Raw genomic sequence first — 144,179 nt, forward strand, 5'->3', positions numbered from 1 at the left:
GATTTTATATGATAGGCATTGATGTACGGAACTACAATTCATATCAAAGCGTATTATCCAAACTTATCTCAACCTATCATACACATTCATATCATTTAATCTGTCCATGCTGATACATCACTAAGATATGGTTCCACATAGAAAAATCCTAATTTACTTAACATCCCTTTGCACATTGTCTGATTTACATTACTTTACAAGAGACTTGTTCTAAATGCGGATTTGTCTGTAATAATTTCGTCATTTCCTGTCTCTCTCTTTGAGGTAAATTAAGCTCTGATTTACTCTTAATGGTGACTGTTTTTCCAGATACCGGTCTACTAAGCTGGCCATTCATTACTGCTATTAGTTCATGCAATATTAGTAATCAAATACTTGAATCAAATCCCCACCTTGATCTTTATTAAAATTTTGTTTGCCTATTTTGTCATTGGTGCCATGATTCAACATGATCGCTCTGAGCATTTCACAAATAAGTTATTTTCTCCTTACTAAGGTATTCAAACCTAATGATGATAAAACACATCAGTTAACTTATTTCATGATGATACTACACATCAGAATACTTATTTCATGACTTATTCCATGATGATACTACACATCAGAATACTTATTTCATGACTTATTCCATGACAATACTACACATCAGAATACTTATTTCATGACTTATTCCATGATGATACTACACATTACATTTACATTTACGTAATTTACATTTACGTAATTTAGGATGAACACAATGCCCTCGTTTGGGTGTAGGGACTGATCAGAGCCTGAAGGTACGGAGGTGCCGTTCCCCTTACAGCTCCGTAGGCAAGCACCATGGTCTTGTAGCAGATGCGAGCTTCAACTGGAAGCCAGTGGAGTGTGCAGAGGAGTGGGGTGACGTGAGAGAACTTGGGAAGGTTGAACACCAGAAGGGCTGCGGCATTCTGGATGAGTTGTAGGGGTTTAATGGTACAGGCAGGGAGCCCAGCCAACAGCGAGTTGCAGTAATCCAGACTGGAGATCACAAGTGCCTGGATTAGGACCTGTGCCGCTTCCTGTGTAAGGCAGGGTCGTACTCTCTGAATGTTGTAGAGCATGAACCTACAGGATCGGGTCACCGCCTTGATGTTAGCGGAGAACGACAGGGTGTTGTCCAGGGTCACGCCAAGGCACTTCACACTCTGGGAGGAGGACACAACGGAGTTGTCAACCGTGATGGCGAGATCATGGAACGGGCAGTCAGATAATTTATTTAATGATGATACAACACATCTCTTTAAGTCCTACACCCACTGTATTCTCTTTTGTCTTTGTACTCATTACTCTTAACACACCCTGTTTCGAATCATAGCACCATGTCATTGTCTAATTTGATATTTCTCGTTACATCCCTTCTACACAACTCAACACCACTCATCATCCCCCTTTAAAATATTGAATTTTAAAAGTTCGTTACATCTCAGCTTTACCACAGATAAGCAGATTTTGACATAATCAAACAAAATGAAAGTCTGCTTACCTGTTAGTTTGGCTGTAAACTGCATCCTGTTCGTTCAGACGGCAATCTGTTATGATGAGTTTCTCTGGTGTCAAGTAATTTAGGATGCAAGAATATACTTTCAATTATATGGAGAGTTCATACAAATATTTAATAGACACGGTACCGGGTTCGTCTAACAAAAGGCACATGCTTTGCCTCTTGCCATCCCAACTACTAGACAAAGAAAATATCTCTCATCTTATAGTCCATGTTGCATATTGCTTCCACAACATCTGTTAACCATCAGTGGGCTCTCCCTTCTTTGATGGTATTACCCTGTACCCAACTCAGTATATTCTATCTATCAATCATTCTAAGATAAACCACCAGTAAGCTCCCTTGACATACTGGAATCCTTGCTATTCAGACCCTGTGGCACCAAGAATGACCTATCTACTAAATGTCCTTGTTCCCACAACACCATGAAAAGACATCATAACAACGTCAGAGTGATTAGAGGGACAATAGAGTGCTGAGTACCAGGCAGTTAGCACGTTTGGTAGGCTACTAATGACCAGCAGCAGCATCAGAGCTTGGAGAAGCCTAATTACCGTGACTAAACGGTCATCTGGAATTTGACTGCCTTCATGCATGAATCGTGACCGCCAGTGTGGCGGTAATACGGTCACCGCAACAGCCCTAGCTCCGACTGGGAAAACAACTCGGAATTCCAACTCAGGAAATCGGGCCTCTTTCTAGAGCTCAGACTTTCTGACCTGAAGATCACTGATGTCATGATTTGACCTCGTATTTTTCAGAGTTCCCAGTTGTCTTGAAAGCACCATAAGTCAGTTGAGTGAACGATCCCTTCGCTTCATTTTTTATAACATCTTTGGTCTGACAGACGCTTACGTGACAACCAGAACGCATTGTATGATGTCAACAAACATGGCGCCACACATAGCTGGCAAATAGCTTAGCATTTGCTCATCATAATCAGTACAACCTTCAAAAAAGTATTTTACACACATCATATGCAATCTATGAAAGAATCAGAATGCATGATTTGTCACCAGTACTTGAAAAACATGTGAATAAAACAGTAAATACATATGCTCCATACATACATACGGTATGCTACAGTGGAAGCGATAACACGATATACAGAAAATAAGGCACTTAGTTTGATAGGAATGCACACATGTCCAAAGTAATTATTTGTAAGGAAAACATCAATGAACGCAATGCGGGTGCCAGCCAGAAAATGTACCAGGGGGAAAACGTTTGTCAGCCTGTTCTGACTAGAGATGCGCAATGTCTTCATACTTGATCTGGGGAAACACTGGTGAAGTGCTTGGGCTCTCTTTGATGAGAGAAGTTTGTCCTGCTCATTAAAGCCTCAAACATAAATTGTCCGCAACAGTGAAATGGGCTTCTTCTTATGTGAATTAATGAGGAGGTGGAACACACCTCAATTCAGCTGTTTTTAGAAAATCAAAGTTAATAATTTGAAATTGACAAGTTGAAACATAGCCTGTAGATAGTTAGCAGGCAGCGTGCCTTGGTTTGAGGTCAGTGCGGGTTAACTGTCCTGTTGCGTAACAATCACATTTTGGAACAGTGAGTGCATTCTGACATTACGCGCATAAAATAACTCACGCTGGGGCGACAGTTAGAGATATTTTGTTTAGTGAGTCTGACAGATTAGATAAAGTAGGGATGACAATGCATTATATTGAAAGTTGCGTGAATTGGACCATATTAAAAAATGTTGATGTTGACAAAAATTGATTTTTTCTTCTTCATTTAAGTGGTATACACAGTAGCAATTTTATTTTTCCTCAGTTGCTTTATGACTCGATTATGCAAACATTTTTTGTTTGTCCAGACAAACCAGTCTGTCAAAAGTTGCTAGCTCACCTCTAAATTGTCAAAGTAAATACAATTCAACCACAAAACATCTTAGTTTTCATTTTAAGTTTCAAAATACAACAACTTGCGTAGCAAACAGCAAAATGTTTGTTTTTGAATTTGTTCTAAATTCGAATTCTATTTTCGAGTTTCCACATGTTGTCTTGGAAAATATTAATGTTATTTCTAAAAACCAATGAGCTACCCCGCGGTAAATCCAACACATATTGAACGTTGCGGTGGCTGTGGGGTGTGTGTTATACTAGTGGGGCATATACTGGTTTAATCAACGTTGTTTCCATGTCATTTCAATGAAATTACATTGAACCAATGTGGAATAGACATTGAATTGAAGTCTGTGCCCAGTGGGTTCTTTCTTGCTTCTTGCTTTCTTGCTGGCCGTGTCCGAAATCTGGCTTGCCTACTACTTACTTAAACTCCATACTGTCTAATAATCATGCTACATACTATTTAGAATGTACTGTTTAGTACAATAATAGGCAGTAAGCAACAAATATCAACATACTACTCATCCATGCTGAGAAGACATCATCGAATGAGCAATCGTTCTTGTTCCATGACATTCTAAATGTTTGTAGAACGTGTCCACTATTCTGATTATCAGCTGTTGTCGAACACACGTGGGTGTGAAAATACTATTCTCTTCCTCAATAGTTTGCAGTGAATTCATCCGAGCATTTAAAGTATACTCGATTTTCTAAATTTCACATACTATAAAACTTTTATTTATTTAATGGGTATTCGGACACAGTCGCTGTCTTTCTTTCTTTCTTTTGACCATTTCTTGTTTTTCAGTATGTTTTTTGCTATGCCCCATGTTCTATTATGTTTGTTTTTTTGGCTTAAAATTATTTTGACCTTTGACTCATTCATACTGTCTCCAAAACTTCCTAGTGGCCCATCTCTCATCCTCACCACCTTTTCAAATACCAGCAGCAATATATCCTCCCCTAACTAAAGCAATGTGCTGATTGAGCAGCTATCCAGTCTCTCCACTGCTGTTGGCCTGCAGATGAGTTGGGTTTCTATTGAATGATGAAGGGGAATGTGTAGCCAGCATTCTAATTAAAAGCCATGTATTTTATCTATCTAATTGCTACAATCCCTTGCAGGATAATTTCCTCTCCAATGTACTATTCTCTTCCAGACTCTCTATCTCCTCTCTCTCCCTCCCTATCTGCTCTACAAGCCTTTACTGAGGGCTCTGACTCGATGCCAAGCACACAAGAGATAACAAGACAGACAGCTAGCCATCTATCCACCACAAATGGAGCAGACAAACACACGCACGCACGCACGCACACACGCACGCGCAAACGCACACACGCACGCACACACACACACACACACACACACACACACACACACACACACACGCGCGCACACGCGTACGCACGCACGCATGCACGTACACACACGCACGCACACAATAAGGGCAGAAACTGAAGGTCCCAGGACATCATAATTAGGGGACTTTTACCTCGTTAGGTTACAGCCTTACAGTACCAACTGATCAATTCTACTCACCTTAGATGGCCCTCCCACATCATTTGCAGACACACACACACACAAACACACGCAACCTTAGACGGACCTCCAATATCATTTGGCATGTGGAAGAAAAAAACTGGTAACAGTTGGTGTGAAACAGAAACTCCTGGGACCTATGCTCAATTAATTATTAATTATGAATGTAATACAGCATGTATTTTTCATCAGACATAATTTTCAGATTAGGCCAGGATACTGTTGGGTATAGCCGGCTGATAGGAGGGAGGACAGAAATAATATAAGAACCCTAAGTGACTTTCTATGTCTAAGGGGCGATGGGCTTTGAACGGGTTTGCAAGGCGCTGCCATGGTGCTTTTATAGATTCAAAGCACGTTGTCCATGTTTAGCCCTTTTTAATCTAAATGACACGAACCTCGCTCTCTAAATGGATGGAAATATCTATTTGGAATATCTTATACTGTTCTTATAGTCTTGCACATGAAATACTGACGGAAAAGGGATTTTTAATAAGTATTAAAACATATACAGTACCAGTCAAAAGTTTGGACACACCGACTCATTCAAGGGTTTTTCTTTATTTTTACTATTTTCTACATTGTAGAATAATAGTGAAGACATCAAAACTATGAAATAACACACATGGAATCATGTAGTAACCCAAAAAGTGTTAAACAAATCAAAATATATTTTATATTTGAGATTCTTCAAAGTAGCCACCCTTTGCCTTGATGACAGCTTTGCACAATCTTGAAATTCTCTCAACCAGCTTCATGAGGAATACTTTTACAACAGTCTTGAAGGAGTTCCCACATATGCTGAGCGCTTGTTGGCTGCTTTTCCTTCACTCTGCAGTCTATCTCATCCCAAACCATCTCAATTGGATTGAGGTCGGGTGATTGTGGAGGCCAGATAATCTGATGCAACACTCCATCACTCTCCTTGGTCAAATAGCCCTTACAAAGCCTGGAGGTGTGTTTTGGGTCATTGTCCTGTTGAAAAACAAATGATTGTCCCACTAAGCACAAACCAGATGGGATGGCGTATCGCTGCAGAATGCTGTGGTGGCCATGCTGGTTAAGTGTGCCTTGAATTCTAAATAAATCTCAGACAGTGTCACCAGCAAAGCACCCCCACACCATCACAGCTCCTCCTCCATGCTTCACGGTGGGAACCACACATGCGGATATAATCCATTCACCTACTCTGCGTCTCACAAAGAAACGGCGGTTGGAACCAAAAATCTCAAATGTGGACTCATCAGACCAAAGGACAGATTTCCACCGGTCTACTGTTCATTGCTCGTGTTTCTTGGCCTTATTATTATTGGTGTCCTTTAGTAGCAATTTGACCATGATTCACGCAATCTCCTCTGAACAGTTGATGTTGAGTTGTGTTTGTTACTTGAACTCTGTGAAGCATTTATTTGGGCTGCAATCTGAGGTGCAGTTAACGCTAATGAACCTATCCTCTGCAGCAGCGGTAACGCTGGGTCTTCCTTTCCTGTGGCGGTCCTCATGAGAGCCAGTTTCATCATAGCGCTTGATGGTTTTTGCAACTGCACTTGAAGAAACTTTCAGAGTTCTTGAAATGTTCCGTGTTGACTGACCTTCATGTCTTAAAGTAATGATGGACTGTTGTTTCTCTTTGATTATTTGAGCTGTTCTTGCCATAATATGGACTTGGTCTTTTACCAAATAGGGCTATCTTCTGTATACCACACCTACCTTGTCACAACACAACTGATTGGCTCAAACGCATTAAGAAGGAAATAAATTCCACAAATTAACTTTTAACAAGGCACACCTGTCAATTTAAATGCATTCCAGGTGACTACCTCATGAAGCTGGTTGAGAGAATGCCAAGAGTGTGCAAAGCTGTCATCAAGGGAAAGGGTGGCTGCTTTGGAGAATCTCAAATATAACATATATTTTTATTTGTTTAACAATTTTTTGGTTACTACATTATTCCATATGTGTTATTTCATAGTTGTGATGTCTTCACTATTATTCTACAATGTAGAAAAAAGTAAAAATAAAGAAAACCATTGAATGAGTAGGTGTGTCCAAACTTTTAATTGGTACTGTAGGTAGCCAAACTCTGATGGGCGAGGGGAAACAAAGGGAGATTTGGACTCTTCCATCATTTTTGTATTGAAGTCAAAGGGTGAGAAAGAAGATAAATAGTGTCCCTGAGCACAACAGGGGTAACACTTTGTGAAATGTGTTATTGAAACTACCTTACTGAGTTAAAGACAAAGAACATAAACTCTCCATTATTTTTAGAATACAGCTATGGAATGTTTAGTTTTGAATGCAACAAACTAGGTTGCGAAAGCCCTGAACCTTTCCATTTGGTTCTTAGTGGGACAAGCCCTGAACCTATACATGTGGTTCTTAGTGGGACAAGCCCTGAACCTATCCATGTGGTTCTTAGTGGGACAAGTCCTGAACCTATCCATGTGACGGGAGGTAAGCTTGGCTAATATGGTGTCGAGTAAAGATTAAACCATGTATTTAGATTGTAGGTAGGTAGGTATTGTAGTTAGGTATTGTAGGTAGTTTATCTAGGTAGTTATTGTAGGTTATTGTAGGTAATTATTGTAGGTAAGTATTGTATTCGGCTGAGCCCGGTGAAGCACGAGGCTAGCTAACTCACTACCTGGACCAATATAGCTAGCTAGCTAGCGGGTAGCTACAGGTAACTATTAGCAACTGTGAATAGTTGTTTCCAATGTTATTCCACGCTTAAGAGTACCTGTAATTATGCCAGCTAGCTACCTACCATGCAGCTGTTTTTTCTAACCCCATTATCTGAAGCGTTAACGTTAGGTAGTTAGTAGCTACTGTACTCGAAATGTAGCTACCTGGATAGCTAACTAAACAATAGCTGGAACGACCTAGCGTTGATATTTGGAGACGCTTTCTCTCCGTTGGGACAGACGCGAACTGGCTGAATCGATTCAGTGGCTAGCTTTGCACTGGCTAACAGTAGCTACTAAGGGTAAGCTATAACCTACATTTTTTTTTTTTTTTTTTTTTTACATACTGGTAACCAGAGTCGTTCAAGGGAATTCGGGACATGGGTGACTAGCTAACGTTAGCTTGGCTCTCTGTGTGTTCGTGCTGTGGGAGGAGGGGTTAGTTCGTTGGTAGAGAGCAATGGCTAGCTAGTATGCTAACTATTCTAGCTAACTAACTGGCTGAATAAGTTGACGACGTACTCACTTAAACTGTCAAAACTACCCCAAAACTTTACACAACGTTAGACACGGACACGAATGATCTGCTTTTTGGCTTGTTGTAACCGAGTATTGGTGCTAAACCGTGTTATTGGAGGCTGGCATGCTAGTTGGCTTTGGCGTCATATGATTCGGTGTACCAAGATAGCTAGCTGAATAAACTAAGTTAGAGTCTATTCCTAGAAACATTCAACCGCTGTAGTTTACAACAATTATAATTTCTAAAGTGGAAGTTGGGAGAGTTATATTTGAGTGTTTGAGTGAAACGTAAGTGAGGGAGGCCCCGCTCTCTCGCTTTCCCAGATGTTTAGTTCATTTCATTCCGATCTCCTTTGCATTATTGTAGCCTTTCTCTGTAGCCTGTCAACTATGTGTCTGTCTATCCTTGTTCTCTCCTCTCTGCACAGGCCATACAAACGCTTCACACCACGTGGCTGTTGCCACTCTAATCTGGTGGTCCCTGCGCGCACGACCCACGTGGAGTTCCAGGTCTCTGGCAGCCTCTGGAACTGCCGTTCTGCGGCCAACAAGGCAGAGTTCATCTCAGCCTATGCTACCCTCCAGTCCCTCGACTTCTTGGCGCTGACGGAAACATGGATTACCACTGAAAACACTGATACTCCTACTGCTCTTTCCTCGTCTAACCATGTGTTCTCGCATACCCCGAGAGCATCTGGTCAGCGCGGCGGTGGCACAGGAATCCTAATCTCTCCAAATTGGACATTCTCTCTTTTTCCCCTGACCCATCTGTCTATCTCCTCATTTGAATTCCATGCTGTCCCAGTCACTAGCCCATTCAAGCTTAACATCCTTGTCATTTATCGCCCTCCAGGTTCCCTTGGAGAGTTCATCAATGAGCTTGACACCTTGATAAGTTCCTTTCCTGAGGATGGCTCACCCCTCACAGTTCTGGTTGACTTTAACCTCCATACGTCTGCCTTTGACTCATTTCTCTCTGCCTCCTTCTTTCCACTCCTTTCCTCTTTTGACCTCACCCTCTCACCGTCACCCCCTACTCACATGGCAGGCAATACGCTTGACCTCATCTTTACTAGATGCTGTTCTTCTACTAATCTCACTGCAACTCCCCTCCAAGTCTCCGACCACTACTTTGTATCCTTTTCTCTCTCGCTCTCCTCCAACATTACTCACTCTGCCCCTACTCAGATGGTAATGTGCCGTCGCAACCTTCGCTGTCTCTCTCCTGCTACTCTCTCCTCTTCCATCCTATCATCTCTTCCCTCTGCTCAATCCTTCTCCCTCCGATCTCCTAATTCTGCCTCCTCAAACCTCCTCTCCTCCCTTTCTGCATCTTTTGACTCTCTATGTCCCCTATCCTCCCGGCCGGCTCGGTCCTCCCCTCCTGCTCCATGGCTTGACGACTCATTGCGAGCTCACAGAAGAGGGCTCCGGGCAGCCGAGCGGAAATGGAGGAAAACTAGTCTCCCAAAACTAGACCTGTCATCTTTTCACTCCCTCCTCTCTACATTCTCTTCCTCTGTTTCCGCTGCTAAAGCCACTTTCTACCACTCTAAATTTCAAGCCTCTGCCTCTAACCCTAGGAAGCTCTTTGCCACCTTCTCCTCCCTGCTGAATCCTCCTCCTCCTCCCCCTCCCTCCTCCCTCTCTGTGGATGACTTCGTCAACCATTTTGAAAAGAAGGTTGACGACATCTGATCCTCATTTATTAAGTCAAATGACACCGCTGGTCCTGCTCACACTGCCCTACCCTATGCTTTGACTTCTTTCTCCCCTCTCTCTCCAGATGAAATCTTGCGACTTGTGACGGCCGGCCGCCCAACAACCTGCCCGCTTGACCCTATCCCCTCCTCTCTTCTCCAGACCATTTCCGGAAACCTTCTCCCTTACCTCACCTCGCTCATCAACACATCCCATGACCACTGGCCATGTCCCTTCCGTCTTCAAGAGAGCGAGAGTTGCACCCCTCCTCAAAAAACCTACACTCGATCCCTCCGATGTCAACAACTACAGACCAGTATCCCTTCTTTCTTTTCTGTCCAAAACTCTTGAGCGTGCCGTCTCTCCTGCTATCTCTCTCAGAATGACCTTCTTGATCCAAACCAGTCAGGTTTCAAGACTGGTCATTCAACTGAGACTGCTCTTCTCTGTGTCACGGAGGCTCTCCGCACTGCTAAAGCTAACTCTCTCTCCTCTGCTCTTATCCTTCTAGACCTATCCACTGCCTTTGATACTGTGAACCATTAGATCCTCCTCTCCACCCTCTCCGAGTTGGGCATCTCCGGCGCTGCTCACTCTTGGATTGCGTCCTATCTGACAGGTCGCTCCTACCAGGTGGCGTGGCGAGAATCTGTCTCCGCACCACATGCTCTCACCACTGGTGTCCCCCAGGGCTCAGTTCTAGGCCCTCTCCTATTCTCTCTATACACCAAGTCACTTGGCTCTGTCATATCTTCACATGGTCTCTGCTATCATTGCTACGCAGACGACACACAATTAATTTTCTCCATTCCCCCTTCTGATAACCAGGTGGCGAATCGCATCTCTGCTTGTCTGGCATACATATCAGTGTGGATGTCGGATCACCACCTCAAGCTGAACCTCGGCAAGACGGAGCTCCTCTTCCTCCCTGGGAAGGACTGCCCGCTCCATGATCTCGCCATCACGGTTGACAACTCCATTGTGTCCTCCTCCCAGAGGGCAAAGAGTATTGGCGTGACCCTGGACAACACCCTGTCGTTCTCTGCTAACATCAAAGCGGTGACCCGATCCTGCAGGTTCATGCTCTACAACATTCGCAGAGTATGACCCTACCTTACACAGAAAGCAGCACAGATCCCCTAATCCAGGCACTTGTCATCTCCCGTCTGGATTACTGCAACTCGCTGTTGGCTGGGCTCCCTGCCTGTGCCATTAAACCCCTACAACTAATCCAGAACGCTGCAGCCCATCTGGTGTTCGACCTTCCCAAGTTCTCTCATGTCACCCCGCTCCTCTGCACACTCCACTGGCTTCCAGTTGAGGCTCGCATCTACTACAAGACCATGGTGCTTGCCTACGGAGCTGTGAGGGGAACGGCACCTCCTTACCTTCAGGCTCTGATCAGTCCCTACCCGCAAACGAGGGCACTACGTTCATCCACCTCCGGCCTGCTAGCTCCCTTACCTCTACAGAAGCACAGTTCCCGCTCAGCCTAGTCAAAGCTATTCGCTGCGTATGCTAAATGATGTAAATGTAAATGTTCTTAGTGGGACAAGCCCTGAACCTATCCATGTTGTTCTTAGTGGGACAAGGCCTTAACCTATCCATGTTGTTCTTAGTGGGACAAGGCCTTAACCTATCCATGTGATTCTTAGTGGGACAAGCCCTGAACCTATCCATGTGGTTCTTAGTGGGTCACGTCCTGAACCTATCCATGTGGTTCTTAGTGGGACATAGTGGAAGTGTTGGCTAGGTATATTCACTCCACAAAGAGTGCTATCTATCAGATGAGACTTTACACAGAGGTGTTTGTGTCCTCACCTCTCCATTGTGATCTTCTGCATGATGTCCTTAGTGCAATATTGCATACAGAGTTTTTAAGGAGACATACAAAACATGTCTGCTGAAACTTTTAAGGCCTACTTGGATATACCTGGGCACCATACTCTGCACTGGGGCCTGGACTGCGGCATTATCTGAACAGACACCTGCCTACTGCTGCTTTCATCCTTCCACTTGACATTGTGCCTTGGATGTTTTTGGACTATTACCAAACTTGAAACTTTAGCCTACTTTGATTTACTCTTTTTGACTCTCCCGTGGCCCATTGTTGTGCTTGCCTCCCTCCTGGCTTTCCACCGGCCTGTACTGGAAACTACATCCCCTCCAAGGTGGTACTCTCCTGGCTATCATACTGGTAACACGGCCTCTGTTGCATTGCTGTTTTGATGGGCCCCAGCATTTAATAGCATTGAGTAAGTCACCGCTCTCTCCTTGCTGTTGTTATTCTCGGTCTAAGGCACTGCATCTCAGTGCTTGAGGCATCACTACAGACCCCCTCGTTCGATTCCAGGCTGTATCACAACCGTCCATGATTGGGAGTCCCATAGGGCAGCGCACAATTGTCCCAGCGTCGTCCGGGTTTGCCCGGACGACGCTGGCACTTCTAGTCTGTGGTTGGGTTCTGGCTTGCTGCCTGCTTATAACTGTGGTAATCCTACAAACTGTGTGATTCAATCTATCTGTCACACTGTGTGGATTGGTTGACTTTTAGCTGATTCGTCGCCAACCTATTTTATTTGTGTGGATTTTAACAGACTTTTTCCAAAATGGCGTCTACCACTTTCCGTCATACGGGGAAACTTACTTTTTCCAGATTTGGCGGCTACCACCTTCAGAGACTACGGTGAACGTTTCATCGCTGCACCTATTTTGCGCAGTTCTGGGATAATATTGACCGGCCAAATTTCCAAAAAAGGTAAACGTAAGCCCATGTAGGTCAGTTTATAACATTCCATCATTGCTCTGAGAGGTCCTCATACTGACATTGGCTGTGGCCTCAGGCCCTATGGTGCCAACCTTGGAAAAGTTCTATGCAATCTTATAGCCATATCAACTATGTCAATATCAACCATCAGACAGCGCCTGCAACTGCCTATTGAACGTAGCTTGTTTGAGTTGGAGACTCCATGTGACTTAAAAAATTGTAAAGGACTTGGGTTGATGCATCTGAACATTAGGAGTTATTATTATTTTATTTTTTGAAATCTTTATTTTAACAGGGAAAAACAGACTGAGACCTGGATCTCTTTTACGGCTGTGCCCTGTGTAAACATGTTGACATGTACAGTTTTAGACATACAGACAAGAACATTTCAAACATACAAAACAAAAACCACTATTCAACAGAAACAATCACAGACAACATCATATTGAGCTTACTTCCTTAACTGGATTACATCAAGATCTGGGCTATGCAGACGAATCAGGACATTCTGGTATTGACTGAAACTTATAATGTGGTCAGAGCTGACAGACAGGGTAGAGGTGGTGGAGTGGCCATTCTTATAAAAAAATATTTATCTGTCTCCTTACTGAAATCCGTTTCCCTTACCACATTTTTTAAGCTTCTATCTTTAAGCCTTTGACTTGGGGAAAATGTATCCATAACTGTTATAGGGGTCTACCGTCCTCCCTCGGCTAACCTTTGTACACTCGAGTAGTTAACTAGTTTGTTGTCTTCTTTTACTAAATCAGAAGTTATTATCCTGGGTGACCTAAATTATGATTGGGAAATGCAGGCTTCAGACAATCTAAAATACATTTGTAATGATCTAAACCTTACCCAGCCGGTGACTAAGCCTACACTGCCCAACCCTAAAGAGCCTTCAAAGTCAACTCTGATTGATCTTATTCTAACGAATACACCAGAGACTTATGTTTCTACTGGTGTCTTCGCCCCAAGATATTAGTGACCATTGCCCAGTTGTTTGTGATAGATGTGAGAGAATACAAAACTCTAAGCCTCGTGTCATCACAAAGAGGAACTTTAAAAACTTAATTGAACAAGCTTTTTTACATGACCTTGATTGTATTTCAACTATCCCTGAACCTGATTTAGCTTTGAGGCTTTTTGCAGATTTCTTCAATACAATTGTGGATAATATATTTTATATTTATTTAACCCGGTAAGTTGACTGAGAACACATTCTCATTTACAGCAACGACCTGGGGAATAGTTACAGGGGAGAGGAATGAGCCAGTTGGAAGCTGGGGATGATTAGGTGGCCATGATGGTGTGAGGGCCCGATTGGGAATTTAGCCAGGACAACAGGGTTAACACCCCTACTCTTTCGATAAGTGCCATGGGATCTTTAGTGAGTCAGGACACTTGTTTATCATCCCACCCAAAAGAAGGCACCCTACAAAGGGCAATGAATCACTGCCCTGGGGTATTGGGATTTTTTTTAGACCAGAGGAAAGAGTACCTCCTAGTGGCCCTCCAACACCACTTCCCGCAGCATCTGGTCTCCCATTCAGGGACCGACCAGGACCAACTATAGAAAAGTTTGTGGTCATATGCACATCCTTAAAAAAAATAGGTGCTGGGCTAATAAAGAATACTAGTATAGAACAAGAAGGCCCGCACACTGTTAAAGCTCCCAATTCACCGCTTTATTGACAACGTTTAGATCCGAAACTGACCTTCGTCAGGTCAAACAAACTGAGTGCTCACTTCACAAAATATACACATTTCACCTCACATGACCATTGCGGACATGACGCATGGTGGGTGCATAAAAACAATTGTGTATCTCTAATAATGTAATAATTTAATAACAACGAGATTGGTACATGTAGTGGTTCCAGAAAATAATATATATTTACTAAATTACCAAGTGGGTAACCTGGAAGGCAAGACAAAGGGTCTGATATCAAACTCTTGGTTCAGACCTCTAGGAGACATGGTACACAAATGGTGAATCCAATTAAATTATCTTCTCAATAATAGATTATCAGTATCTTCGCCCCTCCTGGGAGTCTTAACATGTTCAAAGCCAATGTATCTCAAAGAGCTAATGTTGTGACGAGCTTCCATGAAATACGCAGCCACAGGTTTTCTCTGGCCAAGGGACCAGATATTACTCCTGTGTTCTGCTATCCTTGTTTTCAGAGCTCGTTTGTTTTACCTACATAGCATAGACCACAAATGCACTTGATCAGGTATATCACATTTTTTGTGGAACATGCAATGATGCCCTTAATCTTAATGGCCTTTCCCGTAATAGGGTGATTGAACATTGTACATTTGTTAGTGGGTACACTGGGTACATCCACCACATCTATAGTTACCGTCCGGAACAATGCGTGGCACTGGTGGAAGAACCCGCAGGGGTTCTTTAAACGTCTTTTCTAGTTGTGGATCAGTGCTCAAGATGTACCAGTGTTTTTTAATGATGTGGTCGTACTGTTTACCAAGTGGGGAGTACTGAAGGAAGCATTGAACGCGTTGGTCAGGAGGGCGGGGAGGTTTGGGCATGAGGCTGTCATCCTGGGTCATATTTTTATAACGTTCCCTTGCGTTATGCAGCCGTTCCTCTGGGTAACCCCGCTGTCTGAAATGCTCATCCAGATGGTCGGCTTGTTTGTCATAGTCACTCTGTCTGTGTACTACAAATCCTGCGTATGCGACTGTATTGGCTAATGGGGAGGCTCTTTTTTAGGGGTATAGGGTGGAAGCTGTCTCTGCGTAACAGGGAATTCCTGTCCGTCGGCTTCCTGTATAGATCCGTACTAAAACCACGCCCATCCCTCTTAATCGCATCAAAGGTGAGGGTGAATTTCAAATGTTCACTGCTTTTGCTGATGAAGGAGTGTAATCTATGAAGTTCCTCTGCTGTGCCCTGAAATAGAACGAATACATCATCAATGAAGCGTTTCCAGAGTCTAATGTGGCACAAGAATGGATTATTAGGGCTGAAAATCACATTCTTCAAAAAAAATATCACACATACAGATTGGCATAATTCGGTGCCATTTTACTACCCATAGCAAGTCCCTTCTGTTGAATGAACATGTCATTTTCAAACATGAAAAAGGTCTTAGTCAGAACAATCTCAGCAAGTTCAACAATACAGTTGGTGCTAGGGAGTGTGTCAGTGGGCCATTGACTGAGGTAGTGTGCCATGGCTTCTAGACCTCCCTGATGGGGGATATTATATATGCAGTGATTCAACATCAAGGCAAGCCATAAACGTCTCCCCATTGATATTGTGCATTGTCTTAAGGGTGTTAATCATGTCCATAGAATCGCGTACATATGCAGGGAGTGACAACACACTGGGTTTTAGAAAGAAATCTACAAAAGCAGAAATATTTTCAGTCAATGAGCCAATGGAGGCCACAATAGGTCTCCCTGGTGGCTTATCCAGTCGCTTGTGGATTTTTGGTAAGGCATGAATGACGCTCCTGACTGGATAGTCTACATTCATAAACTCATATTATTTTTGCATGATGTCTACACTTTCCACAAGAGACTTCAGCTTGCAGTGAATCTCATCTTTGAACCGACCAGGATCAACCCTGCTTAGCTTCAGAGGCAAGCCAGCAGTGGGATGCAGGGTGGTATGCTGCTGCTGTTGACTAGTCATGCTCCCTTCAAAAAACTAAGGGCTAAAGGTAGGTCGAATGCCTGGTACACTCCGGAATTATCAGAAGTTAATCATAAAATATGTGATGCTTGGGTCAAGGCCAGAAACACAGGATTAGGCCCGGACTGGCAAGTTTATGAGCAACTGAGGAATCATTTTGTAAGACAAAACAGAAAGGCTAAATCTGATTACTATGTAACCGCTATTTTGGATTGTAATGGGAACCCGGCTAAAATCGGGAAAACTGTCAAATCGTTGAAGGGTTCTACCTCCTCCTCTCTGCCACAGCAAATTAATTCAACACTCCATAAAGAGAGACCTAAGACAACAACACAGCATGGCAGCAACACATGACAACACAGCATGGTAGCAACACAACATGACAACAACACGGTAGTGACACAACAAGGCAGCAGCACAACATGGTAGCAGCACAAACATGGTACAAACATTGTTAGGCACAGACTACAGCACAAAGGGCAAAACGGTAGAGACAACAATACATCACGCGAAGCAGCCACAAGTGTCAGTAAGAGTGTCCATGATTGAGTCTTTGAATGTAGAGATGGAGATAAAACTGTCCAGTTTGAGTGTTTCACAGAATTCACAGAATGTTTAAGATCGTGGAGCAAAGTACCCAGCCTTGGTCTTAAAAATGGAGAGAGTGAGAGAGAGAGAGAGAGAGAGAGAGAGAGAGAGAGAGAGAGAGAGAGAGAGAGAGAGAGAGAGAGAGAGAGAGAGAGAGAGAGAGAGAGAGAGAGAGAGAGAGAGAGAGAGAGAGAGAGAGAGAGAGAGAGAGGAGAGAGAGAGAGAGAGAGAGAGAGAGAGATTATTTAGAAACAAAACTATAAAATCTTCAATTTCTCTGTTAAATGGGTAGTTCACCCAAATTACAAAATTAGTTACTGGTTTCCTTACTCTATAAGCAGTCCCATGACTTGAATGGGATTTGTGCCACAAATGCTCAAATGTTAGCATGTGCCAGGGAAACTAAAGCAAAGGATGGATTGATGTCATACCTTGTCCATAGATTGCTTACCAATAATTAGGTCTACATTATGAATACATTTTAAGCATTCTGTTGAAAACTTTTCGTTCCATTTTCTTGGAAGTATTTTCTGCAATGGCGAACAACATACTTGAATCAGAAAAAAAGCACTTCAATAATCACCAAAAGTGGCATGCACACTCTCCAAACTCCCTAAATGTGATTATATGAAATGTATTATAAGATTAGTCCTCCAGACAGCATGTAACTTGATTATAATCTGTGATGTAGTGGTAAAGTAATATAGGTTTATAAACGCTTATGGCCATTTGCAGTGAATAAAGTAACGCTCCATATATTTTCAATTCATTTTTCAATGTACAGGTAAACACTCAAGCAAAACAAAAACGGAATGTGAACGGCCTTACGCCACTACACCACTGATTATAATCTTTCATCAAAAGAATAGCATATGCCATGCTCAGGCCAAGTTTAGCACTGAGAACCATAATCAATCAAATCAATCAATCAAATGTATTTATAAAGAAGCACGGTGGCTAGGAAAATCTCCCTAGAAAGGCAGGAACCTAGGAAGAAACCTAGAGAGGAACCAGGCTCTGAGGGGTGGTCAGTCCTCTTCTGGCTGTGCCAGGTGGAGATTATAAGAGTACAAAAAAAAAAATACATGGCCATTAAGGCCAGATCGTTCTTCAAGATGTTCAAACGTTCATAGATGACCAGCAGGGTCAAATAATAATTACAGTGGTTGTAGAGGGTGCAACAGGTCAGCACCCCAGGAGTAAATGTCAGTTGGCGTTTCATAGCCGAGCATTCAGAGGTCGAGGCAGCAGGTGCGATAGAGAGAGAGAGAGAGGAGAGAGAAAGAAAGAGAGAGAGAGAGAGAGAGAGAGAGGGGGAGACTCGAAAACAGCAGGTCCAGGACAAGGTAGCATGTCCGGTGAACAGGTCAGGGTTCCATAGCTGCAGGCAGAACAGTTTAAACTGGAGCAGCAGCACGACCAGGTGGACTTGGGACAGCCAGGAGTCATCAGGCTACGTAGTCCTGAGGCATGGTCCTAGGGCCCAGGTCGTCCGGGAGGGGAAGGAGGGGAGGGAGAGAGGGCGAGAGAGACAGAGAATTAGTTTACACAGGGGCTAGGGAGAATACTTAAGTTCACACAGGACACCAGATAACACAGGATAATTTCACCAGATAGGACAGACTGACCCATAGACTATTGCAGCATAGATACTGGAGGCTGAGACAGGGGTAGTCAGGGGACACTGTGGCCCTCTCCGATGATACCCCCAGACAGGGTCAACCAGGCAGGATATAACCCCACCCACTTTTCCAAAGCACAGCCTCCACACGACTAGAGGGATATCAACAGACCACCAAATTACTACCCTTAGACAAGGCTGAGTATAGCCCACGAAGATCTCCTCCTCCGCACAAGCCCGAGGGGGCGCAAGACCGGACAAGAAGATCACGTCAGTGACTCAACCCACTCAAGTTGAGTATAGCGCAAAAAAGCCTGGCACGACGTGACGCACCCCTTCTAGGGATGGCATTGAAGACCACTAGTAAGCCAGTGACTCTGCCCCCGTAATAGGGTCAGAGGCAGAGAATCCCAGTGAAGAGAGGGGAGCCGGCCAGGCAGAGACAGCAAGGGTGGTTCGTCATTCCAGTGCTTTGCCGTTCACCTTCGCACCCCTGGGCCAGACTAGACTCAATCATAGGACCTACTGAAAAGATGAGACTTAAAGGTCGAAGTCTTTAAAGATGGAATCCACATTAGGGAAAACAGCGCCACTGTCTGATCGATCCAGCACCATTGTTACGGTGGTGCGTTGAGCAGCGTGGGGAAAAATATTTCAGTACACATTCTGCTGTTCTATCGCCCATGCTAGGATGTCCGAGGGGGAAAAAAAGTGTTTGTTGTTTGCAGTAACTTTTTTGTTGTTGTAGTATCCCAAACGGACAAGGCAGTTTCACCACTAAGGATTCCAGCTTTAACTATTTAATTGCAGGTCCATTAAATTAAAGACAGACAGACAGATGGACGGACGGATGAACGGACAGACATATACAGTGCATTCGGAAAGTATTCAGACCCCTTGACTGTTTCCACATTTTGTTACATTACAGCCTTATTCTTAAATGGATGTCATTGTCCCCCCCCCCCTCATCAATCTACTTACAATACCCCATAATGACAAAGCAAAAACTGGTTTTTAGAAATGTTTGCTAATTTATTATAAATATAAAAACGGAAATATTACATTTACATAAGTATTCAGACCCTTTACTCAGTACTTTGTTGTAGCACCTTTGGCAGCGATTACAGCCTCGAGTCTTCTTGGGTATGACGCTAAAAGCTTGGCACACATGTATTTGGGGAGTTTCTCCCATTCTTCTCTACAGATGCTCTCAAGCTCTGTCAGGTTGGATGGGGATGTTTGATCGGGTTCATGTCCGGGCTCTGGCTGGGCCACTCAAGGACATTCAAAGACTTGTCCCGAAGCCACTCCTGCATTGTCTTGGCTGTGTGCTTAGGGTCGTTGTCCTGTTGGAAGGTGAACCTTCGCCCCAGTCTGAGATCCTGAGCGCTCTGAAGCAGGTTTTCATCAAGGATCTCTCTGTACTTTGGTCCGTTCATCTTTCCCTTGATCCTGACTAGTCTCCCAGTCCCTGCCACTGACAAATATCCCCACAGCATGATGCTGCACCACCATGCTTCACCGTAGGGATGGTGCCAGGTTTTCTCCAGACGTGACACTTGGCATTCAAGCCAAAGAGTTAAATCTTGGTGTTACGGATACAGGTATCCTGTGTTTTTGTGTGTTTCTCTCCTTCTGCCCTAATCACAGGTGTCCTGTATGTTCCTGATTGGTGGTCGTTGAGGTGTCTGCTGATTGGACCAATCAGTGAACATTCCTGTGCATTGCACCACCTGTTACTCGTTTGTTCAATCACACATCCCATTTTATAAAAACCAAACTTGTGTGTGTTGCAAGAGAGAGAGACTTTTTCCATATGTGAGTATGGACACGGTGGTGTCCTGTGTGTTGTGTACTCACTAAGTTGTTGGTTACCCTGTTGGTAACTTTATTAGAAACTATTTCTTTACCTGAGTGTGGATACTGTTGTGTCCTGTGTGGTGTGTACTTATTTAATTGCTGATTACCCTGTTTGGTAGCTTTGTGTGTTTCTGGGAAAAGGGGAGTTTAAGCTAGTTGCCCTTGGGCGTACATTACCCGTAGGAAGAAATCTGTCTAAAAACACTAGTTAGACCTGAGCGGACCACCCACTGTACTTTTGTATGACTAGCAGTAGCCTAACGGTTCTTCAGGCAGGCTAGATCAGTTTAGGGGGTTTTACACTATTGTTTCATTTCTTGGGTCCTGCTCAGCCCTTTTTCCCAATCCTTTACCGTGTGTTCAGAAATAAACCATTTGTGTTTGACGGTAGCTCATGGTAGTTGTGTCCTATTTTGTTCTCACTGTTCCATGCCACACTCCTAATTTGCATAATTTATGTTACGGGTCTCATGTCCATCCACCCTAGATGTTTAGAGCCACGGGGTTCGTAACATAAAGTGGGGGTTCATCCGGGATCTATCCCATGCTACTCGTGTAAATTAGTTAGTGTCTGGTTCAGTGTTGAGCTTGGCAGCTGTACTACCTGTTTTTTTTTGTGTGTGTTCAGTAGTCGACGGCTCGTGTTGCTAGTAGGATGGCTACTTTTGATTTGGAAGCATTTTTGGAAAACCCTACGTGGGAGATTTTTGAGAATTGTCGTAGAGTGGATCTACAGGCTTTGGCTGACCACTTTTCTGTACCCATACCGAGGGGTTTAGTGAAAGCAGAAGTTAGGGAAGTAGTGCTAGCGATATTGTTAAACGAGCGAGTGCTTGAGTTACCGCCACCTGAGTCTGCTGCTCCTGTAGGGGATGTGGTTGCTGTTCCTGTAAGCCCATCAGTGTCTGAGGACGAGGCTAAGGCTCCAGCCACATTGCCCCGTTATGACCCACTCTCCCCACTGACTGACAGTGATGCCAGGATGGATGTCCGCTTGACACGGCTCCAAATGGAGGCGGAAGAGCGGGCACAAATCAGGCTAGACAAACTGGAAACGCGTAGGCTTGATCAGGAACTGGAGACGCGTAAGATGGAACTGGAGACGCGTAGGCTTGATCAAGAACTGGAGACGCGTAAGATGGAACTAGAGGTGCGTAAAATGGAACTGGAGGCAGAAACAGCGAGGTTAGTCTCTGCTCATACTATGTCTTCTAGTGAGCCATCCTCACCAGCTGTGTCGTCTGCTACGTTTGATATTAGTAGGCAGATCACCTTGGTACCTGTGTTCAGGGAGTCAGAGGTTGATTCCTATTTCAGTGTGTTTGAACGTATAGCGGTAGCATTGAAATGGCCCGAAGAGGTATGGTGCCTATTACTTCAGTGTAAACTAACAGGTAAAGCCCAAGAGGTTCTGGCAGCGCTACCTCTTGAAGACAGTTTGAATTATGAAGTGGTCAAAGCTACTGTTCTTCGTGCCTATGAGCTTGTTCCTGAGGCATATCGACAGAGATTTAGGTCTCATAAAAAGGCTCCTACTCAGACTTATGTGGAGTTTGCTAGAGACAAAGGAAATCTGTTTGACAAATGGCACAGTGCTAGTAAGGTAACTGATTTTAACTCTCTACGGGAGTTAATCTTGTTAGAAGAGTTTAAAAATGGTTTACCGGAACGCATTGTAGTTTATCTGAACGAACAGAAAGTATCCTCACTGTCGGAAGCGTCTGTATTGGCAGACGAGTTTGTGTTGACGCATAAGAGCGTGTTTTCGGCTCGTACGGAGAGCAGGGCTGCGGAGTTGCTAACTTTTAGTCCTAGTCGACCAGCAGTACATCCAGCACGCCCAAAAGATGTGCGCCACTGTTTCTATTGTCATAAGGTGGGACATATGGTTAATGATTGCTTTCTGCTTAAACGCAAACCGGGGATACCTCAGCACGCCAGGCCGCCAACGGGTGTTGGGCTGATTCGTACGGTTGTAAGGCCGGAATCAAGACAGAGGCCTCATAGTGAATGTGGTTTGAAAGTCCCTGTCCCAGATCACAGTTATGAACCGTTCATTTTTGAGGGGTTTGTTTCTATATCAGATGACGAAGCGTCTCAGCGTCCAGTTAGAATCCTCAGAGATACTGGTGCGGCGCAGTCGTTCATACTAGCTGATGTGTTGCCCTTGTCTAATAATACATATTGTGGTTCCAGTGTGTTAGTACAAGGAATTGAAATGGGATTTGTCCCAGTGCCATTGCACTTTGTGAACGTACACTCTGAGTTAGTCAGTGGATTGTTCAGAGTGGGCGTACGTCCTATGTTGCCAGTAAAAGGTGTGACATTTATAATGGGCAACGATATTGCCGGAGGAAAGGTAATACCCATATTGGAGGTATTGGATAAAAGTGACCAGTCTCTCTCCGAGGAGCTGGCACAGGGTTATCCAGATGTGTTCCCCGCTTGTGTTGTCACACGTGCTCAAGCACGACAAGTGGGTGAAGTGATAGATTTGTCGAACACGATTCTATTCAGAGAGTGTGACCCAGAGGATAGTTCGGGTGCTACCTCTGGTAAGCTGGTGCAGTCTGACCAACAGTCCAGAGAAAGGAAGAAGGATGTGGAACTTGTTGCTGAGGCAATACAGTTACCAGTTACTCGTGAGCAGCTAATCGCTAACCAAAAGCTTGACCTTAGCCTGGCTAAATGTTTTTCTAGTGTTGTCTCAGAGGACGAGCTAAAGAAGAAAAACATGGCATACTTCATTGATGGTAATCTCCTCATGCGTAAATGGACATCCCATGTTGACGCTGGCGGAGATTGGAATGCTGTTTACCAAATAGTGATTCCTACAGCCTTTCGACAAAATGTTTTATCCCTCGCTCATGATCACCAGTGGTCCGGACATCTGGGAGTCACCAAGACTTATGATCGTGTTTTGCGACATTTCTTTTGGCCTGGCTTAAAACAAGATGTGGCTCGGTTCTGTCGGACTTGCCACACCTGTCAAGTAGTTGGGAAACCGAACCAGGTTATTTCCCCCGCGCCTCTTTGTCCCATACCGGCCATAGGTGAACCATTCGAACATGTGATGGTTGATTGTGTTGGACCATTACCGAAAACAAAATCTGGTAACCAGTTTATGTTGACAATTATGTGTGTGGCCACCAGGTACCCAGAGGCCATTCCTCTGCGAAGGATTACTGCTCCGGTGGTGAGTAAAGCGTTGATCAAATTCTTCTCAACTTTTGGATTACCTAAGGTGATACAAACTGATCAGGGTACGAATTTCCTTTCTAAACTTTTCAAACAAGTGTTAAAATCCTTGTCAGTTACACACCGTGTGTCAAGTGCATATCACCCAGAGTCTCAGGGTGCGCTTGAACGTTGGCATCAGACCCTGAAGTCTATGCTCCGTAAATATTGCTTGGAATCTGAGAAAGATTGGGATGAGGGAGTTCCTCTAGTGTTGTTTGCTGTCCGTGAGACAGTACAGGAATCCCTAGGGTTCAGCCCAGCTGAACTGGTGTTTGGACACACCATGAGAGGACCTATGAAAGTCCTTAAGGATCAGTTTTTGTCACAAGAGTTGTGTGTGAAAGAAAATGTGTTGGACTACGTTAGTCGCTTTCGTGAGCGCCTACATGCTGTCTGTGCTCTAGCAAAGGAAGCGCTGTCTTCCTCACAGAAATGGATGAAACGACGCTATGACACACAGGCTGTTTCTCGTTCACTGCAGCCAGGTGACCGAGTTCTGGTGTTGTTGCCTGTGCCAGGAGCGTCATTGTCAGCACGTTTCTCTGGTCCTTATGTCATTGAAAAGAAACTAACTGAAACTGACTATGTGATACAGACTCCTGATAGAAAACGCCAATCTCGTGTGTGCCACGTTAACATGTTGAAGACATACCACACCAGACCCGTCACTCAGGTAGACAGTCCAGAGAAACTGGCCGAGTCGGCTGTCTCTATTGCTGCTACGGCTGTAGTGGGAGGTCATGTTAATGATGTGGACGGAGATGGTTTGGAGTTGCGCAATACTCAGCAGCAGTGTGCTAGATTGCCCAATTCAGAGATGCTGCTGTCTCTCCCGTCAAGCCTGATTCATTTAACGGACAGACAGTCAGATGATATTGTGAGACTATTACACAGCTTTCCATGTCTTTTTAATGATGTTCCTACATGTACAAATGTGTTAGAACATGACATTAATGTTGGAAACGCTGCACCTATCAAGCAACATCCTTATCGTGTCAACGTCTCTAAGAGAAAGATAATGAGGGGTGAGGTCGGTTATTTGCTGGAGAATAACCTGGCTATGCCAAGTTCAAGTCCTTGGAGTTCTCCGTGCATTCTGGTTCCTAAACCTGATGGGACATCCAGATTATGTACGGACTATCGGAAAGTCAATGCTGTCACAGTGCCCGACTCGTTCCCGTTACCCAGACTGGATGACTGTATTGATACTGTTGGTGCTGCTACTTATGTAACCAAACTAGATCTTCTAAAAGGTTACTGGCAGGTGCCGTTAACCCCACGTGCCTCCGACATATCTGCCTTTGTGACCCCAGATCACTTCCTACAATATGCTGTCATGGCATTTGGGATGCGGAACGCACCAGCCACTTTCCAACGCCTGGTTAACACAGTATTGGCTGGAGTTCCTAATTGTAGTGCTTACCTTGATGATCTGGTAATTTATTCAACTGAGTGGTCTGATCATGTTAACACTCTAAGGGTAGTGTGTGAACGTCTAGCAACCGCTTCTCTAACCCTGAACTTAGCAAAGTGCGAGTTTGGGAAGGCCACTGTTACTTATCTTGGTAAACAGGTCGGCCATGGTCAGGTGCGCCCTGTAGATGCCAAGGTCTCAGCTATAAACGCATTTCCTGCACCTACCACCAGAAGAGAGCTACGCCGTTTTTTAGGGATGGTTGGCTACTACCGTAGTTTCTGTAAAAATTTCTCTGCTGTAGTTGCTCCATTAACGGATTTGCTCAGTCCGGCGAGAAAATTTGTATGGTCTGAAGATTGTAGTACTGCTTTCAACACTGCTAAAGCACTCTTGTGTAGTACTCCTGTTCTTGCTGCGCCAGATTTTGAACGGCCGTTTAAACTGGAGGTAGATGCAAGTGCCAGAGGTGCTGGTGCTGTTCTACTGCAGCAAGACCAGAGTGGAGTGGACCATCCTGTCTGTTATTTTTCACGGAAATTTAACAAATGTCAGACAAACTATTCCACCATTGAACAAGAAGCTCTAGCTTTGTTGTTAGCTCTGCAGTACTTTGAAGTTTATGTTGGTTCCAGTGCATTACCAGTGGAAGTGTATACTGATCATAACCCCTTAGTTTTTCTCCACCGGATGTACAACCAGAACCAACGCCTTATGCGTTGGGCACTTGTCGTGCAAAATTATAATTTGGAGATCCGCCACAAAAAGGGGTTAGATAATGTGATGGCAGATGCTTTGTCTCGTGTTTGATGATCTAGGTTTTTTTTGTTATCCCGGCAGGATGATTATTGAATTTTGGGTGTTGTGATGGTACGTGTGTCGCAAACCATTTTGGTTTGCTCTTTTAAGGGTGGGAGTGTTACGGATACAGGTATCCTGTGTTTTTGTGTGTTTCTCTCCTTCTGCCCTAATCACAGGTGTCCTGTATGTTCCTGATTGGTGGTCGTTGAGGTGTCTGCTGATTGGACCAATCAGTGAACATTCCTGTGCATTGCACCACCTGTTACTCGTTTGTTCAATCACACATCCCATTTTATAAAAACCAAACTTGTGTGTGTTGCAAGAGAGAGAGACTTTTTCCATATGTGAGTATGGACACGGTTGTGTCCTGTGTGTTGTGTACTCACTAAGTTGTTGGTTACCCTGTTGGTAACTTTATTAGAAACTATTTCTTTACCTGAGTGTGGATACTGTTGTGTCCTGTGTGGTGTGTACTTATTTAATTGCTGATTACCCTGTTTGGTAGCTTTGTGTGTTTCTGGGAAAAGGGGAGTTTAAGCTAGTTGCCCTTGGGCGTACATTACCCGTAGGAAGAAATCTGTCTAAAAACACTAGTTAGACCTGAGCGGACCACCCACTGTACTTTTGTATGACTAGCAGTAGCCTAGCGGTTCTTCAGGCAGGCTAGATCAGTTTAGGGGGTTTTACACTATTGTTTCATTTCTTGGGTCCTGCTCAGCCCTTTTTCCCAATCCTTTACCGTGTGTTCAGAAATAAACCATTTGTGTTTGACGGTAGTTCATGGTAGTTGTGTCCTATTTTGTTCTCACTGTTCCATGCCACACTCCTAATTTGCATAATTTATGTTACGGGTCTCATGTCCATCCACCCTAGACGTTTAGAGCCACGGGGTTCGTAACACTTGGTTTCATCAGACCAGAGAATCTTGTTTCTCATGGTCTGAGAGTCCTTAAGGTGCCTTTTGGCAAACTCCAAGCGGGCTGACATGTGCCTTTTACTGAGGAGTGGCTTCCGTCTGGCCACTCTACCATAAAGGCCTGATTGATGGAGTGATGGTTGTCCTTCTGGAAGGTTCTACCATCTCCACAGAGGAACTCTGGAGCTCTGACAGAGTGACCATTGGGCTCGTTGTCACCTCCCTGATCAAGGCCCTTCTCCCCCGACTGCTCAGTTTGGCCGGGCGGCCAGCTCTAGGAAGAGTCGTGGTGGTTCCAAACTTCTTCCATTTAAGAATGATGGAGGGCACTGTGTTGTTGGGGACCTTCAATGGGACCTTTTTGGTACCCTTCCCCAGATCTGTACCTGTCTCGGTACTCTATGGACAATTCCTTCAACCTCATAGCTTGGTTTTTGCTCTGAACTGTGGGACCTTAAATATACAGGTGTGTGACTGTCCAGATCATGTCTAATCAATTGAATTTACCACAGGTGGACTCCAATCAAGTTGTAGAAACATCTCAATGATGAATAATGGAAACAGGATGCACCTGAGCTCAATTTTGAGTGTCATAGCAAAGGGTCAGAATACTTATGTAAATAAGGTATTTCTGTTTTTTATTTGTAATACATTTGCAAAAATGTCAAAAAAAACTGTTTTCACTTTGTCATTATGGGGTATTGTGTGTAGATAGATGAGGGAAAAATATAATTTAATCCAATTTAGAATAAGGCTGTAATGTAACAAAATGTGGAAAAAGTAAAGTGGTCTGAATACTTCAGAAAGTATTCGCAACCCTTGACTTTTCTATATTTTGTTGTGTTAAAAGTGGGACTAAAATGGAATTAATTGTCAATGCTACAAAAAATACTCTGTAATGTCAAAGTGTAAGAAAAATTCTAACATTTGTACAAAATGTATGAAATAAAAAAAACAAATATCTCTTGATTATATATATAAGTATTTAACCCCCTGAGTCAATACATGTTAGAATAACCTTTGGCAGCGATTACAGCTGTGAGTCTTTCTGAGTAAGTCTTTAAGAGCTTTTGACACTTGGATTGGGCAACATTTGCACATTCTTCTTTTAAAAATTATTTTTAACTCTGTCAAATTGGTTGTTGATCCTTGCTAGACAACCATTTTCAGGTCTTGCCATAGATTTTCAAGCCGATTTAAGTCAAAACTGTAACTCAGCCACTCAGGAACATTCACTGTGTTCTTGGCAAGCAACTCCAGTCTATATTTGGCCTTGTGTTTTAGGTTATTTTCCTGCTGAATGGTGAATTAATCTCCCAGTGTCTGGTGAAGGGCAAACTGAACCAGGTTTTCCTCTAGGATTTTGTCTGTGCTTACCTCCATTCCATTTCTTTTTTTTTATCCTAAAAAACTCCCCAGTCCTTAATGATTACAAGCATAGCCATAACATGATGCAGCCACCACTATGCTTGAAAATATGGAGAGTGGTGCTCAGTAATGTGTTTTATTGAATTTGCACCAAACATAACACTTTGTATTGAGGACAAAAAGTGAATTGCTTTGCCACATTTGTTGCAGTATTATTTTAGTGCCTTGTTGCAAACAGGATGCATGTTTTGGAATATTTTTATTCTGTACAGGCTTCATTATTTTCACTCTGTCAATTAGATTAGTATTGTGGAGTAACTACATTGATGTTGATCCATCCTCAGTTTTCTCCTAACACAACCGTTAAACTCTGTAACTGCTTTAAAGTCACCATTGGCCTTATGGTGAAATCTCTGAGCGTTTCCTTCCTCTCCTTCAACTGAGTTAGGAAATATGCCTGTATATTTGAAGTGACTGGGTGTATTGATACACCATCCAAAGTGTAATGAATAACTTCACCATGCTGAAAGGGATATTACATTTTTTGAAATAGGTGCCCTTCTTTGTGACACATTCGAAAACCTCTCTGGTCTTTGTGTTTGAATATGTGTTTTAAATTCACTGCTCGACTGAGGGACCATACAGATAATTGTATGTGTAGGGTACAGAGATGAGGTAGTCATTCAAAAATCATGTTAATAAACACTATTATTGCAACTTATGTGTCTTGTTAAGTAAATTTTTACTCCTGAACTTATTTAGGTTTGCCATAACAAATGGGTTGTATACTTATTGACGGAAGACATCTCAGCTTTTGTAAAAAATTATGAAAAAAAAAATTCCACTTCGACATTGTGGGGTATTGTGTGTATGCCTGTGACAAAAAAATCTCAATTTAATCTATTTTAAATTCAGGCTATAACACAACACAATGTGGAAAAAGTAAAGTGGTGTGAATACTTTCTAAAGGCACTCACAGACAGACAGACAGTTTCAAGTTTTAAGTAAATAAAATAAAATGTACTAATATCCGCTTCAGAATTCATTCTAACAAGGCTCTTAAGCTTACTATAAGCTGTAGGCAGACACAAGATTTGGAGTGTTGCAATGTCTTTTTTTTGTCACAAAAGGGGTGGCTCCTTGTAATACACTCCGGCACTCAACATACTTTTTTACTATCTGAAAATTGAGATGCCGTATCATTCCGTCCGCAGCCGTTGGGGCAGTGTTGTAGCTTGGTTCCTTGATTTGATCTACAGTGAGGGAAAATAGTATTTGATCCCCTGCTAATTTTATACGTTTGCCCACTGACAAAGAAATGATCAGTCTATAATGGTAGGTTTATTTGAACAGTGAGAGACAAAATAACAACAAAAAAGGGAGTGCTCCTAATCTCAGCTTGTTATCTGTATAAAAGACACCTGTCCACAATCAATCAATCAGATTCCAAACTCTCCACCATGGCCAATACCAAAGAGCTCTCCAAGGATGTCAGGGACAAGATTGTAGACCTATACAAAGCTGGAATGGGCTACAAGACCATCGCAAAGCAGCTTGGTGAGAAGGTGACAACAGTTGGTGTGATTATTTGCAAATGGAAGAAACACAAAATACCTGTCAATCTCCCTCGGCCTGGGGCTCCATGCAAGATCTCACCTCGTGGAGTTGCAATGATCATGAGAACGGTGAGGAATCAGCACAGAACTACACGGGAGGATCTTGTCAATGATCTCAAGGCAGCTGGGACCATAGTCACGAAGAAAACACACTACGCCGTGAAGGACTGAAATCCTGCAGCGCCCGCAAGGTCCCCCTGCTCAAGAAAGCACATATACATGCCCGTCTGAAGTTTGCAAATTAACATCTGAATGATTCAGAGGAGAACTGGGTGAAAGTGTTGTGGTCAGATGAGACCAAAATCGATCTCTTTGGCATGAACTCAACTCGCCATGTTTGGAGGAGGAGGAATGCTGCCTATGACCCCACGAACACCATCCCCACCGTCAAACATGGAGGTGGAAACATTATGCTTTGGGGGTGTTTTTCTGCTAAGGGGACAGGACAACTTCACCGCATCAAAGGGACGATGGACAGGGCCATGTACCATCAAATATTGGGTGAGAACCTCCTTCCCTCAGCCAGGGTATTGAAAATGGGTCGTGGATGGGTATTCCAGCATGACAACGACCCAAAACACACGGCCAAGGCAACAAAGGAGTGGCTCAATAAGAAGCACATTAAGGTCCTGGAGTGGCCTAGCCAGTCTCCAGACCTTAATCCCATAGAAAATCTGTGGAGGGAGCTGAAGGTTCGAGTTGCCAAACGTCAGCCTCGAAACCTTAATGACTTGGAGAAGATCTGCAAAAAGGAGTGGGACAAAATCCCTCCTGAGATGTGTGCAAACCTGGTGGCCAACTACAAGAAACGTCTGACCTCTGTGATTGCCAACAAGGGTTTTGCCACCAAGTACTAAGTCATGTTTTGCTGAGGGGTCAAATATTTATTTCCCTCATTAAAATGCAAATTTTTGACATACGATTTTTGACATGCGTTTTTCTGGATTTTTTTGTTGTTATTCTGTCTCTCACTGTTCAAATAAACCTACCATTAAAATTATAGACTGATCATGTCTTTGTCAGTGGGCAAACGTACAAAACCAGCAGGGGATCAAATACTTTTTTCCCTCACTGTATAGGCTATATATGCTACTCATCAAAGTAGCCTATTTTGCATTGATAACCAAATATAATCTCAGTGACTGTAAACCAAACAACCAGAATCCACCCAAAAAGGTATAACTAGTGATTAAATGCTAACAACACATCTGCCACGCTGATCCTCAACACGAGGGCCCCTCGAGGGTGCGTGCTCAGTCCCCTCCTGTACTCCCTGTTCACCCATGACTGCATGGCCAGGCACGACTCCAACACCATCATTAAGTTTGCTGACGACACAACAGTGGTAGGCCTGATCACGGACAACGATGAGACAGCCTAAAGGGAGGAGGTCAGAGACCTGGCCGTGTGGTGCCAGGATAACAACCTCTCCCTCAACATGATCAAGACAAAGGAGATGATTGTGGACTACAGGAAAAAAAAGAGGACTGAGCACGTCCCAATTCTCTTCGACGGGGCTGTAGTGGAACAGGTTGAGAGCTTCAAGTTCCTTGGTGTGCACATCACCAACGAACTATCATGGTCCAAACACACCAAGACAGTTGTGAAGAGGGCACGACAAAGCCTATTCCCCCTCAGGAGACTGAAAAGATTTGGCATGGGTCCTCAGATCCTCAAAAATGTATACAATTGCACCATCGAGAGCATCCTGACTGGTTGCATCACCACCTGGAATGGCAACTGCTAGGCCTCCGACCGCAAGGCACTACAGAGGGTAGTGCGTACGGCCCAGTACATCAGTGGGGCCAAGCTTCCTGCCATCCAGGACCTCTATACCAGGCGGTGTCAGAGGAAGGCCCTCAAAATTGTCAAAGACTCCAGCTCAGGCTCTTAAGGAAATCGTGAATGTCATGGATACATTAGAACTAGTAGATATACGGAGGCTTAAATATCCTGATCTAGTGAGATATACATGGCGGAGACTCAATCAAGCTAGTCGTCTTGACTTCTTTCTTATGTCATTCTCGTTGGCACGAAAAGTTTAAAAAGTGTTGATAGGTGGACAGAATTCAGTCGGACCATCATATAATTGGCATATACATTACTCTTACTGAATTTCCACGTGGGCGAGGATATTGGAAATTTTATCAAAGCCTATTGGATGATAATTTATTTTTAACTAGGACAAAGGAATTTATAACTGATTTTTTCCGTCATAACATAGGTACAGCAAATCCCCTTATTGTATGGGACACCTTTAAATGTGACTTTAGAGGCCATGCAATTCAGTACTCATCTCGAAAACAAAAGCAATTTAAGTCAACAGGTGTAACAGAACAGATAGATGGCATTAACAACTGTATCATAGAGGCTCAGAATAAATTAGAGGAAAAACAAAAGGAAATTGAGAAACTTATTCAAGAAAGATCAAGTGTAATATATTATAAAAATAAAGCAAACTGGATGGAATATGGGGAAAAACGCACCAAATTATTTTTGAATCTTCAACATAGGAATGCTACCAAAAAGAATTTAATGAAACTGGTTACAATTGATGGAGTCACCCATGATTCACCAAATTATATTTTGAAGGAGGAAACAAAATACTGTAAACATATATTTTCGTTTCAGTCGCCTCCATCTCCTCTAACTGAAGCTATTTGTATAGATGTTCTTTCTATTGATAATGTCAAATTAACAGCCATACAGAAAGACTCATGTGAAGGTGAAATTACAGAGGAGGAACTTCTGGATGCAATTAAAGACTTTAAGTCTGGGAAAACTCCAGGGTTGGATGGCATACCAGTTGAGGTATACCAAACCTTTTTTGATATACTCAGAGGATCGTTATTAGCATGTTTTAACCACTCCTATGTAAATGGTAGATTATCTGACACTCAAGAAGAAGGTCTGATCTCATTATTACTGAAAGAGGATACAAGTGGAAAATATAAAGATTCAGTCCATTTTAAAAATTGGAGGCCCCTTACACTTCAGTGTTGTGATGCAAAAATTCTAGCAAAATGTATAGCGCATAGAATTAAAAAGGTATTGTTGGATATTATTCATTCTAATCAGATAGGTTTTTTACATGGAAGATACATTGGCGATAATATAAGGCAAGTACTGGAAACAATAGAACACTATGGAAAATCTGGGAAACCAGGCCTGCTGTAGCAGACTTCGAAAAGGCATTTGATAAAGTACGACTGGGGTTTATATATAAATGCCTGAATCATTTCAATTTTAGAGAATCTCTTATAAAATGGGTCAAAATCATGTATAGTAACCCTAGGTGTAAAATAGTAAATAATGGCTATTTTTCAGAAAGTTTTAAACTGTCAAGAGGAGAGAAACAAGGTTGTCCACTATCGGCATATCTATTTATTATGGCCATCGAGATGTTAGCTATTAAAATCAGATCCAACAATAATATCAAGGGATTAGAAATCCAGGGCTTAAAAATAAAGGTGTCATTGTATGCTGATGATTCATGTTTTCTTTTAAATCCACAACTAGAATCCCTCCACAGCCTCATAGAGGATCTAGATACATTTTCTAACCTCTCTGGATTACAACCAAATTATGACAAATGTACTATATTACGTACTGGATCACTAAAAAATACAATTTATACATTACCATGTAGTTTACCAATAAAATGGTCTGATGGTGATATGGATATACTCGGAATACATATCCCAAAGGAAATAAATGATCTCACTCCAATACATTTTAATAGAAAGTTAGCAAAAATAGATAATATCTTTCTACCATGGAAAGGTAAATACCTGTCAATTTGCTTATGGTCTTGCCTACGACTAGCGAACAGTTTTTTTAATTATATGAGAAAAAAATATTCCATTTTATTTGGAACGGCAAGCCAGACAAAATTAAACTGGCCTATTTATATAATGAATATGAATTCGGAGGACAGAAATTATTAAATATGAAAGCATTAGACCTATCACTAAAAGCTTCAGTCATACAAAATTTATACTAAATCCGAACTGGTTCTCTAGCAAATTAGTAAGATTGTTTCACCCAATGTTCAAGAATGTCCTTTTTCCCTTTATTCAGATTACAACCTCTCACTTTCAGTTATTTGAAAATGAAATAATATCCCTAATATCACTATTTCTAAAACAAGCCATACAAAGTTGGTTGCAATTTCAATGTAATCCTCCAGAAACGACAGAACAAATAATGCAACAAATATTGTGGTTAAACTCAAATATACTAATTGACAAAAAAACTTTTTTTTTTTTTTTTATGTTTAAAAAAGGTATAATCTTCGTAAATGATATCATCGGTAGGACTGGTGGAATTATGTCGCACATGCACCTAACAAAATCATATGGAAATGTCTGATCTACCCAAAATTACAACCAAATAATTGCAGCCTTACCGCAAATATGGAAGAGGAAGCGGGAAAAAGTAAGGAACTTGTCTGTCGGCCTTGCATTGAAGAACATAATTGGTTAAAGAAAACTGATAAATAAAAAAGTATACCAGTTTCATTTAAGGACCAAAGGATTGACAGCCGTCCCATATAGATTGCAAAATAGTTGGGAAGAGATTTTTGACGTACCGATCCCATGGCATAGTGTTTATGAACTGATACGCAAAACTTTTCAATTTAAATTATTATATAAAATTCTTGCTGCCAATAGAATGCTAATTATATGGGGGATACAATCTTCCCAGCTCTGCAGATTTTGCTGTGACCGGGAGACCCATGGGGCGGCGCACAATTGGCCCAGCGTCGTCCAGGGTATGGGAGGGAATGGCCGGCAGGGATGTAGCTCAGTTGATAGAGCATGGCGTTTGCAACGACAGGGTTGTGGGTTTGATTCCCACGGGGGGCCAGTATGAAATAAAAAATGAATAAATAATGATAATGTATGCACTCACTAACTGTAAGTCGCTCTGGATAAGAGCGTCTGATAAAGGAGTAAAATGTAATTAGATTGTTTGTTTTGGTACTGTCCATTTATAGCTTGTTTTTGGACACAGGTCCAGGAATGGCTAAAGGATTGCAATATTTACCTGAAGCTAACCTTGCAGATAGCATTACTGGGTGATCTAAAAAGTCATAGTCAATCGATCAATCGATCAATAATATAATAATACTTTTAGCAAAAATGTTTATTTTCAATTTACAATCTGTAGAAACAATGAGAATAGAAAGGTTCAAAACTTTTGTAAAACATCACAGTACAGTTGAAAAATATATGGCAAATAGAACTCTAACTAATAATGTAAGCATACTGTGTCCATAATAAGTAGGTAGCTTAGTGGGTAAGAGCGTTGTGCCAGTAACCGAAAGGTCGCTGGTTCTAATCCCCGAGCCGACTAGGTGAAAAATCGGTCGACGTGCCCTTAAGCAAGGCACTTAACCCTAATTGCTCCTTTAAGTCGCTCTGGATAAGAGCGTCTGCTAAATGACTAAAATGTAAAGTATATAAGTTGTAGGTTGGGAGCTTTTGTGAAAGAGCACAGTTAGAAAGATATGGCATATAGAAGCAAACCGGATGGACATCATGAAAATGATCAGAGAGGTTGAGAGTAGAAGAAGTTCAGGAGAAAAAACAAACAAAATGTAATTATTGTAAAATTGACTGTGTCCATAAAATGTATATAGTAAGTATAAGCTGGAAGTAGAGGCCTAAGCATTGTTGTTCACTAGTTTACTCCAATTACGGAAAGGGTGGTGGGGTTGGAAAGTAATAAAGGGGAATATATATTTTTTAAAGGATATGTATGTGTATGTGTATGTATGTATGTATGTATGTATGTATGTATGTATGTATGTATGTATGTATGTATGTATGTATGTATGTATGTATGTATGTATGTATGTATGTATGTATGTATGTATGTGTGTATGTGTGTATGTGTGTGTATGAGTGTATGTATGTATGTATATATGTGTGTATGTGTGTGTATGTGTGTATGTATGTATGTATGTATGTATGTATGTATGTATGTATGTAAGTATATATATATATATATATATATATATATATATATATATATATATATATATATATATTAATTAAACATGGGGGATTGGAAGTGATGCAGACAATTACATTGATGGAAGTTACAATCTATCTGCACCTAAAAAAAAAAAAAAAAAGACTCCAGCCACCCTAGTCATAGACTCTTCTCTCTGCTGCCGCACAGTAAGCGATACCGGAGCGCCAAGTCTAGGTCCAAAATGCTTCTCAACAGCTTCTACCCTCAAGCCATAAGACTCCTGAACAGCTAATCATTGCCACCTGGACTATTTGCACTGCCCCCCCCCACCCCCACCCCCTTCATTTACGCTGCTGCTACTCTGTTTATTATTCATGCATAGTCACTTTAACTCTACCCACATGTACATATTACCTCAATTACCTCGACTAGCCGGTGCCCCCGCACATTGACTCTGCACCGGTACCCCCCTGTATATAGCCTCCCTACTGTTATTTTATTTTACTTCTGCTCTTTAGTTATTTGCTTTTATCTTTTTTACTTAACACTTTTTTTTTTTTTTATCTTTAAAAAATGCATTGTTGGTTAAGGACTTGTAAGTAAGCATTTCACTGTAATGTCTATAACTGTTGTATTCAGCACATGTGGCAAATAACATTTGATTTGATTTGATTTATTGTGAAATGGTAGAACCTGCTGTAGCCAACTAGCTAGCCATGTGCTTTTTTTCTCCATGACCAAAACATGATGACATTCTATTTTTAGCTGACATGGGAATGAATACACAAGCAGCATATCAAACTGGGATAATGTTTTAGGATACACCGGCAAGTATATGAATATTTACAAGGGCATATTTTCTTATTACAAATCTGATTATTTAACATGGAGATGTGGGAAGCTAAAAGGGCTAGCTAGCTTGCTATGTTCATAGCCAGGCTAAAGCCAGCTAGCCAGGCTGCCAGCTAGCATCTAGCAAGGGAAGGCGACTCTGCCTTGCGTTCACAAAATGAAAAGACACAAATAAAAAAAGTTGCTATTGCCCCTTTGTGAATGGGAGTGGGACAGGTGTGGATATCATGTTACCAAAAGGTGTCCGCTACTCCAAAAATCCCACTCCATCCATGTGCACGCATGCATGTACAGTGGGGAGAACAAGTATTTGATACACTGCCGATTTTGCAGGTTTTCCTACTTACAAAGCATGTAGAGGTGTGTCATTTTTATCATAGGTACACTTCAATTGTGAGAGACGGAATCTAAAACTAAAATCCAGAAAATCACATTATATGATTTGTAAGTAATTAATTAGCATTTTATTGCATGACATAAGTATTTGATCACCTACCAATCAGTAAGAATTCCAGCTCTCACAGACCTGTTAGTTTTTCTTTAAGAAGCCCTCCTGTTCTTCACCAATTACCTGTATTAACTGCACCTGTTTGAACTCGTTACCTGTATAAAAGACACCTGTCCACACACTCAATCAAACAGACTCCAACCTCTCCACAATGGCCAAGACCAGAGAGCTGTGTAAGGACATTCGGGATACAATTGTAGACCTGCACAAGGCTGGGATGGGCTACAGGACAATAGGCAAGCAGCTTGGTGAGAAGGCAACAACTGTTGGCGCAATTATTAGAAAATGGAAGGAGTTCAAGATGACGGTCAATCACCCTCGGTCTGGGGCTCCATGCAAGATCTCACCTCGTGGGGCATCAATGATCATGAGGAAGGTGAGGGATCAGCCCAGAACTACGCGGCAGGACCTGGTCAATGACCTGAAGAGAGCTGGGACCACAGTCTCAAAGAAAACCATTAGTAACACACTATGCCGTCATGGATTAAAATCCTGCAGCGCACGCAAGGTCCCCCTGCTCAAGCCAGCGCATGCCCAGGCCCGTCTGATGTTTGCCAATGACCATCTGGGTGATCCAGAGGAGGAATGGGAGAAGGTCATGTGGTCTGATGAGACAAAAATAGAGCTTTTTGGTCTAAACTCCACTCGTCGTGTTTGGAGGAAGAAGGATGAGTACAACCCCAAGAACACCATCCTAACCGTGAAGCATGGAGGTGGAAACATCATTCTTTGGGGATGCTTTTCTGCAAAGGGGACAGGACGACTGCAACGTATTGAGGGGAGGATGGATGGGGCCATGTATCGCGAGATCTTGGCCAACAACCTCCTTCCCTCAGTAAGAGCATTGAAGATGGGTCGTGGCTGGGTCTTACACTATGACAACGACCTGAAACACACAGCCAGGGCAACTAAGGAGTGGCTCCGTAAGAAGCATCTCAAGGTCCTGGAGTGGCCTAGCCAGTCTCCAGACCTGAACCCAATAGAAAATCTTTGGAGGGAGCTGAAAGTCCGTATTGCCCAGCGACAGCTCCGAAACCTGAAGGATCTGGAGAAGGTCTGTATGGAGGAGTGGGCCAAAATCCCTGCTGCAGTGTGTGCAAACCTGGTCAAGACCTACAGGAAACGTATGATCTCTGTAATTGCAAACAAAGGTTTCTGTACCAAATATTAAGTTCTGCTTTTCTGATGTATCAAATACTTATGTCATGCAATAAAATGCAAATTAATTACTTAAAAATCATACAATGTGATTTTCTGGATTTTTTTAGATTCCGTCTCTCACAGTTGAAGTGTACCTATAATACAAATTACAGACCTCTACATGCTTTGTAAGTAGGAAAGCCTGCAAAATCGTCAGTGTATCAAATACTTGTTCTCCCCACTGTATATCAATGGAGTAAAGCTTGTAGTAACTGCAAGACCATTGTGTCCAATGGAGGTCAAAAATGATTTTTGGCCGATTGACTTCAAATTTCATATACTGTGTTATTATGGTCCCCCGGTCACAAATATATAACATTTGGGTAACCACCCCTATGACCCCCAAGTAAGTCACTTACTGTAATCGTAGGAAGCTGAAATTCAATGTACGGCCTCCTGGGGACACGCTTTACCATTCCCTGAGTTTCAAACCTTTACGTTAAAGGGATACTCCGCCACTTTTAACATTTGGGCTGTTATTATGAAGTATTTAGTGATGTCCTACACAGTTTTAGTGTAATTTTATGATTTCATATCTATCAACTGTTTAGCTTCTCTATGACGTTTTCAAGTACGATCCCTGAGATGAGAAATGAAATAAATGTTCAGTCATTTTCAGCTATCTATGTATATAACATGTCTGTGGTTTTCTGGAACTCCCTGCTATATGTTGCTCTGGTTGTCTTCGTCTAATAAGATCTGTAAATATTTTAAATAGATGCTGAAAGACCTATAGAATAATATTTATAGTCAGCTTACTCCACTATTTTTCTGTTGTTCAAACTCCCTTGATTCCATTAGGCAAAAGCACTCCCACTATCACTGTCGAAGTTGCATCTCCGTCAGCTATTGCACCCTTTCCAAATAGCCTATTTTTTCGTAGCAAATTATTTGTAAACTTCTTACTTGTGTTAGTTCCAATAGGCCTACAGTATTGTTGGATGGTTGCATGGACAGTCGCTAAGGCTGTATTTCGCTGTTATTTTTTAAAGCACTTTATTTAAGATGCAGCAGGGTTAACAAGCTAGCATTGCTAATGTTAGCGCCAAAGATACAGCAGGCCTCAATAATGAGAGACTAGGATTCCGTAGTGATTTGTCTGTACATTTCATAATATATGTTGTGTTCTAATAATCCTACATGTTGTTTGGACTGTTGTTTAAGACAGTCGCTAAGATTAAACTCGGTTGTTACTGTACTAAATAATATTATTTCAGATGTACAGATTATTTGCTCTACAACATTCGGAGAGTACGACCCTGCCTTACACAGGAAGCGGCACAGGTCCTAATCCAGGCACTTGTCATCTCCCGTCTGGATTACTGCAACTCGCTGTTGGCTGGGCTCCCTGCCTGTGCCATTAAACCCCTACAACTCATCCAGAATGCATTAGCCCGTCTGGTGTTCAACCTTCCCAAGTTCTCTCACGTCACCCCCCTCCTCCGCACACTCCACTGGCTTCCAGTTGAGGCTCGCATCCGTTACAAGACCATGTTGCTTGCCTATGGAGCAGTGAGGGGAACGGCACCTCCGTACCTTCAGGCTCTGATCAGTCCCTACACCCAAACGAGGGCATTGCGTTCATCCACCTCTGGCCTGCTGGCTCCCCTTCCTCTGCGGAAGCATAGTTCCCGCTCAGCCCAGTCAAAACTGTTCGCTGCTCTGGCACCCCAATGGTGGAACAAGCTCCCTCACGACGCCAGGACGGCGGAGTCACTCACCACCTTCCGGAGACATTTGAAACCCCACCTCTTTAAGGAACATCTGGGATAGGATAAAGTAATCCTTCCAACCCCCCCCCCCCCAAAAAAAATAAAATAAAAATAAAAATAAAAAATGTGTAATTGTAAAGTGGTTATCCCACTGGCTATAGGGTGAATGCACCAATTTGTAGTCGCTCTGGATAAGAGCGTCTGCTAAATGACGTAAATGTGCCCTTGAGCAAGGCACTTAACCCTAATTGCTCCTGTAAGTCGCTCTGGATAAGAGCGTCTGCAAAATGACTAAAATGTAATGTAAAAATGTATGTAGCAGTCGGGCTAGCTAACATGCTAGCTAACCGGAATCAGACACAGTAACTTATGGTTAGCATTCGTTAGCATCTAATTTTGAATATTTTTTTGGTGTAACGCAGTTGATTGGTGACAATGACATGAAAATACAGTATATTCCGGCATGATATTTATGCAAGCATTATAATATGATTACAACCCAAAAGTAATGTGTAATGCACTCATAACTTATGACATAAGCTTCTTCTTGGCTTGCTAGCCAGATAAGCTAACTGCAGGCTAACTAGGTGGAGCATTACATCATGGGAGATGAAATGCAGCCTGGAAATTGTAGTATACTGTAGACGAGGGCAATGCAGATGCTTAAAAAATGACAAAAACAAGGAATCGTGCAGTATGACTAACAAAAAACGATAAAACATCAAAATGTGTATCAAATCTTACTGGTTATAAAGTGGTGGAATTGTCCTGTAAGAATTGACTAGAGGGTGAAAGAATGTTTTTGTGTAACTGCTGGTAGAGAATGACGGACCATGTTAAGGATGAATTAATCCAAATCCTGTAGCCACTGGAAGCTGAACCTCAACACAGTGCATCCCTATAAGGTCATGATGGGGTGTGTGGAAGGATGGTTGGCTAGCTCAATCGCAGTCCTCTGGGGCTTCATGGTCATGTAGGGCTGCAGGTAATGCTTTTCTATGGAAGAAAGTCCTTGTTCTCCGTGGAACCAACTTGTACTCTGTTTTCACTGTGAAGAGTTCATTTCACACTGTCAGTTGTAGGCTTGCGTTCAGCTTAACCGTTCTGCCAATTTCACTCAAAGGCACTTTAACTCAAGGGCAGGCTTCGAGTGAAGCCTACCTTTCATCCATGTAGTGGAGGGAGGGGCAAATTAATTAAGGTAACATTTTACGATAATGTTCAGTAATAAACAATTGATATACACTACCGGTCAAAAGTTTTAGAACACCTACTCATTCAAGGGTTTTTCTTTATTTTTACTATTTTCTACATTGTAGAATAATTGTGAAGACATCAAAACGATGAAATAACACATATGGAATCATGTAGTAACCAAAAAAGTGTTAAACAAATCAAAATATATGTTATATTTGAGATTCTTCAAATAGCCACCCTTTGCCTTGATGACAGCTTTGCACACTTGGCATTCTCTCAACCAGCTTCATGGGGTAGTCACCTGGAATTCATTTCAATTAACAGGTGTGCCTTCTTAAAAGTAAATTTGTGGAATTTCTTTCCTTAATGCATTTGAGACAATCAGTTGTGACAAGGTGGGGGGGGGGGGGGGGGTATACAGAAGATGGCCCTATTTGGTAAAAGACTAAGTCCATATTATGGCAAGAACAGCTCAAATAAGCAAAGAGAAACGACAGTCCATCATTACTTTAAGACATGAACGTCAGTCAATATGGACAATTTCAAGAACTTTGAAAGTTTCTTCAAGTGCAGTCGCAAAAACCATCAAGCACTATAATGAAACTGGTAGAAATGGCGCCGAAGAAGATGGCAGGCGTTTTACAGCCCTCTAACCAATTGTACTATTATGTGTGTTTTTTCACATTATTTGTAATTTATTCTGTACATAATGTTTCTGCCACCGTCTCTTATGACCAAAAAGAGTCGTGGCTGAACGATGACATGGATATCATACAGCTGGCGGGATATACGCTACATCGGCAGGATAGAATGGCTGACTCCAGTAAGACAAGGGGTGGCGGTCTGTGTATATTTGTAAACAACAGCTGGTGCATAAAAGCTAATACTAAGTAAGTCTCAAGGTTTTGCTCGCCTGAGGTAGAGTATCTCATGATAAGCTGTAGACCACACTATTTACCAAGAGAGTTTTCATCTATATTTTTCGTAGCTGTCTATTTACCACCACAAACTGATGCAGGCACTAAGATTGCACTCAATGAGCTGTATAAGGCCGTAAGTAAACAGGAAAATGCACATCCAGAGGCAGCGCTCCTAGTGGCCGGGGACTTTAATGCAGGGACTTTTAAGCATGTCAACATTCACAAGGCCGCAGGGCCAGACGGATTACCAGGACGTGTACTCCGAGCATGCGCTGACCAACTGGCAAGTGTCTTCACTGACATTTTCAACCTGTCCCTGGCTGAGTCGGTAATACCAACATGTTTCGAGCAGACCACCATAGTCCCTGTGCACTAAGATAACCTGCCTAAATGACTACCGACCTGTAGCACTCACGTCTGTAGCCATGAAGTACTTTGAAAGGCTGGTCATGGCTCACATCAACACCATTATCCCAGAATCCCTAGACCCACTCCAATTTGCATACCGCCCCAACAGATCCACAGATGATGCAATCTCTACTAAACTCCACACTGCCCTTTCCCACCTGGACAAGAGGAACACCTACGTGAGAATGCTATGCATTGACTACAGCTCAGTGTTCAACACCATAGTGCCCTCAAAGCTCATCACTAAGCTAAGGACCCTGGGACTAAACACCTCAATCTGCAACTGGATCCTGGACTTCCTGACGGGCCGCCCCCATGTGGTAAAGATAGGTAACAACACATCTGCCACGCTGATCTTCAACACGGGGGCCCTGTGCTCAGTCCCCTCCTGTACTCCCTGTTCACCTATGACTGCATGGCCAGGCACGACTCCAACACTATCATTAAGTTTGCAGACGACACAACAGTGGTAGGCCTGATCACCGACAATGATGAGACAGCCTATAGGGAGGAGGTCAGAGACCTGGCTGTGTGGTGCCAGGGTAACAACCTCTCCCTCAACGTGATCAAGACAAAGGAGATGATTGTGGACTACAAGCAAAAAAAAAGGACAGAGCATGCCCCCATTCTCATCGACGGGGCTGTAGTGGAACAGGTTGAGAGCTTCAAGTTCCTTGGTGTCACATCACCAACAAACTATCATGGTCCAAACACACCAAGACAGTCGTGAAGAGGGCACGACAAAGCCTATTCCCCCTCAGGAGACTGAAAAGATTTGGCATGGGTCCTCAGATCCTCAAGAAGTTATACAATTGCACCATCGAGAGCCTCCTGACTGGTTGCATCACCACCTGGTATGGCAACTGCTCGGCCTCTGACTGCAAGGCACTACAGAGGGTACTGCGTACGCCCCAGTACATCACTGGGGCCAAGCTTCCTGCCATCCAGGACCTCTATACCAGGCGGTGTCAGAGGAAGGCCATAAAAGTTAGCAATGACTCCAGCCACCCAAGTCATAAACTGTTCTCTCTGCTACCGCACGGCAAGCGGTACTGGAGCGCCAAGTCTAGGTCCAAAAGGCTTCTTAACAGCTTCTACCCCCAAGCCATAAGACTCCTGAACAGCTAATCATGGCTACCCAGACTATTTGCATTGCAGCTGCTACTGTTTATTATTTATACATAGTCAGTTTAACTCTACCCACATGTACCTATTACCTCAATTACCTCGAGTAACCAGTGCCGCCGCACATTGACTCTGTACCGGTACCCCCTGTATATAACCTCCCTGCTGTTATTTATTTTACTTTTATTATTTGCTATTTAAAAAAATGTCTTCAACTGCATTGTTGGTTAAGGGCTTGTAAGTAAGCATTTCACTGTAATGTCTACACCTGTTGTATTCGGCGCCTGTGGCAAATACAATTTGATTTGATTTGATTTGACTCTCATGAGGACCGCCACAAAAATGGAAGACCCAGAGTTACCTCTGCCTCAGAAATTGCAGCCCAAATAAATGCTTCACAGAGTTCAAGTAATAGACACATCTCAACATCAACTGTTCAGAGGAGACTGTGTGAATCAGGCCTTCATGGTCAAATGTCTGCAAAGAAACATCTACTAAAGGACATCAATAAGAAGAGAAGAGACTTTCTTGGGCCAAGAATCACGAGCAATGGACATTAGACTGGTGAAAATGTGTCCTTTAGTTTGGAGTCCAAATTTGAGATTTTGGTTCCAACTGCCATGTCTTTGTGAGATGCGGTGTGGGTGAACGTATGATCTCCGCATGTGTATTTCCCACCGTAAAGCATAGAGGAGGAGGTGTTATGGTGTGGGGGTGCTTTGCTGGTGACACTGTCTTTGATTTATTTAGAATTCAAGGCACACTTAACCAGCGTGGCTACCACAGCATTCTGCAGCGATACACCATCCCATCTGCTTTGGGCTTAGTGGGACTATCATTTGTTTTTCAACAGGACAATGACCCAACACACCTCCAGGCAGTGTTAGGGCTATTTTACCAAGAAGGAGAATGATGTAGTGCTGCATCAGATGACCTGGCCTCCACAATCCCCCGACCTCAAACTATTTGAGATGGTTTGGGATGAGTCGGACAGCAAAGTAAAGGAAAAGTAGCCAACAAGTGCTCAGCATACGTGATAAATCCTTCAAGACTGTTGGAAAATCATTCCAGGTGAAGCTGGTAAAGAGAATGCCAAGATTGTGCAAAGCTGTCATCAAGGCAAAGGGTGGCTATTTGAAGAATCTAAAATAAATAATATATTTAGATTTGTTTAACACTTTTTTGGTTACTACATGATTCCATTTGTGTTATTTCATAGTTTTGATGTCTTCACTATTATTCTACAATGTAGAAAATAGTAAAAAATAAAGGTGTCACGCCCTGACTCTGCGGACTCTTATTTTTTGAGTAAGGGTGTGATTTTCTATGTTGTGTAGTTCTATGTTTTCTATCTAGTATGTCTAGATCTATGTTTGGCCGGGTGTGTTTCCCAATCAGAGGCAGCTGTCACTTGTTGTCTCTGATTGGGGAGCATACTTAGGCAGCCTATTGGCAATTAGGTGTTGTGGGATCTTGTTCCGTGTGAGGTTTGTTGTGTGTACCTTAGGACGTCACGTATCGTTGGTTTATTGTTTTGTCGTTGTGTTTATTCGTTAAATAAACATGTATGCATATCACGCTGCGCCTTGGTCTGACCCGTCTATGAATGAACGTGACAGAAGATCCCACCAAACAAGGACCAAGCAGCGTGCCCAGAAGGAGCAAACGCCGGGGATTGAACAGGAGGTAACTTTAGTAGATGTCCTCCTCGGTTGGGGGAGAATTACTGAGGCGGAGGCCGTCCGTTATCGGGTGGCGATGAAGGTTGATGCCCAGGTAGGAGAGGAGAAACGACGCCAACCGTGCCGGCGACGGAGACCCGAGAGGCAACCCCAAGAAAAATGTTTTGGGGGGGGCACACGGGGTGGATGACGAGGCAGCAGGAGGCCGTGGAAGTGCGAATCTGCAGGATAGGAGAGGAGGCCACCATGTTACGGGGGCTATTGGTTCAGAGGGAGCAGGAGTTATTCGGTCAGAGGGAGGTGCTACAGGAGGCTAAAAGGGAGAAGGAAAGTGTAGAGGCACGGCAAGAGGAGCTGGTTAGGCAGCAGAAGGAGCACTAAGAAAGTGGTGCGTGTCGCCAGTCCGGTCCGGCCCGTTCCTGCTCCCCGAACTAAGCCAGTGGTGCGTGTTCCCAGTACGGCCCGGCCTGTTCCTGCTCCTCGCACCAAGCCAGTGGTGCGCGTCGCCAGACGGTCCGGCCTGTTCCTGCTCCTCGCACCAAACCAGTGGTGCGTGTTCCCAGCCTGGCCTGGCCTGTTCCTGCCCCTCCACCAAGCCAGTGGTGCGCGTCGCCAGCCCGGTCCGGCCTGTTCCTGCTCCTCGCACCAAGCCAGTGGTGCGCGTCGCCAGCCCGGCCCGGCCTGTCCCTGCTCCTCGCACCAAGCCAGTAGTGCGCGTCGCCAGCCCGGCCCGGCCTGTTCCTGCTCCTCGCACCAAGCCAGTGGTGCGCGTCGCCAGTCCAGCCCGGCCTGTTCCCGCTCCTCGCACGAAGCCAGTGGTGCGTGTCGCCAGTCCGGCCCGGCCTGTTCCTGCTCCTCGCACCAAGCCAGTTGTGCATGTTCCTAGCGCAGTTCGGCCCGTGCCTGCTCCTCGCACCAGACCAGTGGTGAGTGTGTCCAGTCCGACACGGCCGTGCCCGTTCCACCGGTGCCTGGTCCGGCACCAGTCAGCAGCTCCAGTCCGGAGCCAGAGTAGTCTGCTCCACCAGTGCCTGATCCAGCTCCGGTCAGCTGCTCCAGTCCGGAGCCAGAGCAGTCCGCTCCACCGGTGCCTGACCCAGCTCTGGTCAGCTGCTCCACTCCGGAGCCAGAGCAGTCCGCTCCACCGGTGCCCGATCCAGTTCCGGTCAGCGGCTCCACTCCGGAGCCAGAGCAGTCCGCTCCACCGGTGCCTAGTCCAGCTCCGGTCAGCGGCTCCACTCCGGAGCCAGAGCAGTCCGCTCCACCGGTGCCTAGTCCAGCTCCGGTCAGCGGCTCCAGTCCGGAGCCTGATTAGTCCGCTCCACCGGTGCCCGGTCCAGCTCCGGTCAGCGGCTCCAGTCCAGACCCAGACGTCGGCCCCTCTCCAGGTTCGGGGTCTCCCACACCAGGGTCCAGACAGGGCTTGGAGTATAGTGGGAGGAAGGAGAGAGGAAGCAGCGCGCCGAGGTCCAGACCAGACCAGGGGCGCAACAGGGAGGCGGAGAATAGGTGGTTGTCACGCCCTGAGCCGGATCCGCCTCCGAGGCGGAATGCCCACCCGGCCCCTACCCTGTTAAGTAAAGGTTGTGCGGTCGGAGTCCGCACCTTTGGGGGGGGGGGGTACTGTCACGCCCTGACTCTGGGGACTCTTATTTGTTGAGTCAAGGTGTGATTTTCTATGTTGTGTAGTTCTATGTTTTCTATCTAGTATGTCTAGATCTATGTTTGGCCGGGTGTGTTTCCCAATCAGAGATATCTGTCGCTCGTTGTCTCTGATTGGGGAACATACTTAGGCAGCCTATTGGCAATTAGGTGTTGTGGGATCTTGTTCCGTGTGAGGTTTGTTGTGTGTACCTTAGGACGTCACGTATCGTTGGTTTATTGTTTTGTCGTTGTGTTTATTCGTTAAATAAACATGTATGCATATCACGCTGCGCCTTGGTCTGACCTGTCTATGAACGAACGTGACAAAAGGAAAACCCTTGAATGAGTAGGTGTTCTAAAACTTTTGACCGGTAGTGTATATATATATATATATATATATATAAATATATATATATACAGTGGGGAGAACAAGTATTTGATACACTGCCGATTTTGCAGGTTTTCCTACTTACAAAGCACGTAGAGGTTGTAATTTTTATCATAGGTACACTTCAACTGTGAGAGACGGAATCTAAAACAAAAATCCAGAAAATCATATTGTATGATTTTTAAGAAATTAATTTGCATTTTATTGCATGACATAAGTATTTGATCACCTACCAACCAGTAAGAATTCTGGCTCTCACAGACCTGTTAGTTTTTCTTTAAGAAGCCCTCCTGTTCTCCACTCATTACCTGTATTAACTGCACCTGTTTGAACTCGTTACCTGTATAAAAGACACCTGTCCACACACTCAATCAAACAGACTCCAACCTCTCCACAATGGCCAAGACCAGAGAGCTGTGTAAGGACATCAGGGATACAATTGTAGACCTGCACAAGGCTGGGATGGGCTACCGGACAATAGGCAAGCAGCTTGGTGAGAAGGCAACAACTGTTGGCGCAATTATTAGAAAATGGAAGAAGTTCAAGATGACGGTCAATCACCCTCGGTCTGGGGCTCCATGCAAGATCTCACCTTGTGGGGCATCAATGATCATGAGGAAGGTGAGGGATCAGTCCTGAACTACATGGCAGGACCTGGTCAATGACCTGAAGAGAGCTGGGACCACAGTCTCAAAGAAAACCATTAGTAACACACTACGCCGTCATGGATTAAAATCATGCAGCACACACAAGGTCCCCCTGCTCAAGCCAGCACATGTCCAGGCCCATCTGAAGTTTGCCAATGACCATCTGGGTGATCCAGAGGAGGAATGGGAGAAGGTCATGTGGTCTGATGAGACAAAAATAGAGCTTTTTGGTCTAAACTTCACTCGCCGTGTTTGGAGGAAGAAGAAGGATGAGTACAACCCCAAGAACACCATCCTAACCGTGAAGCATGGAGGTGGAAACATCATTCTTTGAGGCTTTTCTGCAAAGGGGACAGGACGACTGCACCGTATTGAGGGGAGGATGGATGGGGCCATGTATCGCAAGATCTTGGCCAACAACCTCCTTCCCTCAGTAAGAGCATTGAAGATGGGTCGTGGCTGGGTCTTCCAGCATGACAACGACCCGAAACACACAGCCAGGGCAACTAAGGAGTGGCTCCGTAAGAAGCATCTCAAGGTCCTGGAGTGGCCTAGCCAGTCTCCAGACCTGAACCCAATAGAAAATCTTTGGAGGGAGCTGAAAGTCCGTATTGCCCAGCGACAGCCCCGAAACCTGAAGGATCTGGAGAAGGTCTGTATGGAGGAGTGGGCCAAAATCCCTGCTGCAGTGTGTGCAAACCTGGTCAAGACCTACAGGAAACTTATGATCTCTGTAATTGCAAACAAAGGTTTCTGTACCAAATATTAAGTTCTGCTTTTCTGATGTATCAAATACTTATGTCATGCAATAAAATGTAAATTAATTACTTAAAAATCATACAATGTGATTTTCTGGATTTTTGTTTTAGATTCCGTCTCTCACAGTTGAAGTGTACCTATGATAAAGAATTACAGACCTCTACATGCTTTGTAAGTAGGAAAACCTGCAAAATTGGTAGTGTATCAAATACTTGTTCTCCCCAATGTATATATATATGTTTTATTGTCACATACACCAGATATAAGGCATTTATAATTAGTTTGTTCACCATTTATTTATCATTGTTCCCGCATTGGTAAATGTTAATAATGAGCTAGTTATTCACACATTTATGAACAACTTTTAAATTATGTATTAATGATTCATAAGTTCATTCATGCGATGTCTAACATAGGTCATTCTTATGAACCATTTACTAATCATTAGTTAAGTCTTTTTGCAGTCCCTAATCCAAAGTGAATGCTATTATAAATACTTTGACTGACCTATGTAATGTCAGACATAAAGATGGACATGTCATTGGTAGACATTCCAGCAGTACCTGATGCTCATTAAGGTCTCAAAATGACCTAGAACATATCAATGGTAAAATAATAAGCACACAACACAGGAAATATATTGAACATTATTTCGAAAACAGTTGAATTCACTGTGGGCAGAGCCTATCCAGCCTTCCACAAGTGACGCCAGGATAATGTCTCCACAGCCGCCTCCACCTCCGATTGTTCCTGATGATATTGGAACAGAGAAGCCAGCCCAGGTTAGTCTAGAATCCTACCCTAGCCGCAGGTTTTCTGTCCAAAAACGTTCATTTAATATCAACTGGTTCATAGGAAGAGAGTGGCTGGAATATTCGGTTACTGCAGATGCAGCATTTTGTTTCCCATGTCGAAAGTTCTGTGTTGGGTCTAGCAAACGACGACGTTATGTAAGTACAAATCTCCGGCAATACGTTGTGGACAGTACAGTAGGCCAGCAGGCCAGTGGAGAAGACGCTGACTGTAAAATATTGTTCTTCAGCACGTTGGATGCTGTCATTGGTGAAATGTCAGAACGATTCAGCGAACATAACAGCCAACTGGTGGAGGCCCTGTGTGCCCTTTGACCCAGAGAGACATGACTTTCTAGATGTGAAAAAGATGAAACCACTGCTGGGTCTAAGCAAAACAGATTTGGTTGAAGCTGAGTTTAGGTTCACTAGCCAGTTTTTGCAGACTGATATCACCCGCTCTGGCTCCAATGAGGACAAATGGACCCCACTTGATATCCTTCAACAATTCTCTGGGCCTCTCTTCACTATGCCGACTGTGCTTACTGCACTGAAACATGCACTGACTTTTGGGGCGTCCACAGCTACATGCGAGAACAGATTTTCCACTTTGACTAATGTGTTCAGTCGGCACAGAAGAGGCATGCTACACCCGAGGAAAGCTCAATTAGTCCAACAGGCATTTGAGGGGGATCTTACAAGAAGATTTCGGGGAGAATGGAATGATTGATTACTCAGGAAGTTCCACAGAGCATCAAGGAGGCTCCAAATCTTTTGAAAAGGTAAGATTGAAACAATCTAGATGGTTGTTTCTTTATGAAAATCTTGCTTTAGTGTGTAGGGTGCTGTCCATGGTGCTGATACAGTGCAGCAGAGATTTCGTGCCATTGAACCTGTCACTTTTTGGTTTGAAGCATTTTAACTTCTATGTTTATTGTGGTATAGCGTGATATAAGCAGAATTCAATATAATTCCAATGAAAGAACCCAAATGATGCCCCTGGGTATATCTACATATCGGTATGTTTCATCATATAAATATATACATTCTATTATGGTTTTCTTGGTAGCCTATTGATTTTCGTTGCTGTAAATGAAACTGTACGTATTCTAAATGTGTTTATGGTAGGCTGGCATTGATTGATTACGTGGGTCAAATTTGATTCACAGGAGTGTATTGTGCCATATAACGTGTTGCTGAACTCATGAGCGAGCTGCATGATTTTCCATGTTTGAAGCGGGCCTGTATAGGCCTATTTATTTGTCAAGACAGCTGTGCATGGCTGAATCTCACTGTAGTAGGCTGTAGGCTATGTTTGGGTTATTTGGATCTCTGTGTAAAGGGTTCTACATGGAACCCAAAAGGGTTCTACCTGGACCCAAAAAGGGTTCTTCAAAGGGTTCTCCTATGAGGACAGCCGAAGAACCCTTTTCTTCTAAGAGTGCACTTTTTGGAGAATACACAACTATACAGCTCTCTATATAGATTCAGAGCGTATGTGACTCCAAAGGACTTACATTTTTTAAAAGCCCATATTGGCCCCGTGTAGCTCAGTTGGTAGAGCGTGGCGTTTGCAACGCCAGGGTTGTGGGTTCGTTTCCCACGGGGGGCCAGTGTGAAAATGTATGCACTCACTAACTGTAAGTCACTCTGGATAAGAGCGTCTGCTAAATGACTAAAATGTAAAATTGATACAGAAACACTAAACAATAATTTAAGTTTGTAACACTAGATGACAACCTGGGAGGGGGAGTATGGCCACTAATGTACTAGGTAAGGTCACTGCCAGGACCAAGTTCATGGCTAGGAAATCTAAGCTGTTAGACAAAGATTCAAAGAAAGTGCTAGCTAATGCGCTCATCCAATGTCACTTTGACTATGCTAGCACCTCCTGGTTTGAAGACTTAACTAATTGTTATCATTACACTAATCCACTAAAACGAAAGCTTCAGATAGCCCAGAAAGAGTTGATTAGGATGGTGTTGAATCTGAGCCCACATAAGCATTTTTGTAGGAACCAGTTTCAGGAGCTCAACTGGCTGCCCATTCAGTCAAGGGTCACACAGACCAGGCTTAGTCTGGTACATAGGATCATCCATGGTGCAGCTGCTAGGTATTTGTCTGACTATTTTCCCCATGTTAGAGATTCACACAACCATAACACTAGAGCTAGGATAGCTAAAGTGTGTGTAGATTCAGAAGCCTGACAGGGAAAGGTACTTTTTTTTAAATTCGGGAGCCTCTGTTAACTATTCCTACTCTGCGTAGCTTTAAAATTACGGTGAAATAGTGGTTAATGGATAGTGTGCCTCTGTGAGCAATCCCTTCTAGCCCATTGATGATGACCATATAGCGTTCCTTTGTGTATAGTATGTGTATGTTGATGTGTTTTTATATGACTGAATAACCAAATTGACCTGCCATTTTAGCTTCTGTTTTTTTTATCCTGCCACATATGTCAAACTTACCAAAGGCTATCATGAAAGAGGACCACATTGGAAATAAGTCGCAGACTTTTTTGTGTTTATCCTTTATCCTTGATGATCATCCTTGATGATTCTTAATCAAGTGCATAATTTTGTATGTGTACCTTGTTTAAATGATAAAATAAACTAAAGCGCGATTGACATGTAAAGGCAATGTTTCCACATTCACACATTCATGGTAAACACTGCATTATGTCAATTGGAAATTACCTTTCAATTTTAACCACGCTACAACGTAGATCTTCTGCCCTACGAATATAATTGAGCCCTTGAACTTTTCCAGAAAAATCTCTCTCTCAGCTCACCTGTGAGATTCCGAAGGGCAGGAGAGAGTTTGGCAGTGTCCGAATACCCATATTTGCATTCTAAATAGTAGGCTTTTTGGGTATGCAAAAATAAAACATTTTATAGGATATGAAATTTAGAACATGTTGTATGCTTTAAATGCCAGGATGTCATACTCATTTCATATTTTTATCTAGTACAATTCGCTGCACGCTTTTGAGAAAGAGAATCGTCTTTTCAGATCGACATGTGTTTGACAACAGCTGATTATCAGAGAAGGGGACGGGCTGTAGCAAGACGAATGAACGGCGGGAAACAAAGCAGGTGCACATTAGATGACGCTTTCTCAGTATGGGTGAGCCTAGTATGTTGATATTTGTTGCTTGATGCATATATCTCTACATTACTAAACATTATGTTCTAAATAGCATATTGTTCAATTAGTGCACACTCTGTCGTTTTAGTAAGTAGACAAGACAGATTTTGGACACGGCCCATGTTTCCGTGTTCATATTACTCAGCCCCTCCCTGTCCCTGACAAATACTACTGTCTTAATTGTGTGTCACTAAGAAATAAAAAAACAGAGAAACCGAAAAACAGACAGTAGCCGTGTCCGAAATTTGACTTGGCTACTACTTACTAAATCAACATACTGTGTACTAATCATACTACATACTATTTAGAATGTACCTTTAAGTAAAAACGTAAACAACAAATACCAATGTACTAGGCTCATCCATACTGAGAAGGTGTCATCTAATGCACAGTTGCTCTTGTTCACCGCCATCCCTAAATTTTGGTACAGCGTGTCCCCTTATCTGATGATCTAACGACTTGTAATACAAGATTCATTAATGTTTGTAAAACTCTAAGATGTATGTGAGGGAGAGAGGACAAGGACACGCCATGTGTTATTGGTGTCACGGGTTAGTGACAGAGGGTCGGTGTGCCAAGATAGATTGGGGGCCACTTGTGCTATTCTTAGAAGGTGTATGTGATGGAATGGCCTGGCTAGTGTGACACACAATACCAAGTATGTGGATGCTATTGTGGTAGATGAGTGACACTCAATGATGGTTGGCAGATGTTGGAAGAAGCAGCTCGTAGAGCATTATATAAACTGAGAGATTTTGTATGGAAGTCATTCAGATGGCAGGAGGCTACGTCCGTACTGCCTGTCATTGAATCCAGTACTGAATTAAATAATGACTGAATCAAATCTCCATCTAAGTGTCGACGACTCTCTTGCATCCTGAAGTACTCGATACCAGAGAAACTCGTCATAACATCTGATTATATATTTTCCCATTGAATGTAATGTAATGACTTCGCCGTCATTAGACATGATGCATATCTTCTCCCATTGAATGCAATGTATTGACTTAGGTGCCAATGGTCGTGTCCGAAATCTGTCTTGCCTGGTACATATTACTAAAACAACATACTATTTAGAACATACTCTTTAGTAAAAACGTATCCAGTAAGCAACAAATATTAACATACTACTCATCCATACAGACAGACAGACAGACAGACAGACAGACAGACAGACAGACAGACAGACAGACAGACAGACAGACAGACAGACAGGCAGACAGGCAGACAGGCAGACAGGCAGACAGGCAGACAGGCAGGCAGACAGACAGACAGACATACAGACAGACAGACAGACAGACAGACAGACAGACAGACAGACAGACAGACAGACAGACAGATAGATAGATAGATAGATAGATAGATAGATAGATAGATAGATAGATAGATAGATAGATAGATATTAAAGTAAAGAGTAAAGAGTGAAATTATAGGAAAAAGCTTGATACTCTCTGAAGTATACCCAACTCCCCAGGAGAAAACAGCATGAAGCACACTGTTATTTATATACATAGACATTTGACAACTTTAACACTGTAATAACAGGCAGATAAAAATCCTTACGCAATTACATGTCTGTGGCCATTCAAGCTTTTATGGGCTGCGACCGATGTAGGATACTGTTCAGGCCCATTGACAGGGGGCTGGAGACTTGTGCTGAGCTCTGTATGGAGCATTACTGTTGTTCCTGAGTGGCCTTTATGGCCAGGTTGTTTCTCTGTGATTGAGGCAGTCAAAGCTACATCTGTCAATCTTCATAAACGTTTTGAGCCACTTAGCAATAGCTGGAGAGTTAAGAGTTGAGGTTTAGAGGGAAAGGCTGTGATGTTTGCTAGGTCGCATTGGTTCATCATTCTATAGTTCCAGGCTCTGTCGATGCCGGCCGCGACCAGGAGACCTATGGGGCGGCACACAATTGGCCCAGCGTCGTCCAGGGTAGGGGAGGGAATGGCCGGCAGGGATGTAGCTCAGTTGGTAGAGCATGGCGTTTGCAACGCCAGGGTTGTGGGTTCGATTCCCACAGGGATATAAAAAAATAATGTATGCATGCACTAACTGTAAGGCGCTCTGGATAAGAGCGTCTGCTAAATGACTAAAATGTAAATGTATAGTTTGCAACAACCAACTCGGTATACTGTATCACACGAGCACACCACCATCATGTATGGGGTATATATTGGGCATATATGGTATATACTGTGTAGTATGCATGGGTTGTATATCATTTACTGTACATCATATTTTATTTCTTATGAGTACCTATAAGCAGTAAACGAAGAAGAAGGAAGTTACATTTTTCTCATTGTCCTTTTCACGTCAATGCGGTTCTTTTCCCGACATTACATAGTCATTTTAAACATTGTAAATCACTGTGTGGCTGTAGGATGTTCTAAAGCTAACATGCTGCTCAGGGATGAGGGGAGAGAGAAGGGACTCATCCATATATTTCCTATGGTCAGCGGTGTAAAGTACTTAAGTAAAATACTTTTTTTTTTTGGTATCTGTACTTTACTTTAATATTTATATTTTTGACAACTTTTTCTTTTATTTCACTACATTCCTATAGAAAACAATGTACTTTTTACTCCATACATTTTCCCTGACACCCAAAAGTACTTGTCACGTTTTGATCGCTTAGCAGGACAGGAAAATGGTTCAATTGACGCACTTATCTAGAGAACATCCATGGTCATCCCTACTGCCTCTGACCTGGCCGACTCACTAAACACAAATGCTTCGTTTGTAAATTATGTCTGAGTGTTGGAGTGTGCCCCTTGCTATCCGTAATTTATTTTTATTTTTATGTGCCATCTGGTGTGCTTAATATAAGGAATTTTAAATCATGTATACTTTAACTTTTGATACTTAAGTATATTTCAAACCAAATACTTTTAGACTTTTACTCAAGTAATATTTTACTTGGTGACTTTCACTTTTACATTTTCTATTAAGGTATCTTTACTTATACTCAAGTATGACAATTGGGCAGTTTTTCACAACTGCCTATGGTGTAGAAGGGGAACGGGGGTACGTGTTTGTGTGTGCGCGCTGCCTGCATGAGTGTGTGCGACATGCTAAAAGTCCCCTCACACTGCAGGGGGAACATGTTTACTGACAGTCCCACCGAGGCAGGAACAATCCCCCGCTGCCACAGAGACCACAGGCTCCTTCAGGGGCCCCAGCGCTGCTACATTAACAGGCATCTTTAGGGGCCTTCTGGTGCCATAAACACACACACACACACATACACACACATCACACACATACACACATCACATACACACACATACACACACACACAAACACCCTTAGGGGCCACATCGCTGTTACATTAATGCGTGACATATCACACACACACACACACATACACACACACTCACACTCACAAACACCCTTAGGGGCCACAGCGCCGCTACATTAATGCATGGGGCACTGTATCATTATTCATCATAGAGAGTATTACTCCAGGTGAACAACACGCGTGTGTGTGTGTGTGTACGTGCATGCGTATGGACGTGCATGTGTGTGTGTGTGTGTATGTGTGTGTGTGTGTGTGTGTGTGTGTGTGTGTGTGTGTGTGTGTGTGTGTGTGTGTGTGTGTGTGTGTGTGTGTGTGTGTGTGTGTGTGTGTGTGTGTGTGTGTGTGTGAGTGTGTGTGTGTGAACAACACCTGGACGGGTGCCACGACATGAGGAAAATATGGCTGCTGGAGCATCTTTAGCATGCCAGGTTAGTATTCCCTCTCCAGATGGTTGCTGGTTGGCTGGCCGGAGGGGACAAGCCCCCATTTTTTTAAATCTAGGAATATCCATGTTATAAATGTGGAAGGTAATCTACGTAGTAAAGGCAACGTCCTCTTCTGACCCTATATCTGTGAAATAAATATATAAAAGTTACACAATAAAATAACAATAATGAGGCTATATACAGGGGATACCGGTAGAGAGTCAATGTGCGGGGGTACAGGTTAGTCGAGGTAATTTGTATATGTAGGTAGGGGTAAAGTGACTATGCATAGATAATAAACAGGGAATAGCAGCAGTGTAAAAACAAAGGTTAATTGTTCAGCAGTCTTATGGCTTGGGGGTAGAAGCTGATAAGGAGCTTTTTGGACCTAGACTTGGCGCTCCGGTACCGCTTGCCGTGCGGTAGCAGAGAGAACAGTCTATGACTTGGGTGACTGAAGTCTTTGACAATTTTTTGGACCTTCCTCTGACACCGCCTGGTATAGAGGTCCTGGATGGCAGGAAGCTTGGCCCCAGTGATGTACTGGGCTGTACGCATTACCCTCTGTAGCGCCTTATGGTCGGATGCCGAGCAGTTAGGATGCTCTCAATTGTGCAGCTGTATAACTTTTTGAGGATCTGTGACCCATGCCAAATTAAGTCTCCTGAGGGGGAAAAGGTGTTGTCGTGCCCTCTTCACGACTCTTTTGGTGTGTTTGGACCATGATAGTTTGTTGGTGATGTGGACACCAAGGAACTTGAAACTCTCGACCCGCTCCACTTCAGCCCTGTCGATGTGAATGGGGGCATGTTCGGCCCTCCTTTTCCTGTAGTCCACGATCATCTCCTTTGTCTTGCTCACGTTGAGGGAGAGGTTGTTGTCCTGGCATCACACTGCCAGGTCTCTGACCTCCTCCCTATAGGCTGTCTCATTGTTGTCGGTGATCAGGCCTACCAACGTTGTGTCGTCAGCAAACTTAATGATGGTGTTGGAGTCATGCTTGGCCACGCAGTCGTGGGTGAACAGGGAGTACAGAAGGGGACTGCAGGAGGGGACTGTGTTCATCTCTTTGTGCTAATCATTCTCATTCCCTCTCTCTCTCTCACTTTCTCTACCTCTCTCTCTCTCTCATTCTCTCGCTCTCTCACTACCTCATCCCTATCTCTCTCTCTCTCTCTCTCTCTCTCTCTCTCTCTCTCTCTCTCTCTCTCTCTCTCTCTCTCTCTCTCTCTCTCTCTCTCTCTCTCTCTCTCTCTCTCTCTCTCTCTCTCTCTCTCTCTCTCTCTCTCTCTCTCTCTCTCTCTCTCTCTCTCTCTCTCTCTCTGTCTCTCTCACACTACCCCTATCCTTATCTCACCCTCTCTCTCCCCTTCTCCCTCTTTCATAGATTCGTCTGCCAGACTCACCTCAGAGGGTGTAAAAAATGCATGCATTTGTGTGTTTGCTTTTCTACATCTACCAGTATCAAGTGATAAAACAGAATATTAACACACGTCTCAGTCAGTGTTATCCCTAATCTACCAAAATTTAAAATGATGGGTACATGACACTGACTTCGGTAGAAGCTAGTAAACATACATTTCAGAATGTCTAACAAGAATGTCTTCATGAAGAGCTTTGAAAAGCTAGACTGCATTTTATTAACTTGACTAGCGGAAACTGTTTTCTCTTTCTGATTTGATGGAGAGCCAGAACAAAAACAGAATATTTAGAAAATGTAAGGAGTATTTTGAGACGGATGTTTTGCATTCTTTGAAAGTGTCACATCAGGCCAATCCATTTACACTCAAGCTACCAAAGTGAAAAATGGAAGTGGCATGTCAAATTAGTAAATAAATATAAATTAAACTTTGCTCTTTCAATCCAACGTCACTCCTTTTACTTACTAGTTATATGTTCTGGTCACATAAAGTAGTAGTGGGTTTCTGGAAAATGCAACCATTTCATGATCAACAAAAAGCCTATGGCAACAAATTAAAGTGAGAGAGAGCAGGACAGGACTGTAGTATGGCACAGTGCAGTTATTGTTATACAAACAATTTCAACAGGGGGGAAATGTTAACACTTTCAGAATGAATAATACAAAACCCCAAGGACCCTGCTTCTATGGCTCCGTGTTTAAACGGCTGTGTGTGTGTGTGTGTGTGCATGCGTGAGTGTACATGTGCAAGGGTGCATGTGTGTGTGTAAGCACTTCCATGTCCTCCTTGTTCAAATGGCTGCTGTGGGATTGTTGGGCCCATCTCTCTAAAAATTGCTGTGCACTTTACTGCCAAATGCGTTTATCTCTATTACATACAAAGTGCTGATGCTAGGAAACCACCTTGTAGTGTCCTGCATAAATTCTCCTGTATTTATTAAATAAATAACAAGTTGCTTTTCTGAGTTGTGTGTATGCTATTGTGTGCAGTCTCTCTCTTGTATATTTCCAATGACTTTTAGCTCAACCTTTTCCTATTATTTTTGTTCCAATCTAATTTCTGATTCATATACTTCATACCTGAAAATGAAAATGTATTGATTTGGTCTGTAAATATATTTGGTGCTCTCCTGTAGCTTCTCTTCACCTATTTTGTGCGCTTTGTCACTTCCTTCACTTAGTTCCTGCCTCGTTCATGCCTTATTCATTGCTTAAAGGAAACATCCCCTCAAAAACTATATTTTGGTATTGTTTTAATTAGTCCCCTGTTAATACAGTCCCAAAATTTTTTCCATGTCAGCAGTCAAGTTTTCAAGATATTGGACTTTCAAGAAGCCTAGTGTCACTTGCCCAAATCATCAACAGTGGACTGTATGAAAAGTGGACTAACGAAAAAAATACCAAAATATAGTTTTTGAGTGGATTTTTCCTCTAATATAATACAAAAACATATACCATTAAGTAGATGCTTTGATCCAAGCGACTTAGCGTCATGTGTATACATTTGATGTCTCATATTCAAAGATTTATCTTAAAATTAAACTTCATATTTTTATATTATCAGTGGGCTACAATGCTACCTTCTGTTTCTATTGTACCTACAGAATGGAGTCTTTCATCCCTTCTCCCCTAGAATCCCCCCTGTCATTCTAGAATCTCCATATCTGAGAAAAGCATGTGTGGTGTCATCAGAACCCTGTGAATCAGAAGATAGACACAGGTAATAAGGTCTTACCACCTTTTTTTCCCCTCAGCCCCTTCCACAATATGAGCCTCTAGGGCTGCGTCAGAAATAGCACCTTATTCCCTACATAGTGTCCTACTTTTGACCTATGGGCCCTGGTCAAATGAAGGGCCCTATATAGGGAAAAGGATTCCATTTGGGACGCAAACTAGCTATTTGTGTGACCAGAGAGTCAGATTTCACTTCTTTGTGATGGGATTTGAAATACACATGAGTCACAAACAAGACTATCCGGCACTGCATGGGGAGGGGGACAGAGACAGCTATGTAAATGGTATAAAAGGCTTGGGAAGAAGGCATTGTAAAAAGAAAAAGAAAAAAGAAATAAATAAGCTAGAGAAGTAAGTCCTCTGACAGAAATAGCGCCACTAAATCATTGGGTGGGAGAGATGAGATTGAAAGACTGGAAATGGAACCTCAATCTACACCATGGAAATTACAAGGAATCTGTTACTTTACAAAACAAAATACACTGTATTGTTTATTTTATTGAAAAGACAGATGGTGGGTGAATGAAATTTGTGTTCACTCACTCTATAGATCCACAATTGAGAACCTTGATTTTTTCAAATTTTCTCAGGTCTGCAATAGTTAAACCGGAGTTGTATCAATGATGTCTCTTTTCCATTATTTTTATAGAAAGGTACAAGACACACTTCAACCTCTGTCAAGACTACACATCTAACACAACATGATACAAGTTTCCTTGAAGGCTTGTTGCCCTATTGTCAAGGGGTGCTGAAGGTGGGTGTGGTGCATGAATCAAGCGCAGGACGCAGAAGCTCAGTCCAAAAGACTTTAGTGCAATATTCACGTAGAAAATAAGCACGATAAGCCCGAAGGCGAAATAACGGCGCACACAGGCGTCAAACAAACGGCGCACTAACATGTGCGAAAAACCTCTCCAAAACACTGGAGGGAAGTACGTAGCTCCAACACAAAACAGAAGAGCAATCACACACAAAGACAAACACACACAACGAGAACTAAATAGGACACTAACGAGGACTAACAAGACACAGGTGTACAACATCAAGACAAAACCAAACGAACATGAAACATAGATCGGTGGCAGCTAGTACTCCGGGGACGACGACCGCCGAAGCCTGCCCGAACCAGGAGGAGGAGCAGCCTCGGCCGAAACCGTGACACCTATTTTCAATTTCTCAGAATTGTCTACATCCCACTGTGCACACACTGTTTGAATCAATGTTGTTTCCACATCATTTCAATGAAAATACGTTGAACCAATGTGGAATAGATGTTGAATTGACGTCTGTGCCCAGTGGGATTGTCTATCTACTCACAGGCATCTGCTTACTATACAATGCAAACATTTCTATAAACTGAATATAGGCCGAAATTCAGTTCGTAGAATGCTGTTGACAATGCACGTTACCGTGTTCGTGGTGATCACATCCAAGGTAAACGCTGCAACTCTGTCATTCTGCATCTGCAAAGCATTCTCTACCAGAAAGTTGGTTGGCCCACTTTGATGTCACGTAGGTTGATACATTGCAATGTTTTCATTTATAAAGCCCTTTTACAAAAAGTCTCACTGTACCTAACATCTTTACTAAACTTTAGACATACGAGTTACCACATCCGGTCTCAGGGATGACTAACTCTGGAAATTAGGTTAGGTAAATCAACTTTTAGTTTTCTTACACCTTATTTGTGTAACAGTCTTCAAAATGTTCTTAAAGTTGTTGTTTTTGTGCCTCTAGGGCAATTCAGAAAGCTGATTGAGGACCTTATTACTGTTTGTTTCTTATGACAGTGTTTTTCTTTCTGCTTGCATTTTGTATTTATAGTATATTTTGATGTGTGCATTTTTTGTAATTTATGTAATTCAGGGCTCATCTGTAGAAGAGACCTTGGTCTCAGTATGACTCCCTGATAAAATAAAGGTTAAATAAATAAAATAAATAAACTAGCAAATGTAATTTTCTAAGAAGCTTATCACCTTAGAAAATCAAAAGAGAAGATCCCCACAAAGTTTCTGACAGGTTTTACTAGTGGACTTGGATGATGGCCCAGGGGTAGTGAGGAACTGTTTGATCCTACATTATTAGAGGACTCAAATGAACTCTCAGCTAAGACACGAGCCAAGTGGAGCCAAGCCCTCCGAGAGAGGACCTGAGCTGCACTGCCATCCGCCATATCAGTGAATAATTTAACACATCATATCAAGATCATTTGTTTTAACTGCCTTTTGTCTTTTAGCTACCGTGAACAGAATTTATTAGAGGGAAGTCTTTCTGATGGCATCAAAGCCGAGGCCTTGCCCTTATGGTTATTATCCTAAACAAGAGTATGTCTTTCAGATGGATTGTTCTCTAGCTGTCACCAGTAATCTGTGTGGCCAGCATTGCTTTGATAGGCTAAGTACTCTTTCGATCTTCCATATTTTGTCCTCTGGACTGTCCATGGAGTCTATTTAAAAGCCTTTAGTTATACAGCTAAATGACTAAGCAAACATAACATAGGCTACATGTTGGTTATAAAAATATACATTTACTTTAATACTAGTGTAACAGTGCTGTAATTGGCTTGTTCCCAGGCTGGCTGTTTCACTTTACTGTGTAATTATTCGAATGACTATATTATAAAACCGCAGGACAATCTCATGTTCAGCAGTTTTACAAAGAGCCTATAGCAACCCCCTGATTCTTCACTTTTGTCTCACTTTTGAAATCTGTTTGAGGACTTTTCTAAAGTCACCACTATGATGATGAAACTAAAATGTACTTCATCTTGCAAGCGAAAAGTCATCCAAATTTGAATTGCAATTATAATATGAACCCTGACAAATTCTCAGCTTCATTGGCACTGAAAATGTAGGTATGCTTACTGAGAATATCTTGCCCTTAAACGTGTATTCTAAATCTCCAACGATTTTGTCACGATCGTCGTAATGAATTGACCAAGGCGCAGCGTGTTGAGCGAACATCGTAGACTTTATTTAATTAAAGATACCACGATCAAAACAACAAACCAAAAAATGACGAAAGTGAAGTCCAAATCTGACACTGACAAAACAGGATCAAGGAAACAAAAACCCACAAAACCAAGGTGAAACCCCACAGTATAAATATGGCTCCCAATCAGAGATAACGAGCCGACAGCTGTCACTCGTTACCTCCGATTGGGAGTCACCTGAATAAACACTAACAATCACCACACATAGAAATGAAACAACCAGAATACCCAACATAGAAATACACCCAACCAAGGAAAATGAACAACCCTGGCTCAATAATAAAGTCCATGGAGCCAGAGTGTCACAGTACCCCCCCCTAAAGGTGCGCACTCCGGGCGCACCAGCATACAGTCTAGGGGAGGGTCTGGGTGGGCGTCTGTCCATGGTGGCGGCTCTGGCCCAGGTCGTGGTCCCCACCCCACCTTAGTCACTATCCGCTTCCGTAGCCCCTTCCGCATGACCACCCCCCAACTAAACCCCACTGGATTAAGGGGCGGCACCGGACTAAGGGGCAGCACCGGACTAAGGGGCAGCCCTGGACTAAGGGGCCGCACCGGGCTAAGGGACAGTACCTGACTAGCTGGCTCTGGCGGATCCTGGCTGGACGGCTCTGGCGGATCCTGGCTGGACGGCTCTGGCGGATCCTGGCTGGCGGAAGGCTCTGGCTGATCCTGTCTGGCAGAAGGCTCTGGCTGATCCTGTCTGGCAGAAGGCTCTGGCTGATCCTGTCTGGCAGAAGGCTCTGGCTGATCCTGTCTGGCGGAAGGCTCTGGCTGATCCTGTCTGGCGGAAGGCTCTGGCTGATCCTGTCTGGCGGAAGGCTCTGGCTGATCCTGTCTGGCGGAAGGCTCTGGCTGATCCTGTCTGGCGGAAGGCTCTGGCTGATCCTGTCTGGCGGAAGGCTCTGGCTGCTCCTGTCTGGCGGAGAGCTCTAGCGGCTCCGGTCTGGCGGACGGCTCTGAAGGCTCATGGCAGACGGGCGGCTTTGCAGGCTCAGTACCGACGGGCAGCTCCTGCGGCGCTTGGCAGACGGACAGTTCAGACGGCGTTGGGCAGACGGGCAGTTCAGGCGCCGTTGGGCAGACGGGCAGTTCAGACGGCGTTGGGCAGACGGACAGTTCAGGCCCCGTTGGGCAGACGGCAGACTCTGGCCGTCTGAGGCGCATCGTAGGCCTGGTGCGTGGTGCCGGAACAGGAGGTACCGGGCTGAGGACACGCATCTCAGGGCTAGTGCGGGGAGAAGCAACAGGGCATGCTTGGCCCTGGGGACGCACCGTAGGCCTGATGCGTGGTGCCGGAACTGGAGGTACCGGGCTGAGGACACGCATCTCAGGGCTAGTGCGGGAAGCAGCAACAGGGTATGCTGGACCCTGGGGACGCACATAAGGGCTAGTGCGGAGAGCCGGAACAGGGCATGCTGGACCCTGGGGACTCTCATAATGTCTAGTGCGGAGAGCAGCAACAGGGTATGCTGGACCCTGGGGACGCACATAAGGGCTAGTGCGGAGAGCCGGAACAGGGCATGCTGGACCCTGGGGACTCTCATAAGGCCTAGTGCGGGGAGCAGGAACAGGCCGGGCTGGGCTGGCGACGCGCACCGTCTCCCTGGTGCGGGTGGCCGGAACAGGCCGGGCCGGGCTGGCGAAGCGCACCGTATCCCTGGTGCGTGGAGCAGGAATAGGCCGGGCTGGGCTGGCGAAGCGCACCGTATCCCTGGTGCGTGGAGCAGGAACAGGCCGAACCGGGCTGTGGAGACGGATAGGAGGCCTGGAGTGAATAGCGGCCACCACCCGTCCTGGCTGAATGCCTACCCTCACACACTCTGTGTGAGGCATCCGCACAGGACGTACAGGGCGGTGTACCCCTGGCCTGGTGGCCTCCTGAATCCGCCCCCTTTTCTCCTCCTTCAGCCCTCTGGCAGCCTCCTGCTGCCCAGTCGCCCAAGCCATGTGCCCCCCCCTAAAAAATTTCTGGGGTTGACTCACGACCCTCCGACGATGAACCTGCTGCCGCCGATGCTCCTCTCTCGCCAGGGCCTTGATCTTCCCCCAAGGTCCCTTGCCTCCGAGCATGTCCTCCCAGGACCACGCTGTGCCCACCTGGGCCATCGCCAGCCTCTCCATCTCCTTGCCCGGCGCCTCCTCCCATGTCCAGTCACCTTGCTCCTGGACACGCTGCTTGGTCTTTCTTTGGTGGGTTTTTCTGTCACGATCGCCAATAAAGTAGGACCAAAGCGCAGCGTTGGGAGTGAACATGACGACTTTAATGTTGAAATAACGACAAAACAAAACACGATCCGTAACGTCCTCAGTACACCGACTGAACATAGAACAAAAACCCACAACTAACACAAGAAAACCTACATCTTAAATATGGCTCCCAATCAGAGATAACGAGCCGACAGCTGACACTCGTTACCTCCGATTGGGAGTCATTGAATACAAACAAGGAAACACAACCACAACCTAGAAATAGACACAACAGAACTCCCCACCTAGAAATAAACGTGACAGACATGCAACCATAAAACATCACCCAAAACCCAACAAAACAACATACACCCTGGCTCAAATACACAAGTCCTGGAGCCAGAGTGTGACAGATTTACAGAGGATGGGGGGGGTTTTCCATGTTTTGTCCAAGGGCACACGTTGCTGTGGTATAGCTAGGGTTGCAAAATTACGGGAACGTTCAATAAATTCCCTGGTTTTCACGAAATCCCGAACCCTCCAACCAGGATTTCTGGAAAACCACGAAATGTATTAAAAGTTCCAGAAATTTTGCAACCCGAGGTGGAGCTGTTGGAGGTTACCGGTGGTGAGATGCTGTTAGCTGATCATTTGTCACTGTGTTTACTTTTCAGATCCTCCCTAGGGACCTGAAGACCTAAACTCTGGACAGTTCTTCCCCAGATAAATCTATGCTCATCCTCTGTGCACATGTAGGTGACTGATGTGGAAGTGCCAGGTTGGTGTAAATTACAGTCCATCTGTATGTGCGTGTGTGTGTGTGTGTGTTGTGTGTTTTTTGTTATGTGTTGGACCCCATAGCTGTCGCCATTGGCTTTGGCTATTGGGGATCGTAATATAAATTTAAAATAAAAAAGTTTGTATGTGTCTAACAGAAAAATAATTTGTTGAGGGACTGTTCTATATAATTACACATCATCATACTCAGTTCCAGCTTAATTCATAGTCATAGACTCAAGAAGATGACAAAGCAAGATATGATGTGCATGTAGCTGGAAATACTCAACAATATCAGGAGGTAAAAACATATTTACCTCAGAGTTCAATTACTATTTACATCAATATTTTGTGACTGACGGTGGGTTTACCTACACCAGATAGATGGAGATGAAATACACATATTTTTTTTTTTTTTTTACATTTTTTAGTAATTTAGCAGACGCTCTTATCCAGAGCGACTTACAGAAGCAATTAGGGTTAAGTGCCTTGCTCAAGGGCACATCGACAGATTTTTCACCTAATTGGCTCGGGGATTAGAACCAGCGACCTTTCGGTTACTGGCACAACGCTCTTAACCACTAAGCTACCTGCCGCCAAATCTCACAAAGTATCCATGGAAACCAACTTTTTTGACAATATTTAAAGCTGTTGCTGATATATTTTCTGTGGATAATGTTGATAACATGTGAGGCATTTCAGTGGAGATTAACACTGTTTTAGAGAATAGTTGGAACTGAGGCGACATGATCAAAACCGTGATATCGTTCAAAGACTGAATTTTGCCATTGTGAATTTCTGGCACATCCATTGACTTGCATTTGAAACACTTCTGGACCTCAATTGCTTCTACAGAATCCCTGGTGTGTGTGTGTCTGTGTGAGTTTGAGTTTCAAGTTTCAACCCAGCAAACAGGGGACATCCTGAAGACATTCAGTGACGTTCCCATTAGGTCCCTTAAGTGTTTCGGTGCGACGTTATCCCACTGACGTTCTGAGAACATTCTCAGAACGTTGCGTGATGGTCCTAAGGGAATGTTCTCTGGACCTTTGTCTAGTTCCCTGTAAGTTCCGAGGATGTCACTGAGGACCATGTCAGGACCTATTTAGGATGTTCTCAGGAATTTCATTTTACTAGTCCTTAGGATGTTGTGTGATGGTCCCAAGGGAATGTTCTCTGGGGGACCTTTGTCTAGTTCCCTGTAAGTTCCCAGGACGTCACTGAGGACAATGTCAGGATCATTTCAGCAGTGTTGTCAACTCCTCAGTAAGGAAAGTAGCTATTGGCTGTCCTAAAAGTCGCTAGAAGTCGCTAAATGACGTCATCACCCAATTTGCATAATTGTCCATGTGCATGTACAGTGGGGGAAAAAAGTATTTAGTCAGCCACCAATTGTGCAAGTTCTCCCACTTAAAAAGATGAGAGAGGCCTGTAATTTTCATCATAGGTACACGTCAACTATGACAGACAAATTGAGGAAAAAAAATCCAGAAAATCACATTGTAGGATTTTTTATGAATTTATTTGCAAATTATGGTGGAAAATAAGTATTTGGTCACCTACAAACAAGCAAGATTTCTGGCTCTCACAGACCTGTAACTTCTTCTTTAAGAGGCTCCTCTGTCCTCCACTCGTTACCTGTATTAATGGCACCTGTTTGAACTTGTTATCAGTATAAAATACACCTGTCCACAATCTCAAACAGTCACACTCCAAACTCCACTATGGCCAAGACCAAAGAGCTGTCAAAGGACACCAGAAACAAAATTGTAGACCTGCACCAGGCTGGGAAGACTGAATCTGCAATAGGTAAGCAGCTTGGTTTGAAGAAATCAACTGTGGGAGCAATTATTAGGAAATGGAAGACATACAAGACCACTGATAATCTCCCTCGATCTGGGGCTCCACGCAAGATCTCACCCCGTGGGGTCAAAATGATCACAAGAACGGTGAGCAAAAATCCCAGAACCACACGGGGGGACCTAGTGAATGACCTGCAGAGAGCTGGGACCAAAGTAACAAAGCCTACCATCAGTAACACACTACGCCACCAGGGACTCAAATCCTGCAGTGCCAGACGTGTCCCTCTGCTTAAGCCAGTACATGTCCAGGCCCATCTGAAGTTTGCTAGAGTGCATTTGGATGATCCAGAAGAGGATTGGGAGAATGTCATATGGTCAGATGAAACCAAAATAGAACTTTTTGGTAAAAACTCAACTCGTCGTGTTTGGAGGACAAAGAATGCTGAGTTGCATCCAAAGAACACCATACCTACTGTGAAGCATGGGGGTGGAAACATCATGCTTTGGGGCTGTTTTTCTGCAAAGGGACCAGGACGACTGATCCGTGTAAAGGAAAGAATGAATGGGGCCATGTATCGTGAGATTTTGAGTGAAAACCTCCTTCCATCAGCAAGGGCATTGAATATGAAACGTGGCTGGGTCTTTCAGCATGAAAATGATCCCAAACACACAGCCCGGGCAACGAAGGAATGTTCGTAAGAAGCATTTCAAGGTCCTGGAGTGGCCTAGCCAGTCTCCAGATCTCAACCCCATAGAAAATCTTTGGAGGGAGTTGAAAGTCTGCGTTGCCCAGCGACAGCCCCAAAACATCACTCTAGAGGAGATATGCATGGAGAAATGGGCCAAAATACCAGTAACAGTGTGTGAAAACCTTGTGAAGACTTACAGAAAACGTTTGACCTGTGTCATTGCCAACAAAGGGTATATAACAAAGTATTGAGAAACTTTTGTTATTGACCAAATACTTATTTTCCGCCATAATTTGCAAATAAATTCATAAAAAATCCTACAATGTGATTTTCTTGATTTTTTTTCCTCATTTTGTCTGTCATAGTTGACGTGTACCTATGATGACAATTACAGGCCTCTCTCATTTTTTTAAGTGGGAGAACTTGCACAATTGGTGGCTGCCTAAATACTTTTTTTCCCCACTGTAATTGTGATGGACGCTGTAGGAGAGAGGAATAACGTCGTGGGAGAGACAAAAAGTGAGTAAAAAAAAACCTTAAATATGTTTACAACTACAAATTCACTTTCTTATATCGATTCTTGTTTTTTTTTTATGTCACAATTCCAACCCTCCTCCTTTATCTGGGCTTGGGACCGGCTTTAGTGACCCAAAAGAGACACTCTGGCGGAGTTACTTATTTTTTAAATTATTATTATTATTATTATTATTATTATTATTATTATTATTATTATTATTATTATTAGTAGTAGTAGTAGTAGTAGTAGTATTATTTTTGAGTTTCGTTTTCTTAAGTTTGGTTTTGTTTTTAACTTTATGGTCCACTTAGGAGCCTACAACAAGTCACAGTAAAACATGAACATTTTTAACCATAACATTTTTTTTTTTTATGTTTGTATACCATCTACATTAACCATCTAAATGGACCAAAAAGAGACAATAGAAAAAAAACAGTCAATGGCAATGTGAGAAAATGATGGTAACTAGTCTGGCCCTAATTCCCCCCCAAAATGTGACCCCCCCCCTCCACACACACACAGGCTGTGCTGGCTCACAGAAAGAGTGGGTCATCATCATTTTGGTCAAGGCTCTCTATGACAGGTTCAGCAACTGAGGGAGCTGACTTAAATGAGTAAGCAGCTGATGTGCCAAAAAGCTGCAAAACATTATCAGGCAAGCCTCACCAGACAGCTTCAGTCCATATCGAATGTACAGGATGGAGTTAAGGGTTTGCAAGGACATCCAATTTCTGTCTGAATACTCTCTCAACTTCAGCATTCGAGTGTGGCAAGGACATCACAGACACAGCAGCCATGGCAAGTTCTTGAAATGGGTTGATATCAGCTGCATCTCTGAACTTCCAAATCAAGCCCAGTGTGTTTTTTGTCTCATTCCATTTACTAAGATGGTTGGCACGCCATTGCTGGACAATCTTGTCTATCTCTGCAGGGGAGTAGCCAAGGAGCTTGGCTATTTTTTCTATTTCTCCAGGGCTCTTATTGTGCTTTAGAGTTTCCTCCACATTGAAAACTGACATGTACTGCAATGCTTCGATGTTGTCCGGCAGTCTCACCCGCAACTCATTAGTGACACCGCTTTTTTTTGGGTCACACCGCTTTCGGACATTGTTTTCATCCTCAGGTGCAAGGTGGAGCTCAGCTGCCTTTGACTCAAAAAGGTAACCAAGGTACGGTTTGGGATTGATGTATCCATCTATTGGCCCTTTGAGTACATCAACATTTGCCAGTGTATTCAGCACCCTGCTGCTCACAGACTTGATCAGGCTAACCAAGCTGTCAAGTAGCTTAAGAGGATCTACTTGCTCTCCCTCAAAAGCCTTGATGGCCAACTGTACCTCACCCAGCACTGACTTCCAAAAAAGTCAGATACAATATGTTTTGAGGATCACTATACATGGAGTATAAAACCTCAGCCATGTAGCAGTGTTCACTGGACTTGGTGACTGCGAAATGCAGCCTAAGCTCCTCCCACTGGTCCAAAATGCGTGAAACCGCGGGTTCAATGGAGAGCCAACGTGTGGCACACACCTTGGTTATCTGTAAAGGTTTCTCCCCACAGTTGATGGTCTCATATATGGCCTTGTAGGCATCCCTGTGCTTTGGAGACACTGAAACCCAGTTATAAGTCTCTCGTACCAAGTACTCCACACTACGGGGGATGGTGTCATTGGAAACATGACTTACAGCAAGCTGCAGAGAGTGGCACACACAGTGAATAAGATCCAGATCTTTGAGGCCATACTCCTCCTTCAGCACTTTATGGACCCCATTGTTAATCCCCGTCAATACAGAGGCATTGTCAGTCCATATCCCCAGGAGTTTCTCTTTTTTAAGACAACACTTCTCGAGGAAAGCCACAACAGCACGGGCTATAGATTTGGCATCTCCTCCCTCCAACTCAACAAGCCCCAGAAATGTTGATACAATTGTCTGCTTGGTGTCACTAATGTACCTCATCCTCATCAAGGAGGAGGCTGAAACGCTGGTCACCCATATCTGCAACCAACTTTTTCAGAAAGTATGGTGCTAGAATACCATTAATCATTTCTGTGCACTTTGAAGTGGGTAGCAGCAGTGGAGTCTGAGAAAGCAGCTCTACATGCTTCTCCAATGTGATCACATGCCAGCATGGAACAGTGTTCAGCGATAGCTAATGCCATGGTGGCCTCAGCCTTTTTTGCAGAGACAATTTTTGTAACCATAAATGGCAGCTTGTTTTGGGTGGAACTGTTATAAGGCTTTGCCTTTTGAGTGTGTTTTTGAGTTGTCATGTGTTTTTTTACATCACTAAGTTTGGCGTAGAAATCAGCCTTACAATACAGGCAGTATGCCCGTGTATCATCTCCAATAAACGGCTTCAACCAGCCTTTGAATTCAGGGTTTGATTCCCACTCCTTTCTGTATTTTTGAGTGTACAGTTTAGACTGAGACATGATGAGCTAGCCAGCTAGATGTTTAGCTTATGTCACAGAGAGGCACACACACAGTGGACGAGGTGAGTAAGTGACTGAGGCTGTGTGAGTCAAATGCAGTGATTTATTTTTGTGCAGTGAATTATTTTAGACAAAGAACATTTTACATTTACATCCCGCCCTGAATGTAAGCCAGGGCGGGATCAGCCAGCGGCGGCTTACTGCATGCGCAATTCATTTGCAGTCTGGACGCGGAGGGGTGAACATCTCTTGCTCTGACTGCAGCTGGAAGGGACTGCTGCGCGAGGACTTGGCCACCTGTGAGTGCTTTGGGACAGGGGTGGGGCCCACGGCAGCACCCGCTGCTCGTTGAGAAGAGTAAGAATGATACATGCTTTCACGTCAGAGTCACCAAAATAGATTTGTCGCTAGTCGAATTTTTGAAAATGTGTCGCTAGAGGGGTCTGAATACTCGCTAAATATAGCGACAAAGTTGCTAAGTTGGCAACACTGCATGTCAGGACCTTTTTAGGACGTTCTCAGGACTTTCATTTTACTAGTCCTTACGACGATGCGTGATGGTCCCAAGGGAATGCTCTCTGGGGGACCTTTGTGTAGTTCAGTGTAAGTTTCCAGGACATCACTGAGGACCATTTCAGTGCCTTTTTAGCATGTTCTCAGGACTTTCATTTTACCAGTCCTTAGAACGTTACCAAATAAATGTTCTCTGGGGGACCTTTTTATAGTTCCCGGTTTGTCCCGGGGATTTTTTAGGACATTGTGTCATGGTCCTCTGAAGGTCCCCTGAACATTCTTGGGACGTTGTGTCATGGTCCTCTGGAGGTCCCCTGAACGTTTTTGGAATGTTGTGTCATGGTCCCCTGGAGGTTTTTGTCACGTGATGGTCCCAGGTATCCCAAACCATTAGAAGTAAAGTAATGAAATGGTATGGGGGTTTTATGGCAAGTAGTACGCTGTTCAAATAAAATAGTATAAAGATGTTTAATCAATATGATTACATTTGACATGATCACTTAGTACTGACTTTTCAGTATGTCCCCACCTGGGATTTGAAGTCACAACATCTGGATTTGGGGTATGCTGATCTTTCTGCTGCGCTACACATTAATTACCTATAATACCTCTCTGCACTTAGCAAAAGAGTTCCATCTGTAGTGCTATTTTAGTTATCAGTCAATCTGACTATTCTGTCCTTGATTTCATTTACTTATTTCAGCTATTTAAGTTTGGGTTTTTGGTATAGTTGTATAATGTTGGTGGGGCATATTATTCTGTTTTAATGTTACTCCTGTATCACTTTGATACATTTCATTGTTCTTCTTAAGTGTATTTTTAACAGAGCTGAGATTTACTTTGAAGGGCGAAGTGTGGGACTACGCCTACAGGTGAACTCAGTCGTTGATACAGATAGGGTGGCGTGGCAGGAAAATAAGAATGCTGTGAACCAAGAGGTTGTTAGTTCAAATCCCAGGTGAGGATGTTTAATAATGATTGCTATATGAATAAACATGCAAAGTGAAATGTGTTTTGTGGGTGTCCCTAGCATTGCCAAAAGACAAAGAGCTTTGACTGCATCAGTGGTTAACAAATCAGGTCCTTGGTGGGCCATGACACAATGCCCCAAGAATGTTCTAAAAACTTCCTTGGGACATCCACGGGACCGACCGGGAACTAGACAAAACCTCAAGGGGACCATGACACAATGTCTTGACGACTTTAAGCGGCCATGTCCTAACAACTCATTATTGTTTGCAGGGACTTTGTTTTTGTCATGTGCACAGGTACAGTGAAATGCCTTTCTTGCTTGCTCTCTCCCAACAACGCAGAATCAATGTAAGTAGTACCATAAAAAAAAAAACATAAAAAAGTCAAGTAAAACAAAAACACATGAGAAATAGAAACAATAAGAACACAAGAAGGTAAGTAAGCTATATACAGGGTCAGTTCCAGGGTCAGTGCCAATCAAATCAAAAGTATTGGTCACATACACGTTTAGCAGATGTTATTGCGGGTGTAGCGAAATGCGGGTGTGCAATACCATATTTACAATGTGCAGGGATACTGGAGTGATAGAGGTAGATATGTATAGGGGTAAGGTGACTAGGCATCAGGATATATGATAAACAGAGTAGCAACAGCGTATATGATGATTGTATGTGAGCGTTTGTGAGTGTGTGTAGTCAGTATCAATGTGTGTGCATGTGTGCTGGAGTGTCAGTGTGAGTGTGTGTGTGTAGAGTCCCCTGTGACTCAGTTGGTAACGCATGTCACTTGCAACACCAGGGTTGTTGGTTCGATTCCCACATGGGACCAGCATGGGAAGAAATGTATGCAATCACTACTGTAAGTTGCTCTGGCTAAATTACGTAAATGTAGAGCAGTGGTCAACAACTTCGCAATGAACTGGTTGATCTCCAAGGCATTCCTAGTCCATCACCGCATTTCAGAACAAAGTGTGGGGTGCAATTCAGATTGCATTGTCTATGGATCTGTTGGGGTGGTATGCAAATTGGAGTGGGTCTGAGGTGTCTGGGATGATGGAGTTAATGTGTGCCATAATCAGCTTTTCAAAGCAATTAAAGGTTACAGATGTGAGTGCTACAGGGTGGTAGTCATTGTGGCAGGTAGCCTTAGAGTTTTTGGGAACAGGAATGATGGTGGTCACCTTGAGACGTGGGGATTACAGACTGGTAAAAGGAGAGGTTGAAAATGACAGTGAATATACTTGCCAGCTGTTCTGCGCATGCTCTGAGTACGCGTACTGGAATATCATCCTGCCCCTCGGCCTTACGAGTGTTGACCTGATTAAAATCCTTACTCACGTCGGCCTCGGAAAGCGAGATCACCCATTCCCCTGGGTTAGCGGGGGCCCTCATGCACGGCTCAGTGTTGTTTTTGTCGAAGCGTGCATAAAATGGATTGAGTTTGTCTTGTAGAGAGGCATCGTTGGGCAGATCACGGCTGAGTCATTTTTTGTCATCCGTAATGGACTGTATCCGGCCACATGCGTCGGGCGTCGGAGCCTGTATAATAGGATTCCACTTTGTTCCTATATTGTCCTTTTGCTTGTTTGATGACTCTGTGGAGGTCGTAGCGGGACTTCCTGTACTTGTTTGTGTCCTCAGCCATAGCCTCGGGGTTGGCTGCGATAGCCCTGTGTGTGGTAGCCCTGTCCTTTAGCTTAACGCCAACCTCGGTTTTAATCCAGGTCTTTTGATTGGGGAAGCAGTGAACCTTCACTGTTGGGACAACGTTGGCAATGCATTTCCTAATGAAGCCCGTGATGGAAGTGGTTAGGTCGTCGATGTGGTTAGGTCGTCGATGCTATTTTGATGCTATGATGCTATGTGTGTGTGTGATTGTGTGTGCGTGTGTGTGCGTGTACGCCAGCACCTGTGTGTGGATTATGTTATAGGCTGGGATATATGAGGCCATCAGTCAAAAAGCCATCATCCCCTGACTAAACAAGAGAGATTGAGACAGCCGGCTCGATCAATACAGCATTCACCCTGTGCAGTGAACCTGTAAACTGTCCATGGGCTTAGGAGAAGGAATTAGAAAAGGGCTTGATACAGTACAGGGACACTGGCTGTCATAGAGGTGTCTGGTTTGTCTGTGAGGATGAACCAATCTGTGCTAAAAAAGTACCCATTGTGTGAAGCGATGTGTGTTGATTAGAAAGACAGGAGTGGAACAGGTTATCCTTGTCGAGTTCATCCATTAAGAATTTTTATGATATATCTAAGAGTGGATGTCGTTGTATCAACTGATTCTTGTTTATTACCCTGTTAATTCCTCTGAACAGAAGATAGGTTTAAACCTTTAGTTGTTTCTATAATGCGCTCTGCAGGTGTGGCTACCTTGCGCGCTCTGTTTAAATTTCATTCAACTGCTGAAAACCCTCCCACTTCCTGGCCAACAGATTTTCTCTTGGAGTTTTCATTCAATGGGGTTTTCAGTACATTTACAGTATCTTAAGCCATCCCTTTAAATATGGTGTACCTTTAATTATAATTTTGTTGACAGACTCAATAGAATACATAGAGAAAACGGGGTCAGAATATAGGGATCAATGAAAGAAAGCCATCTTTGCATATTTGTTTCCGTTTCAGCACCAACAATTATTGGGTTAGGAAAGTATGTATGAATAAAAAATACAGTGGTTTGATTCATCCTGAAAGTTGTCATATTCAAGTTCAATCCATAAAATATTGGAAGGTGGAAAAACATAGTAGAAGGAGTTGAACAATAATCCTATTAGTCTACCCTAATTCTCACTAATCATGGAACTGTATGACAACGGTCCAGTGTTTGATAACGGTGCGCGAGGCTCCAGGTTTAACCTGCTGTATGTGGTCTGAGTTCCATAATGATTAACATGTTCCAAATTATTGCACAACATTAGCCTAATATGATCCTCTAATGCTAGCGACCCTCATGAACAACTTACAAGGACGTGACAGAGGAAAGAAAGGTAATCGGAATGGAATGGAATGATGCAAAAAATACATGTACAGTTGAAGTCTGAAGTTTACATACACTTAGGTTGGAGTCATTAAAACTCATTTTCAACCACTCCACAAATTTCTTGTTAACAAACTACAGTTTTGGCAAGTCGGTTAGGACATCTACTTTGTGCATGACACAAGTAATTTTTCCAACAATTGTTTACAGACAGATTATTTCACTTATAATTCACTGTATCACAATTCCAGTGGTTCAGAACTTTACATACACTAAGTTGACTGTGCCTTTAAAGAGCTTGGAAAATTCCAGAAAATGATGTCATGGCTTTAGAAGCTTCTGATAGGCTAATTGACGTCATTTGAGTCAATTGGAGTTGTACCTGTGGATGTATTTCAAGGCCTACCTTCAAACTCAGTGCCTCTTTGCTTGACATCATGGGAAAATCAAAATAAATCAGCCAAGACCTGAGAGATTCTTTTTGTAGACCTCCACAAGTCTGGTTCATCCTTGGGAGCAATTTCCAAACGCCTGAAGGTACCACGTTCATCTGTACAAACAATAGTACGCAAGTATAAACACCATGGGACCATGCAGCCGTCATACCGCTCAGGAAGGAGACACGCTCTGTCTCCTAGAGATAAATGTACTTTGGTACGAAAAGTGCAAATCAATCCCAGAATAACAACAAAGGACCTTGTGAAGATGCTGGAGGAAACAGGTACAAAAGTATCTATATCCACAGTAAACAAGTCCTATATCGACTTAACCTGAAAGGCCACTCAGCAAGGAAGAAGCAACTGCTTCAAATCTACCTTAAAAAAGCCAGACTACGGTTTGCAACTGCACATGGGGACAAAGATCGTACTTTTGGGAAAAATGTCCTCTGGTCTGATGAAACAAAAATATAACTGTCTGGCCATAATGACCATCATTATGTTTGGAGGAAATAGGGGGATGGCTTGCAAGCCGAAGAACACCATCCCAACCGTGAAGCACGGGGGTGGCAGCATCATGCTATGGGGGTGCTTTGCTGCAGGAGGGACTGGTGCACTTCACAAAATAGATGGCATCATGAGGAAGGAAAATTATGTGGATATATTGAAGCAACATCTCAAGACATCAGTCAGGAAGTTAAAGCTTGGTCGCAAATGGGTCTTCCAAATGGACAATGACCCCAAGCATACTTCCAAAGTTGTGGCAAAATGGCTTAAGGACAACGAAGTCAAGGTATTGGAGTGGCCATTACAAAGCCCTGACCTCAATCTTATAGAAAATGTGTGGGCAGAACTGAAAAAGCGTGTGCGAGCAAGGAGGCCTACAAACCTGACTCAGTTACACCAGCTCTGTCAGGAGGAATGGGCCAAAATTCACCCAACTTATTGTGGGAAGCTTGTGGAAGGCTACCCGAAACGTTTGACCCAAGTTAAACAATTTAAAGGCAATGCTACCAAATACTAATTGAGTGTATGTAAACTTCTGACCCTCTGGGAATGTGATGAAAGAAATAAAAGCTGAAATAAATCATTCTCTCTACTATTATTCTGACATTTCACATTCTTAAAATAAAGTGGTGATCCTAAATGACCTAAGACAGGGAATTCTTACTACGATTAAATGTCAGGAATTGTAAAAAACGGAGTTTAAATGTATTTGGCTAAGGTGTATGTAAACTTCCGACTTCAACTGTATGTGGGCATTACTGATGGTGGCTCTAAACAGTGGCTAATACTTAACATGATACAAATTGTAAAATAAAATGGAGAAAAGGCCGTGCATATAATCAAAACATTCTAAAGCGCATACAACAACTCGGCAGGTTCAGCCCTACAGATGTGTCACGCTCGTTGATAGACGGATCAGACCAAGGTGCAGCGTGGTATGTGTACATATTCCTTTATTAACTGAATACAGAATCAAAACAACAAAATACAAACTAACGTGAAGTTCAACAGGCACCACAAGCCAAAACAGAAACAAGATCCCACAACTAAGGTAGGCAAAATGGCTGCCAAAGTATGATCCCCAATCAGAGACAACGATCGACAACGATCGACAGCTGTCTCTGATTGGGAACCACACCCGGCCAACATAGAAATATAAAATCTAGAATTCACACCCTGACCAAACCAACTAGAAAAAAACAGGGCTCTCAAGGTCAGGGCGTGACAGTACCCCCCCCCCCCCCCCCAAAGGTGCGTACACCGGCCGCACCAACCTGACTCATTAGGGGAGGGTCCGGGTGGGCATCTAGCCTCGGTGGCGGCTCCGGGCGTGACGTCGGTATTAACCTCTTCTCTCTTCCTGCCTCCCCGTTGCACACCCGGTCCGGTCTGGACCCCGGCGCGATGCTTCCCCTCTCAGGCCTCCCACGATGCACCAAGCCCTGTCTGGACCCTGGTGTGGGAGCCCTCGACCCTGGAGAGAGGTTAACGTCTGGTTCCGGCCCGGCAGTCCTCCCGCGATGCACCAAGCCCTGTCTGGACCCTGGTGTGGGAGGCCCCGACCCTGGAGAGGGGTTGACGTCTGGCTCCGGCTCGGACCCCGGTGGAGCGGATAGCTCCGGCATGGGGGAAGAGCAGATAACCGGAGCTGGACTAGACCCCGGTGGGAGCGGACTGCTCCAGCACAGGAGTGGAGCAGCTAACCGGAGCTGAACTTGGCACCGGTGAAACGGACTGCCCCGGCTCTGGTAGGGAGCAGATAACCGGAGCTGGACTAGGCACCGGTGGAGCGGACTACTCCAGCACTGGAGTGGAGCAGCTAACCGAAGCTGGACTAGACACAGGTGGAGCGGACTGCTCTGGCACTGGACTGGAGCAGCGGACCGGAGCTGGACTAGGCACTGGTGGAGCGGACTGCTCTGGCACCGGAGTGGAGCAGAGGACCCTCGCTGGAGGACGTGTGCGTGGCGCTGGATCGGGCCGTACCTGACTGGAGACACGCACCACTGGTTTGGTGCGAGGAGCAGGCACGGGCCGTACCGGGCTGGGGAGACGCACCACTGGTCTGGTGCGAGGAGCAGGCACAACCCGTCCTGGCTGGATGCTCACTTTAGCCCGGCAAGTGCGGGGCGTGGGCACCAAGCGGGTGCCTGAACGGTCCCACGCTCCTTACAGCGAGTGCGGGGAGTAGGCTCTACTCTGAAACCTGATCTTGGAGGGCCCCTATCATAGCGGCCTCCTCCTCCTCCACAGTCAGCCCTTTCAGGGCCTCCTGCTGCTTCGCCAAACACCCCGTGTGCCCCCCAAATTGTTTTTCTTGGGGCTGCCTCTCAGGCTTCCTTCATCATCGTGAACTTCGGAGTCGCCGTTTATCCTCCCTCGCTGCCTCTGTCTGCTCCCATTAGAGGTGATCCATTCCTGCCTGGATCTCTTCACAAGTCCGGGATCCCTTACCGTCCAAAATATCCTCCCATGTCCAGGATGTCTGCTCTTCCTGGCCACGCTGCTTGGTCCGTTGGTGGTGGGATCTTCTGTCACGCTCATTGATAGATGGATCAGACCAAGGTGCAGCGTGGTATGCGTACATATTCCTTTATTAACTGAATACAGAATCAAAACAACAAAATACAAACGAACATGAAGTTCAACAGGCTACACAAGCCAAAACAGAAACAAGATCCTACAACTAAGGCAGGCAAAATGGCTGCCTAAGTATGATCCCCAATCAGAGACAACGATCGACAGCTGCCACACCCAGCCAACATAGAAATACAAAATCTAGAATTCACACCCTGACCAAACCAACTAGAGAAAACCAGGGCTCTCAAGGTCAGGGTGTGACAAGATGCCTATAGCTTGGGTCTACACATTTAATCCACACAAATTATGAGGGCACACAACAAAAATTCTGAATAACTTCACAGCTATTTATATCCTATTTCACTATGTCATGTTGATATGATTTTCAGTTTGCTTCCATATGGCTTCTTTCACATTCGTCTCATAAGGAAACATCATCTAAAACAATTAATATGTGTATTTACAATCCCCTTCTCCAAATTGATTATTTAGTTACCTAGCTCTTATCAATAGCTCTTATCAATTTATAAATGACAGTGCTGTTAATTCTATTGGAAAAAATAAAGTAGGTGCTTTTTTCACTTGGAACCGTCAAGTTCGCTCGAGCTTACTCAAATAAAATAAAATAAAATGTTATTTGTCACATACACATGTTTAGCAGATGTTATAGTGGGTGTAGCGAAATGCTTGTGCTTCTAGCTCCGACAGTGCAGTAATATCTAACAAGTAATATCTTACAATTACACAACATATACCCAATACACACAAAATTAGTAAGGAATGGAATTGAAGAATATATACATATATGGACAAGCAATGACAGAGCGGCATGGACTAAGATACAGTAGAATATTATAGAATATAATACAGTATATACATATGAGATGAGTAGTGCAAGATATGTAAACATTATTAAAGTGACTAGTGTTCCATTTCTTAAAGTGGCCAGTGATTTCAATAGGCAGCAGCAGCCTCTAATGTGCTAGTAATGGCTATTTAACAGTCTGATGGCCTTGAGAGAGAAGCTGTTTTTCATTCTCTCGGTCCCAGCTTTGATGCACCTGTACTGACCTCGCCTTCTGGATGATAGCGGGGTGAACAGGCAGTGGCTCGGGTGGTTGATGTCCTTGATGATCTTTTTGGCCTTCCTGTGACATCGGATGCTGTAGGTGTCTTGGAGGGTGCGTAGTTTGCCCCCGGTAATGCGTTTGGCAGACCGCACCACCCTCTGGAGAGCCCTACGGTTGCGGGCGGTGAAGTTGCTGTACCAGGCGGTGATACAGCCCGACAGGATGCTCTCAATTGTGCATCTGTAAAGGTTTGTGAGGATTTTAGCTGCCAAGCCGAATTTCTTCAGCCTCCTGAGGTTGAAGAAGCTCTGTTGCGCCTTCTTCACCACACTGTCTGCGTGGGTGGACCATTTCAGTTTGTCGGTGATGTGGAACTTGAAGCTTTTCACCTTCTCCATTGCGGTCCCGTCGATGTGGATAGGGGGTGCACCCTCTGCTGTTTCCTGAAGTCCACCATCATCTCCTTTATTTTGTTGACTTTGAGTGAGAGGTTATTTTCCTGGCACCACACTCCCAGAGCCCTCACCTCCTCCCTGTAGGCGGTCTCGTCATTGTTGGTAATCAAGCCTACTACTGTTGTGTCTTCTGCAAACTTGATGATTGAGTTGGAGTCGTGCTTGGCCACGCAGTCATGGGTGAACAGGGAGTACAGGAGGGGGCTGAGCACGCACCCTTGTGGGGCCCCAGTGTTGAGGATCAGCGAAGTGGAGATGTTGTTTCCTACCTTCACCACCTGGGGGCGGCCCGTCAGGAAGTCCAGGACCCAGTTGCACAGGGCGGCGTTCAGACCCAGGGCCTCAAGCTTAATGATGAGCTTGGAGGGTACCATGGTGTTGAATGCTGAGCTATAGTCAATGAACAGCATTCTTACATAGGTATTCCTCTTGTCCAGATGGGATAGGGCAATGTGCAGTGTGATGGTGATTGCATCGTCTGTGGATCTATTGGGGCGGTAAGCAAATTGAAGTGGGTCTAGGGTGACAGGTAAGGTAGAGGTGATATGATCCTTGACTAGTCTCTCAAAGCACTTCATGATGACAGAGGTGAGTGCTACGGGACGATAGTCATTTAGTACAGTTACCTTTGCTTTCTTGGGTACAGGAACAATGGTGGCCATCTTGAAGCATGTGCTAACAGCAGACTGGGAAAGGGAGAGATTGGATATGTCCGTTAACACACCAGCCAGCTGGTCTGTGCATGCTCTGAGGACGCGGCTAGGGATGCCGTCTGGGCCGGCAGCCATGCGGGGGTTAACATGCTTAAATGTCTTAATCATGTTGGCCACGGAGAAGGAGAGGCCACAGTCCTTTGTAGTGGGCCTCGTCGGTGGCACTGTGTTATCCTCAAAGCGGGCGAAGAAGGTGTTTAGCTTGTATGGAAGCGAGACGTCGGTGTCGGCGACGTGGCTGGTTTTCCTTTTGTAGTCCGTGATTGTCTGTAGACCCTGCCACATACGTCTCGTGTCTGAGCCGTTGAATTGCGACTCCACTTTGTCTCTATACTGATGTTTTGCCCGTTTAATTGCCTTGCGGAGTGAGTAGCTACACTGTTTGTATTCTGCCATATTCCCAGTCACCTTGCCATGGTTAAATGCGGTGGTTCGCGCTTTCAGTTTTGCGTGAATGCTGCCATCTATCCATGGTTTCTGGTTAGGGTAGGTTTTAATAGTCACAGTGGGCACAACATCACCTATACACTTCCTGATAAACTCAGTCACCGTTTCAGTGTATTCGTCTAGATTATTTTCGCAATCTACCTGGAACATATCCCGGATTCCGATTGGTCAGACCAGCGTTGAATAGTCCTTAGCACGGGTATTTCCTGTTTAAGTTTCTGCCTATAGGAAGGGAGGAGCAAAATTGAGTCGTGGTCAGATTTGCCGAAAGGAGGGCGGGGGAGGGCCTTATTGTCACGATCGTCGAAAGGAGGAGACCAAAGCGCAGCGCGTGGAGTGAACATGATGACTTTATTATTTAAAGCAACCACGAAGAAAACAACAAATGACGATACGTGAAGTTCAAAATACTGATACAGACTAACAGCAACACAGAAACAATAACCCACAAAACAAAGGTGAAAACACACAGAATATATATGGCTCCCAATCAGAGATAACGAGCCGACAGCTGACACTCGTTACCTCCGATTGGGAGTCATTAACCAATCACCACTAAATACAAACAAAATGAAACTCACCCATCCCCAACACCACCAAATGAGATACACCCTGGCTCACATATACAAGTCCTAGAGCCAGAGTGTCACAGTACCCCCCCCTAAAGGTGCGAACTCCGGGCGCACCAACATCAGGACTAGGGGAGGGTCTGGGTGGGCGTCTGTCCATGGTGGCGGTTCTGGCCCCGGTCGTGATCCCCACCCCACCACAGTCACAACCTGCTTCGGTAGCCTCCTCCCAATGACCACCCTCCAACTAACCCCACCTGGACTAAGGGGCAACACCGGACTAAGGGGCCGCACCGGGCTAAGGGGCAGCACCGGACTAAGGGGCAGCACCGGGCTAAGGGGCAGCACCTGACTAGATGGCGGATCCTGGCTGGCTGGCTCTCGCGGATCCTGGCGGGACGACTCTGGCGGATCCTGGCGGGACGGCTCTGGCGGATCCTGGCGGGACGGCTCTGGCGGATCCAGGCTGGACGGCTCTGGCGGATCCCGGCGGGACGGCTCTGGCGGATCCCGGCGGGACGGCTCTGGCGGATCCAGGCTGGACGGCTCTGGCGGATCCTGGCTGGACGGCTCTGGCGGATCCTGGCTGGACGGCTCTGGCGGATCCTGGCTGGACGGCTCTGGCGGATCCTGGCTGGACGGCTCTGGCGGATCCTGGCTGGACGACTCTGGCGGATCCTGGCTGGACGGCTCTGGCGGATCCTGGCTGGCTGACGGATCTGGCTGCTCATGGCTGGCTGACGGATCTGGCTGCTCATGGCTGGCTGACGGATCTGGCTGCTCATGGCTGGCTGACGGATCTGGCTGCTCATGGCTGGCTGACGGGTCTGGCTGCTCATGGCTGGCTGACGGGTCTGGCTGCTCATGGCTGGCTGACGGATCTGGCTGCTCATGGCTGGCTGACGGATCTGGCTGCTCATGGCTGGCTGACGGATCTGGCTGCTCATGGCTGGCTGACGGATCTGGCTGCTCATGGCTGGCTGACGGATCTGGCTGCTCATGGCTGGCTGACGGATCTGGCTGCTCATGGCTGGCTGACGGATCTGGCTGCTCATGGCTGGCTGACGGGTCTGGCTGCTCATGGCTGGCTGACGGATCTGGCTGCTCATGGCTGGCTGACGGATCTGGCTGCTCATGGCCGGCTGACGGATTTGGCTGCTCATGGCTGGCTGACGGATCTGGCTGCTCATGGCTGGCTGATGGTGCTGGCTGGGCGGCTGGCGGTGGAGGCGGACCCCAGCCTCGGATTGCAGTCATCACCTCCAGCAGGGCGGCTCCCATCTGCAGGAGCTGCTCTTTCTGGTCCCGAACCTGAGCTTCCAGTCTAGTATGGGCTGCGTCGGCTCCTGCTGATTCCATAGCAAGTGTATGATTCTGTCTGGCGGAAGGCTCTAGCGGCTCCTGTCTGGCGGAAGGCTCTAGCGGCTCCGATCTGGCGGACGGCTCTGAAGGCTCATGGCAGACGGGCGGCTTTGCAGGCTCAGTACAGACGGGCGGCTTATGCAGCGCTTGGCAGACGGGCAGTTCAGACGCCATAGGGCAGACGGGCAGTTCCAGCGCCGTTGGGCAGACGGCCAGTTCAGGCGCCGTTGGGCAGACGGCCAGTTCAGGCGCCGTTGGGCAGACGGCCAGTTCAGGCGCCGTTGGGCAGACGGCAGACTCTGGCCGGCTGGCGACGCACCCCGTAGGCTTCGTGCGTGGAGCAGGAACAGGCCGGGCCGGGCTGGCGACGCACATCGTGGACCTGGTGCGTGGAGTAGGAACAGGCCGGTCCGTACCGGGAACACACACCACTGGCCTTAACTGGGGATCAGGAACGGGCCGGACCGGACTGGTAACACACTTCAGTCTCTCATGCCGTGCCACAACAACTTCCCTCCTTCTACTCGCCAATGACTCCCGTACTCCGTTAGCCTTCTCTCCTTTTCTCCCTGTGGCAGCCTCCTGCTGCTCCGTCGCCCAAGCCATGTGCCCCCCCCAAAAAAATTCTTGGGGTTGCCTCTCTTCCACGGGCTTCCAGCCTCGCCTTCGCGCTGCCTCCTCGTACCACCTCCTCTCGGCTTTGGCTGCCTCCAGCTCTTCACGAGGGCGGTGATATTCCTCCGGTTGTGCCCAAGGACCCTTTCCAGCCCGAATCTCCTCCCATGTCCAAAAATCCTTAGGAGGCGTCCATAACTCCTGTGTAGGTAGGTCCTGTTGCCGCTTGTTACGCTGCTTGGTCCTTTTATGGTGGGTTATTCTGTCACGATCGTCGAAAGGAGGAGACCAAAGCGCAGCGCGTGGAGTGAACATGATGACTTTATTATTTAACCTCCTAGGGCTTAGTGGTCACATACGTGGACAGCACTTTTTAGCTCTTATGTCCACAATTGTGTAGAAGTTCTGTCATATTTCATGGCTTATTCTGATTTAGATATTTATAAAAGCCTTGTATATTTGTCATGACATGCAAATTTGAAAAAAAAAGTGTAAAACTAGCAACTTTGTAGGTCGCTAAACATGAAGTACACGTAAGTGTACTTATGGACTGAGGCTCCTCGAAACAGCTAATATGCTTGTAAACATGCACACACGTAAAATGGGAAAAAAGCTAGCTCTGATGCAGCTAAAAAGCTGTACATGGTCCCAATGAAATAAATAACAATTAAATCACTAAATACATACATACATACTTAAAATAGTTGTGTTGAAAATGTTAGCCTAATGCAATTCGGACCATGAATCCACATATGTGGACATCATTTTTCTCTAAAAGTACATCATATCAAAAGATGATACTTAGTTTTTATTCTAATTAGGTTCCAATAAGCCCAAATAGCAAAGAGAAATAAAAAATGCATGTAAAAAAACAGCTTGGGCCTTAAGAGGTTAAAGCAACCACGAAGAAAACAACAAATGACGATACGTGAAGTTCAAAATACTGATACAGACTAACAGCAACACAGAAACAATAACCCACAAAACAAAGGTGAAAACACACAGAATATATATGGCTCCCAATCAGAGATAACGAGCCGACAGCTGACACTCGTTACCTCCGATTGGGAGTCATTAACCAATCACCACTAAATACAAACAAAATGAAACTCACCCATCCCCAACACCAGACCAAATGAGATACACCCTGGCTCACATATACAAGTCCTAGAGCCAGAGTGTCACACTTATAACCATCCCGGAAGTTCGAATAGCAATGGTCGAGGATTTTAGCAGCGCGAGTACAACAGTTGATATGTTGATAGAACTTTGGCAGCCTAGTTCTCAAATTTACTTTGTTAAAATCCCCGGCTACAATAAATGCAACCTCAGGATATGTGGTTTCCAGTTTGCATAAAGTAGTTTCCTTGCGCATTAAGGTGCTGGAATTATGAGGGAATTAAATCAAGGTCAGAATATGGCGTATCTGTAGACACACCTCGGCCACACCTTCATTTATTTGAGCTCCACCTCAAACGAATAGTGGGTGAATAGCATGCTATTCTCATGCTTAAGTTCAAGGTCAGAATACACAAAGAGAGAAAAGTTCATAAAAGGGGAATTACGTTCCATTTACGTGCACTTAACTCAGGTCACCAGGTTTTGTGAGCACATCATTCCATGTTTAATCCTATACGTTTGTTACAGCTTTTATTACATGCATTTTTACTTCCATTTTAAATGTCTGCATTTCATTCACATACAAAAGAGAATGAAGGTAAAGACAACAGGTTCTCCATATTGCTGTAAATAGCCTACACTACCATTCAAAAGTTTGGAGTCACTTAGAAATGTTATTGTTTTCGAAAGAAAAGCAAATTTTTTGTCCATTAAAATAACATCAAAATGATCAGAAATACAGTGAAGAGGCAACTCCTTGATGCTGACCTTCTAGGCAGAGTTGCAAAGAAAAGGCCATATCTCAGACTGCCCATCTTAATCTTTTATTTTTATTGGCCAGTCTGAGATATGGCTTTTTCTTTGCAACTCTGCCTAGAACGTCAGCATCCAGGAGTCGGCTCTTCACTGTTGACGTTGAGACTGGTGTTTTGCGGGTACTATTTAATGAAGCTGCCAGTTGAGGACCTGTGAGGTGTCTGTTTCTCAAACTAGACACTCTAATGTATTTGTACTCTTGCTCAGTTGTGCACCGGGGCCTCCCACTCCTCTTTCTATTCTGGTTGCGCTGTTCTGTGAAGGGAGTAGTACACAGCATTGTACGAGATCTTCAGTTTCTTGGCAATTTCTCGCATGGAATAGCCTTCATTTCTCAGAACAAGAATAGACTGACGAGTTTCAGAAGAAAGTTATTTGTTTCTGGCCATTTTGAGCCTGTAATCGAACCCACAATTGCTGGTGCTCCAGATACTCAACTAGTCTCAAGAAGGCCAGTTTTATTGCTTCTTTAATCAGCACAACAGTTTTCAGCTGTGCTAACATAATCGCAAAAGGGTTTTCTAATGATCAATTAGCCTTTTAAAATGATAAACTTGTATTAGTATACACAACGTACCATTGGAACACAGGACTGACGGTTGCTGATAATGGGCCTCTGTACGCCTATGTAGATATTCCATAAAAAATCAGCCGTTTCCAGCTACAATAGCCATTTATAACATTAACAATGTCTACACTGTATTTCTGATCAATTTGATATTATTTTGCTTTTGCTTTTCTTTCGAAAACAAGGACATTTCTAAGTGACCCCAAACTTTTGAACGGTAGTGTACATGTGTGATATTTAATATACATATTTAATATTTCAATGAAGCAAAAAATAACAAGATGTATTTCCAGACTGAAGATCACACATCTCTGCATATTACCCATCAAGCTCAGCCGACTTCCAGTCTCATCTCCTGGCCTATTTTTACACTTTAATAAAAGCAGGAGGGCAAAGATGAATGCCTATTGAAAAAGGCTGGAACATGTGCTTTAAAAAATGATACATTGGATCCAGAGGAAGGAGGAAACGAAGGCTGCTTCACAAATGGCACTGATAGGGCTCTGGTCAAAAGTAGTACACTATATAGGGAATAGGGTGACATTTGGGATGCATTGCTATCTCATATTCAGGTGTAATAATGTTACCAGAAAGCAGTTGTTGAACGTACAATATTTCCTATTTATCTGTCTCTTTTCTCCACCACATTCATTTTTTGTGTGTTTTTTTTTGTGTTCTAAAAAATGTGTTAATCAGATCATGTTTTTTCCACTTCCCTGCTCAGCAGCTTATAAAAGGAATGTGATCTAATATCTGAAAATGGAGCTTAATGAACATTCTCTTTATGTTCCAGAACCAATACTGAAGACTTGGCTCTGGTCAAAAGTAGTGCACTATATAAGGAATAGAGAGCCACAGTCCAGGATGTAGGTTATTTTTATAAAAAAGGAGAGGATATAACTAGAGTTTTGGTCTGTAATTATGCATAGAGAAAAAAAGTAAGTGAAAATGCAAAGGACGAGAGGCTTGAAAGCTGTTTAAAGTCAGCTTAATTTGTCTCTGTCTTTAACAGAACACACAGTATGGGTTATTAAGGCGCTGACCCGTTCAGCTTTACGACATTCTGAGCAGCTTGTGGTTGGAGCATGTAGTGTGAGGAGAGATACATCCTATTAAGACAAAAGGGCTCCTGAGATGCACCCTGGGGGATCTCTCAATTCCTTTTGATTGCCTTTGTCCAGTCTGTGTATTGATCCATGTTTGATGTGATCCTCTCTGTGGTGAATACAAAATTCATCCTGTATAGCCTCTGGCGCTCACCTCTCAAACGGATCTACCCAGGTTTGCCTTTATGTCCATGGTGTTTTATGGACACCAGTGTTGGTGGTAACGAATTTCAAAAGTAAGTGTTGGGGATAATGCATTACTTTTTTGACAGTAATAACATTACTTTTATGTGTAGCAGAGTAATATAACGCAATACCTTTTTACAGTAATAACATAACTTTTATGTCTAATGGAGTAATATAATGCGTTAGTTTCCATGCAAAGTAATTATTGTAAAGTAACGCATTGATTTTGTTGTAACGAGTAATATGTAATAGATTACTTTCCCAAGTAACGAAAACCCAACACTGATGGAAGGACACCCATGCTTCTCAAAGGTATTGGTACATAATGTCCTCGGAAACAGAATTGTCCTTCATTAAATAAACCTGTAACAGATTTCAATCAGTGAAATCAAAATGGATCATTTTACAATATAATTGTGCAATCTTAAAAAATATATATTGCTTATGGTAGTATCATGGTGAACGCTGGATTAAAATGCTTAGTCCACATAATGGACCCCCGCCACACAAGCACACACGCACACACAAACATACGCACAAACCCACACAACTAGTATCAATGGTCTCAGTTCACTTCCCTGGATACCTCAAATCACTATACTATACTTCTCATAAGCCATAGTAAAGTCCTGGAAAACTACCAGTTAACCCATGCATTACGCCAACCTGCCCTGCCTCTATTGAACCAGCCAGAAGGTTTATTCTCCCCAGTTAACCTTTGGCTTGGGGGGGCAGAAACATCAGCACCTCCCTCCACCCCTCCACCTCCACACTTGGTGGTTCCACCAGGGTCAGTGTTTTTATTATTTTACCCCAATTGATTACACTGCAGATCAGTGGTAAGGACCAATAAAACGCAGAGTCAAGGACTACTAGATCCAAGATGATTGGAGGGAGAGATGGAGAGGGGAAGCTTTTAATTTCCCCTGTCAATGTGTACAGAACTTTATGGTTTGGAACTAATTCAGTTCTGGCTCCGGAACCAATGCTGATGCCATAAAACAAAGTGGATCATAGACTCAGACATAAAGTGACAACACTGTATTCCGCATCAAGATGTTTGAGCCAGCGCGGGCACAGCAGTCCTTGAAACATTTTTGAAGGATTATTAGATCAATATTTATAATTGTTTTGTGTGTCCTTTTTTAGTACATTGATGTGTAAGTTATTGCAGTGTGCAATTGTCTATAAGGTTTTGCAGTGGACAATAAACAGTATGAAATTAACATGTAAGGTAAACCGTTGGACACCTTAACCCAAACAGCAAGGGAGGTAAGAAAACAACAATAGGCTTACTGTAGCGTAATATTATTGCTGTGGGATAACCCAGTGCACAGAAGCTTCTGCCAGGAGCTGAATATGAGCATAAGAAATGAACTCCACTGCCACAGCTTAAAGCAAAACATATCTAATTAATATGAATAAAAATCAAATTAGCTAGGGAGAGGAGAGAGAGGGACAGAGTAAAGTAGGTTTTAGAAAGAGGGATGGGGAGTGGGAGGAGGGGAGGGTAGTACTGATAACAAAAGTTAGACTGAAGTTGTGAAGTTGCCATTGTGCGCTCTCAGAACTGGTTCCCAAGCCAACTAAGGCTTTGAGTTGCCTGGTTACCAGTCGGGCCATAGAGAGAAGTGGGAGAAAGGAGAGAGGAATAGCTGGGTCCGGAAATAAAGCCCCATGGTCCCTCAGTAACAACCTTTAGGTAACTGACAGACCATGGGCGTCCCACATGGCACCCTTTTCCATATGTAGTGCACTACTTTTGACCAGGGTCCATAGGGTCCCAGGGGCCTCCCAGATTGTCAAATAATTTCAGTCACTTGCTTGGTTACAATTGGTGTTCTACCGAAATCATTGGGATAACAGGTTGCATTTTGAGTTACTTGTAATGCCCCCTATCATATGTTCAGAACCTTTGATTGTGCATTCATTGGGGTTTCACACATCTTTCAGCCCTGAGTCATTAATGTAAAATCATAGTTGTATGTGAAATACCATGAGAACATTTTGTTTAGTCACCAATACATATGATAATGATAGGCTCACCATTTAGTCATTTTAACTACTATTGAATCCAATAGCAAAAAAAATACAAGATACACATTTCGGTAACACTTTATTTGTCACCCAGCATCATAACACGTTATGACATGGTCATAACCATGTCATAATATGTCATAACAGCTGACATAACGTGTCATAATCAACTATAATATGGTCATAACACTGTCATGACACATATATTTAGACCTGTTGTGACATGTTTAAGCGATAATGCCAGAGAAGCCGGTGTTTGGAGGATATATTGGCAAGGGTGTTGTTCGTCTCAGGCCGGCAAACCGTGCCAATATATCCTCCAAACACAGGCTTTGAAGGCATTACCACTTTTATACAACGGGTTACCAACATATTCAAATAATGATTGACATATTTTTATTGAAAATGTTATTTTGATGAATTTATAAATACTATTTAATCCTTCCACAAGATATAGTCCCGACACAAATCTAGGGTTGCTACCCAAGCCAGCTCATCGTCATTCAGTCTTTTTGTTCTGTATCTATGGACACGACCCAGTCATTTGTTCTAAATGTTCCATTGCCATACTGGCTGCCAACGTTCTTATCCCTTGCATGCTAGCTAGCCAAGTAAGGCTAACTTACAGTCACGTCAAGCAGCCAGAATAACAGCAAAGTAGCCGCATTTGCGTTTGTTTAAGCTGTTTTCTAGTCACATTTATTTGGATACATCCATAACAATGAGCTAATGTGGCCCGATTTCGCCTGGCATAGAAAATGTGCTCACTCGTCAGGACACTGTTGTTCAGAGGAGCTAGCCAACAACACAGCTAACACGATCACGTCAAACTGAAGCTGGAAAGACTGCAAACTAGCTGCACTTCGTTTAGTTTGAACTTTTTTCAATTGACTTTTCTTTGTATATATCCAGAAAAATGATGCCAGTTGATTCATGATTTCGACTGGCTGAGAAACGCTGCCTGCCTGTCTGTCTTGTCCCGACTCCCAACATGTTCATTACTATGGTACAGCTGGAGATCGAATTTCAAAATTGAAACAATGTTGCAAATGTCAGAGAGACAGACAGCAAGGTTTATACAAATCTCCGCTGTTGAAAACTAAATGTTAGTCTAAAAGAAACGTGAGATAATGTCTAGATGTTTTTTATGGTGGAGATCAAGTTTATAAATTGCCTGGCTGGGCTGATGAGACAGAGGATTGCGCAGTCAGATGGAACAGAGTAAATAGGCATTTTAACGTCATAGATTTAGCCGGTGGTAATTTGTGGAATAGACACCAGCTGGAATGCGGTTTTAACCAATCAGCATTCAGGATTAGACCCACCGTTGTATAAATTGCATTATTTTATGGCTGGTTATGACACCTACATAAGAGTGTCAAAACCCACGAAACCTACCACACAATGCAAAATATTCCATTACACCATAGCCTGCATGTCGACAGTATGTTTACGTTATATATATATATATTTTTTTTTTGACCATATTAAATCAGCATTGTAATTGCGCACACATTGATGTAAGACATGCACCTACCCCAATGCTCTGTTGCTGATGACTGGGATGAATGCAGGAGCAGATTTCAGGAGCAGAACTCTTTTTGACTGATGACTAATAAAAGGGCATGTACGTGATAGGCCTATCTGGTTTATATGATTATGATGGTCCTAATGCTTCTTTACAGTGTCATAAAGTGTACTTTCTACAAGTTATTTAAAAAATAGGACAAATCATCAGAAATAGGTCATTGTAAAGCAGTTGGCTACTTTAAAAACGTAGCACGGTGTTGTATGTCATTTCTGCCCCATGTAACATTGTACAAGATCACCTTTTCTACGTGACTTGTCAACTGATACAGTATCGCCTGTCTCTGTGGTTGAAATTCATCAGTTTACAGTGTATCAATGAAATTCAGATAATGAGTGGAATATTGTTATATACACTGAACAAAAATAGAAATGCATCATGTAAAGTGTTGGTCCCACTTTACATAAAAGATCCTGGAAATGTTACATACGCACAAAAAGCTTATTTCTTTCACATTTTGTGCACACATTTGTTTACATCCCTGTTAGTGAACATTTCTCATTTGCCAAGATAATCCATTCACCTGACAGATGTGGCATATCAAGAAGCTGATTAAACAGCATGATCATTGCACAGGTGCACCTTGTGCTGGGGACAATAAAAGGCCACTCTAAAGTGTTTTACATTTTAGTCATTTACATTTTACATTTACATTTTAGTCATTTAGCAGACGCTCTTATCCAGAGCGACTTACAGTTAGTGAATACATTTTTTTTTTTATACTGGCCCCCCATGGGAATCGAACCCACAACCCTGGCGTTGCAAACGCCATGCTCTATCAACTGAGCTACATCCCTGCCGGCCATTCCCTCCCCTGCCCTGGACAACGCTGGGCCAATTGTGCGCCGCCCATGAGTCTCCCGGTCGCGGCCGGCGGCGACAGAGCCTGGATTCGAACCAGGATCTCTAGTGGCACAGTTAGCACTGCGATGCCGTGCCTTAGACCACTGCGCCACTCAGGAGTATTTAGCAGACGCTCTTATCCAGAGTGACTTACAGGAGCAATTAGGGTTAAGTGCCTTGCTCAAGGGCACATCGACAGATTTTTCACCTAGTCGGCTCGGGGATTAGAACCAGTGACCTTTCGGTTACTGGCACAACACTCGTAACCACTAAGCTACCTGCCACCCCAATATGCAGTTTTGTCACACAACACAATGCCACAGATATGTCAAGTTTTGAGGGAGCGTGCAATTGGCATGCTGACTGCAGGAATGTCCACCAGAGCTATTGCCAGCGAATTTAATGTTAATTTCTCTACCATAAGCTGCCTCCAATGTCGTTTTATAGAATTTGGCAGTACGTCCAACCGGCTTCACAACCGCAGACCACGTGTAACCACGCCAGCCCAGGACCTCCACATCCGGCTTCTTTACCTGTGGGATCGTCTGAGACCATCCACCCAGACCGCTGATGAAACTGTGGGTTTACACAACCGAATAATTTCTGCACAAACTGCCAGAAACCGTCTCAGGGAAGCTCATCTGCGTGCTCATCGTCTTCACCAGGGTCATGACCTGACTGCAGTTCGGCGTTGTAAACAACTTTAGTGTGCAAATGCTCACCTTCGCTGGCCACTGGCAAGTTGGGGAAGTGTGCTCTTCATGGATTAATCCTGGTTTCAATTGTACCGGGCAGATGGCAGACAGCGTGTATGGCTTCGTGTGGGCGAGCGGGTTGCTGATGTCAACGTTGTGAAAAGAGTGCCCCATGGTGGCGGTGGGGTTATGGTATGGGCAGGCATAAGCTACAGACAATGAACACAATTGCATTTTATTGATGGCAATCTGAATGCACAGAGATACCATGACGAGATCCTGAGGCCCATTGCGGTGCCATTGATCCGCCGCCATCACCTCCTGTTTCAGCATGATAATGCTCGGCCCCATGTTGCAAGGATCTGTACACAATTCCTGGAAGCTGAAAATGTCCCAGTTCTTCCATGGCCTGCATACTCACCAGACATGTCACCCATTGAGCACGTTTGGATGCTCTGGATCAACGTGTACGACAGCGTGTTCCAGTTCCCGCCAATATCCAGCAACTTCGCATAGCCATTGAAGAAGAGTGGGACAACATTCCACAGGCCACAATCAACAGCCTGATCAACTCTACGCAAAGGAGATGTGTCGCGCTGCATGAGGCAAATGGTGGTCACACCAGATACTGACTGGTTTACTGATCCCACCCCCTACCTTTTTTTAAAGGTATCTGTACCCAACAAATGCATAGTTGTATTCCCATTCATTTGAAATCCATAGATTAGGGCCTAATGAATTGACTGATTTCCTTATATGAACTGTAACAGTAACATCTTTGAAATTGTTGCATGTTGCGTTTATATTTGTATTAATTGTACAAATCAGGTATTTCAGCAGTGCATTGTTTACTGTACTATAATTCCAAATGGTAGCAAATAGAGTGACTCTTTCCACTTTGTTCTGTTGAAGCACACTGGTTGATGGAGAATGATGATGTAGCGTTTACAGCCACATCCATATAGGATTTAGTTTTACCTTCCATCATAAATTGAAGTTACATTGATACATTTATTTACAGTGTTCAGCAATTATCAAACTATATACTTTAACTAGGCGCTACATAATTTGGGTTCAGTAGTTATCCGTTTTGAGCAGTTTGATTAAGTGATAGTTAATTGTAAAAGTGAATACTGCCTTTTGAAAAGCAGATACTTAAATTGAATATGCATCCAAATTGAAAGAGTGATTTTGTGCAGTGAACAAGTGACTTTGTGAATTAGTTAGTCAATTGGATCAATTGAAAATATACTTAGTTTTGAAACATGAGCAATTTTGATGATCTGTTTAGATTGTTGTGCTTAGAGTTGTGAAAATGTACAACATACAGTGGCTTGCGAAAGTATTCAAAAAAAAATTTGGGGTGAAACAAACAAGAAATAAGACAAATAAACTGAATATTTTAGCGTGCATAGCTATTAAGTCAATACTTTGTAGAGCCTCCTGTAGCTCCGTTGGTAGAGCATGGCGCTTGCAACGTCAGGGTTGTGAGTTCCATTACCACGGGGGGCCTGTATGAAAAATGTATGCACTTGCTAACTGTAAGTTGCTCTGGATAAGAGCGTCTGCTAAAATGTAAGTATCTTGGGGTATGTCTCTGTAAGCTTGGCACATCTAGCCACTGGGATTTATTCTCCAACGCAAAACAGCTCCAGCTCCATCAAATTGTATTTGCCACATGCGCCGAATACAACAGGTGTAGACATTACCGTGAAATGCTTACTTACAGCCCTTAACCAACAATGCATTTATTTCTTAATAAAACAACAAAAAAGTGTTGAGAAAAAAAGAGCAAAAATAAAATAACAGTAGGGAGGCTATATACAGGGGGGTACCGGTGCAGAGTCAATGTGCGGGGGAACCGGCTAGAAGAGGTAGTTGAGGTAATATGTACATGTGGATAGAGTTAAAGTGACTATGCATTAATAATTAACAGAGTAGCAGCAGCATAAAAAGATGGGGTGGGGGTGCAAATAGTACAGGTAGCCATGATTAGCTGTTCAGGAGTTTTATGGCTTGGGGGTAGAAGCTGTTGAGAAGCCTTTTGGACCTAGACTTGGCGCTCCGGTAACGCTTGCCGTGCGGTAGCATAGAGAACAGCCTATGACTAGGGTGGCTGGAGTCTTTGACAATTTTGAGGGCCTTCCTCTTCAAGTTGGATGGGTTCCGCTGGTGTACAGCAATCTTTACGTCATACCACAGATTCTCAATTGGATTGAGATCTGGGCTTTAACTAGGCTATTCCAATACATTTAAATGTATCCCCTTAAACCACTCGAGTGTTGCTTTAGCAGTATGCTTAGGGTCATTGTCCTGCTGGAAGGTGAACCTCCGTCCCAGTCTCAAATCTCTGGAAGACTGAAACAGTTTTCCCCCAAGAATTTACCTGTATTTAGCGCCATCCATCATTCCTTCAATTCTGACCAGTTTCCCAGTCCCTGCCGATGAAAAACATCCCCACAGTGAAACATGGTGGTTGCAGCATCATGCTGTGGTGGTGTTCTCAGGCTGATGAGAGGTGATGGGTTTGCGCCAGACATAACGTTTTCCTTGATGGACAAAAAGCTCAATTTTATTCTCATCTGACCAGAGTACCTTCTTCCGTTTGTTTGGGGAGTCTCCCACATGACTTTTGGCGATCACCTAATGTGTTTGCTTATTTATTTCTTTAAGCAATAGCTTTTTTTCTGGCCACTCTTCTGTAAAGCCCAGCTCTGTGGAGTGTACGGCTTAAAGTGGTCCTATGGACAGATACTCCAATCTCCGCTGTGGAGCATTGCAGCTCCTTCAGGGTTATCTTTGGTCTCTTTGTTGCCTCTCTGATTAATGCCCTCCTTGCCTGGTCCGTGAGTTTTGGTGGGCGGCCCTCTCTTGGCAGGTTTGTTGTGGTGCCATATTCTTTCAATTGTTTTAATAATGGATTTAATGGTGCTCCGTGAGATGTTCAAAGTTTCTGATATTTTTTATAACCCAACCCTGATCTGTACTTCTCCACAACTTTGTCCCTGACCTATTTGGAGAGCTCCTTGGTCTTCATGGTGCCGCTTTCTTGGTGGTGCCCCTTGCTTGGTGGTGCCCCTTGCTTAGTGGTGTTGCAGACTCTGGGACCTTTCAGAACAGGTGTATATATACTGAGATCATGTGACAGATCATTTGACACTTAGATTGCACACAGGTGGACTTTATTTAACTAATTATGTGACATCTGAAGGTAATTGGTTGCACCAGATCTTATTTAGGGGCTTCATAGCAAAGGGGGTGAATACATATGCACACACCACTTTTCCGTTATTTATTCTTTAGAATTTTTTGAAACAAGTTATTTTTTTCATTTCACTTCACCAATTTGGACTATTTTGTGCATGTCCATTACATGAAATCCAAATAAAAATCTATTTAAATGACAGGTTGTAATGCAACAAAATAGGAAAAACGCCAAGGGGGATGAATACTTTTGCAAGGCACTGTACATGTGAACATTGCACCAAAGTTATTTAAAAACCTGGAATGTATTGTGTTTGCTATGTCGTTCATCAAAGTTTTGAGTAACAATTATTCTGTTTTGTTTGTGCAGATGTTAAAACGGTAATTCTGAAGTTTGTAGCCGTCTTCATCGACCTGGCCAAGGCTTTCGACTCTGTCAACCACCGCATTCTTATTGGCAGAATAAATAGCCTTGGTTTCTCTAATGACTGCCTCGCCTGGTTCACCAACTACTTCTCAGATAAAGTTCAATGTGTCAAATCGAAGGGCCTGTTGTCTGGAACTCTGGCCGGCTCTATGGGGGTGCCACAGGGGAGTGGGACAAAATCCCTCCTGAGATGTGTGCAAACCTGGTGGCCAACGACAAGAAACGTCTGACCCCTGTGATTGCCAACAAGGGTTTTGCCACCAAGTACTAAGTCATGTTTTGCAGAGGGGTCAAATACTTATTTCCCTCATTAAAATGCAAATTAATTTATAAAATGTTTGACATGCGTTTTTCTGTATTTTTTCTTTGTTATTCTGTCTCTCACTGTTCAAATAAACCTACCATTAAAATTATAGACTGATTATTTCTTTGTCAATGGGCAAACGTACAAAATCAGCAGGGGATCAAATACTTGTTTCCCTCACTGTTTCAATGATGTCGCTCTTGCTGCTGGTGACGCTCGGATCCACCTCTATGCGGACGACACCATTTTGTATACATCTGGCCCTTCATTGGACACTGTGTTAACAAACCTCCAAACGAGCTTCAATGCCATACAACACTCCTTCCGTAGCCTCCAACTGCTCTTAAACACTAGTAAAACTAAATGCATGCTCTTCAATCGAACGCTGCTGGCATCTATATCCTACCTATCCTTGACTTCGGCGATGTCATTTACAAAATAGCCTCCAACACTCTACTCAGCAAATTGGATGTAGTCTATCACAGTGCCATCCGTTTTGTCACCAAAGCCCCATATTCTACCCACCATTGTGATCTGTACGCTCTTGTTGGCTGGCCCTCACTACATATTCGTCGCCAAACCCACTGGCTCCAGGTCATCTATAAATCACTGCTAGGCAAATCACCGTCTTATCTTAGCTCACTGGTCACCATAGCAACACCCACCCGTAGTCTGCGCTCCAGCAGGTATATCTCACTGGTCATCCCCAAAGCCAACACCTCCTTTGGCCGCCATTCCTTCCAGTTCTCTGCTGCCAATGACTGGAACGAACTGCAAAAATCTCTGAAGCTGGAGACTCTTATCTCCCTCACTAACTTTAAGCATCAGTTGTCAGAGCAGCTTACCGATCACTGCACCTGTACACAGCCTTTCTGAAATTAGCCCACCCAACTACCTCGTCCCCATATTGTTATTTATTTTGCTAATTTGCACCCCAGTATCTCTATTTGCACATCATCTTTTGCACATCTATCATGCCAGTGTTAATACAAAATTTTAACTATTTTGCACTATGGCCTATTTATTGCCTTACCTCCATAACTTACTACATTCGCACACACTGTATATATATTTTCTGTTGTATTTTTGACTTTATGTTTTGTTTACCCCATATGTATCTCTGTGTTGTTGTTTTTATCGCACTGCTTTGCTAAATCTTGGCCAGGTCGCAGTTGTAAATGAGAACTTGTTCTCAACTGGCTTACCTGGTTAAATAAAGGTGAAATCTAAAAAAATAATAATAATAGGATCCACTGTTCGAAGTCTCCTCCCACAGCAAATTTGATACTGAATTGTTGGTGAAAACTCAATCACGGACTACAAAAGGAGAACAGAAAACACAGGTTTTATTACTTTAGACATCTGGAGGTTGAACATTTTGCAGATGTGATTCTAATTAGACTGTTTGATAGACGCTGGGGTGCAGGAGCAACATGTCAAACTCCAGACTGTTGTTGTTATTATTATTATTATTATTATTATTATCCCAGACACGCCACTAACTCAGAACTGAAACAGCTCTACACCCGCTGGCTGATTCGTTAATAAATGAGGAAAAAACAGCATAACATTTTTGAAACGCTCTAATTGGGATTAAATTAGATTGTGTTGTGATCTCAATTAATAACTCAATTAAATAATTGAGCTTTCGGTTGAAAGGTCTCTGTGATCATAGGGGAGGGAAGGAGCTAGGAAACGTTCTCGTTCTTACAGTATTAGTGGAATTGAGTTGTTGTTGTTGTTATTCTTCAGTCTATTTCAAGGCCGGCATCACTATTTGACATTGATTCCTGATTTGCACATTCTAAGTCGGGAGTTACTCGCTGATGCACAAGGAAGACGGCACAGTCACAGAGACTTACTCATCAAAGTGACATTGTGTCATTTAGCGCTCATAATTTCTAATGGAATATATCATTACGCAATTAGACTACCTCTTAATGGGCAGGATGCTTCTCTAATACATTCACTTCTCTGTTCATCTTCTATGTCTGTTAATATCAATCCTTTTCACATGGGGTTGAGGTATCCATTGAAGGGTTGAGGTATCCATCACAAACACGACTTGAAATAGGTTCCTTGATCACCTAATAACCGTAGGTCACCATTTAATAGAGTTATAAGAAATTCAATATTCATGACATTTTAAGAGAATTTATATTTCTGTTGAGTTTTTGTATTTGGCTTTATCGCAACGAGTGTTCTTATTATGCTATATTGATTTTACTCATAGGCAAGTGTCCACGATATTATAACATTTTATTTCCATTTTTCCCAAAAATGTTATTTCCATTTGTATTCAGCTTGCTGGGAGTACAAATTAATTCAGACTTCATCCTAACACTCTATGGGGAGTCTGGTGCAGTGTATCCAGAGACAGGGTCACAGATGTTAGCTCACAGACTTTGACTAAAGACACTGTAGAGATGATCCTTTTCCATTTCCTCTTATCTAGGTATTATCACAAATGTGAAATGCCACAGTGAAAACAGGTGTATAAACGTATAGCTTCAGTTTATATTATAGCTTCTCTCTAAACCTTATCAGACCAGAAGACCCCAACTTTGGTTCCACTCGCCTACAAGAACAGGTTTAAAATGGATGTTCATCACTAAGAGACTTCAATGGTTTCCAAAGGCGTTAGCACAGTCATAGATATCATCAGTACATATACTTTTGTGAGTAATTCTCTGGTTTACTTTTTTGAAATAGGTATCCTACAGTTAGTACTGTAATCATTACATACAGTATGGTTGGAGTTAAGATTTGCATTGATATTGACCTCCAAGGTGTAATCAATTGCTGAGGCCTATGTGAAATGTGAGTGATATTATTCCCTGCCTTTTCCATAAAATCATAATGTGAATTTCACATGTATGACTGACAATTGGAAATGTCTTCGGGAAATAGTTCATATAGGCATTCATAAGGAATAAATATTATATCAGGCGTCTAAACCTTTAAGATGAGATGCCTCTCTCATCTTCCCTTGAGTAGTTAACATATATAATTTATTCTACATGTTTTATTTATGTCCACACTTTATTTACTTTAAAATGTTGAAGATAAGTTATAACATCGGAATCATACAATATACACTGAACAAAAATATAAACGCAACATGCAACAATTTCAAAGATTTTACTGAGTTACAGTTCATATAAGGAAATCAGTGAATTAAAATAAATTCATTGGGCCCTAATCTATGAATTTAATATGACTGGGAATACAGATATGCATCTGTTGGCCACAGATACCTTTAAAAAAAGGTAGGTGCATGGATCAGAAAACCAGTCCGTATCTGGTGTGACCACCATTTGCCTCAAGCAGCGTGACATTCCCTGAGATGGTTTCAGACAGGTTTCATGAGCTGTCCGGGTGGCTGGTCTCACACAATCCTGCAGGTGAAGAAGCAGGATGTGGAGGTCCTGGGCTGTCATGGTTACACGTGGTCTGCAGTTGTAAGGCTGGTTGGACGTACTTCCAAATTCTCTTATGGTAGAGAAATTAAAATAAAATTATCTAGCAACAACTCTGGTGGATATTCCTGCAGTCAGCATGCCAGCATGCCAATTGCACACTCACTCAAAACTTGAGACATCTGTGGCATTGTGTCGTGTGACAAAACTGACTGGCCTTTTATTGTCCCCAGCACAAGGTGCACCTGTGTAATGATACCTTTTTTTGTGGGGGTAATTTTTACAACCTTTTTCGGGATATCCAATTGGTAGTTACAGTCTTGTCCCATCGCTGCAACTCCCGTACGGACTCGGGAGAGGCATGCGTCCTCCGAAACATGACCCCGCCAAGCCGCACCGCTTCTTGACACACTGCTTGCTTAACTCGGAAGCCAGCCACACCAATGTGTCAGAGGAAACACTGTACAGCCTGCGACCGAAGTCAGCATGCATGTGCCCTGCCGCCACAAGGAGTTGCTAGAGCACGATGGGACAAGGACATCCCAGCCGGCCAAACTCTCCCTTAACCCGGACAACGATGGGCCAATTGTGAGCCGCCTCATGGGTCTCCCGGTCGTGGCCGGCTGCGACACAGCCCTGGATCAAACCCGGATCTGTAGTGATGCCTCTAGCACTGCGATGCAGTGCCTTAGATCACTGCACCACTCGTGAGGCCCATGATCATGCTGTTTAATCAGCTTCTTGATATGCCACACCTGTCAGGTGGATGGATTATCTTGGCAAATGAGAAATGCTCACTAACAGGGATGTAAACAAATTTGTGCGACACAGCCCTGGATCGAACCCCGATCTGTAGTGATGCCTCTAGCACTGCCTTAGACCGCTGCACCACTCATGAGGCCCATGATCATGCTGTTTAATCAGCTTCTTGATATGCCACACCTGTCAGGTGGATGGGTTATCTTTGCAAATGAGAAATGCTCACTAACAGGGATGTTAACAAATGTGTGCATATGGGAACATTTCTGTGATCTTTCATTTCAGCTCATGAAACATGGGACCAACACTTTCAATGTTGCGTTTATATTTTTGTTCAGTGTACAAATAGATCACGTTTCCGTAAAAAGGATCATCAAATGAAAATAGGATGTTCTCTTACTCTAACCAGAGAATCTCTAGTCCAATCTACAGATGCAATCCTCTCATTTGTAACGGCACCAAAGGAAAACCAGTTTCATAATTAAAGCAGAAAGTAAACTGTATGAATGAGAAGGACAGCAAGGGTTCTGCAGCAGCAGTTTATTTTACAAAATTTGCATTGGTATTTACTTTATTTATCTGGTAATGAATTGTGCCATTAAAATTAACGATATGCAGAATTAGATTAAATTAATCCCAACAAAACTGAAATAAATAATTATTATTGTGGGGGCGATTGAAGCTCAATGTTAAATTCAGATTTCCCTACCATCATATCTAAGCCAATATGACACCAATCTCAATGAAATCGGCACAAAACAAAAGTGACATAATTAAGCACATGTAGTAGTGGGTAGAATTCTGTGTTTTCGCATGCAAAAGAGATTTATTTTGATAAAAACAGGAAGGTCCATAGCCCGGTGTACCCCGGGCCAGATTACTCTAACCCCCTCTGCTTGCTTAAATTGTGTGCCATTCTGTGCACAGTCAAAATAAAATTACATACTTGCTAACTTGGTTAGCTAAATTATTAAATTAGTCTGTTTTCAACAAATCAACTGTTGTATTTTAATGTTCAATCAGTACTGGAATGAGCTCTTCCAGACTGTCCATTTAAATGGTCTGTCAAAATCAATGTTCTAACATGGTTCGTAGTGTAGTTTGAGTTAACGCCTGTGGATCTGAAGATTGTGCGTTTACCTCCCGGAGGATACATTTTGACCATTATTTAGTTTATAGTTTTGACAGCCCCCTCCCGACACACACACACTTATTTTCATTTATTAGGTGGGTTTGTGGAGTGGCAGGCAAGTGGCAGTGAGTGTGGTGGTGTGTACTACAGTGTGTGTCTTCCAGCTCTCAGACTTGAAAGGAAGTGGTTGTTGCCCTCATCAGTGTTGCCAACTCCTCAGTAAGGAAAGTAGCTATTGGCTGTCCTAACAGTCGCTAGAAGTCGCTAAATGACGTCATCGCCTAATTTGCATAATTGCAATGTAATTGTAATGTAATTGTGATGGACGCTGTAGGAGAGAGGAATAACGTTGTGGGATAGACAAAAAGTGAGTAAAAAACAGCCTACATTTACATCCTGCCCTGAATGTAAGCCAGGGCGGGATCAGCCAGCGGCGGCTTCCCGCATGCGCGATTCATTTGCAGTCTGGACGCGGAGGGGTGAACATCTCCTGCTCTGACTGCAGCTGGGAGGGACTGCTGCGCGAGGACTGTGCCGCCTGTGAGTGCTTTGGGACGGGGGTAACAAAGAACCGCTGCTCGTTGAGAAGAGTAAGAACGATACGTGCTTTCACGTCAGTCTCTAAAAGTCTCCAATAACACCAGAAAAAGTCGCTAGATTTGTCGCTTGTCGCTTTTTTGAAAATGTGTTGCTAGAGGGGTCTGAAAACTCGCTAAATATAGCAACAAAGTCGCTAAGTTGGCAACACTGCTGTCATGGAGAAATACAAACTGGCACATGTGGAGCTGACAAAGGACTTATGCAAACGCCATGCTCTACCAACTGAGCTACACGGGACTACATTTGGTTGTAAATGTTATATTTAGTGATAACTCACTTTTGTTTACAGGTAATGTTGTACTAGGCCTTTCTTCAGTAAACTTTAAGATACATTTTCATGTAAATAGTTAATGGGTACATGTTGATTATTTGTGTATTTTCGAGGAGCCTGCTCGATTGTCTTAAGAGAGATCAGGTGAAATTAGCTTAAATGAGTTTCTCGTTTTTCACTTCCCTTTAGAGAATCAGCTGTTAATATTAAATAAATACTAACAACTGCATTATTTCTGTTGCCATTTGTCATTATTGTTTACTTTTACTTAACTTTAATTGCTGTGTTATGCAGTATTATAATTAAGCAATAAGGCATGAGGGGTGTGGTATATTGGCCATATATCACAAACCCCTGAGGTGCCTTATTGCTATTATAAACTGGTTACCAATGTAATTAGAGCAGTACAAATAAATGTTTTGTCATACCCATGGTATATGGTCTGATATACCACGGCTGTCAGCCAATCAGCATTTAGGGCTTGAACCACCCAGTTTATAATGTTGTATAATAATGTTGAATAATCACCTTCTGGTGTAAAAAACATGGAAATTAAAAACAAAAAAGTAAATTTTAAGTGAAAAGTAGGCATTGGACTGAAGCCGAAAAAGAAAAAGACATTCACATGAGTACCACAATGCATATTCCACCCATGCTCTACCAAGGTTTCCAGCACACAGCTTTGACCTATTGCAATAACTATATTCGTATTGTACTTCAAACTATGTGCAGGCAGGTTGCTTAGGATTCAAACATTCTCAAACAGCCTAATTAATACTCTTCAGAGGGATAATGGACTTTACAGTGTCCTGCTATTAAAATGATGTATACCGGTATGTGTATATATATATATATATATATATAAAATATATATATATAATGTGGCTGTATTGTTTTTTATATAGGCCTATAGTAAATGTGTGTATTGTTGTGTCACCATCTTTATTGCAAAAAAATACAAGTACAAACATACCTTTAAGCTACATATTATTTTGACGGAGGTAATTAACTGTCCATTGATCAGCACAGCAATTGATAAAACAGGACCATGTTTGAAACACAAGTGGTTCTGAGCTTATGTCATCATTACACAGGTAAGCTAACAGTTACAGAGATCAGGAATGCAGACAGGCTCTATCTATCTGAGCTACTGTTGATATGTTGGGCACCTACTGACCAATAAAGGATGTTATTATGATTTTTTTTATAACATGCATCACTAAAATAAAGGTTTAAGGAAATACATGCATGCACCACATTACTACAAGATAAAACAGCTCAATCAAGCCTGATGGTCTTGTAAGTATAAAAGCTAAGCTTGCTTTTATTAAATTGAAAAACATTTACATGAAAAGATAGCATAATGGAATAATGTCTTACTGTGGTGTGTGAAGAATCCAATACTTGACCATGTATGCGGTACAAAACACATTATTGTGGAAGCACCTCCTCTAAGAGTATGAATTAGGCTGTTAGAGAAGGTTTGAATCCTAAGCAACCTGCCTACACATACACTATACGAAAGTATGTGGCCACACCCGTTGCTGTTGTATAAAAGGTGTATAGAATCAAGCACACAGCCATGCAATCTCCATAGACAAACATTGCCAGTAGAATGGCCTTACTGAAGAGCTCAGTGAGTTTCAACGTGGCACCATCATAGGATGCCACCTTTCCAACAAGTCAGTTCGTAAAATTTCTGCTCTGCTATAGCTGCCCCCGGGAAACTGTAAGTGCTGTTATTGTGAAGTGGAAACGTCTAGGAGCCACAACGGATTGCCACGAAGTGGTAGGCCACACAAGCTCACAGAACGGGACCGCTGAGTGCTGAAGTGCGTAGAGCGTAAAAATAATGGAAGGCCCTTTTCCTGTTTCAGCATGATAATGCCCCCATGCACAAAGTGAGGTCCATACAGAAATGGTTTGTTGAGATCGGTGTGGAAGAAGTTAACTGGCCTGCACAGAGTCCTGACCTCAACCCCATCGAACACCTTTTGGATGAACTGGAACGCCAACTGCGAGCCAGGCCTAATCGCCCAACATCAGTGCCCAACCTCACTAATGCTCTTGTGGATGAATGGAAGCAAGTCCCCACAGCAATGTTCCAACATCTAGTGGAAAGCCTTCCCAGAAGAGTGGAGGCTGTTATAGCAGCAAACGGGGAGACCAACTCCATATTAATACCCATGATTTTGGAATGAGATGTTCGACGACCAGGTGTTCACATGCTTTTGATCATGTAGTGTAATTTGAAGTACAATACCAACATAGCTATTGTAGTAGGTCAAAACTGTATGCTGGAAAACTTTGGTAGAGCATGGGTGGAATAGGCATTGTGGTGCTCGTGAATTTTCTTCAGACCAATGCCTACTGCTCACTTAAAACATAGCTTTTTTGTTTTTAATAAGACAGATACCAGGTAAATAGAGTACTGTTATTAGCTTCGCCAGTACATTTGTATGAGTAATATTCAACTGTACATGCGTACATTCAAACTCAATGCACCAGTATACCTCTTTAAATAGTGATGATTCTGACCCAACTTTTTTTCTTTCCCTTGTGGCTTTAAATGTTTACTCCATAAGAGTTTGCCAGACGTCGACTCACTTGCAGACGTTTAATTGAAACAGGAATGTAACCAACTTGTATGTAGAAGCTACATGCCAAGCGGAGTCATACATAAATAGGATTAGTGAAATACCATCCAGCAGCATCCACCCACGTTGTCTTATTCTGATTCCCTGCTCGCTTGTTTATTTGTTATTTACTTTCACCACGTGTACACACACACACACACACACACACACACACACACACACACACACACACACACACACACACACACACACACACACACACACACACGCACACACACACGCACACACACACGCACACACGCACACGCAAACACACAAACACAGTCTTGTACAGCTAACCTTGTGGGGACACACAATTCAGTCCCATTCAAAATCCTATTTTCCCTAACCCCTAAACGTAACCCTAACCCTAACCCGTACTCTTACCCTTAACCCTAACCCAAACCTTAACCCAAAAACCTAAACTTAACCCTAACCCTAAACCTAACCCTAGCTTCTAACCCTAACCCTTAACGTAATTCTAACCCTAACACTAATTCTAACCTTAACCCTAAACCCCCTAGAAGTAGCATTTGACCTCGTGGGGACTAACAAAATGTCCCCAGTTGGTCAAATGTTTGTTTGTTTACTATTCTTGTGGGGACTTCTGGTCTCCACAAGGATAGTTAAACACGTAAACACACACACACACACACACACACACACACACACACAGCTACAAAGGCTACACACGTTCTGAGAAGAGGAACCCAAGGTTTAACTGAAAATGTGTATTTGAAAGCCATCAATCATGTTGGCCATCTCCAGGTTGGTTTACATTGGAATAGAACATGCCATACAAAAATGGCATACAGCATTCCACAAGACCTTGGACCTGGTTTATTTTGCCTTAGCTAAATTGAATATCGCTTATTTTATTCCACCACATTCTTGGTCTCAAATAAGCCAAACATGTTTGTAAGGTCCCTCAGTTGGAGCTCTGAGCATTCGTTTTGATTACTCACACACACACACATACCTCAGCCCTAGATGTCTTACAGATAAAAACATGAGAGGGAATCCCTTTTAGTATCAGGTTATTTTTCCTTATATAATCCCTCTCATTGGGGATCCTTAATATACTGTAGTCATTACTATCCATTCACAATACTCAGAGGCCACTGGACAATGACTAGAAGGTTTTCAATTTTCCAGTTTCGGGTAACACTTTATTTGAGTAGTCCATCTGTAGATGCTCTACAGACTATTTACAGACTATCAGTAACATTTCAACTAACTATCTACTAACCCTAACCTTAGCTCTAACCCTTACCCTTATTCTAAACGTAGACTTAACCGTAACCGTAGCAAGCAGTTGCTTATCAACAGATAGTTTATTAATAGTATGACTATCTGTAGAGAATCCGGACTATTCAAATAAAATGTGACCCCAGTTTCACTCACTCTTCATGATGATTTGGACAGTGGAATGTGTCATTATAAACGCTCTCTGGAGCGGAGGTAAGAGAAGAGAAGAGGAGTTTTGACGGTAATATATGTGTGGAGGGCAGAGGCTTTCACATGCAGTGACAGAGTGATTGTGTTATTCTCTCTGGTGGCCTAAGCTAGCTGTTTGCAGGGTAAAGGTTTTCAATTTGGATGAGGGCTTTTTCTTCCTTCCTTCCCTCTCCCAGCCTCCTTAAAGTGTGGCATGTGTGTGTGTATGTGCGTGTGTGTGTGTGTGTGTGTTTGTGTGTGTGTGTGTGTGTCAGTCGCTGCCACTGTAGCGTTAGTCACTCAGTAGAGGGATGCATCTAGTGACTCACGACAGGGCACTGGATACGGAACAGTGTGTGTGTGTGTGTGTGTGTGTGTGTGTGTCACAGCATGTTCAGCAGAGGCTTGTTTCATGTCAAATGCAGGATCACAGCATTACAGCCTTCAGCACCTTCTCCTCTCCCCTTGGAATGGGTGAGTCACACTGGAGACGTGTGACTGTGTGTGTGTGTGTGTGTGTGTGTGTGGGGGGTGTGTTTGGTTATGTAAAATGCATCTTTAGAGCTTCAAAGCCTACGGCACCTTCTCCTCCCCCCTTGGTATGGGTGAGTCACATTCTTTCGCGGAAAAGATGCAAAGCATTGTTCAAATATTTGTGTACAAACAGACATGTGAGAGTGAGGCTGGTTTGGTTGTCACAGAGATAGATGGGCATCTTCAGGTCTTCGTCTTCCCGCGGGTGTTAAAACCAGACCACACTATCCACTATACAAGAGCTGGATCCTGATGGTCTTTACCTAACCCTAACCCTAACCCAAACCCTAGCTTCATGTCCACATGCTGGCTCAACCCTAACCCTAGCCTCAACTCTAACTCTAACCCTAACTCTAGCTTCATGTCTACACCTTGTCTCAACCCAAATTGTTGCATGTCAATGTGTGGTTTCCTAATTCAATGCAGGCTGTTCTATAACACTTGTATACATTATTTAGCACACCCAAGCCAGAATACTCTCCTGTAAAAAGTTCACTATAAAGCTACATATTGGGCCTATGAGTTATAACTGATGCCTTTCTACCAGCAGGCACGGTCTGATAGTGCCAGCGCTTTCTACCAATGATAAAAAGAAAAGAAACAAAATGAACAGAGGAGGGAAAAAAGAAGAGAGATTTTCATTTCCTGAGTTATCAGCATCTCTACTAGTATTTCATGTCACAGAGGCCTCGCGCACCTGCACATGCACCCACAAGCACACACACACTCACAAGCACACACACACTCTATAATCACTTGCCACAGCGAGCTCTCTTGTCACTACTCCAGTCACGTGGCAGACGACCTTGACGGGGATACATCTCTGACAACAAAAGGTACAGACTTTTCTCCCGCCCAGCCACCCAGCCTCCCACCACAGCTAGCACTGGGGGAAGGTTGGAGAGGGAGGGAGGAGGAAGGGAGGAGGAGGAGGAAGAGGAAGATAAGGAGGAGGAGAAGGAGGATGATGAGGAGGAGAAGGAGGATGATGAGGAGGAGAAGGAGGATGGTGAGGCGGAGGAGGAAGATGAGGAGAAGGAAGATGATGATGTGGAGGAGGAGGAGGAAGTGAAGGAGAAGAAAGGAAGGGAGGAAAAAGAGAAGGAGGTGGAAGTGGAGGAGGAGATGGAGATGGATCAATAGCTTTTAGGATCAATGATAGGTTTTATATTTATTTATTTTTAAAACACATAAACAAAATAAAGGTTGGAAAACAATGGCTGGCATATCGTCCAAACGGCAGGTGACTCCTTTGTGGTTGGCACTGGCTGTGGCTGAATAAAATGTCAGTCTCAAAGGGGACATTCATGAAGAACACAGTCACAGAATATTTATATTTTGTTCATAATGACATATCCAGTTCCCTGACCAGCTCAACATTAGCCAAGGTAACAACCACGTCCAGTCATGTTTGATGGAAGACATAAAGGTGAATCATGAATAAAAACATGTGTTTGTTGTGATACGGTTGTCATCTGCTGATGGTGGGGTCAAAACAAACCCCCTTAGTCTTACTGAGACAACAAACACAATCACAGCCTCACCTCACCGTAGGCGCTTCGAAATGAAATTGAGAGAAAATACTTAGAGAATAGTTCACGTACTGGTTGAAGTCTCTCTTCTCCTCCTCCTCCTCCTCCTCCTCCTCCTCCTCCTCCTCCTCCTCCTCCTCCTCCTATCTATCTCCCCTGTCCCTCTTTCTCTCCCCATCTCTCAACCCATCCCCACCCCCCTCATCTCTCACCCAATCTCTCTCTCCCTCCCTCCAGCCCTCTCTCTACCCCATCTCTCCCCATCTCTCTCTCCCGCCCTCCCACCCGCCCTCTCTCTTCCTCATCTCGCACCCCATCTCTCTCTCCCTCCCTCATGCCCTCTCTCTCCCCTCATCTCTCCCCCATCTCTCACCCCATCCCCATCCCCACCCCCTCATCTCTCACCCCATCTCTCCCTCCCTCCCACCCTCTCTCTCCCCCATCTCTATCTCTCTCTCCCTCCAGCCCTCTCTCTCCCCCATCTCTCCCCCATCTCTATCTCTCCCTCCCTCCAGCCCTCTCTCTACCCCATCTCTCCCCCATCTCTATCTCTCCCTCCCTCTCGTCCTCTCTCTCCCCCTCATCTCTCTCCCCATCCCTCTCTCCCTCCCTCCCGCCCTCTCTCTCCCCATCTCTCTCTCCCTCCCTCCCGCTCTCTCTCTCCCCCATCTCTCACCCGATCTCTTTCTCCCTCCCTCCTGCCCTCTCTCTCCCCCTCATCGCTCCCCCCATCTCTCTCTCCCTCCCTCCCGCCCTCTGGTCTGAGATCGTACATCTCTGAAAGTAGTGTTATCACCTCTGTTGTAAGGTGCTAGTGCTGATCACAGCAGACTGAGACACAGGCAGTGGGAGGCAGGGGTGTATTATTATTAGATATGGAGCGAGACTGTCTCTGTGTGTGTGTGTGAGAGAGAGACAGGAAGAGCACAGGTTTTATTATTAGATAGGGAGATACTCTTGTCCCTGTTGGTCCCAGCCGCATGAACCTCCAGCCCTTCTATCACTTCTCAGAGTCAGACGCAGCATTCCTAGATCTGTTCAGGTAGCTGTTCTGTTTAACGGCAAAGCAGAAACTGTGAAAACGATTCTGTCACCCATCATCACCACATTTTTCAATTGCTTTAATTCAATTGATTATGTAATATATTAGTCTACTCTGATAGATGGTAAATACAGAAGGTCGCACACTCTATCTCACTGTATGTTATCCCCAGTTAAGTGAACCAACGTTTCATTACACAATGCATTTCTCAGTAGCAAAGTAGGATCTCTAGCTCCTACCTTGCTAATCTATTCCCCATAATGTTTCCTAAATGCACTTTGTACTTTTAACACCAACATTGGGGTTATTTTACATCACTGAGTGTTAATGTAACTCTTTACAGTGTTAATGTACCTCTTTAAGGTGTTAATTTAACTCTTGAATCAACACTAGAAATGTTACACTGAAAAATCTACTCTAGTTAACAATTTGCTGTGTGCTATGAAAGGGACACATCTGCAAGATTCCATACATTTCATGAACCGTTTTGAATTCTGAAGAACCGTAGATGCCATGTCAAGAACCCCAAACTTAACTCAAAGGTTATTTATCAGGAAAGAGTTCTCCAAGGAACCTTTGGTGCTGAGGAAGAACCATTTACGAACCTTTATTTTTTTCAGTGTAACAGAGTGATGCAGTATTTGATTAGGGCAATTCCATGCTAACAGAGTGATGCTGAGACTCTGGCTTTTCACTTTAAAATGTATGTTTGATAACAGAATGACGGCACAAACAGCACAAAATGTCATTCTGCTACCAAATTTGATATCTGCACTGTTCTTCAAGTAAATGTGTTTTTGTAACAATTTCAGTGGAAATTGTTAAAAGTAGTAATTGTGAATAGAGCTGTATGGTTTGTTTAAATTTGCAATCATTTGTTTTTGTTTTACATACAGTCTCAGCATCATTCTGTTACCATGGAATTGCCCTTATCAAATGCTTTAAAAGATCCTACCTGAATTGGAGTGAATCAGTGAAAGGTTGAGAGGGCATCCTTGCCTGTTGCTGTCTGATTACTTATGAGGGAGGGCTGAGCCACCAGTCAGTCCACACACAGATCAGAGATGTGGCCTTGCATATCTAACTCTAAATAAATAATTAATTAAATAAAGCAGCGAGCAGTGAGCAACCAAGCAGCGGTCTGCCATGTTTCCCAGATACAAGATAAATTATAAATATAACCTTGTCCTGAAAAATGATATGGTTTCCCCAGCCGCCCCAGACCACATGCAGGAAGGTAGGCGACCTGGGTGCTGCTAAATAAAATGTAACCAAATCCCAAACTGTTTAGGGAAAATAGGGCTGAGGCTAGGGGACATGTTACGATGAGGAAAGTCACCGAATAGGGGTTGTCCTCTTTCCCATGCCATCCTGTGCTTAGGCAAACCATTTGCAACTAATTTTACATCAACGTTATGCATAATATATATTTTCCTTAGACAGTATTCAATCATTTATTTCAATAGATTGAGGTAACCCCATTTTTGTATTCCTTCCTTTTTATTTCCACATCATAGAAACAGTATTCACACAGAGACATACTGAGATTCACACAGAGACATACAGTACATTCACAATAATAAGGCATTTGCTTTTTCAATACCCTGAAATGCTGACAGGAGCGATGTGGAATAAAAAAGGCAGAAAACATTGATCTGGTAGATATTAAATATAGATTTTAGCATTTCTGATGTGGGTCCTGAAGGCAGAGAGTGAATTACATTAAGCAAAAGGAGCATATTTTATGTGGTAAACAGTGATACTACCCTCTGGCACAAATCAATCAATGGTCATCGTCATCATCATTATGATCATAACCTCATAACCAGCTTCGTCTAGCTGAGGATAATGAAAATGTAGAACGTTCTTGAACTAATAATCAGACTCAGATTACTAGATAATACACAGACACAGGTCTAGACGTATTATTAATATTGTATGTGCTCTTTATGACAGAATATAAACATTTTGTGAAATCAAAAAAATTTTGGGACCAAGTTACACTTCTCAAAAGGCACCGAATTAGGGAAACAAGATTAACTTGCTACATATGTATGCATACAATAATATTAAACTTAAAAAAAACTAGTTTTCCCATCTCAAGAGGTAAAAAAAAGACTACAGTAAGTGCCTATTAAGTTCCAAATAAAGTAACAGTGTTGACCGTAATAGGGTTGACGATTTATTCTTAAATCAGCCATGAATCCCCTTGTGACCGGGGGAATGGAAGCTTGTTGTGTGCAACAGGGAGTGGCAATTCAACGCAAGCTTCAACCCCCCAAAAAATGTATTGTTAAAAATTCTCACCTGTCTATCTACAGTGGGGGGAAAAAGTATTTAGTCAGCCACCAATTGTGCAAGTTCTCCCACTTAAAAAGATGAGAGAGGCCTGTAATTTTCATCATAGGTACACGTCAACTATGACAGACAAAATGAGAAAAGAAAATCCAGAAAATCACATTGTAAGATTTTTTATGAATTTATTTGCAAATTATGGTGGAAAATAAGTATTTGGTCAATAACAAAAGTTTCTCAATACTTTGTTGTATACACTTTGTTGGTAATGACACAGGTCAAACGTTTTCTGTAAGTCTTCACAAGGTTTTCACACACTGTTGCTGGTATTTTGGCCCATTCCTCCATGCAGATCTCCTCTAGAGCAGTGATGTTTTGGGGCTGTCGCTGGGCAACACAGACTTTCAACTCCCTCCAAAGATTTTCTATGGGGTTGAGATCTGGAGACTGGCTAGGCCACTCCAGGACCTTGAAATGCTTCTTACGCTTCGTAAGAAGCATTTCAAGGTCCTGGAGTGGCCTAGTCAGTCTCCAGATCTCAACCCCATAGAAAGTCTTTGGAGGGAGTTGAAAGTCCGTCCTTCCCCGGGCGGTGTGTTTGGGATCATTGTCATGCTGAAAGACCCAGCCACGTTTCATCTTCAATGCCCTTGCTGATGGAAGGAGGTTTTCACTCAAAATCTCACGATACATGGCCCCATTCATTCTTTCCTTTACACGGATCAGTCGTCCTGGTCCCTTTGCAGAAAAACAGCCCCAAAGCATGATGTTTCCACCCCCATGCTTCACAGTAGGTATGGTGTTCTTTGGATGCAACTCAGCATTCTTTGTCCTCCAAACACGACGAGTTGAGTTTTTACCAAAAAGTTCTATTTTGGTTTCATCTGACCATATGACATTCTCCCAATCCTCTTCTGGATCAACCAAATGCACTCTAGCAAACTTCAGACGGGCCTGGACATGTACTGGCTTAAGAAATAGGGGGACACGTCTGGCACTGCAGGATTTGAGTCCCTGGCGGCGTAGTGTGTTACTGATGGTAGGCTTTGTTACTTTGGTCCCAGCTCTCTGCAGGTCATTCACTAGGTCCCCCCGTGTGGTTCTGGGATTTTTGCTCACCGTTCTTGTGATCATTTTGACCCCACGGGGTGAGATCTTGCGTGGAGCCCCAGATCGAGGGAGATTATCAGTGGTCTTGTATGTCTTCCATTTCCTAATAATTGCTCCCACAGTTGATTTCTTCAAACCAAGCTGCTTACCTATTGCAGATTCAGTCTTCCCAGCCTGGTGCAGGTCTACAATTTTGTTTCTCGTGTCCTTTGACAGCTCTTTGGTCTTGGCCATAGTGGAGTTTGGAGTGTGACTGTTTGAGGTTGTGGACAGGTGTCTTTTATACTGATAACAAGTTCAAACAGGTGCCATTAATACAGGTAACGAGTGGAGGACAGAGGAGCCTCTTAAAGAAGAAGTTACAGGTCTGTGAGAGCCAGAAATGTTGCTTGTTTGTAGGTGACCAAATACTTATTTTCCACCATAATTTGCAAATAAATTCATAAAAAATCCTACAATGTGATTTTCAGGATTTTTTTTCCTCAATTTGTCTGTCATAGTTGACGTGTACCTATGATGAAAATTACAGGCCTCTCTCATCTTTTTAAGTGGGAGAACTTGCACAATTGGTGGCTGACTAAATACTTTTTTTCCCCACTGTATGTTTAACAGCATTGATGTGTTATGCTGGACCCGCTCAGTGTTCCACCACAAAACACCAGAACATTTCCAAATATATCAATAATAATCTTCAGAAATAACTTTGTCAAAGCAACAAAATAACTAAGGCTTTACAATTATGGTGAAACTTGAAGACATTTTGGGATGAAGTGGGTTAAAATCTTCCTAGAAGTGACACAGGGTTGACGGAGGAACATGGGGGCACTTTATCAAGTCTTTATTCATATAAAACATCAGATTTATTGAATTCTCCATGTGGTCTATATTAAAGGGAATTTCATTTAATATAACAGGCTATTAATTTGATATTGGTGCACTATTTCTACTTAAAATATCAAAGGTAAGCAAAAGGCACTCATTTTGTGGAATGACCCACATCTTGTATGTTTTATAGAAACACTTGGTGACAGTGAACACTGTGTAGCAGAAGGTGACATGAATGCCCTTCCAATGATTCTTACATCTACTGTACTGAATGAAACAAACGGGGGGGCGTAACTGAATAAAACAAACAGGGAAGGGGGGTAACTGAATGAAACAAACGGGTGGGGGGGGGGGGGGGGTGGGGGGTTAACTGAATGAAACAAACGGAGGGGGGGTAACTGAATGAAACAAACGGGGGGGGGGGGTAACTGAATGAAACAAACGGAGGGGGGGTAACTGAATGAAACAAACGGGGGGGGGGGTAACTGAATGAAACAAACGGGGGGGCGTAACTGAATAAAACAAACAGGGAAGGGGGGTAACTGAATGAAACAAACGGGTGGGGGGGAGGGGGTAACTGAATGAAACAAACGGAGGGGGGGTAACTGAATGAAACAAACGGGGGGGGGGGGTAACTGAATGAAACAAACGGGGTGGGGTGGGTAACTGAATGAAACAAACAGGGAGGGGGGTAACTGAATGAAACAAACAGGGAGTGGGGGTAACTGAATAAAACAAAGAGGGAGGGGGGGTAACTGAATGAAACAAACAGGGAGGGTGGGTAACTGAATGAAACAAACAGGGAGAGGGGGGTAACTGAATGAAACAAACAGGGAGGGGGGGTAACTGAATGAAACAAACAGGGAGGGGGGGGGGGTAACTGAATGAAGCAAACAGGGGAGGGGTAACTGAATGAAACAAACAGGGAGGGGGTAACTGAATGAAACAAACAGGGAGAGGGGGGTAACTGAATGAAACAAACAGGGAGAGGGGGGGTAACTGAATGAAACAATTAGGGAGAGGGGGGTAACTGAATAAATCAAACGGGGGGGGGGGTAATTGAATAAAACAAACAGGGAAGGGGGGTAACTGAATGAAACAAATGGGGGGGGGGGTAACTGAATGAAACAAACGGGGGGGGGGGGGGGTAACTGAATGAAACAAACAGGGAGGGGGGTAACTGAATGAAACAAACAGGGAGGGGGGGTAACTGAATGAAACAAACAGGGAGGGGGTAACTGAATGAAACAAACAGGGAGAGGGGGGTAACTGAATGAAACAATCAGGGAGAGGGGGGGTAACTGAATGAAACAAACAGGGAGAGGGGGGTAACTGAATGAAACAAACAGGGAGAGGGGGGGGGTAACTGAATGAAACAAACAGGGAGAGGGGGGGTAACTGAATGAAACAAACAGGGAGGGGGGTAACTGAATGAAACAAACAGGGAGGGGGGGTAACTGAATGAAACAAACAGGGAGGGGGTAACTGAATGAAACAAACAGGGAGAGGGGGTAACTGAATGAAACAATCAGGGAGAGGGGGGGGTAACTGAATGAAACAAACAGGGAGGGGGGGGTGTGTAACTGAATGAAACAAACAGGGAGAGGGGGGTAACTGAATGAAACAAACAGGGCGGTGGGGGGTTACTGAATGAAACAAACAGGGAGAGGGGGGTAACTGAATGAAACAAACAGGGAGAGGGGGGTTAACTGAATGAAACAAACAGGGAGAGGGGGGGTAACTGAATGAAACAAACAGGGAGAGGGGGGTTAACTGAATGAAACAAACAGGGAGAGGGGGGTTAACTGAATGAAACAAACAGGGAGAGGGGGGTAACTGAATGAAACAAACAGTGCGGTGGGGGGTTACTGAATGAAACAAACAGCTCTGAGTTGAGAAAATGGAGGAGCCATGAGGAGGATGGACACTGATATACAGTATGGTATCTGGGATATGGGTTGAACTCTTTCTCTGACTCAATGGTGTAGACCTAAAGGATAGGGTTAGGGTTAGGGCTTGTACAGTTAACTGATGATGCGTGCATACCTTACCCATGTAGATATGTACTATATACCTGGGTGGCAGGTAGCCTAGTGTTTAGAGCATTGGGCCAGTAACCGAAAGGTCACCGGATCAAATACCCGAGCCGACAAGACATTTGTTGATGTGCTCTTGAGCAAAGGCACTTAACCCTAATTTGCTCCAGGGGTGCCGTACTATTACGGCTGACCCTTTAAAACAACCCATTTCACCAGGCTATTCAGTTTCATCTTCCTACTCCCGTATTTCCCAAACACTTAGAAGTCATATGAAACTGGGACCAAAACTTAATCTAAAATGGTTGCCAAAAATACAACAAAACCCAAATCGACCCTGTCACCTTGATGTTGCCGTTGCAGTCTCTCATCGAGGTTGGTCTTGGGAGAACCAGGAAATGCTAAAGAAAACATCATTATGTTGGCAGAAATGTGCCGGTAATAAACCCAAACGGCGCTGAGAGGCACAGATTGTCAGCCATGATAAATGGCACCCGTGCATCCTGAATGTGTTTGGTGCCCTTGGTGCTCTTGCCATGTTGACTCCCTCTCCTGAGGGTCTAAGTCACACGCTGGGTTTGGCTGCAAGCTCCAGAACTTAGTAACTCTACACTGGGCACAGGGAGGAGATGAGCACACCTGGGTTCAAATACTATTTGAAATCTTTCAAATACTCTGAGCGATGCTTTAGCTTGCCCAGACAGATAGGCAGGGTTTGCAGATTTCAGCCTATTGTTACATAATTGTATTAACAGCCAATCCATATTAATTTTCATCATGGATCCCTCCATCAAAGACATTCAATTAACATGTAGTGACCCACATAAAAAAAGACTACAGTTTACTATAGAATACTACAGTACTTACTATAGAATTCTGTAGTAAACTGTAGAATACTATATGACACAATGTAGTATCCCTCGATCATGTGTAGTACGTAGTATAGAATTCTGTAGTATCCTGTAGAATACTATAGTAAATACTACAGTATTATCCACAAGAAAATGTTGTGCTTCCCGTAAGTGAGAACTATAAATACTACAGTATACTGCAGTAAATACTATGTCTACTGTGAATACTACAGTAAAGTCCGCAAAAACACTACAGTGAATACAATAGTATTGTTATTTTTTATCCTTTTTGTTTTAAAAATTTAAACCATGTTTCTTAATATCCCTTCACCACCAAATCCTTGGAGGAGGAAGAGGAAGACCAGAACAACGTGATATGAGAGAGAGAGAGAGAGAGAGAGAAAGAGAAAAAGAAAGAGAAAGAGAAAGAGAAAGAGAGAGAGAAAGAGAGAGAGAGAGAGACAGCATAGAGAGAGTCCTGTGGGACAGACATTGTTCCATGCTATTTCAGGACAAACAGTATTTTCTGGTCTTCACCTTAAACAACTCTTTCTGGTAACATGGATACAATGTCTAACTAGTTACAACCTTTTAGCTTGCATTTGTTAGTTTACTTCTATTTCAAATCAAATCAAATTATATTTGTCACATGCTTGGTAAACAACAGTTGTAGACTAACAGTGAAATGCTTACTTCTGGGCCCTTCCCAACAATGCAGAGAGAGACAAAATAGAGAGATTATAGAAAAGTATTGACAAGTCATAATAAATACACAATGACATTTACATAATTTAGCAGAAACTCTTATCCAGAGGTGACTTACAGTAGTGAGTGCATACATTTTTATACTTTTTTCATACTGGTCCCCCGTGGGAATTGAACCCACAACCCTGGCGTTGCAAGCGCAACTCCAAATATACATTGGAGTTGCTTACCAAGATGACATTGAATGTTCCTGAGTGGCCTAGTTACAGTTTTGACTTAAATCAACTCTATGGCAAGACTTGAAAATGGCTGTCTAGCAATGATCAACAACCAACTTGACAGAGCTAGAATAATTCTTAAAAGAATAATGTGCAAATATTGTACAATCCAGGTTTGCAAAGCTAGTAGCGATTTACCCAGAAATACTCAAAGCTGTAATCTCTGCCAAAGGTGATTCTAACATGTATTTACTCAGGGGTGTGAATACTTATGTACATAAGATATTTCTGTATTTCATTTTCAATACATTTCTTTTTAATTTGTCATTATGGGGTATTGTGTGTAGATGGGTGAGATTTTTAAAAATATTTAATCCATTGTAGAATAAGGCTGTAACGTAACAAAATGTGGAAAAAATCAAGGGGTCTGAATACTTTCCGAATGCACTGTACTATTATTATAACAAAGCTTTATGATCCCATGGATGCAAGCACATACTGTAAGTACCAATACAAGGTTATGAAATTGTAGCCTTAAATAAAGGTTAGGTAATCAATAACACTGTGGGTGTTAAAATAACGATTGATAATTTCTGTACTGACTTTTACCTTTGAGAGGCTATTGGAGCTTTTCATGCCTCCAGGTACTCATGGGATTTCTGTAAATCCTTGTCACGCCCTGGCCTTGAGAGCCCGGTTTTCTTTAGTTGGTTTGGTCAGGGTGTGAATTTCTATGTGTAAGATCTAGATATTGTAGATCTATGTTGGCCGGTTGTGGTTCCCATTCAGAGGCAGCTGTCGATCGTTGTCTCTGATTGGTGATCATACTTAGGCAGCCATGTTGCCTACCTAGGTTGTGGGATCTTGTCTCTGTGTGTTTGGCTTGTTTCATGTTTAGCCTTTGGAACTTCACGTTACGTTGCTTTTGTTGTTTTGTTCAGTGTTTATTTAATAAACGAACGTGTACGCATACCACGCTGCATCTTGGTCCAATCCTTTACACAATGAACGTGACAGAAGATCCCACCACCAACGGACCAAGCAGCGTGCCCAGGAGGAGCAAACACCCTGGATACAGGTGGGGAAGACACTTTGGTCTTGGGAGGAGATATTTGCTGGTAAAGGACCCTGGGCAGGTAGAAGCCCAGGTAGGAGAGGATCAACGGCGACGCCATCGGTGCCGACCGCTAAGGAAGCCCGAGAGGCAACCCCAATAAAACATTTTGGGGGGGCACACGGGGTGGTTGGCTAAGCAGCAGGAGGCTCGGAGAGACCTGCAGATTAGCACTCTGACAGAAGAGACAACCACCTTACTGGGGCTGATCGCGAAGATAGAGGAGGAGAGCTCCCTTCAAAAGGAGGCGCTGCAGGAGGCCCTTAGGGAGAAGGAGTCAATGGTTGCACGGAGAGAGGAGCTGGCCACGCAACAAGAGAAGCTGAGAGAGGAATTCAGCCTCCAGCAGCAGAGAGCTCAGTCTTTAGAGCAGAGGTTAGCAGAGCCAACTCCCCGCACTCGCTTTAAGGAGCGTGTGACCGTGCAGGCACCAGGCTATGCGCCGGCTTTACGCACTGTGCCGCCAGTGCGCCTTCACAGACCGGTAAAGCCTGTGCCTGCTCCCCGCACCAAACCAGTGGTGCGTGTATCTAGCCCGGTATGCCCCGTACCTGCTCCCTGCACCAAACCAGGGGTGCGTGTCGCCAGCCCGGTACGCCCCGTACCTGCTCCTCGCACCAAACCAGTGGTGCGTGTCTCCAGTCCGGCACGGCCCGTGCCTGCTCCTCGCACCAAACCAGTGGTGCGTGTCTCCAGTCCGGCACGGCCCATGCCTGCTCCTCGCACCAAACCAGTGGTACGTGTCTCCAGTCCGGCATGGCCCGTGCCTGCTCCTCGCACCAGACCAGTGGTGCGTCTTCCCAGCCCGGTGCGGCCCATACCTGTTCCTCGCACCAGACCAGTGGTGCGTGTCCCCAGCCCGGTACGGCTGGTGCCAGAGCAGTCCGCTCCACCGGTGCCAAGTCCAGTTCCGGTCAACTGCTCTACACCGGTGCCCAGTCCAGCTCCGGTCAGCTGCTCTACTCCAGTGCCAGAGCAGACCGCTCCACCGGTGTCCAGTCCAGCTCCGGTCAGCTCCCACACCAGGGTCCAGACAGGGCTTGGTGCATTGCGGGGGGATTGCCGGTCCAGGCCCAGACGTCAGCCCCTCTCCAGGGTCGGGGGTACTGTCACTGTGAATTTCTATGTGTAAGATCTAGATATTGTAGATCTATGTTGGTCGGGTGTGGTTCCCATTCAGAGGCAGCTGTCGATCGTTGTCTATGATTGGGGATCATACTTAGGCAGCCATGTTGCCTACCTAGGTTGTGGGATCTTGTTTCTGTGTGTTTGGCTTGTTTGATGTTTAGCCTTTGGAACTTCACATTACGTTGCTTTTGTTGTTTTGTTCGGTGTTTATTTAATAAACGAACATGTACGCATACCACGCTGCACCTTGGTCCAATCCTTTACACAACGAACGTGACAATCCTACCAGGGGCGCAACTTTGGTTTTAGAAGTGGGGGGAACATAACTTGTTTCATTTTTTTATCCAGTCTGATAAACACTCCAAACATCCTACCCGACCGCTCGGAGGCGTCCGCATGATCCTAAAGTACACCGTTGCCTCGTTTTGTATGACATTCCAATGACAAAACTGGGGGGGGGGGGGGGGGGGGCAAAAACACAATTTCAGAATGTGGGGGGGACATGTCCCCAGTGAAAGTTGCGCCCCTGAATCCTACTGTAGCCTACCGTCATCCAGTTGTATTTTTCAGACATCCTCCATATTTTATCCTCCACATCTTAGAGGGAGGAACTCAATTCACAGGAAGTGAAGAACAGAGGTGCCGTCTAAATTGAATTGTTTATAATGGTCCAGGTTCAGCCATCCTCCAGAGGCTAAGACAGAGACAGATGCATAAATAATCTACCACTACTTACTTACTAATTTACTTTCTTTCATACTCATCTGAAACCTACATACAGTACTTCCCAACAGGATGCTTCCTTTGGGTCTTCCTCAGCATTGCTTATGGATGTCTACAGTATCTTCTGTCTGTCTCTAAAATAAGCACTAAAGCAGACTCTCAGCCAGTCCCTGAGTAAACAGTAAAACACACTGGGGGGATTTAATGCATTATTAACCATACATTAAATCCCATGTCGTGTCCCACTTTCTACAAAATCGGCCAAATAATCACCCAAAACACAAACTACTAATCATACAGTATTGTCAATAATTGGCCAAAACTGTTTTATACGTTTTTGTTATGATTATGTGAACATTACCAAACTGTACATTGGTCCCCATACATAGAATAACCTCTGCAAGAGCGGGTAGCAGCACTGAGGGAGAATCAGGAGAGGATCCCCGGGAAGTCGCTCTACAAGGGTTCGGGATGGGGGTGTGAAAAGGAGAAATTGTGGTTGGTGCAGAGAAGGAGAATTACATGAGTGTGCCGAATTAAAGGGACGTGTGGTACAGCCAGCTCAGATAGAGAGGCAAGAGAGAGAGATACAGGGAGGGGGAGAGGGAGAGCTACAGGGAGGGGGAGAGGGAGAGATACAGGGAGGGGGAGAGGGAGAGATACAGGGAGGGGAGAGAGAGATACAGGGAGTGGGAGAGAGAGATATACAGGAAGGGGGAGAGGGAGAGATACAGGGATGGGGAGAGAGATATACAGGGAGGGGGAGAGGGAGAGATACAGGGAGGGGGAGAGGGAGAGATACAGGGAGGGGGAGAGAGAGAGATACAGGGAGGGGGAGAGGGAGAGATACAGGGAGGGGGAGAGAGAGAGATACAGGGAGGGGGAGAGAGGGAGAGATACAGGGATGGGGAGGGAGAGAGATACAGGGAGGGGGAGGGAGAGAGATACAGGGAGGGGGAGGGAGAGAGATACAGGGAGGGGGAGAGAGAGAGATACAGGGAGGGGGAGAGGGAGAGATACAGGGAGGGGGAGAGAGATACAGGGAGGGGGAGAGGTTATAGACACAGGGAGGGGGAGAGAGAGAGAGAGAGAGAGAGAGAGAGAGAGAGAGAGAGAGAGAGAGAGAGAGAGAGAGAGAGAGAGAGAAAGCGAGAGAGAGAGAGAGAGAGGTGTCTGATACATACAGCACAGATAACAAAGGAGGGAGGAGGGACAAGAGAGCCTGAGTGAAAGAAAATGACAGAGCATGGGAGTGAAAAAGATGGAGAAGAGAGAGAGGAAGATGGAGGAAAGAAGAGAGAAGCATGGATAAACAAATTACTAAAAATAATTTTTCTCTCACTCCTCGTCCTCTGGTAAAGAATAAAACCATAGTTTAAATCTTTCAGCTCCCTTTCACCCATTTCATTTGTTATTCGGAATACCCTTCTTCAGTTACTCTCAGTCTTATTACAGAGAGGCATCTTGGGTCCACGTCGCATTGTCAGTCCTTTGCTGCCCCTATCATCTTTCATGACCTTGTCAGCATCTGTCACTCACTACCGCTCGGTCCTCTTTTCCTACCTCTCTATGAAGTTTCCCAGAGAGGAAGAGGTGAAGTGAGAGGCTCCACTCCCGTCGAAAAGCTGTCCATGCGAGAGTACAGCTATAAGCAGACCAAGTGGGGATTTTTTTGTATGGAGGTCTATGAGGGTGTGGGATTTGGTCAACAAATGTTTTTATTGCTAATTTGCTCAGTAAGGCTTATTTGATGTAATATATGTTTTGTAAGGTTTAGGTTTTTACGCACGTGGCATCTCGGTAACTTTGAGAAAAACAATTTTATATCGAAGTGGGTAATATCTGCCCGCTCATTGGCTAGAATGTTCCCACATGATCTCGCATTCTCCCACTTGCCTTTCCGCCTTTGCGACAACGACTCCTATTGTTAGGACCATCTCGTCATTATATACAGTATCTCTGTGTTTCCTCACATCAGTGAGTCAATTTGATTATAACTTTATTGATCCCTGCCAGGTTGACATGGAGGTCTCTTCATGGGTTGCATGTTCTGAGACACTGAGACAGCAAGGACTCACAGGGTTCCGTATCTGGATCTGCAGGGAATCTGATTCCCTCTGGCATTTTTTACCTTCTTCATAGCAGTAGATTCAAATATATTTGGTCACATCATGTTATCTATTGAAGTAATCTTTCCATCTTCCAGCCAGGAGGGGTATAATGTACTTAGCTTTTGGCATGCACAACAATTTCACACACATATATTATTTGTTGTACTGTATGTAGTCTTAATGTATTATGGAACAATATTACAGTGTATGAAATTGCTAATATAGCTCGCCTATCTGTGAGGAGGGAAGGAGTGGAGGATTGCTGAGTTACACTGGTGCCCGATCAATGCACGATTCTGTAAGGTTGTTTTCAAATGACATAAAAGTCAGACACACTGGAAGGTGCATGCATTCCAGAATATGAATACAATATGTACAGTCCAATAGCTAGGGGTGCTTGTTTATGGGTCAGGTCATACACTGTATTAGTCAGAAAGTGTTACTGAAAGCTCTATACTAAATGTTTTGCTGTCACTGTGTTGTACTTCTGCTAAGAGTTACATTTGACATTCCCCTTCTCCTGTCTCCATAACAAGCTACATTTCTATACTTCCCAGGGGGCAGAACGAGGCGAGGCCAGCATATAGGCGTTGTCTCCTTGAAGTGCATTCCCTTTGTGTTGCAGGAGAGATATGTTCTGGTCTGCTTCCCAAATGGCACCCTATTCCCTTTATAGTGGGGAGCCCTATTCCCATAGTAGTGCACTATATAGGGAATAGGGTGCCATTTGGGATGCAAGCATGCTATAGCTTCTATAGGTTTTATTGGCCATAAATAACTACAAGTGGGTGAACTACAAAAATCTGTTTGTTTGTTATTGAATGCATATAAGTAGTGTATAATTTAGCTAAGTAGTTATATCTAGGATAAAATGTACAGATAATTTATAGGAAATGAAGATAATTGACTTGACTTACGATACACATAACAAAGAAAAATTAACAGAAAGGTAAACCAATTAACCATTTAGTAATTGTCATGACTTCCTCCGAAGCTGCCTCCTCTCCTTGTTCGGGCAGACTTCGGCACTCGTCGTCTCCGGCCTTCTAGCCACTGCCGCTCCTCATCTCATCATTCCATTTGTTTTGTCTTGTTTTTACACACACTTGGTTCATATCCCCTCATCGTACCGCTGTATTTGCCGAATAAACCATTTATTCTGTGATTTACCCTCCTGCGCCTGACTCCGTCCAAATCACCCGCCACAGAATCACACACCCAACAGCATGGAGTCAGCAGAAGCGGGGAATATGCCTGGAGACGTTGAGCGGGTCCGGGAGCATTCCAACATGCTAGCCAGCTTGGGCGAAGCGAAGATCGGGTTCTCCAGGTCGTCCAGCGTCTGGAGAGGAGAGGACCCGACCCTGCGGAACCAGCTGAGCGACCGGATCCAGCCACCCACACCCCAGCGCCCAGAGGTATTCAACTGTCTCGACCTAGGGAATACGACAGGATAGCGGCCCGCTGCCAGGGTTTCCTCCTGCAGTTGGACCTCTATTTTTCCACCATCAGCCCGGCTCCATCGGGTCGGGAGAAGGTGTCCGCCCTCGTCTCCTGCCTCTCGGGGAAAGCCCTGGAGTGGGCCAACGCGGTCTGGAGTGAAGGAGGAGACGCATTGGACAACTACGGGGAGTTCGCTCGCCTCTTCCGGGCAGTCTTCGATCACCCCCCCCCCCCCGAAGGAAGAGAGGCTGGTCCATCTGAGGCAGGGGACGAGGGCTGCGCAGGACTTTGCCATGGAGTGTAGAACTCTAGTGGCTGGGTCCGGGTGGAACGAGCGGGCCCTCATCGACCGCTTCCGGTGCAGCATGCGAAAGGACGTCCGAAGGGAGCTAGCCTGCCGGGACACCACGTTGACCTTCAACCAACTGGTGGACATGGCCATCCGGTTGGACAACCTGCTGGCTTCGAGAGGATGTCCTGGAAGGGGCCTGACCATTTCACCCCCCCTCAACCCGGATCACGTTCCGATGGAGCTGGGTGGTGCAGCGATCTGGTAGAACGGAGGACAACAGATCCAGTGGCAGGGCACTCTCGCATCACCCCAGATTGCGCAAATCCACTCTCATTCCGAGCACTCTGCTGTGCACTTCACCATCCACGTCCACTTCCCTGATTACATGGTAGTTCCCCAGTTTAAGGCGCTGGTCGATTCAGGCGCAGCTGGGAACTTTATGGACAGGGCTTTGGCTAATAGTCTATGTATTACATTGGTTCCCCTACCCATTCCATTGCCCATCAAAGCACTTGACAGTCGACCATTAAAGTCAGGTTTTGTTAGGGAGGTTACAGCACCAGTCACCATGGTTACCCACGAGACTCATTGCATGGTGGAACGTCCAGACACTTCCTTCACCGTGCGCATTCCTCCCGAATACCTCGACTTGGCGCACTCGTTTTCCAAAACGCAGGGCCCAAATTACCACCACATCGGGCGGGGGATTGCGCGATAAACCTCCGGTTGGACTCTGTGCCTCCCAGGAGTCATGTATATCCCCTGTCAGAGGCTGAAATTGAGATTATGGAGACATACGTCTCCGAGTCCCTGCGTCAGGGGTTCATACGCCCCTCCACTTCGCCCGCCTCCTCAAGTTTCTTTTTCGTGAAGAAGAAAGACGGAGGTCTGCGCCCTTGCATTGATTACCGGGCACTTAATCAAACAACCATTCGCTATAGTTACCCTCTACCCCTCATCTCCTCTGTTATCGAATCAATGCATGGGGCGCGCTTCTTCACGAAATTAGATCTCAGGAGTGCGTACAACCTGATGCATGTCCAGGAAGGGGACGAATGGAAGACAGCCTTTAGCACAACCACGGGGCATTATGAATACCTGGTGATGCCGTACGGTTTGATGAATTCTCCATCAGTCTTCCAGTCCTTTGTGAACGAGGTGTTTCGGGACATGCTTGGTCGCGGTGTGGTGGGCTACATCGATGACATTCTGGTGTATTCCCCTATGCACGCCGAGCATGTGTCCCTGGTTCGCAGAGTGCTGGGCCGACTGTTGGAGCATGACCTACAGTTGAAGTCGGAAGTTTACATACACTTAGGTTGGAGTCATAAAAACTAGTTTTTCAACCTCTCCACAAATGTATTGTTAACAAACGATAGTTTTGGCAAGTCGGTTAGGACATCTACTTTGTGCATGACACAAGTAATTTTTCCAACAATTGTTTACAGACAGATTATTTCACTTATAATTCACTGTATCACAATTCCAGTGGGTCAGAAGTTGACTGTGCCTTTAAACAGCTTGGAAAAATCTGTCACAAAGCCCTGACCTCAATCCTATAGAACATTTGTGGGCAGAACTAAAAAAGCTTGTGCGAGCAAGGAGGCCTACAACCCTGACTCAGTTATACCAGCTCAGTTTTTTTTTTTTTTTTTTTTTTTTTCACCTTTATTTAACCAGGTAAGCCAGTTGAGAACAGGTTCTCATTTACAACTGCGACCTGGCCAAGATAAAGCAAAGTAGTGCAATAAAAATAACACAGAGTTACATATGGGGTAAAAAAAAACATAAAGTCAGAAATACAACAGAAAAATATATATACAGTGTGCAAATGTAGCAAGTTATGGAGGTAAGGCAATAAATAGGCTATAGTGCAGAATAATTACAATAGTATTAACACTGGAATGCTAGATGTGCAAGAGATTATGTGCAAATAGAGATACTGGGGTGCAAAAGAGCAAAATAAATAACAATATAGGGATGAGGTAGTTGGGTGGGCTAATTTCAGATGGGCTGTGTACAGGTGCAGTGATCGGTAAGGTGCTCTGACAACTGATGCTTAAAGTTATTGAGGGAGATAAGAGTCTCCAGCTTCAGAGATTTTTGCAATTCGTTCCAGTCATTGGCAGCAGAGAACTGGAAGGAATGGCGGCCAAAGGAGGTGTTGGCTTTGGGAATGACCAGAGAGATATACCTGCTGGAGCGCAGACTACGGGTGGGTAATGCTATGGTGACCAATGAGCTAAGATAAGGCGGGGATTTGCCTAGCAGTGATTTATAGATGGCCTGGAGCCAGTGGGTTTGACGACGAACATGTAGTGAGGACCAGCCAACAAGAGCGTACAGGTCACAGTGGTGGGTAGTGTATGGGGCTTTGGAGACAAAACGGATGGCACTGTGATAGACTACATCCAATTTGCTGAGTAGAGTGTTGGAGGCTATTTTGTAAATGACATCGCCGAAGTCAAGGATCGGTAGGATAGTCAGTTTTACGAGGGCATGTTTGGCAGCATGAGTGAAGGAGGCTTTGTTGCGAAATAGGAAGCCGATTCTAGATTTAACTTTGGATTGGAGATTCTTTATGTGAGTCTGGAAGTTGAGTTTACAGTCTAACCAGACACCTAGATATTTGTAGTTGTCCACATACTCTAGGTCAGACCCGTCGAGAGTGGTGATTCTAGTCGGGTGGGCGGGTGCTAGCAGCGTTCGATTGAAAAGCATGCATTTAGTTTTACTAGTGTTTAAGAGCAGTTGAAGGCTACTGAAGGATTGTTGTATGGCATTGAAGCTCGTTTGGAGGTTTGTTAACACAGTGTCCAATGAAGGGCCAGATGTATACAAAATGGTGTCGTCTGCGTAGAGGTGGATCTGAGAGTCACCAGCAGCAAGAGCGACATCATTGATATACACGGAGAAAAGTGTCGGCCCAAGAATTGAACCCTGTGGCACCCCCATAGAGACTGCCATAGGTCCAGACAACAGGCCCTCCGATTTGACACACTGAACTCTATCTGAGAAGTAGTTGGTGAACCAGGCGAGGCAGTCATTTGAGAAACCAAGGCTATTTAGTCTGCCAATAAGAATGCGGTGGTTGACAGAGTCGAAAGCCTTGGCCAGGTCGATGAAGACGGCTGCACAGTACTGTCTATTATCAATCGCGGTTATAATATCGTTTAGGACCTTGAGCGTGGCTGAAGTGCACCCGTGACCAGCTCGGAAACCGGATTGCATAGCGGAGAAGGTACGGTGGTATTCGAAATGGTCGATGATCTGTTTGTTAACTTGGCTTTCGAATACTTTCGAAAGGCAGGGCAGGATGGATATAGGTCTGTAGCAGTTTGGATCTAGAGTGTCACCCCCTTTGAAGAGGGGGATGACCGCGGCAGCTTTCCAATCTCTGGGGATCTCAGACGTTATGAAAGAGAGGTTGAACAGACTAGTAATAGGGGTTGCGACAATTTCGGCGGCTAGTTTTAGAAAGAAAGGGTCCAGATTGTCTAGCCCAGCTGATTTGTAGGGGTCCAGATTTTGCAGCGCTTTCAAAACATCAGCTGTCTGAATTTGTGTGAAGGAGAAGCGGGGGGGGGGCATGGGCAAGTTGCAGCAGAGGGTGCAGAGTTGGTGGCCGGGTTAGTGGTAGCCAGATGGAAAGCATGGCCAGCTGTAGCAAAATGCTTGTTGAAATTCTCGATTATTGTAGATTTATCGGTGGTGATAGTGTTTCCTAGCCTCAGTGCAGTGGGCAGCTGGGAGGAAGTGCTCTTATTCTCCATGGACTTTACAGTGTCCCAGAACTTTTTGGAGTTAGTGCTACAGGATGCAAATTTCTGTTTGAAAAAGTTAGCCTTTGCTTTCCTGACTGCTTGTGTATATTGGTTCCTAACTTCCCTGAAAAGTTGCATATCGCGGGGGCTATTTGATGCTAATGCTGTACGCCACAGGATGTTTTTGTGCTGGTCAAGGGCAGTCAAGTCTGAGGAGAACCAGGGGCTATATCGGTTCTTAGTTCTGTATTTTTTGAATGGGGCATGTTTATTTAAGATTGAGAGGAAATTACTTTTAAGGAACAACCAGGCATCCTCTACTGACGGAATGAGATCTATATCCATCCAGGATACCTGGGCCAGGTCAATTAGGAAGGCCTCCTCGCTAAAGTGTTTTAGGGAGCGTTTGACAGTGATGAGGGGTGGTCGTTTGACCGCGGACCCGTTACGGACGCAGGCAATAAGGCAGTGATCGCTGAGATCCTGGTTGAAGACAGCTGAGGTGTATTTAGAGGGTATGTTAGTCAGGATGATATCTATGAGGGTACCCATGTTTACGGATTTAGGGTTGTACCTGGTAGGTTCGTTGATAATTTGCGTGAGGTTGAGGGCATCTAGCTTGGATTGTAGGATGGCTGGGGTATTAAGCATATCCCAATTTAGGTCACCAAGCAGTACAAACTCTGAGGATAAATGGGGGGCAATCAATTCACATATGGTGTCCAGGGCACAGCTGGGGGCTGAGGGGGGTCTGTAGCAAGCGGCCACAGTGAGAGACTTATTTCTGGAAAGGTGGATTTTTAGAAGTAGAAGCTCAAACTGTTTGGGCACAGACCTGGATAGTATGATGGAGCTCTGCAGGCTATCTCTACAGTAGATTGCAACTCCACCCCCTTTGGCAGTTCTATCTAGACGGAAAATGTTATAGTTGGGGATGGAAATTTCAGAATTTTTGGTGGCCTTCCTGAGCCAGGATTCAGACACTGCTAGAACATCAGGGTTGGCAGAGTGTGCTAACGCAGTGAATAACTCAAACTTAGGAAGTAGACTTCTGATATTTATGTGCAAGAAACCAAGACTTTTGCGATTACAGAAGTCATCAAATGATAGCGCCTGGGGAGTAGGAGTGATACTGAGGGCTGCAGGGCCTGGGTTAGCCTCTACATCACCAGAGGAACAGAGGAGGACTAGAATAAGGATACGGCTAAAGGCTTTAAGAACTGGTCTTCTAGTGCGTTGGGTACATAGAATAAAGGGGGCAGATTTCCGGGTGTTATAGAAAAGATTCAGGGCATTATGTACAGACAAGGATATGGAAGGATATGAGTAAAGTGGAGGTAAACCTAAGCGTTGGGTAACAATGAAAGAGATAGTATCTCTAGAGGCATCAATTGAGTCGGTCTCTGAGTGTATGGGGGGAGGGACAAAGGAGCTATCTAAGGCAGGTTTAGCTAGGCTGGGGGGTCTACAGTGATATAGTACAATTAGAAATAACCGAAACAACAATAAACTAACCATGTTTGGGCTGAGGCTAAACATAAACAGGATGTAGTACCGTAAAAAGGAACAGTCCAGCAGATATCAGCTGTATAGCTGAGTTATCATAAGGTCCGGTGGTGAAGCACTTGTGAGTAAGAGGCCACGGATAGCGTGTGCTAGCGGGCCAGGGCTAGCAGATGGATGGAATCTTCGTGGTTAACGTCGTAACCACATCAGACGATTTCGTCGGCAGACCAGTCGTGTAGGATCGGCGGGGCTTCGTGTCAACACTAGGTGGTCCCGTCCGGTTGACAGAGAGGTAGATAGCCGGGAGATGGGCCTAGCTCAGGATGATTAGCCAGACCACAGCGTCCGTTTTGTTGTAGCCAGCTGGTAGCGATGAATCCGGAGTTAAAGGTCCAGTGATTCAGTGATTCCGGCGGAAAAACTGATATGATCTGGGTCGATAACGCGCTGTGCAGACTGGCCGAATATCCGGTGATCAATGTCCAATGATTAAAATTAATCCCGCGGAAAAAAATCCAATGTTTTGGGTGAAACACCGCTAGCTGTGGCTAATAGCAAGTAGCTAGTTCAGTAGCTAGTTCAGTTTAGTGAGTAAGAGGCCACGGATAGCGTGTGCTAGCGGGCCAGGGCTAGCCGATGGATGGAATCTTCGTGGTTAACGTCGTAACCACATCAGACGATTTCGTCGGCAGACCAGTCGTGTAGGATCGGCGGGGCTCCGTGTCAACACTAGGTGGTCCCGTCCGGTTGACAGAGAGGTAGATAGCCGGGAGATGGGCCTAGCTCAGGATGATTAGCCAGACCACAGCGTCCGTTTTGTTGTAGCCAGCTGGTAGCGATGAATCCGGAGTTAAAGGTCCAGTGATTCAGTGATTCCGGCGGAAAAACTGATATGTTCTGGGTCGATAATGCGCTGTGCAGACTGGCCGAATATCCGGTGATCAATGTCCAGTGATTAAAATTAATCCCGCGGAAAAAAATCCAATGTTCTGGGTGAAACACCGCTAGCTGTGGCTAATAGCAAGTAGCTAGTTAGCTGGCTAGCTAGTTTCAACTGGAGATTTTAGATTCTAGATAAAGGTAAGTCAAAAATAGAATCCGTTCCACATTGAGTGAGGCGGGTTCCAGGAAAGTATATTTTGTAGAAGGATGAAAAGTCTGATAGGGAAATATGTACGAAAAATAAAAAAAAAACAGGGTATTTACAGGCTATTTACAGACACACGACAGAAACAGGACTGCACTACTTCGCCATCTGTCAGGAGGAATGGGCCAAAATTCACCCAAGTTATTGTGGGAAACTTGTGGAAGGCGACCCGAAACATTTGGCCCAAGTTAAACAATTTAAAGGCAATGCTACCAAATACTAATTGAGTGTATGTAAACTTCTGACCCACTGGGAATGTGATGAGAGAAATAAAAGCTTAAATAAATCATTCTCTCTACTATTATTCTGACATTTCACATTCTTAAAATAAAGTGGTGATCCTAACTGACCTAACACAGGGAATTTTTACAAGGATTAAATATCAGGAATTGTGAAAAACTGAGTTTAAATGTAGTTGGCTAAGGTGAATGTAAATTCTTACTTCAACTGTATATGCCAAGGCAGAAAAGTGTCTGTTTTTCCAGCAGTCCATCTCCTTCCTCAGATACCACATCACCACCTCAGGTGTGGAGATGGAGGGAGACCGCATCTCAGCTGTGCATAATTGGCCGACTCCAACCACGGTGAAGGAGGTGCATCGCTTCATTCGCTTTGCCAATTACTATCTGAGGTTTATCCGGGGCATTGGCAAGGTCGCAGCTCCCATCACCTCTCTATTGAAGGGTGGGCCATCCTGGCTCTGCTTGTCTGCTGAGGCTGACAGAGATTTCAGTAACCTGAGGGCTCTGTTCACCTCAGCCCCGGTACTGGCCCATCCCGATCCAACATTGCAGTTCGTAGTGGAGGCGTCCGAGGTAGGAGAAGGCGCTGTCCTAGCCCAACGCTCGGGCACGCCACCCAAGCTCCGCCCCTGTGCCTTCTTCTCTAAGAAGCTCAGCCCGTCGGAGCAGAACTACGACGTTGGTGATCGGGAGCTGTTGGCTGTTGTCAGAGGCCTGACCGTGTGGAGGCACTGGCTCGAGGGTGCGAAACACCCTTTCCTCGTATGGACGACCGCCGAAACCTGGAGTACATCCGGGCAGCGAGGAGGCTGAACCCTCGCCAGGCCAGGTGGGCCTTGTTCGTAACCCGGTTTGATTTCATGCTGTCCTACATACAGTACCTGGCACAAAGAATGTGAAGGCAGACACACTGTCACGGCTGTACGACACAGAGGAGAGGCCCATAGACAACACCCCCATACTCTCGGCCTCCTGCACTGTGGTGCCGGTAGTGTGGACGGTGGACGCGGACATAGAGCAGGCGCTACGCACAGAGCTATCTCCACCTCAGTGCCCAGCTGTGCTGCTGTACTGTCACGACTTCCTCCGAAGCTGCCTCCTCTCCTTGTTCGGGAAGGCTTCGGCGTTCATCGTCACCGGCTTTCTAGCCACTGCCGCTCCATATCTCATCATTCCATTTGTTTTGTCTTGTCAATTACACACACAAGGTTCATATCCCCTCATTAGTACATGTATAAGTGTTCCCTCTGCCCCCCTTGTCCTTGTGGGTGATTGTTGAATGTGAGATGAGAGTAGCTCGGTTGAGCTACGTGTACTTTGTATTGCGGGGGTATATTTTCCCTGTGTGCCTGTTTTGTTCCAGTGCGCCTGTTTTGCGCACTGGACGGTTTGACGCTATCCAGCGTAACTTTGTACTACGGAATAAACTCTGTATTCTGTGATTTACCCTCCTGCACCTGACTCCTTCAAATCCCCTCTTACAGAATCACCCACCCGCAATGGAGTCAGCGGGAGAGGAGCGCATGCCTGGAGTCGTGGCACGGGTCCAGGAGCATTCGACGATGCTAGCCAGCTTGGGAGAAGCGATGGATCGGGTTCTCCAGGTCATCCAACGCCTGGAGAGGAGAGAACCCGATCTGTCAAGACCAGCTGGGCGACCAGATCCAGCCACCCACACCCCAGCACCCAGAGGGATCCATATATCCCGACCACGGGAGTTCGACGGGACAGCTGCTCTCTGCCAGGGATTCCTTCTCCAACTAGAGCTCCATTATTCCAGCATCAGCCCGGCCTCATCAGAGCGGGAGAAGGTGTCTGCCCTCGTCTCCTGCCTCTCGGGGAAAGCCCTGGAGTGGGCCAACGTGGTCTGGAACGAAGGAGGAGCCGCATTGGACAACTACGGGGAGTTCGCTCGCCTCCTTCGGGCTGTCTTCGATCACCTGCCCGAGGGTCGAGAGGCGGGCGAGCAGCTTGTCCACCTGAGGCAGGGGACGAGGACTGCGCAGGACTTCGCCTTGGAGTTCCGGACTCTAGCAGCTGGGTCCGGGTGGAACAAGCGTCCTGGAGGGGGTCTGCCAGTTCCAACCCCGCCCGACTCGGATCACGAGCTGATGGAGCTGGGTGGAGCGGTGATCCGAGAGAGCGGAGGACGACAGCGCCAGTGTCACTCTGGTGGCACGAATGGGCATTACACCACACAATGTCGTCAGCGTTCTTTTGGGTCTGGAGGCGGCAGGCAGGGCACTCTCGCATCACCCCAGGTATCGAACACCCACACTCGTTCAGAGCCCTCTGCTGCGCACTGTACCCTACCCATCCACTTTCCTGATCACATTGTAGTTCCCCAGTGTAAGGCGCTAGTCGATTCAGGCGCAGCTGGGACCTTTATGGACAGGGCATTCTCACACAGTGTAGGCATTTCATTGGTTCCCCTATCCATTCCACTCCCCATCAGAGCACTTGACAGTCGACCATTAGGGTCCAGGTTTGTTAGGGAAGTTACAGCACCAGTCACCATGGTTACCCACGAGACTCATTGCGAGCAAGTCACTTTTTTTTTATTATTGAGTCTCCTGCTTTCCTTGTGGTATTAGGTATTCATTGGTTAGCACTCCACAACCCCACCTTCTCATGGCCACAGAGGGTTCTCATGGGGTGGTCGCGAGAGTGTCAGGGTAGTTGTCTCGGTGTTTCCGTTGGTGCAACCACGGTGGAAAGTCCAGACAGTACCTCCACCGTGCGCATTCCCCCCAAATACCTCGATTTGGGGCACGCGTTTCCCAAAACGCAGGCGACCAAGTTACCACCTCATCGGGCGGGGGATTGCGCGATAAACCTCCGGGTAGACACTGTGCCTCCCAAGAGTCATGTGTATCCTCTGTCACAGGCTGAAACTGAAGCTATGGAAACATACGTCACCAAGTCCCTGCGCCAGGGGTTTTACGTCCCTCCACTTCGCCCGCCTCCTCAAGTTTCTTTTTTGTGAAGTTGAAAGACGGCTGTCTGCGCCCTTGCATTGATTATCGATCACTGAACAAGGAGAAGATACGATTTAGTTATCCTCTCCCCCTCATTCCTTCAGTGATCAAGTCAATGCATGGGGCGCTTCTTCACCAAATTAGATCTCCGGAGTGCGTACAACCTGGTGCGTGTCCGAGAGGGGGATGAGTGGAAGACAGCATTCAGCACAACCACGGGGCATTACGAATACCTGCTGATGCCGTACGGTTTGATGAATGCTCCCTCCGTCTTCTAGTCCTTTGTGAACGAGGTGTTTCAGGACATGCTTGGTCGCGGTGTAGTGGTCTATATCGATGACATTCTGGTGTATTCCACTATGCACGCCGAGTTTGTGTCCCTGCTTCGCAAAGTACTGGCCCGACTGTTAGAAAATTACCTTTATGCCAAGGCAGAAAAGTGTCTGTTTTTCCAGCAGTCCATCTCCTTCCTCAGATACCGCATTACCACCTCAGGTGTGGAGATGGAGGGAGACCGCATTTCAGCCGTGCGTAATTGGCAGACTCCAACCACGGTTAAGGAGGTGCAGCGCTTTATTGGCTTTGCCAACTACTATCGGAGGTTTATCCGGGGCTTTGGCAAGGTCGCAGCTCCCATTACATCTCTTTTGAAGGGTGGGTCATCCCGGGCTCCGCTGGTCTGCTGAGGCTGACAGGGCCTTCAGTAACCTGAGGGGTCTGTTCACCTCAGCCCCGGTACTGGCCCACCCCGATCCATCACTACCGTTCGTAGTGGGGGTGGATGCGTCGGAGGTAGGGATAGGCGCTGTCCTATCTTAATGCTCGGGCACACCACCCAAGCTCCGCCCCTGTGCCTTCTTCTCCAAGAAGCTCAGCCCGGCGGAGCAGAACGACGACATTGGTGATCGGGAGCTGTTGGCTGTTGTCCGAGCCCTGACCGTATGGAGGCACTGGCTCGAAGGGGTGAAACACCCTTTCCTCGTCTGGACGGACCACCGTAACCTGGAGTTCATCCGGCCAGCGAAGAGGCTGAATCCTCGCCAGGCCAGGTGGGCCCTATTCTTCCCCGGTTTGATTTCACTCTATCATACATCCCGGGTACGAAGAATGTGAAGGCAGACACATTGTCACGGATGTATGACACAGAGTAGAGGCCCAGAGACAACACCCCCATACTCCCTGACTCCTGCTTTGTGGGGCCGGTAGTATGGGCGATGGACGCGGATATAGAGCAGGCGTTACACACAGAGCCATCTCCACCTCAGTGTCCAGCTTGGCTGCAGTACGTGCCTGCTCTTATCCGTGACCGTCTGATCTACTGGGCACACACGTCACCCTCCTCTGGTCACCCAGGTAGCGGTCGTACAGTGTGCTGCCTGACCGGGAAGTACTGGTGGCCTACCTTGGCTAAGGACGTGAGGGTGTATGTCTCCTCCTGCTCGGTGTGCGCCCAGAGTAAGGCACCTAGGCACCTTCCAGCGGGTAAGTTACATCCCTTACCAGTTCCACAACAGTCATGGTCCCACTTATCAATTGACTTCTTAACCGATCTTCCCCTCTCTCAGGGTAACACCACCATCCTGGTCGTTGTGGACTGCTTTTTTAAAGCCTGCCGCCTCCTTCCTCTGTCCGGTCTCCCCACGGCTCTGCAAACTGCAGAAGCCCTGTTTACTCACGTCTTCCGGCACTACGGGGTGCCAGAGCACATAGTGTCTGACCGGAGTCCCCAGTTTATGTCCAGGGTCTGGAAGGCGTTCATGGAACGTCTGTGGGTCTCGGTCAGCCTGACCTCTGGGTTTCACCCCTAATCTAATGGGCAGGTGGAATGGGTGAATCAGGATGTGGGTAGGTTCCTGCGATCCTACTGCCAGGACCAGCCGGGGGAGTGGTCGGTGTTCTTGCCATGGGTCGAATATGCCCAGAACTCTTTCCGCCACTCCTTCACTAACCTATCTCCATTTCAATGTGTTTTAGGTTATCAGCCGGTCCTGGCACAGTGGCATCAGAGCCAGACCGAAGCTCCTGCGGTGGATGACTGGTTTCGGTGCACGGAGGAGATGTGAAACGCTGCCTACGTCCACCTCCAGCGCCCCGTGCGTTGCCAGAAGGCCAATGCTGACCGCCACCGCAGTGAGGCGCCGGTCTTTGTAACGGGTGATCGTGTCTGGCTCTCGACCCGGAACCTTCCCCTCCGCCTGCCCTGCTGGAAGCTGAGCCCGCGGATTGTGGGGCCGTTCAAAGTCCTGAGGAGAGTAAACAAGGTTACGTATAGGTTACTACTCCCTCCTGATTACCGTATTAACCCCTCGTTTCACGTGTCTCTCCTCAGGCCGGTGGTGGCTGGTCCGCTCCAGGAGTCTGAGGTGCGGGAGGTCCCTCCGCCCCCTCTGGACATTGAGAGGGCCCCGGAGTACTCTGTCAGTTCCATCCTGGATTCGAGGCGTTGGGTGGGGGGCCTTCAGAACCTCGTGGAGTGGGAGGGGTACGGTCCGGAGGAGCGGTGCTGGGTCCCGGTGAGGGATGTCCTCGATCCCTCCCTGTTACGGGATTTCCACCGTCGCCATCTGGCTCGCCCTGCTCTGCATCCTCCTGGCCGTCCCCGAGGCCGGTGTCGGCGCTGCTGGAGCTGCGCGTCAAGTGGGGGGTACTGTCACGACTTCCTCCAAAGCAGCTTCCTCTCCTTGTTCGGGCAGTCTTCGGCGCTCGTCGTCACCAGCCTTCTAGCTGCTGCCGCTCCTCATCTCATCATTCCATTTGTTTTGTCTTGTTTTTACACACACCTAGTTCATATCCCCTCATCAGTGCCTGTAAAGTATTCCCTCTGCCCCCCATGTCTTTGTGTGTGATTGTTTTCATGTGGAGGTGACGATAGCTCGGTGGAGCTTTATGTATTGTATCGCCTGGATATTCACCCATGTGCTTTGTTTTCTCCAGTGCGCCGTTATACCGCACTGTAGAGTTTTACACATTGCTGCATTTGCCGAATAAACCATTTATTCTGTGATTTACCCTCCTGCGCCTGACTCCGTCCAAATCACCCCGTACAGTAATTAATAATAATTAATTAATAATTTCTCACTTCACAATGATTTTACCATAGCACCCAAACATTATTTTTCATGAATTTCCTCATAGACTGAAGTTCACTTAGGTAATATTTTATTTCATTTATTCATTTCATTTTTCAAAACTATTTTTTCCATAATAAATTGTACTTTGAGGTCAATAATAAAGAAATAGTCACAATTTGAACATAAAATACTGTAGAAAAAAAATACCACAGGTAAAAAAAAAAAAAAAAAGAAACGAACAAACAAAGAAGAATTTATAATCATCATTATTTATAGGTCATAGTAGTTCTCCTCATACTCATTCCAAGTACATCAGGTCGTCAGGAAAGCAGAATAGAATTGACATTAGAATGACAGTACAAACACACAAACGGTTGAAATGGTTGCTTCTTTGTCTTATTTCTTCTTCAGATTGTTTCCATCAGCCCAAGCGTACACTGGACAATCATATTATAGGACCACTTGGAAACACATACATCATCATCATCATCATCATCATCATTCGTAATATAGGTCTTCATTCTCAAGTAGCTAGGTTTAGTTTGGCGGGCAGGTATTAGGAGGAAGGCAGTCTGTTACTGTTACTGCCCCAGCAATTGGGAGGGGGCAGCAATGGGGAGAAAGGCAGTGATACCCTGGAGACATTACCTCATCCTGCATGTCATCATCATGCCATGCCTCTGCTGTACACTATCATCATTGCCTTGTAGAGTTTGAGGACCAAGTCAGGGTACTACTGGGCCAGGTCAATATATCTATTAGATCAGGTTGGCATTTGTATAAAAACTCAACAGGAACACATGTATAAAGGCTGAATGAATAATTAAATAATCCCCCCCAAAATGGCATTGCGGATCGATGTCATCGTAAAATCTTCTATATCTAGCAACACTTAATAACATTTAATTTTGTATTTTTTGTCATTTTATTATTCGTTTTTTATTCAAAAAATGGTTGGAGGAGGAGCAGATATAGTTTGCGTGGTCATCTATACAACAGGCTATAAAACACCAATTTGTCACAGTCCAGAAAGCACATATAGATGTGGTTGTACTGTATATAAACATATGTACTGTAACTGTAATAAGATACGTTTTGCGTGCATGGAGTGTTCCAGTATCAGAATGATCGCATTCAGAACGTTCCGACTTCTCCTTCCAGAATTCTGTTAAACACATTGCCTTAGATTCCACACTGATGTTGAAAACCAAGTCGTCCAGAATTCTTAACTGGCAAAGATGAATCTTGAACATAACTTGACATAAGTCTCTCAAGATCAAGATTAATCGTAGGCCATTTTGTCTTTGCACTGTTGACAGATCGGACTGCCATTTTTTATATTAGTCTGTTTTTGGCCATTACTGCCACTATAAAAAGTGCAAATACTTTGGCTGATTCCTCAAACATACTTTATCCTTTCAATTCCTTATTTACTGTTGCCTTGCTTTCCCATGATCTCTTTTCTTTCACTCATCATCCGTTGTTGGAAATGTTTGGAGTTGGGTTTTCTTTATGCACCTTTTTAATGCGTTTTGTGTTTTATGTATTTTCTCGTAAAGATCCCAGCAAACACAAACACAGGATATGTAAATGATAACATGAAAACATTGGAGTTTGTTGTTATAATATTGTATATTTCTCAATTGTATATCTCTCCACTCACATTTAACTCAAACTTGGAGAGTGAGATATTGGCCAACCAATATCCTGGAAATAATCTGAACCAGTCACAGATGGCGTTAATTGGTTAGTTTGTTTGTTGGTTCATGATGTATAGGTACTTTGGTTGATTATCTGATTATTCTGCGGCTTGCCATACAGTCGAGACCCTCTTTCTTATCATCAGTATAGTCCAGTACAGTACCTCCATCTCCCTGGTGCTATTTCTTATAGTCCAGTGTGCTTGGGTAGAAGAATCTAAAGGAAGATGTTTCGTTTTTTACTCCTTCTCACTTTCCAGTATACCACCACCCACCATGTCTTAGATAAAATGAAAGACTAAATGTAATTTTGTTGTTTTTGTTTAATTTTGTTTGTTCTTTATTATACACTTTTTATTGGTCTTCCGATCTCCGGATTCGTCTTTTCGAGTCATAAAAAGTTTTCATAATTGGTCCAATCTTTGCGACGGGCCAGTGGTGAAGACCAGAGACAGTAAGGATCACACGTAGTACTCCTTGTCCTTATTCTTCTTGCTCTTAGAGGAAGTCTTGGCGGCGTTCGGCGGTTTGTCCTTCACCACAGTCCCGTTGGACTGCGATGTGTTACTGATGTAGTTACGGCTCTCGTCCACATGGTAAGATCCCTCGTCCCGGTTGCGGTATTTGTACATGGCATAGAGCAGGATGAGGATACAGAGGGCGGCTGCTGCTATGATGCCAACCACCATCCCCGTGGTACTGCTTGACTCACGGAACACCCCCTCCGATGGACCTGGGTAGCCCTTCACCGCCGGACCTGTTGGGTTAGCTGTGGAGAGGACGAGAGAGAGATAGGGAGAGAGAGGGGCGGTAGGAAAGAGAGAAGAGAGAGAGAGAGAGAGAGAGAGAGAGAGAGAGAGAGAGAGAGAGAGAGAGAGAGAGAGAGCGAGAGAGAGAGAGGAAGTGGAGTTATTATAAGTAGCTCATATCCAACACAAGGTAGCCTTTACCATTCCACACAGAACACATTCCATATACAATATGCTACCGAAAATACTCAAAAAGAAGTAGCACAATGGAAAGTTTATTTTCACCTTCATTGATATTCACACAATGACAACAGAAAGTGAATGGATTTCTCTCAGGTGCATGAACATCAATATACAGTATGATCAATACCATTAGCCACTATGAAAACAGCCTCAAGGTGTGTTAGCAGATTCCAGATCCCCTGACCTGAGTGCACCTACCAACATACCAACAGAGTCACTTCATTATATTTGTATGAGTAACTCATAACCATGGATGAGCTCACCCATAATAGCTCATACAGGTCAACACAGTACAATACTCACAGATCTCACACACATTATATGAAATGGCACATACGGTAGAGTAAGGATGTGAGGACTCTGAGGACATTTTGACAGTCCACAATGATTCATAGTCACCAACAACAGGCAATCCAGAGAGAACCAGCTTTGTCATTATGATGCAAATTACAAATTAGCAACATAATGATCCCCATCAATTTCAGTATATTTCATTTTCAATGAATGAAATGAATTGGCAATGGCCAATGCGGTCTCTGTAATGAACTCTAAATGTTTGATAACAGCGGATTAATAACTGAGCTACACTGCACTTTTGGGAGCCATTTGCACCGGCTGAATGGGAAGCTGATTAGATATCAGACAGCCCTCTTTGTGTTCCGAGTGCCGTCCAAATTATAATCCATCTTCCATCAGCGCTCTCTGATAGGCCTCTCCACTGTTCCCCTTCATATCGCTCTCTCTCGTTCTCTCTCTCGTTTTCTATTTCTCTTTCTCGAAGTCGAGCTCTCCCTCTCTCGTCTTCTCATTATCTCTCCGTCTCTGTGCTAATGCCCTCCTTAGATAAAGTACTTTTTTAAACTCTCATCTCATCTATTCCTCCTCTATTCCTCTCTACCTTTACCTAACTTAATAGTTCATGTTCTGACTTTAGTTTCCCGTGCACAATGTAATGGCAGATTACAGCTCATGAGAAACCCTGGACTAGAGCACTAGAGCAGGTGTGCTAACAATTCTAAAAGACATAGGATGTGTCCCAAATGGCACCATATTCCCTATATAGTGCACTACCTTTGACCAGGGCCCATAGGGACTAAATAAAGGTAAATAATCACATATATATATATATATATATATATATATATATATATATATAGGCACTATATAGGAAATAGGCTGCCATTTGGGTCACAGTCACAAATGCTAGGACAGGAGTAGAGAGTGCAGTAGTGCAGGTGAGCAGCTAACAATGCTAGCAGACACTCAAGGACAAGAGGAGAGGAGAGCAAGCGCCGCTAGGAGATTGAGTGTGACTGAGCCTAGCAACAGATTAGCTTTGCCCGTGACAAGCCAAGTTATCCTTGTAGACAGGTGTGAAGAAGGCGCTGGCCTTGTGGGCACAAGCCACCGGCTGACACGCTGACAACACTCCCCTCCTCCAGCTAACATTTTGAAAGGAGAGAGAGGAGAGTTTATAGAGGGTTAGCTACTTTTGTTACATTTTCTATCTATTCTTCGGTTCAGGGTCAAAGATTTGACAGTGGAGATAATGTGATGGCTGGTGGAGTGAAGAGGAGGAGGTGGGGGAGGAGGAGGGAGGAAGAGAGGTCGAGAGAGGGCGAGAGAAAGGAGAGAGATAGGAGAGAGAGGGTGAGAGAGGGAGAAAGAGAGAGGGAGAGCGATAGACGTAGAGAGAGGGAGATAGAAACAGAAATGGAAAGAGTGACTTGTTCGTATGGAGCAGTGTTCATATGGAGCCAGTCAAACAACCTCTCCCTGACCTCGCCCGCCCCGCCGTCTTGTCAACCGTCCAGCCATGTCTGAGGATGCTGGGAGATGATGTGGAAACCGGCCACTAGGGGCAACAGTGAGCGCTGTTACCTTCAAGTAGGTTTTGGTATTGCTAGGGCGTTGTGGACAGGGATGGTGGATGGGCGTAAGCATCTGCCTCTGCTTCCTTTAGTTACTACTTTTAATTTTTATTTTTTATAAACAATACAAAACATACACATACAAAAGACTACATCATACAAACATCACTACATCACACCTGGCCAGACCCACTAGCCCCCACCCCCATCTCCAGCACCCTTATCACTTTCTGCCACATGGCCTCAAAAGGCACCATTTTGTTTCTCTCCGTCACCCATGCTCTTTCAATTTTTAGATAATAAAGCATTTGACCTTTCCATTGCATGAACGACAGAGGATTGGCTGATTTCAAGTTTTTGAGTATACATTTATAATTGATGAGAAGTGTATTGTCCAACCCATCGGGTATGGCACTGCACCCTCATATGTCATGTCTTCAAATATACAGACAGACTAATTAACCGTTGTCCTAGGGTCAAAATGACCCGCCACTGTGTTGAACCAACTTTATTGAATTTGTATATTTTTTGGATCATTTGTGAGAAGGAGGCAGTGATACTTTCTTTAAAGTCTCACTGCCTCCTTCTCACAAATGATCCCAAAAATATAAAAATTAAATAAAGTTGGTTCAACACAGTGGCGGGTCATTTTGACCCTAGGACAACGGGAGGGTTAAAAGTACATTTACATTGCAGTACCTCTGACATCCATCTTTCCAACTCCGCCCATAACTTTTAAATTTTGAAACATTCCCAGAAGGCATGAATTATTGAGTCATTAGTAGTTTACATTTCAGACATGACTCTGCCGTTGTGCCGTAGAATTTGTGAATTTTGTCTCTTGTATAATACATTCTATACATAAATTTATACTGGATTAAGTGTAAATTTTAGTTAACTGTAATCTCGTTAGTTATGTTCCAACATTTCCTCCATCTTGTGTCAATATCAGTTATTTTTATATCTTGGTTCCAATAGTTTATATTTGTTTCTATGAGATTGTCAGTTGTATAGGCTCACTGCAAGATTTTGTATACAGTAAAAAAAATGTTTCAAATGGACATTTTGTGATATAGATTTTTTACGTTTTTAAGTCAACCCAAAATTGCTTTTTAAAGCTGTCATGGAAATACATAGATTTCCTATTACCAAGTCATTTACGGTTTCTATGCCTTTAGTTTTCCATGTGGGGTAATTGGTATTACCGAAAATAAATGCAAAAACATTGGCGGCCAATCCATTCTAAAGAGGTTTATTCTACCTGGAAGATTTATGGGAAGATTTTTCCATTTAATTAGATCTGCTTTCATATTGTTGAGTAATGGAATAAAGTTATCTTTATATATTTGTTGTTTGTTGTCACTTATTAAGCATCCTAAGTACTTAATATTTGTTGTGGTCCACTTAAAGGATGGCTGTAGATCGTGAGTTATTTTCCCTTATTCTTATTGCCATTATTTTGTTTTTTCCACGTTCATTTTATAACCTGAGATCTTTGAGTATTCTGAAAATATTTTTAGCAAAGGGGGAATTTAGTTTTCAATATTGGTCATCTGCACATAAGTTTAGTTTATATTCATGTTTACCAATAGTGATACCTGTTACGTTTGGGTCCTGTCTAATTCTTTCTGCATGTGGTTACAATTGCCAGTG

General features: G+C 44.3%; 1 protein-coding gene across 1 annotated transcript in view; it reads right to left on the reverse strand.

Annotated features, from left to right (window-relative positions):
• Positions 1 to 138,109: 138,109 nt before the first annotated feature.
• Positions 138,110 to 144,179, reverse strand: part of LOC311100893 (neurexin-1a-like) — a 393,788-nt gene continuing 387,718 nt past the window's right edge. The window contains exon 25 of the mRNA XM_084141884.1: positions 138,110 to 140,432. Coding sequence (XP_083998010.1) covers positions 140,125 to 140,432 — 308 coding nt within the window. The 3' untranslated portion in view covers positions 138,110 to 140,124. The remainder of the gene's footprint in view (positions 140,433 to 144,179) is intronic.

Source organism: Coregonus lavaretus, assembly GCF_964263955.1.
Source record: "Coregonus lavaretus genome assembly, chromosome: 25".
Classification (NCBI taxonomy): domain Eukaryota; kingdom Metazoa; phylum Chordata; class Actinopteri; order Salmoniformes; family Salmonidae; genus Coregonus; species Coregonus lavaretus.